The sequence below is a fragment of the Musca autumnalis genome, unplaced genomic scaffold (genome assembly GCF_047663935.1).
Source record: "Musca autumnalis isolate F117 unplaced genomic scaffold, ASM4766393v1 scaffold_4, whole genome shotgun sequence".
NCBI lineage: Eukaryota > Metazoa > Arthropoda > Insecta > Diptera > Muscidae > Musca > Musca autumnalis.
The window spans coordinates 15,647,052-15,791,230 of NW_027411977.1; the positions used below are offsets into that span (position 1 = coordinate 15,647,052).

At 37.8% G+C, this 144,179-nt stretch overlaps 1 protein-coding gene across 19 annotated transcripts; it reads right to left on the minus strand.

Annotated features, from left to right (window-relative positions):
• Window positions 1–6,433: 6,433 nt before the first annotated feature.
• Window positions 6,434–68,572, minus strand: tow (target of wingless repressor). Of its 19 annotated transcripts, none has more exons than XM_073980973.1 (6): window positions 68,487–68,572; window positions 44,281–44,591; window positions 10,412–10,586; window positions 10,280–10,337; window positions 9,139–10,188; window positions 6,434–6,713 (listed from the first exon to the last, which is right to left on the minus strand). In XM_073980973.1, the coding sequence occupies exons 2-6, from the start codon at window positions 44,357–44,359 to the stop codon at window positions 6,471–6,473; spliced, it is 1,605 nt and encodes a 534-aa protein (XP_073837074.1). In that variant the 5' UTR covers window positions 44,360–44,591; window positions 68,487–68,572; the 3' UTR covers window positions 6,434–6,470. The 19 variants fall into 19 exon arrangements, with proteins under 19 accessions (XP_073837074.1, XP_073837066.1, XP_073837069.1 ...); XM_073980965.1 differs by having other exon boundaries at window positions 44,281–45,295; window positions 68,367–68,557; XM_073980968.1 differs by having other exon boundaries at window positions 44,281–44,711; window positions 68,367–68,553.
• Between the last annotated feature and the right edge of the window lie 75,607 nt (window positions 68,573–144,179).

Sequence of the window (144,179 nt, forward strand, 5' to 3'; positions counted from 1 at the left end):
TACAACTTTTACGACTTTTACCACTTTATAAAGTACGGGAACAGGCCAGTACATAATATTTCGGTGAAATTTGTCACAAGTTGTAGCTTGACAGTTGTTCACTAGTGAACTGAATGTCTTGATGAGGGGTCTCTGGTGTAGGGGAGAGATATTTGAGTTAAACACCCATCTACTTGTAATAGTGGAGTTTCTTTACTTACCTGAGGTTACCATTTTTAACCTGTGAAGCGTCATGAATCCCAAAAAGTGGTAAACAGCATTGGTGTCCAAAATAAATGAGAGAGAATTGATGGGAGAGTAATGTCCCTTTGTTAAACAACGGCTGACATAGCTCTCATTTGAATTCTATTGTTTCGACAACGTGCCTGCGTTGAAATAATGTATAACAGGAAGCAATTTTTAAGAGAGAGATAGAGAGAACAAAAATGGCGTTCTCTTCTACCACAGGCTACCAGACAAATTTCTTTTGGTAAAATATGGTAGAACCAAGGCACATAGAGAAGGTTGCCGATTCGGCGAATTGTTATAACAAAGCAAATTTTGCCGTAACATAATTGCTCTGTTCCAGAACTTGCAAGAAGCTACTATTTTTTTTACTACGATAACAGTTTTTCCTTTATGTTATTGGAAAAAATAGTAAAATGTCAACATATGTAAAGAAAATCAATTCGCCTTGGCTCTTAAATTTGCAGCGAATTGGCTTCGACCAATCAGAACAAGATGTTTGTTAACATTTCAAAATTACAACAATTTGTTTTGACATTTCATGTTCAATCAGCTGGCGTCAGTTGGCTACCTTATTCAATGTGCCTTGTGTAGAACTGATTTTTCGACAATTGTTTGACGATTATTTGGCAATGAACAAAAACAAAAGAAAAAGCGAACGTCGACAAAACAAAATTAAGAACAGTGAAATAAAAGAAGAAAATTGAATTTTTATGTTTCTTTTTAAAATTGTTACCAGCTCTACCATTTTTCCGTTCCTTTACTTTTTCTGGTAAAAATGGTCATGAGAGAGGAATTTTGACAGTTTTCTCTTTTACCATTAAAAAAAATATAGGAACAAAGCTAATATGAATTGTTATTACTATTAATCATTGTACATGGTGTATTTGTACCATGCTATTAATAAAACAGAACATAAGGGCCTGGGCAAGGTATATTTATTCAGGGGTGCCAACTTGGTGGTTTTCCCGCTGTGGCTGTAGCGATTTTTACCTCGGGACAGTAGACATCCCTGTATTTATTATAAGGTACATTCATGAATAACAACAACTACCTTATATGAATATGCCTTGGGCCTGGGTACATAAGCCGTCTTGCCTGATTGCCTTGCTTTCCTGCTTCATTTCTGACATAACAAATATAAAAGAATAAAGAAAGAAAAGAAGGCCGAGCAAATTTCGAACTGGGTTGCCCTTATCTTTGTTATTATTTTATCAGAAGCAAGCAAGGCAAGTAGGCGAGACAAATTGGCCCGGCCTTCTTTAGTCCATATTTACATTAGGCAATTTTCCTTGTGGCAATTGTCAGTTTGTCGGTGAGAGAGGGTGTTGAGAGGCAAAGGGTTACCATATGCCTCACCTCTATCTCCATCAAACTGACAATTGACGCAAGGAAAATTGCCTAATATAAATATGGACATATTCTCTTATTTTATTTTATGTCAGAAATGAAGCAGAAAAGCAAGGCAAGCAGGCGAGGCAGCTTATGTACCCAGGCCTTAACGAACACTCATTGAAGAATGCGTTTCGTCTTCGTCGAAAATATAGATCCCAGTTTACATTGTTCCTTCCAGCCGAGCAGCAAAAAATAAAATGTTATACAAAAATTGCTCCGATTGTTTAATAAGTCCCGGTCCACACTAAAGCGATTTCCATGAAATAATTTCATGAAATTAGGCGTTCTTATAGCACATTTAGACTATGCTGGATTTAGCAAATCCAGTGGATTTAAGTTGTCATTTGGTGTGTTCGTTTACTCAAAATTTGTACAAATTGTTACTGGATGTTGTTCGTTTACTCTACAGTACAATGCAAAAGACCTTAAGGCCTACGTACATTAGCTGCTTCGCCTGGTTGTCTTGCTTGCTTCTGATAAAAGAACAAAAAAGAAAAGGGCAACCCAGTTCGAAATTTGCTCGGCCTCCTTTATTCTTTTATTTTTATTATGTCAAAAATGAAGTAGGAAAGCAAGGCAACCAGGCAAAGCAGCTTATGTACGCAGGCCTTTAGTCGATTACAAGAAGTTACTGGACTTGTACAAATTGTTGAGTAAACGAACACACCTATTTTCATACAATATATATGTAGCTTTGTTCCCGTACTTTTTAATAGTAAAACTCGTAAAAGAGAGAAAGGAAGAAAAATTGTTGTCACACAAAAGTTTTTTCAAACAGTTCGGGAACGCAAAAATGAAAAAAACGTCAAAAAGCTGGAACAAATGTCAAAGTCGGCGCATCAGCCAATCAGACGCCGGCATCCATGTTACTATTTTTTACACGTTCAAATTTGTCGAGTAAAAAGTTTTTAAGGAGAGCGTCATTCAGCGCCATTTTTGTTTAAAGAAAAGTGAACATTTTACAACTTTTTTGTGTACGGGAACGGCTTTCGGGTAAAATGTGTAAAAGTCGTAAAAATTGTAAAAACTTTTTAGTTAAGGAACAAAGCTTATGTCAAATAAAACCAGATAATTGCTAAATCCAGCATAGTCTAAATCAGGCATTAGATCGAGTTCCATACTAAGGGCGAGACCTATAGCTCTGCGTGTTGCGTGTGCGTTCAAAAATACAAATACATGTATTTGTTGTTGTTTTCAATTTGAAATACATGTATTTTGTTTTTGTATTTTTGAACGCACACGCAGAGCTATAGGTTTCGCCCTAAAGTAATTTTATGAAATTGCTGTAGTGGAGAACTCGATCTATGCACGCCTAATTTCATGATACTTTCATTGAAATTGCTCTAGTGTGGACCGGGACTAAGAAGATAGAGATGTGGGCACCAGTAATAAAAAAAATCCTGATGTGGCCATGTCCTTCAAAGAACAAGAACGCGAGCCAAAGAGAAACACGCAGAAGGGTTTGGAAAAATCTTAGGAATATTATTGAAACTTGGAGTAACGCAATATAAAACCTGAATTTATGGTGTACACTCAATTCGAGATGCTATAAAATTGTAGAGGACAAAAATGAAGTCAGTGGCCTGAAGAAACTAGTGGATGAGCTCGCATCAACGAGCCGATGGGAATTTAAGCCGAGGTAGTTGCTATGCAGAAAATGTAAGATCAAGGCCATGGAAGTCGCAACGTTTTATACAAAAATGAAAAAGAAGATTTTTTAAAGTTTGTTATGAAATTAAACGAACAAATCATGAATGATCTGCGTTTGACTGAGGAAACCTGGGAAGAATTATTAGGGGCTAACAAAAAGGTAAAACACGAGATCAAGACTATGAAGTCAGAAATAATGTAATCGCTCTCAGCGAGGGAACGTCATTGAGCTGAAGCAGAAAGTTATGAATTATCTGCAAAGATAGTGTTTAATAAGGATGAAGTACTAAAGTTGAAGACCTCCGAGGCTGATCAACGTTACCTGATGTCGCGCCTAAGCGTGAACGTTTAGTCGAAAACGACACACTGGTGAAGTGTGAAAATTGCCCCTTGCATGGAAGCATTCAAGTTTGACCAATACGAATATGGACTACTACTGCTGGTCGAATAGTAGTGATTAATAAGGTGTCCGACGCAAAGAAACACTACCCGATTGCAATGAAAATTCCAATTGTCGCAATTTAATTAATTCAGAACTAGCTCTAATCGGTACTAGTACAAAATTGAGCTCCAAGTAATGCGAAGGGAACCAATTGAAACCTTTTTATCCCCGAGTAAGTGAGAAGACGTCAGTCGCAAATATTGAATCTCAAATAAAAACCACCACTTGTGTAAACAACAGAACAGGGGAACGCTGGATCTGGGAAAAGTACTATAAAGGACGATTGACAACGAGTAACAATAAAAATATAAATATATGTGACTGTACTCCAATGCAGCACACAAACAACATCAGAGGAGATATTAATGTTTTAAATATCAGAATCAGTCCAGCAACTTAAAAGTGGCAAAGCGGCAGGGTCAGACGGCATACCTCCTGAAATCTTTAAAATTGATATTCAGCTAATGACAAGATTAATATATCCAATTATTAATCACTTTTGGACAAACGAGCACCTGCCGAAACAACTAAAAGTGGGATTAGTCATAAAGTTACCCAAAAAAGGCGATCTTCAAAACGTTAGCAACTGGAGAGGAATAACATCAATAATTATTGAACCCCAACTAAGACGAGAGCAAGCAGGTTTCAGACCAAACAAGTCATGTGTAGACCACATTAACAGCATCCGAGTGGTCGTGGTCTGTTGAATGGCGTCCTATACTGTATATAATATTTGTGGACTTTAAACGAGCGTTCGACACAATACACCACAACGCTATTTGGAATGTAAAGGTGTACTCTGTAAAATAATTAACCTGATCAAAGAGCTATATAAAGATGCACATTGCCGTATATCTCACGTTAGTGAAGAAATAAACGTTAATGTCGGAGTAAGACAAGGTTGCGTCCTATCGCAGCTTCTATTTAACATTGTTTTGTTATTATGAGAAGAGCTATGGCAGAACAATGTGGAGGAACAATAGGCCTACATGGAAATTAAAATGACCTTGACTACGCAGATGACATTTGCCTGTCTGTCGCACCGTTTCTCCGACATGTCTTTAAAACTTAAAAATCTTATGGGCAAAGCTGTTAGAGGTGGACTTCACATCAATATAGCAAAATCCAAAACAATGAGAATACATAGCGGAAACACCAACCACTTCCATGTAATGAATCAGCCAATAGAAGATGTATTCTCATTCAATTATCTTGGCAGTATTATAACTACAAATGGCGGTAGGGACAAACACATACAATGTAGACTCAACAAAGCTAAAATTGCATTTGGAATGCTTAATAAACTATGGAGAGATATGACTATATCCTCGGGAACCAAACTAAAAGTATTTTACAGGAATGTAAAATCTGTTATGCTATATGACTGTGAAACCTGGATGATTCCAAAGAAACTAATGCGCTCCATGCAAGCATTTACGAATAGGTGCCTGCGTCGCTTATATGATATTTACTGGCCCAACACCATAACCAACAATGCTCTGTGGAATATGTCGAATCAACAACCACTTGAAGCAGAAATTAAGCGAAAGAAATACATATGGCTTGGTCATACCATGAGAAAAGCTTCAACTGACGTAACCAAACAACTTATCGAGTACAATCCTTAAGGTTCGAGACGTATTGGTCGACCGAAATGCACCTGGAGGCTCCAAATAGAATTCTAATTAAAACAGAGCCGAATAACATGGAGTGAAATGAAAAATCTTGCCATGGATAGAGGTAGATGGAAAACATTTGTGACGGCCCTATGTTCCAGGCGGAATTAAAATGACTATGTACATACTGTGAGGATCTAGTTACTGTAACCCTGAGAATCGACGAGTTTCCGATACCAAAAATTCTGAATTGAATCTAATACTGATCTAGGCAATATTTTAGCGATGTAAAGTACATTTTTTCTGTTTGAAGATATTGCAGTAGATTTCAGTTTTGATGAACGGATTTAAAAAATTATCAGTTCTAGACTTGTTTTGATAATGGCAACTGTTCATGACAATATTTTTTATATTTTTTACAATGGGGTCGCGTAACATTATAACATTGATTTTGCTTATTTCATTTGAAGCTGACATAATACCCCTCTCATTAGGAGCAAGCCGACACCCATAAACGGGTTGTAAACGAATGACTGTCACGCGATTGACCGCCTTGTATGCTGTCTCTCTATGCGGTAAATGCTAAAATGAATTTGTTATATGAACCTGTCTTTTAATCATCATCCTATTTTGTTTTATGTCTTTTTTATAACAGATTTTATAACTATTTTGGCTTTATTTGTAGTTGTGTTTTGTATGTGTGTGTGTAGATGTGTGAAAGAGAGTTTTTGTTTCTTAATTTTATGAATCAGTAACGTGACTTTTGTAAGAATGTTAAAGTACAGTTTTTCTTTATATGTAATGCATGTATGTATGTAGTTTTGCTTTGTTCCGACACCGAACCCCGGTGTCATAGGATCACAAATCTTAATAAACCACACAAATGGCAGATTAACAATTGTCCACAGGAATTTGTTTCCTCTCTTTTTTTTATAACTCTCGTTTTATACATTATACCTACATAGGTTCCTAATTTGTTGTTATACATATTATTATGTTTCTTAAAGTTTTCCATTAGTTATTTTCTCTCTTTTTTCTATAATTTATCGAATGTTTCACTTTTTAGTTTGGCTTATTTGTTGTTGTTTTCTTCTTTAAATATAACTTTGTTGTTTTTGTTGTGACTGTTAATCATTTATATATCACGAGAGCTCCTGTGAGAATTGTGTCTCCAGGTTGGGTCTTCGGTTGTTGGGATGATTTCGTGCATTAACGGCTGTCTGATTGCGCAAAGGTGGTGGTCCTGGACTACCATAACCCGCCGTATACAGTTGTGGACAAGAGTCTTTAATGAGTTCCTGTGTCTCTCGTATTTGCCTTTGGACCTGAGGTGCTAAACGTTGCACACTAATGGCAGGTGGGAACCTATATTCAGTGTTTGATGTCTGTAAAAAGAACAAATAAGGGAAATGTTATTAAGGCAAAAATGAAGTGAAACAAACATTAATTTAATCTTATAATATTTTAGTCATAATGTCATTCTTGGTTCTTATGTTCCTTCGGGATCATATGCCGGGCAACAATACAAGACAACCAATTGTTATAGGGACAAATAGAGTTTGAATTGGAGTAATTTTAAATGGTGTGGAAAAAAAGAAGCTTTTTGGCAGGATACGATGCAATCTCTTATGAGATGATCAAAACTTTCCCTGGACGAGACAACCTGATCAGGTATAGCTGGAGGGCGATAAAAATTGTGCCGATTCCTACCTAAATAAATAACTGGAGTTTATTTCACCCGTTAAAGGTAGGGAGCTAACATGTGCCGCGCGTTCACCCATAAGAACGTTAAAACCTTGGGTTTGGGCGCCGGGTTAGTAACCCTCGTCTAAAAAAAGCAGCCTATTATGAAAAAACGAAAGAAAAGAAAAACAAATCCCTCTAAAGTTTACGAACCCCGCAAACGCTTTAAGAACCATGATCTGCGAATCTGCACCTGGAATGTTCGCACTCTTTATAGAGAAGATGCAGTTTACGCATTGGAAGATGTACTTGAAAAGTACAAGGCCGACATTACCGCCATACAGGAAATACGATGGATTGGGAAAGGCGTCACAACAACACCTAAAGGTGTCACACTGTATTATAGCTACCATGACACAAAGCATGAGTTTGGTTGCGGATTTGTAGTTGGTCGGAGGTTAAAACATCTGGTCTCCAACTTCACCCAACATCAGCTTTATTTGCGCTCATGATCCCACTGAAGATAAGGACGAACAGACCAAAGATATATTCTACGAGCGCCAAGAAGATACATACTTATAACCGTTGCCCTGTCCATGACATTAAGTGAAAGGAGAATATCTTTGGCCCAACAGTCGGGAAATTCAGTCTCCACAGTGAAACATCTGACAATGGTATGAGGCTGACAGACTTTGCAGCTGCAAAGATCAAAAAAGATCTCCAGATCAAAGAACTTTTCAGCAGGAAAGAGAGAGAGAGATGGAAAAGCGGGAGTGTGAACAAATCGAGAATGAAGTTCGAAAATTCTACCAAAGAGTGAAACATCAAACTGATGATTTTGGCACTGGGACATCCTCCTGTAGAGACCAGAATGGTAATTTGGTAACTGATACAGATAGTGTGCTAAGGATATGGAAAGAGCATTTTTCCAAACTGTTGGTATTCAATATTAGCGAAGTCGACGAAGATACCACAGATCCAATCCTAGAAGATGGTATTGAATGTACACCACCCGGCCAAGATGAGGTAAAGATAGCAATAAACCGGCTGAAGAATAATAAGGCAGCAGGAGCTGGCCTACCAGCCGAGCTGTTTAAAACCAGAGTCGACACGCTGATAAGGTGTATGAACGCGTACCCGACGATATTAACATGAGCATCCTGTGTCCCGTCCTTAAGAAAGGAGATAAGACTTTATGCTCCAAATATAGGGACATAAGTCTTCTCCCTATCGCCTACAAGATAGTGTCAGGGATATTGTGCGAATGACTAAAGCCCATGGTCAACGAAATAATTGGACCTGGCAAGTCCACCATTGGCCAGATATTTACCCTGCGGCAAATCCTGGAGAAGACCCAAGAGATGCAGATCGACACCTACCACCTGTCTGTCGATTATAAAGCAGCCTTCGACAGCCCGTTACGTTCAAAGGTATTCCAAGCCATGTCTGAATTAGGTATCCTCGCAAAGCTCATTCGGTTTTTTAAAATGACTCTAACTGACACAAGATCTTCGGTTAAAATAGGAAAGAACCACTCCGAAGAGTTTTGTACCAAAAGAGGTTTCAGGCAAGGAGACAGCCTTTCGTGTGATCTTTTCAACATCCTGCTAGAAAAGGTTATACGAGGGCAAACGTCAAAAGAAGTAGCATAATCTACACCAATAGCCTAACATGTGGCTATTGGTGTAGATTATGCTACTTCTTTTGACGTTTGCCCTCGTATAACCTTTTCTAGCAGGATGTTGATGATATAGATATCATGGGACGATCAGTAAAAGAAGTAATGAAAGTCGAAGGAGAATCTGCTAAAGTGGGTCTGGCGGTAAACGGCGAGAAGACCAAGCTGATGGTGTCGACGCGAAATGAGTCCATTGAGCTCGGACCAGCTGTTGAAGTTGGTTCCTATAATTTTGAGGTAGTAAAAGACTTCGTATACCTCGGCACCGCCGTAAACACAACAAACGACATCAGTTGTGAAATAAAAAGAAGAATTATTTTGGCCAACAGATGCTACTTTGGCTTAAGTAAGCACTTCAAAAACAAAGCCACAACTCCTCAAAATGTATATACCCTCGTTAGCTCAAAAGCTAAGGGTATAAAAATTACCAAAAAAGAATAAATTTGTACCTGAACATTATGTTGCTGTTGTTGTTGAACTACTACATCACCATAGTATGATGATGCGGAAGATGTTGATGATGACAATGATGATGACGTTTGTGTTTGGCCATGTGGAGTTTGTTGTTGCTGTTGTTCATATTGTTGTTGTTGTTGCTGCTGCTGTTGAGTTATGACATCTCCATATTGTTGCTGCAATGCCTGCTGTTGTGGTGTGGGCGGCATTGTCATCGCCTGGCCGTAATAGGCCAATTGCATGTTTACAGCCGATTGGGGCGCCGCTCGTCCTCCATTGACGTAATTGAGTGGTGTTGTTGTTGCTGTTTGTAAATTTGGCGGGGTAGCGGTCATAAACTGCTGGTGTATGGGATTGGTCGGCGGGGGTTGTTGCATTTGTTGTTGCTGCTGCTGTTGTTGTTGTTGTTGTGTTAACGGACTAGAATTAATCAACAAACGACCATCGGCCAAACGCTTGGGGCTAACCTGACCAGTTTTTCCCAAGAGAGGCGACGATCCAGCCGCTATTGCCAACATATACTGTTGCGGTGTCGTTTGTGCATTGGGAGGTGGTTGTGTTGTTTGCTGCATAATTGCCAGGGCATTGGACGTATTCACATTGACATTGGCCATATTCATAGACGCTGTACTATCCACGACAGCGGCGGCACTTATGCTCATTGGTATTTGGGGCATCACCGATATCTGGTGCAGCATGCCCGAATTCATTTGAGGAATGGTTATTTGCTTACTAGGCGTAAGTTTGAGTGTACCTGCACCCGCTACCAGTTGACTGCTAGTCGCTGGTACACCAGGATGAGGTAGAAACTCTGAGTTAAGAACTTGTGGTGGTATAGCCGTCGTCGTTAGCAAGGCTCGTGGCGTCGCCTGTACCAATTGTTTGGCCGGTGTCTGGCGTACTGGTGTTGTTTGTAGTGAGCGACTAGCTGAGGAACACATGGAAGCTGTCAGGCTGGCCGATTCCCAATGCTGGACCAAGGCATTAAGACGAGCTTCCTCAAGGGCTATTTCGGTTTCACTATTTGAATCATAGTCGGGTCCCTGAGGCGTGAAGAGAAAAACAGAACAAAACAAGATACAAGAAGAAGATATGTTAGGCTAGTATTGTAAGGGATGTTTTTGTCTTAGTTACCTCTTCAATTTTTTTATCCAGCATACGGAAAAAGTTCTGTTGACTGCTGGAAATCTCCCTGAAATGGGAAATTTACAATTAAAAAATGTGGCACTCTCTAAAAACAACAAATTTATTTTATGGGAAACTCACTGGCTCTGCAACAGTGACAGGTTTCTCGCTCGCAGTAGTGATACTGAAACTTCTTCATCCGTTTCACCGGATTCTTTATTGCTATTCTCTTCAGAGTCTTCATTTCGATCGCGTTCACGATTGTCAGCATCTTCGATATGCCCTTCCTCTTCATCTGTTTCGGCTTCTGAATCTCCTAAAAATGAGAGAACATATCGAAAAATTAATAATTAGACAAGTGTTAAAATGATCATATTTATTGATATTTTTGCTCCCTCAAACATTCAGTAAAAACTTCCTGCGATGGTACAAGTGGAAATGCCATGCATTTCGCACTTGGGAACCCTAAGGTACTCGCATCAAAAGACCACCAAAACCACGTGAAAATGAACCACTCAAAACTAGACCAGCGCTAGTCTTTGAAGTTATTAATCCTTCAAATTGCCTAAGAATGAGATTATAAGTAATCAACTCACGGTGTCTTCTTCATACAGCCTATTGGTCGATATCAGTGGGACTTCGAACACATATTCAAGATATTCCTCAGACGGAGGAATCTCTCGAAAAATTATTTTGTAATTTTGCTAATGTGTCCGCGGGGGAATTATCAATTGTACATCACGTTGGAATTATGAAATATTCTTTGATTCAGACATGGTCGGATCAGCTATAGCAAACATTTTGTATAAGAAATCATGTGACAAGTTGGAAAAAAAGTTATAGGCTAATTTGCTTACCGTCACCCCTGTGAAATTATTTGAATGATGTTTTGTACCCTTGCCTTTGGGCTAATAAGGCACAGGTATTCGTTTGCTGTTCTTCATTGAAAGCCTGGTAAAAATAACCTATGTTTAGGCAGCAGAAAGCTAAACTCCGTTACTGTTGGTGACCCACCTCCACAGATTTCTCAAAGCTGAATATATAACTAATTTGGATTGGAAAGATACCTATTGGCAGATTCATTTGGACCAGAAGTTTCGGAAAAACGACATGTACCGTTCCTCTCATTCTTCTGGTCATATTGGAATCTATCGAAAGACTTCTCGAGGTTCTTTGACGAATTGCCAAAAAGATTCGTGCATCTTGTTTCGTAGTAAACGTCGAAATGAGTCACTTCTGTCTTCTGGAAGTGTGGTAATTAGGATATGTCGTTGGAAACGGAGTAATCCGTACAGACCCCGAACAAATATCCACCATAACCGAATTTCCTCCAACTCAATCCATGACAAAATTCAACAAATTCTAGGAAATGACCAGATAGTACAGAAACTTTATTGGGGATTATGTTGTAATAACCTCACCTATAAGGCAAGGAAAAAGTTAGGTATCGAAGAAGCCCAAAAGGCTTTCGACGTTTTAAAACTTTTTCTGGTTTGGTCCGTGTTCTGCACAGTTCTAACTTTTCATAGCCGTTTTACATATACTGTGACGCTAGCAGAATAGGTGTAAAAGACGTATTGGAGGTAAAACGATTTCTATCGGCTTTATGTCGAGAAAACTCAATAAACGAATGTTTATCAGCTAAGTGTTAACAAGTTCAGACCCTACCATGAAGGATATGAGTTCACGATAATAACTGACCATGCGGCATTATAATGCTTCGATGGGCTCAAAAATTGCATGGATTCAAATCTAACATTTAACATGGGCTAGTCCCTCATACTCTTTCTTTGTCCAATACAGAGGATATATCTTCTATTTGTGGTATTTCTGAGATGGATATGGATTGTGGTTTATTGTTGATATTAACATTGTTTATTTAAATCTTGATAAACTGAATTTCATAACATTCTGCGAAACTCGCACATAACAAGATTTCATGTGGTTTGGAAACCAGGACACGGAAGTATCTCCTTTAATGAAGAAATGGATTATTGCTGACTCCAAAGGAAGCGCCGATAAGGGTATGAATACATACAATTACGGAAAGTTGGAATGAAGTGTTCAAAGCATTATTAATATCCAAAGGCAAACATTTCTATAGGTTACGGATAATGAAATTGAAAGCTACTGGGTTTTACGGACGAGTCTACAGATTGTATACGCTCTCTTGGAATTCAAAGTTAGAATGAGAAGTCGATAACTTTTATGGAGAATTGAACTGAGGGCTTGGTGTCCGTCGGGATAGCAGAGAAATCATAGGCCTAGGAAAGATGGAATAAAGAGTTCAAAGAATTATCACCGCGTGAACATTTCTTTGGGTTACGGATAATGTGTTTGAAAGCCACCGGTTTTACGGACAAATTTACCCCCAACATATACGAAGCTTTTTAAACAGGTTCTATATGATTTCTTGGGCTACACAGGGAGAATGAAAAGGCGAAAATTTCGACGGTAAACTCAAATAAGAGAAATCGCACCAAGGTAGGACTTCAGTCTGTGTAGCAGAGAAAACCGATACTCTTTGCATTCATAATCTGCTAATAATAATGTCAGATCTGCGGATTTTGGATGGTGTCCTACACGCTACAGGTGAACAAAATCACGAAGATCTCGAGTGAAAGTTTTGTATAAATGGTGAGTTGGAGGCGGATATTTTAAATATATGTTTTTGGGGTACCTTCCTCACAAAAGTTCAAATTTTCGCTTAAGTGCTGGTTAAAGGTTACGATGTTAATGATTACGATATAATTTGTATTCGTGTCAAGTCTATGCTTTTTGACATAATGACCCAAAAGCTGTAAAAATCCCACGGTGAACAAATAAAATTACTGGTTGGTACTAATTTTGGAATCACATCCAAAATAAGATCGAGTTCGAAGGTGGACTATTTCGATACATTCCTTGAGGTGCCTTCTCCGAAAAGTTTAACATAATTCCTGACTATCAACTGCGATGAAAATGGGACGTTGAGAAGGAACGGACAAGAAGAGGATGAATTGCCCTCTATTCGACTAGATTGGAAAAAAACTGGGGACTGAACCGTCTACTATAAACTAGGTGTTAACACTGTGGTAAGCCCATGCTATCCTAGTGATGTCTTATCTGTTGACACTCATTATGTTATAAATAGATTTCCATCAAACTGGACAAGGTGTTAAGAGCAGACTCGGCTTTAATAACCGGAACTGTTAGAAGTACTCCACAAGCAGATCGAAATGCAATGCTTAACTTCCGACCTATGGATCTCAGAACTAAATGTCAGGCAGCGTGTAGTGTTCTAAGGCTGCATTAATCTTTGTTGCGATAGCTCCTATGGTCATGGATGTATCCCAAGGAAGTAGGGAGCAAACTGTAAAATGCATTCGAAATATACCAATAATGAGATTTGAACACGATGAGGTCGAAGTAATCCTCCTCTGAACACTCTGGCCATCAAGATGGAAGAAGGTATCGGTGCTGGCGATGAGGTCGAAGTAATCCTCCTGTGGACAGTCTGGCCATCAATACGGACTGCTCTAAGATGGAACAAGGTATTGGTGCCGGTGCTGCTACTGTGAAAGGCTAGGTCTTGAACTCTCATACATGTTGGACAGCGACTGTAGTGTATTTCTAGCTGTGATCTTCGCGATCAGTAAGGCAGTGGAATTGATAAAAAGTCAGAATACAGAGATATTGGAGGAATCAAGAAGGCAGATGAACTTGCTGAGGTCAGATGAACTGAGCGGTCTGGCCATCTATAGAGACGGATCCAAAATGGAAGAATGTGCTGGCGTCTGTAGTGTATTCAACGCTCCGATCTAGAAGGCAGCAGAATTGATAAAGAAAATCTGGATGCAGACAGCTTTGAGCAGGCGAATATCTTTGTAGATAGTCAAGTCGATGCTTTTTTGAACAATTGAAACGTTTTTTGATGAAACAGCCAAAGAATTATGGCGCAATGAATCAAGTTGCACCGTGTCAGGACCTGTTCGACCAAACTTATCACTCAGCAGAACAAATTCACTTATAAATTTGATCGAAGCAGGAATTAGTGTAATAATATGAGTCATTATTGGACATGCGATGACGATGTTAAATACTGCAAGTTTCTGCGAAGATGATGAAGAGACTGAGATGATATAACACCTCTTATGGAGTTGTCCAAGGCTAGCTCGCGAACGCCATGGTATCCTAGGTGTTCACTTTCCTCCATGTCTACCCTTTTTATTCAAGCATGGAACCCCATAACACCAATAAAATCATCAAAATCTTGAAGTGGCTGGGACGACGCAACCTGAAACCGTAAACTGCTACTCCGACGGATTCCTAACCATCGCCATATAAAATCTATATGTATATAAATATATTATAGCGGCCCATAAAACGACAAATTTGTTTTTTTTGACAAATGTGTTTTTTTGTAACGCCTACCCTTTGGCCTCCATACAAAGTACTATGGAAAAAAGGATCGGTAGGGGGGAACAGCTTATCGTAAACCGATAATCATAAATTTTTGTAGAAATCATTTTTTAGTCACAACAATGAACTGGTAAAGTTTGTTTCATCGACTGGACCATAAATACGGGCTTTAGAGAAATTTCCCATACAAATTAATATGGAAACAATGATCGCTCGGGAGGCACGGGTCAACGTTAACCGATCACAATAAAATTTCATATATAAAGTTTTTAGATCAAATGGAAAAAAATTAGGTGGTAGGCGTCTCAAAAAAAAAAAAAAATTGTAGTTTTTTAATCCGCCTTAATATATATAAAACCAGTAAGGATCAAAGTCGGGCGGGGCCGACTATATGATACCCTACATCACTGTGAATATGTAAAATATAAATCGGAGCTATATCCAGATCTTAACCGATTTTGATATAATTTGGCACATTTATTTCCAGACCGAATTCAGTCACACATCCCAAATATCATTGAAATCGGACTTATATAGCATGTTTGGAGCAGCAAATACGCGAAATCGGCCGTAAATATATATGGGTGCTATATCCAAATCTAAACCGATTTCGATATAATTTGTCCCATTTATTTCTAGAACGAATTGCGTCACGCTTTCTAAATTTCAGTGAAATTGGACATATGTAGTGTGTCCAAATCTGAACCGGCCTCGATATAATTTGGCACGTCTATTTCCAGACCAAGTTTCGTCATACATTCCAAATTTCATCGAAATTGGACACAAATAGCATGTTTGGTACATAAAATAAGGAAATCGGCCGAAAATATATGTATGTGGGAGCTATATCCAAATCTGAACCGATTTGAATATAATTTGGTAAATTTATTTCTACATCAAATTCCGTCACACATACGAAATTTGGAGATTGTATCTGTAATAGTTCTAAAGATATTTGCATACAAAATCTAAATTTTTTGGAGGTACTTCCGGTTTTGATGCTATATCTCCAGATCAACGCGAAATTTCAAAAAATGATATAGCCTATTTTCATTCCAGGCCATGTAGCAATGTACCCTAAAATTTTCAGTAACATCTGTTCAGCGGTTTTCGAGTCTATAAGGCACAAACACCAACAAACGTACAAACAAATTTCAATTTTATATATGTAGATAAAAAATGTGTGTATGTTCGTTTGAGCCTTAATAACTCAAATACCCGTTGATTTTTCAGAGTATATTGCAGCATCGCCTGAAAGTTACGTAGGCTATAAAGATTTTTGAAATTCTGCGGTGATGCGGAGATTAGCACCATCAATTGAAGTACCTCTTAAAAAAATTCTCTTTTCTAATGTGAGTACATTTAGAATTGTAACACATACAGCCACCAAATGTTGTCAAAATAAGTGCGAAGTTAGTACACGTCATCTCTTACAAAACAAACGATGTGGGGTCAGGAGGAGCAGTTTTCCCTTTCATATGATAATATAGAATATTGTCTATTTCAATCAATATTGGCTTAAGGACATTTAAAATTGTTAAAAGTTTTGCTGAAAATAATCAATGGGAAGGGAGGAAAGGAGAAGTTACCCCATTTTGGATCCAACAATAACATTTAATATTTTTGATTTATTATCCGATTGAAAATCTTCACGCTAGGCCAAAGTGATAATCATACAATAGCCTATAAAGTCGCTACGGATCAGAGTAAGCGGGTAGTCATATGGAGAAGGTCCCCGAATAGATGCAAATACTAAATATGATTCTATTTCTGACTCAATATAAGTCTTATATCAGGGCAGGTTCAGAGGAAGCAATTACCATCATAGGACCCACATATCAAATTTAGTATTTTTGACTCAAAACTGCATTAAGTTTTTTTCCACTTCTTAGAATTCATCATCATTGTAATACAATAAGGAAGCGGAAGAACAGGGTACCGCGAGGGAACACAAATACCTAATATCATGCTTGTTAATCACTAATTCCGGGAATTATTCAAAGTCGGAATAGGTTGTCCTTTAAGCAGTTACAAATGGATCTGCCGATTCGGTCCAAAATGTGGCCTTCCTAATATTTTGTGCAAACTTAGTTTAAGTTCGAAGATAAGCCATATCTGTCCACTCCTCCAGGTGCCTCCCCCACAAATGTTCAAAAATGTTCGGAAAAATTGTGCACACGATAACTCTTGGTGGTAGTGACCGATTTGGTCCATACCTTACACATCCTAATATATCTACCAGATATAAAACAGGTTCGAATATGGACTACATTTGTTCACTCCTTCGAGTATCTCCCACACAAAATTTTGGATAAATTCACTTTAAGACCTGCTCTCGAATTACTTTGATTTTTGTTGAAGCAAATTGCATTCGCTGCCTCAATTACGGCAGTAAAAGTTTTTTCAGGGGCAAGTCCATACTTCTTGAGCCCGAAAGTTGTAAAAAAACCCCTATGGCAGCATATGTAGTGGCTGGAGAGCTCGAACCGAATACTGCGTTCGTCCACACTTTGGATATTGTAATATCTCTTCGAATATTATATGAAATTCGAAGGTGGTGCTTATATGTCCACTCCTTCCCCCCCTCACAAAAGTTCATCATAGATGTAGCAACCGATTTGGTCTAAAATTTTGGATCTCTAAATATTGTCGAAACTTAGTTTATGTTCAAATTTGGGCCCTATCTGCCAATTTTTGTCGTACCACCCACACAAATGTTCAACATGTTTGTGTGGTTGAGGGTCTGTTCGAGGGTCCTTTGGATTTTTAACGAAGGTTTTCCTAGTGGCCCTGTTTACGGCGATATTATGTTTTTCGTTGGCTAGTGTGATAAAAAGCTCTATCTATCGATATCCCCGCATATTTTTGAGCTTTTAATCCTATCCATACATTTGTCGGTTCATACGCCCAATATTTTGAAAACCCCCTAACTACATACGTTTTTTTGGAAAAAAGTATTTCAATCCACACAGGCTGAGGGTATATCTCTGTCGGCAAACCCGACTGACACTTTTTTACTTGTTAATACATTTTTTTCCAAAACTACTGAACCTAATTTCATGCAATTTTCAGAAAATTTTCAGGAATGTCCCGTGGTCAAAAATTCTTTATATTTGTAGTCGAATTTTGGGGGCCTATGGTTTTATAATCGTTATATATTTACAAATTTCCTTAAATGGTGAGGTTTAACCATGCCATCCATCCATCCATCAGCCATGAAAAATTAAAACATATAAGTATCAATAAGCGGGAGAACTCGACTTAACCATTTTTTACTTCTATAATTAGATTGCTTTAGGATAAAAGCAGGGCACATGGACAATAGTAAATCCTAAACAGTATCAATGGGCGAAAAAAAATCCGACAGTCCGTAAGAGAAAAGAAAGGTTACATACAAAATCTATTGGTAAATTTAAAATCCTCCTCGGTTTGACAATGGATTGTCAAGCATAAAGTCCATAAAAAGTTGTCATTAAAACGCATTACGACGGGTCAGCAACGCGGACCGGGGTCTGATAGTAATTTATAATTATCCTAAAAGTTAAATTGTTTTCTACTTATAGGGCAAAGTAGGCTCAATCTTATTTTCCAGAGGAAGCAAACAATTCCTGAATTATGGACGCCAACATATCTTAATATTAGGTGTCACACTTCTTATACACCTTTCGCACTAATGTTTTTAGTAGTCTGTTTTGTAACGCTATGATTTTATTCTCCATATTTTCTCTATAATAATCCGAATGTTCCAAAATCCCGCCCAATTCTATGGAATCTATAACTTACAATGTCGGCCTTTTAATATCAACATTGGCTGAAAAACAGACAAATTTTGAACACATACTATGTTCTGTTAATAACAACACCAAAAAAGTATATCGTTGGAAAAATAACAACAAATATCACTAAAATATCTAGGACAACAAGAATCATAAAATTGTGTGTGTGTATCTATAAATTCCCAGAAAAACATGACATTTCAAATACTATTTCAGTATTATTTTGGGGTTAACTTAAGTAGATGCACTTATGGCCTCTTTTTGCTTCATTGACAATTTCATTTTAGATTCCCCTAAAGAATTTCCATTTCCCCCCACGAAAAACGCAACACAGATACTCAAGCAATACAATTCTAAAAAACAAAAACAATATATATTCAGTTGATGTCTTTTACTCTGAGACAATTCCCACTTTGCACCCATAGCTGAGCTGAGTGCATTAAAAACGGATTGAATGAGGAATCAAAAAGTAGAAGAAGAAGAGCACACTTTCACAATAGGTGATTGATTTTTACTAATTTGTTACTTGATTGAATGTACATATGCACACATACATACATACACATGTATGTGATGTCTTTCACTAACATCACTGCGTATTTGTATGAAAATGTGTACTCCATTTGGTCCTGTTAAACAGCAAGCAATTGAAACGATGAATAAAAACAACAACAACAGCCATCAATGAAAACAGGACACACATGATTTGTCATCGAGTGCTAACGATGAGATGTGCAAACAAAAGATTCGGGTCATGCAAATCGAATGTTTTCATTCCATATAGACAAATGCCTGACAGACAAAGTATCTCCATCGGTGCCTCTTTCTCCCATTTACATTATCCTTGCTTACCCCTTGATTTTACCTTTGCTGAAGATACCTGCACAAATATTGTTTTATTGTTTTTAATATCACATTAAGAATAATGTCACATGTATGTATGTGTATAGGAAAGTACGAGTATGTATGAATGTATGCATGAAAGAGTATTTGAGAATTATTGTGAATAGGTGCATATATGTGGGACAGAATAAGAACCTGTGCTGCATCTGAATGATAATAGTTTTTAATTAAAACACAGTTATGCATTGTTTGTTTTAAAAACTTGTTTGCTTATCTACTTTTGTCGACCATTTAAAGTACCAAATTTGTGGTCTTCCAGGACTTTTCTTAAAGCACTTGAATTTTCTGGTTAAGGTTTGTAGGTGGAAAATGTTGAAGGACGTTTTGGAGAAAGTTTAGGAATGCACAAATTTAATTATCTTGCAGAGCTTCAGGGATACATTGGTCTACACTCTAACCACTTGGGGTAATAATTCTGCAGAAACTCGACTCGTCATAAAAATACATGACCATTTGATGTCACTGTGTGCGGAGAGGTTTTAGTGAGAATCAAAATGTTCAAATTCGGATAAGAATCTGCCCGTATTGTTTACTACCAGGCTACTATAGCTATAGGAAGATCGGTGGAACAGGAAAGACGTCAGAACAGCACCTAAAGGTTATAGCTGCCATGACTGGACGCTGAAACATCTCATCCGCAGATTTGCCCCGGTGGATAAAGATAAGGGCGAGCAAATCAAAGATGATTTTTTGATTTAGTTGTTGTTGTTGTTTAGTGTTTCTTATTGTGACGAACACGACACCCGCCGATCTCTAGGTGGAAGGCACCCATCGAGTGTGTTGGACGTACGATCGATTCTGCGGATCGTAATAAAGTACGATCTGACACAACATGAAAGTTGGACATTGGACTTTCGAGCCCTGGGTATAAGGGCTGGCGATGTTGCGCGGACTGATCCAAAGTGGGCAAATTATTTTAATATAAATTTTTCCGATTACCGCGGGAGTGTTGGGGCGAAGATAAAAACAATACGTTGCATTAGATCTCTTCCTATCGAGAAGGAACCACCACAATTAACAATGGATGATTTTACAATTGTAATTACGAACGCTAAATCTTCTAAAGCGTTAGACCGTGACGGTATCTCCATGCTAATGTTTAAACAGCTGAATGAGCCGGAAGTTGAGTACTACACCAAAGTTCTCAAACGGTTGCTAGCCACCCAAGTATGGACAAGTAAAAAAGTGTTAAGTTCGGCAGGACCGAACTTTTTATTCCCTCCATAAGCTATTCTGAACTAAAATGGAATAATTAGTTAGGTGGAGATATTTTATGACCACCTCAAATGCGTAAATTAGGTCAGAAAATTTACCTCATTTCTTTAAGCGGGCGGCACAAAGTGTTGCCGCGTGGACAAAAATAAAAAAATTAATGTTAACGTTTACATATGTTTATGTTTTTTTCTTACAGTAAACACATCCGATACAACGAATCTGAAAGAATTTTGTCGATATGTGTATCCATAATGAAGTTATAGGTCTTTAAATATGAAAAATATTTCCCATGTAATCTAAAGCGATAATCATATGAAAATTAGACGACATTTAAAATAACATTTTCTGAAAAGTTTGTTGATAATATTAAAAGTTTCGGATGGGAATTTGATGGGTGGGCTATAAATATAAAATTTTAGTACAAAAAGTTGACATCAACTGCACATGGGCAAAGTACCGTTATCAAGAATTAAAAATTTAAATTTGATAAAAACAAGTAAGAAAAGCGTTAAGTTCGGTCGGGCCGAACTTTTTATACCCTCCACCACAAATTTCAGCCATTTCGGTGGATTAATGTGGCCACAACCTTCAAAATACCGAAATTCGGAAGATACCGTTCTATGGGGGCTATATGATGGCGAGGACCTATACCTACAAATTTCTGGGGGAAAGTTTTATACGCCAAAAGAAGACTAAATACCAAATTTCAGCCATCTCGGTGTGAAAATGAGGCTAAAACGTTCAAAATATCGAAAATCGGGAGATATTGTATTATATATTTTTGGTCGAAATGTTTCTTAGCCTCTGGAAACACAAAATACAAAGTTACAACCGATTCTTTGGTCAAATGGGTCTAATACATTCAAAATATATTAAAATGACGCGTACTTTATAAGGGGCCTTATGTGGGGGCTATACCAAAACGTGGACCTATATAACCCAACTTTGGTAGGAATGTTTTCTGGCCTCTGAAGACACAAAATATCAAATTACAACCAATTCTGTGGTCAAGTGGGTCTAATACATTCAAAATATATTAAAATGACGCGTACTTTATATGGGGCCTTATATGGGGGCTATACCAAAACGTGGACCTATATAACTCAACTTTGGTAGGAATATTTTTTGGCCGCTGGAGACACAAAGTACCAAATTACAACCAATTCGGCGGTAAAATGGGCCAAATATCTTAAAAATTCCTTAAAACGACGACGCGTCACGCGTCATTTTGTATGGGGGCTATACGAAAGCGTGGACCTACATAGCCCGCTTTCAATACCAAAAGTCCTACGTAAATATAACATATTTTCACAAAATTTCATCAACCTACGTCAATCCGTTCGGACGCTAGAGTGATTTCCACAGACGGACGGACATGGCTATATCGATGTAGAATTGCACGCTGATCAAGAATATATATAGTGGGGTCTACAATGATTATTTCGAGTAGTTACAAACGTAGTGACAAACTTAATATACCCCCATCCTATGGTGGAGGGTATAAAAATATAAATTCTTAATATTTGGTTCTTTGATTGATTTGGCTCTTGATTTCCGTTAATTGGACATCTCTTCCGAAGCAAAATGTGTAAAAACATTTCGCCCGATGTCACTCAATTATGGATAATTACGTCATATTTTCCTAATTTAATCAATATCTCATATACATTGCCTGTTTAGTGCATCGACTACATAAAATCGGGCGAAAATGTATATGAGAGCTATATCCAAATCTAAACCGATTTTTGTGAGCTACTCTGGGGCCTATGAAAATATCACATATTAAATTTGAAGGCTATTTTCCAAAAAATGGCCGATTAATAGCAAAATCGGTGAAAGATATATGGAGGCTATATCCAAATTTGTACCGGTTTTTGCGAAATCAAATCAAAATCGGTAAAACTGAACAGTGGCCTGAGGAAACATCCCATGTTAAATTTGAAGGCTATTCAACAAAAATTGAGCGATTTGTAGCAAAATCGGGTAAAGATGTATATGGGAGCTATATCCAAAACTGATTTTTATGAAAATCTGTGAAACTACTCAGGGGCCTAAGAAAATATCACATATAAAATATGAAGGCTATTCGATTAAAACTGACCGAGTTATAGCAAAATCGGGGAAAGATATATATGGGGGCTATATCCAAATCTGAACCGATTTTTTGAACTACAGAGGGGCCTAAGAAAATATCACATATTAAATTTGAAGGCTATTCGATCGAAATTGACCGAGTTATAGCAAAATCGGGGAAAGATATACATATATGGGGGCTATATCCCAATTTGAACCGATATGGACCAAAATTGAAATTATGTATATTATATGTAAGTACTTGTGCCGAAATTCATCAACCTGGGTCAACTCTTTCTATTTTTGTCCACTTTTATATGGAAGCGGCAACACTGTGCGGCACCTTTATATGGTGTATCAAAGTGGGATCTATGTTGACAATTTTTGGTGGATAAGTTTTGTGACCAATGGGAACGTCAAATGTCAAATAACATATAGTTTGGTCAAGAAGTGTAGCTAAACTCCTCAAAACACCTAAAATCGGAAGGTACCATTATATGGGGGATATACCCAAATATGGACCTATGTCAACAGTTTTTGGTGGAGAAGTTTTGTGACCACTGGAAACCTCAAATGTCGGTGAACAAATGTAGCTAAACTCCTCAAAACACCTAAAATATGGAGGTACCCTTATATGGGGGCAATAGTAAACTTCAAATTTCAAATTACAGCTAGTTCGTTTAAAAATTGTAATTAAAATTCTGAAAATACCGGATACCGAGGTACCATTATATGGGGGTTATGCCAAAATATGGATTTATGTCGACAATTTTTAGTGGATAATTTTTGTGACCACCGGGAATCCCAAATGCCAAATTACAGGTAGTTCCGTCAAAAAATATAGCTAAAAACCTCAAACTACCGAAAATCAGGAGGTGCCGTTATGTGGGGGCTTGAACCAGCTTATGGAAAATACAGTCGAACTTCTCTATAAAGAACTTCCCTGTAATGAATACTTCTCTATAACGAAGTTGGTTTTTAGGCACAACTTTGCTACAGGTGACAAAAGTGATATCCCCCACTTTTGTCACCTGTAGCAAAGTCTTTTGAGGCTTTATTCCTTCTCAGCATCAGAAATAGTTAGCCAGTTTTTGATCATCAACCTGGGCTTTATAAGCAGCACAGCACTACAACAGCGCTGCACTCCATCTCCGCACATATTAGTGGAAGACTCACTTGACTTATCAAAAGCCTTTGATACTCTCAATTACTTCACGATTTTTGAGAACATTGAGCAGACTACCCACCGGTCAAGTTTGAAACTTTGGATAATACATTATACATATATTTGGACATCAGTCGTATGTAGATTTCAGCGACAATAAGTGGAAGCTCCTTAGATAGAGATTGTTTAACCTCCACCTTTCCAACCCCTCCATATGACATTGAGATACGAGGGCAGTTCGGAAACTTCTTAGCCTAGCACAGAAAGCGCGGTATAAACAGAAAAAAGTTAAGTGAAACTTCCATCTCTGTTATGAACACATGTTAAATTTTGTTTCGATCCGGCAACTCCTTCACATAGAAACAGGTGTTCAAAAAAGACGCATCCGCAATTTTTTTACAATGGAAAAATTAGAAATGCGTGCTGTCATTAAATATTAACATAAAATAGGTTTATCGGGACAAGAAATTCATAATGATATGGTGAATGTGTTAGGTGAAAGTGCTCCTTCATATGCAACAGTAAAAAATTGGGTTGCTGAATTTAAACGTGGTGGTACAAGCATTGAAGATGAACCACGTAATGGACGTCCAAAAACAGCAACAACAACAGAAATTGTAGCCAAAGTGCATGATATGGTATTAAATGATCGACGAATAAAAGTGCGGGAAATTGCTAATATCATGGGCATCTCAAATGATCGAGTCCATTTAATTTTGCATGAAGAACTACAGGTGAAAAAGCTTTCTGCAAAGAAGGCAAAAACAATACAATCGGCTGGCTATCTGCAAAAGGGTAAAATACTAAATTCAGAGTACTATTGCAACCTTTTGGATCAATTAAATGTACAAATTCGAACAATATAAAAAATAATTTTTCATCAAGACAACGCAGCAGCGCACAAGAGTGTTTTAACAATGGCTAAAATCAACGAATTAAAGTACGAGTTGCTTGACCACCCACCTTATTCTCCTGATTTAGCTCCCAGTGACTTTTACTTGTTCCCAAATCTAAAAAAATTCCTTGCTGGCAAGCGTACCTCAAATAAAGATGCAATTACAGTTGTAAACCACTATTTTGAAGACCTTGAGGAAAACTGAAGTTTCAGGAGATTATATTGAAAAATAAAAATATTTTTGAAAAACTAACTAACTAAGAAGTTTCCGAACCGCCCTCGTAGTTACAATCTTGATGTCGGGTGCCTTTCCTAATGCCATTTGTGAATGGCTAAACCTTTATTTAACCGATCTTTCGACCTTTTTCTGCGCGAGGAATATGCAAATAGAAAAATAAGGTCACTGAACGAGAAGACGAATATTTTTCCAGTACGGTAACACAATGGCAATTACTGTACTTTAGTAATGAGTGCTCATTACACTCCGCATTATCAGGCAGTACATATATAATGGCTTACACATAACTAATTACTTCCCTACTTACTTACTAAGTAATGAGTACGGTGGCACAGAGCTACTGTGCCCGACTACAACTCCTAGGATTGTGTGTTCAAAGCTCATAGTCGGCAAGGGAGTTTTTTGTTCACAAAATTACGACGAAATGTCATTACCAAGTAATTACTTTATTCAGTAAATTTTGGCAATAGTAACTACTTACAAATTGACTGTAAAAGTCATTATTTTTACATGGGGATGTCATAGGAAGGAAGAACTTCCTTAATATGTTTTTTAAGTACATATTTAACCACATACTGGTAGTCGAAAAAAAAAACTAACAAGAGAATTTGATCTATTTTAAGAACAATTGAGGTGAAATTATATTAAAAATTCACCACTCCACATTTTTTGTTTCTGCTTTTCTTTTTTTTCTTTCGCCCTCTCCTGGTTTTGAACACACGAACTTCTGATTTGTAGCCAAACACACTACACTCTACGTCAACATTTTTTTCGTAATTTTGTGAACAAAAAATACCCATGTCGACGGTGAGCTTTGAATACACACCCTAGGATTTGTAGTCGGACACACTAGCTTTGTGCCACCGTACTCATTACTTATTAAGTAAGTAGTAAGTAAGGAAGTAATTAGTTATGTGTAAACCATGATATATGTACTGCCTGATAATGTGGAGTGTAATGAGCACTCATTACTCGCTAATGCATGAAGTAATGACATGTGCTTACCATATTTTTCCTGGGTATAAAGAAGAACTTTGTGAATGCGGTCCTTCGAGTACATGGTCCATTTATCGCGGCAGAAGAACGTCAGCTGCCACGCCACACAAAAGTTGTTTTGGCTCACCTCTGTCATTGCCGGTCCCACGCCCGGATGAGAAAGGAGGAGGGTTGACGGGTAGGGTTGGTAAACCTTCCTTGTAAATAGCCTTACTTAGCTGGCTTTTTACAGAAAATTTGTTCCATATGCCGAAGTAAGAAAAAGTCTTCTATCATCTCTGTTTGCTGCTGTATTTTCCTAATCTGGGACATGTCGCTTTCTGATGTCTGGTTTTACTTGTTCGCTCTAACAAAGCTTTGGCCTTCTAACGAAGCTTTTGGTCTTTATACGCCTTTTAGCGGGTTTATCATCACTCATTCTTATGCTATGGCCTAGTCATCGCAATCATTGTATCTCGATTCGTTCAAATATATAGATGTCGTTGTATAGTTGATACAGCTCGTTGTTCATACGACGTCGATATTCGCCGTCAACGCAGATTGGCTCTCGAAATAGCCTACTACCATGAACAAACAAAGGAGAAGATAAACAAATCTCCCAAAGGTTTTAAGGACCACGAAAACAAAAAACTGACTACAGGGATGTTCCCCTAAAACAGAAAGCAAATATGGAAGAAGGTAAAAATAATGAAAAAGTTACGGTGCAGAGCCTAATAAACCCAGTGCCGGCGGGAACCAGTGGTCTGTCTACGAGTCACCCCCCATCGATATCATGCGATCGTGAGCAAAAATCTCCCATAGATGTGGGTGCCTTGGCGTCTGTGGTCGAAGGTAATGCTATAAGCACACAACCTAGTGTTACAACGAAGGAGGATAAAGGGCAGCACAGGGGGAGATTTAACATAACCCAACTATCTGAGGATGGAAGCAACCCTGAATACGAATCCGATAGCTGCGGCAAAACTAACATCATCGTTGTGGAAAACCCTATAAAATAGGAAGTCGACAAGATGGTGGAGGAAGTGAGTGAGAGCATCGCAAAGCTCACAACGAAAAGAGTGCAGTGGTCCGGGGCTCAAAGAAAGAAATATAAGAGGAACCTGGCTAGACTAAAAAAAGGAACAACAGCTGTCTGCTTCAAAGGTTACCACAGTTATTCCCTCCACTTCTTCGGAACCGGCGAAGAGGATAAGATCTCCTGAGGAGCCGAAGGCAGCCAAACCCAGTAAGAAGAAAATGGGTTTCCCACCTTCAAATGCCCAGGACAAACCTCGTCAGAATAAAAGTAAAGGAGACCAACAAAAGGATCCTTCAATTGAGACTGAAGAGGCGAGTTCTGATATAAAGAGGATGAGCGCGACGCCGGAATCTTCTGAAATGACCAAGGACTCAGAAAGGAAGCCTAATGCCATCCAGAAGAGGAAGATGGACGCCATCGACTTACGCCAAGGTAGCCAAGAGGTACTACAAGGACGAGCTGTACTATGCTGTAATCGACACTAGCACAGGATCTGGAAGGCTACAAAAGACCATTTATCGGAAATCGAGAAATCGATCAACAACAAAATATTGGAACAATCCTGTAAGTTTCAATAAAAATCAACTACTGTGAACCAAGGGGGGACCTCCTAGTGCACCACTTAGACTCACATACAACCTCTGCAGATTTCGGGGAGGTAGTCAACACTGTTGACTCAACAGCTTAACAACTCCATGGAAAGTTGGCAGACTAACTCCATGGAAAGTTGGCAGACTAAAGCTGGTGAGGAAAGACGAAATTCCTCATGGGGATCGACGATCTCTCACTAGCCGGGCTCGCCAATATTAAGGGCAAAGCATTCTTCGTCTCGAACTCGGCCTTTTTCAAGATTGGAAAGGCAAGAGTTGGTGAGGAGGAGTTTGCCAAACTTAACAACCAGGAGATCAACCTACTAAAAGACATAAAGAAGCCAACCTGCTGGAGGACCCATGGTTGAGGTCATTCAGATCAACCTCCATCGCAGCGAAATGGCAACATTAGCCCTGATGGATAGAACAACTAAAGATAATATACATATTGGTTTAGTCCAAGAACATTGGACCTTAAATACCAAGGTTTCTGGACTTAACCATATAAATTATCAACTTTTTTAAGCAAATATGCCACAAATATGAGCGTATAAAAAGTAGGTCCCATATCAGATAATATGAATTGGGGTGCACTCATTGATGTAAGAGAAGTCTTCCTTGTTCCTTCGGGGATGTTGTGGGAACATACATATATGTGTGTATGTAAGGACGACCTACTGCAGAAAAATTCAAAACAACCTGAGATGTATTCTTCAGCTGCACTTTTGAGAAATTTTTTTATGTCTGTTAGAAATATTACCATTTGCAAAGTATGGACCAAATCGGATGCACCAAGGTAATCAGTAAGAATGTATGTTAGTCTTCTAATCTCGATGTTACTGAATAACTGTATGTTGCTACTTGCATATCTCTTGGGGTATGCCCAAAGTATTTTACTGTTTTCGCCTACCAAAGAGAGAAACGAGCGCTTTTCGCCCACTCTCCAAGTTTTATATGCTTTTCTTTGCGGATCCTTAGTTTTTTTATAAGCTTTTCTATGTGGATCCTTAGCTTTTTGCCAACCTAGGCCCTATTCCACGAAACAACTTATCAACTTTTCATTTTGCACTTAGCAATATTTTTGACAATTCGCAAATTTTTGCGTTCCACAGAACCCTTATTTTTTACAAGTGATAAGTTGCTAATAATAAATTGAGTTTGCTAAGTTTTCAAAAAAATGTTGCTCTCCTTTTGATTTCTGTTTCACAAACGTCCTCTTCTGCTAAGTGAAAAGAAGTAATTGCAAAGAGTATTTTGCTAAGAATGTGAAAAAAAACGTGTGCTCTTTCGTTCCACAGAAAACTTTGCATTTCATTTTTGCAAACAAAATTTTGATAAGTTTTCCTAAAATCTGCGGGGTAAACGTCCTCTTTGCCAGTGAACATTCTTAAAAAAGTAAAATTTTTAAAACGTTACGACGGGAGATTTTTTTCGGAATAACTGAAAACACGGTAATGAAAAGAAATTATAAGGATCGAATTAATTTTTCCGAACTTCCACCCTCCGAACCACCCCCTCTCCGAACTTCCAACCTAAAAACCATAGCCCTCAGAACTTCCACCTGCGAACCACACCTTTCTGAACTTCCAGACTCCCTCCTCATTCCGAACTTCCAGCCACCGAACAACACCCTCCGAACTTCCAACTATCGAATCACCCCACAAATCGATGTTTCTCCGTTTTACACTTAGACTAAACTATCTTTCAGAGTTTTATTTTTATTTTATTTTTATTTTAATTCGTTTTATTATAGTTTATTTTATTTCGTTTTATTTTATTTTATTTTGTTTTATTTTATTTTATTTTATTTCGTTTCATTTTATTTTTTCATTTTGTTCTCCCGTCCCATTTTTACGTGTCTTTTTACCATTGGCAAGTAGAAAATAATGCAAAGACGATCAAATGTTCTGTGGATAGCACAAATAGCATACACACTTTGCAAGAGTATGGAGAGACTTATCAACAGGGGTGAGCACGCCTGTGTGCTAGCACACAAGCAAATTGTGAAAACGTACTCTTTACTCGAAGAGTAGAATCTATTATAATCGAGTAGAAAAAAATATTTATTTTTTGATCGTTTGGTGTGTGTGTGGTAGAAGGTGAAAAGGGCGAGTTGTTCCGAGGAGTGTGGTCGGAAGTTCGGAGGAGGGTGGCCGGAGGTTCTCGCCCTTTCCACCTTCAGTCCACAGCAACATTAAAACCTGTTCGCTACCACACACACACGAATACACAAACGGTCAAGCAATAAATACATTTTTTATACTCGATTATACTCTTCGAGTAAACTCGTACTCTATTTCGAGTATTTTCACTCCCACTCTTATTGTTAAATCTCGAGCACTTGCGAGTGCTCCAAAATAAAACAAAAGAGTCGAGAGTACACTTCTTTTAAAACTCGTATTCTTCGAGTACTCCCACTCGCATGTAATTTTCACTCACGAGTAAAAACGAGCAAATCAGATTTTTTGCTCGCTCTCTTCGCTGGTACTTTTCACTCGCGAGTAAAAACGAGCAAATCGGACTATTTGCTCGCACTCTTCGAGTACTTCCACTCGCGAGCATTTTTCACTCGCGAATAAAAACGAGCAAATCGGAGCTCTGCTTTTCAAAATAATTACTTTTTGATAAGTGTAAAGTGAAAAGCGATAAGTTGCTTCGTGGAATATGGCCCGTGTTTTCTTTCTCGATACTTGTAATCCCTTCATGGTTAGGTACCCCTATGTAAAATGCGTACAATGGATTGCTGAGAACAATTGTTTTTCGTTTGTATAGATTCAAAAAAGTTCTTGATTTAGATGTTAGTGAATCGATTGCAACGTTTAGGCCTCTGCACAATGGTTCCGTTGAGTGCCATATTGCATGTAAGTGATGCTAAGTTTTCGTGTGGTTGCTCTTTTAATGCGTAACGCGACTCACAACGTACCGATTGTATTTGGCCCTTACCGATGTTAAGAACATCAGTTTAGGCACTATATAGTTGCTCAGATGTCCATATTAGAAGACTTGTTCTATAGGGGCACAGAGAATTTGGATTTCTTTAATGGAAATATGTAATCGCACATGCCTAACAACAGTTTTAAGGATAGACAAACCATGGTTACCTGGAACTTAAAAGATGTAAATTCAAGCGAATTTTAATAAACAGAGGTGCTTTGTTACATTGTTACAATGTAATAAAAACATAATGACGCTTACACAGACAAAAATCGTACACACATACATGTGCGGGTATTATAATTTTGCATTTATGCACATACATACATATATTTAATTCGACATGGTAACCACGCGAAAAAAACAATGGTAACATGTTGATATTAGTTATCTAATATCATCATCCTGGTGATGGTGTTGACTGCCACAGCTTCTTAACACAGCCATTAGCGAGCAAAGCCGTTTACTAAACTGTGTTTTTGTTTGCGTTGTTGCTGTTGTTATTTTGTTTTAACGCATTTAACGTTGTAATTGTAAGGTGTAATAAGTACCTGTTTGTTAGTTCTCTTTTGTGTTCCCTCTCTTTTTGTTCGTTTTTTTTATTGCTCAACATTCTACATACATAGATATCTCCTCACTATATTTGTGCCGTTCATTACGGCTTCCTTTGTATATAGGGAAAGAAAAACCCTAAAAACAATGAACGAACGCTGCTGCATACGACGACGAATCCGTCCTTCAAAACATACTTTCCGACTTAAATAAGCATGTGAATGTGCAAAACAACGAACGCTGCGATGGATGGAAAAGGAGAATGAAAATCTAAATCTAAATAAAAGGAACAGGTGGCTGGCTGGCGCGGGATTGAGGGTGGTGGTGGTGGTGGTGCGTTTGTTATAAATTCCAAATCCTTGTGGAACAAATGTACTACTTATTTATGTTGTATTTATGTCTAAATGTATTGCACAAAACCGAGCCCACACACAGCAAGCAGTGCGCCACAAACATTTGTGTCCTGTTCTGTGCGTTCAACAGCAGGAGAGACGAGAACATATGCTGCCTGTGCTGGAGGGGAGTAAAGTGGTATACGCCACAATCCACACAATAAGGAGTGGGTGAGAAGGACTATATGAGAGAGAGTGCGTGTGTGTGTCTGAATCTAATTCAGTTCAAATAATGTATCATCATTTACACGATTTACAACGATGATGATACAGAGAGTTGTCAACACTGAAGTTTGACAAAAATCACCAAAACTCAAGGGCTGTAACTTTTACAATACTTAGAATCGAGAACTCTGAACAGTATTGTATATTAGATAAATGTAGTATCCAGAAGCTCTTTATTCAATGTTTGTTTACCAGAATATAAAATAAACGAAACAAGTAAGAAAGTGTCAGTGAGCTGTGCCGACAGAGATATACCCTCAGCCTCGAGTCTAAAGAAATGAAACAAACACAATACTTCTGAGGCCTAAAGGGGTTTTTTGGGTTTTTTTTTGCCAATTTCTCCCGAAGTACGGATTATGTACTTGAAAAGTACAAAGCCGACATTACTGCCATACAGGAAATACGATAGAACGGGAAAGGCGTCACAAAAACACCTAAAGGTGACGCACTGTATTATACCTGCCATGACACAAAGCATGAGTTTGGTTGCGGATCTGTAGTTGGTCGGAGGTTAAAACATCTGGTCTCCAGCTTCACCCCAGTGAATGAAACACTCGCTGCAATTCGATTAAAAACAAAATTCTTCAACATCAGCTTTATTTGCGCTCATGCTCCCACTGAAGACGAACAGACCAAAGATATATTTTACGAGCGTTAGAAAAAACTTAAGACCGTTGCCCTGCCCAAGACATTAAACTTATTCTAGGCGATTTTAATGCCAAAATTGGAAAGGAGAACATCTTTGGCCCAACAGTCGGGGAATTCAGTCTCCACAGTGAAACATCTGACAATTGTATGAGGCTGATAGACTTTGCAGCTGCAAAAAACATGGTAGTTAGCAGTACCAGATTTAAGCATCTCGATATTCATAAGGGCACCTGGCTGTCTCCAGATCAAAGAACAAGTAATCAAATTGATCATGTTGTAATAGATGGAAGACATTCATCCAGCGTGTTAGATGTACGATCGTTCCGAGGCGCAAACATTGATTCGGACCACTACCTTGTTGCAGCAAAGGTACGTACCCGTCTAAACGTTGCAAATAAAGCACGAACAGACACAACGCGAAAGTTGGACATCGATAGGCTGCAAACACAACATATAGCCACAGCATATTCCACTCAACTAGCCCAATTGCTTAACGCGAGCACTCCTTGTCCCGATAACATAACAACACAATGGCAACATATTGCCCACTCCATGCAAACAGCCGCAAAATCCATACTTGGATTCCAGAGACCTCCACAAAGGAATTCATGGTATGACCAGGAGTGTCGTGCTGCTACTGAAGAGAAAAATGCGGCATATAGGCTACTTTACAATCAGTAGCAACGCGTAGCGCACGAGAGAGATATCGGGAGAAAAGGAGAGAAGAGAAACGTCTTTTCCGCAAGAAAATGAGAGAAATGGAAAAGCGGGAGTGTGAAAAAATCGAGATGTACAGGAGCCAGAATGAAGTCCGAAAATTCTACCAAAGAGTGAAACATCAAACAGATGGCTTTGGTACAAGCACATCCTCCTGTAGAGACCAGCAAGGTAATCTGGTAACAGATACAGATAGCGTGCTCAGGATATGGAAGGAACATTTCTCCAATCTGCTGGTATCCAATAGTAGCGAAGACGATGATACCACAGATCCAATCCCAGAAGATGGTATAGAATGTATACCGCCCGGCCAAGATGAGGTAAAAACAGTAATCAACCGGCTGAAGAATAATAAAGCAGCAGGAGCCGATGGCTTACCAGCCGAGCTGTTTAAAATCGGAGGCGCGCTGATAAGGGGTATGCATCAGCTAGTTAGCACCATCTGGCAGGAAGAACGCGTACCCGACGATTGGAACCTGAGCATCCTATGTCCCGTCCACAAGCAAGGAGATAAGACTGTATGCTCCAACTATAGGGGCATAAGTCTTCTCCCTATTGCCTATAAGATAGTGTCAGGGATATTTTTCGAACGACTAAAGCCAATGGTCAACGAAATAATTGGACCCTACCAATGTGGCTTTAGACCTGGCAAGTCCACCATTGACCAGATATTTACCCTGCGGCAAATCCTAGAGAAGACCCAAGAGATGCAGATCGACACATTTCACCTTTTTGTCGATTATAAAGCAGCATTCGACAGTCCCCTCCGATCAAAGGTATCCCCGCAAAGCTCATCCGGCTTTGTAAGATGACTTTAACTGATACTAGGTCCTCAGTTAAAATTGGAAAGAACCTCTCCGAAGAATTTTTTACCAAAAGAGGTTTCAGACAAGGAGACAGCCTTTCGTGTGACCTATTCAACATTTTGCTGGAAAAGGTAATACGAGATGCAAATGTCAAAAGAAATGGCACAATTTACACCAATAGCCACATGTTACTTGCCTATGCTGATGACATAGACATCATGGGACGATCAGTAAAGGAAGTAACTGATACCTTTAGGAAGGTCGAAGCAGAATCTACGAAAGTGGGTCTGGCGATAAACGGCGAAAAGACCAAATTGATGGTGTCGACGCGCAAAGCGTCCATAGAGCTCGGACCAACTGTGGAAGTTGGTACCTACAATTTTGAAGTAGTTAAAGACTTCGTCGACCTCGGCACTGCCATAAACACAACAAACAACATCAGTTGTGAAATAAGAAGAAGAATTGTGGTCTATGTAAGCAATTTAAAAACAAAGCCACATCTCGTCAAACAAAAATAACACTATACAAAACGCTGATACTACCCGTGCTAATGTATGGCTCCGAAGCATGGGTACTTGCGCAAGCAGATAAGGCAGTGCTTGGTGTGTTTGAGAGGAAAATTCTTCGAAAGATCTACGGGCCGATTTGCATTGACGGTGAATATCGACGTCGTATGAACCACGAGCTATATAAGCTATACAAAGACATGCATATAGTAAAACGTATCGAGATGCAACGATTGCATTGGCTAGGCCATATCATGAGAATGAGCGATGATGAACCCGCTAAAAAGGCGTATGAATACATGCCACATGGCGGTACACGCAGAATCGGCAGGCCTAAGCTTCGATGGAGCATACAAGTGGATGAAGAAATGAAAAGGCGCGGTATTCCAAAAAGTCAAGCAAAAAACAGAGAGGAATGGAGATCTTTTCTTAGTTCGGTCTATGGAACAAATGTTCTGTAATGGGCCAACTAAGTAAGTAAGTATCTGAAGAAGTATGGACTTGTTCCCGAAAAAATTGTGCCATCGTAAAGGGGAAAATATGCTGAAAACGATCCGGGAGGAGATCTAAAACTTCACTTTTTCCGAATTTTGTGTGGGAAGTACCCGAAGGAGAGGACCGGTATAGCTCATATTCGATCCCGATATATGTCTGAAAATAATTTTACCATATGCAAAGTTATGACCGATTCGGTTACTTCCTTCGAGAGTTATCGTGCGCACCATTTTAGTGAATATTTACTAACCTATGCCATGAGGCAAACTTAAATTTTTACGTATATTAAATAGTACAGCCTACATGAAGTCCATACCATACAAGTAAAAAAGTATCAGTGGGCTTTGCCGACAGAGATATACCCTCAGCCTGTGTGAATTGAAACACTTTTTTATGTAACATAACATTGGTCCACAACATCCCATACGGGACAAGGGAGACTTCTCTCATATCAATGAGTGCACCCCGATTCATATTTTAGCTCAATGATATGGGACCTACTGTTTATCGCCGAGTCCGAACGGCGTGTCTTAAGACACCACTTTTGGAGAAGTTTTTCAAGGCTGAAATACTCAGGAAATGTCGCCAACATTACTGAGGGGTATTTTGCCACCGTTGAAAAATGTTTGATGTTGCTTGGACAGGGAATCGAACCCCCGACCTTCTGCGTGCAAGGCGGGCGTGCATACCATTGCACCACGGTGGCACCCACTTTTTTATGTACTTTTCAGAATTTTTGGCATATAAACTTGTCGAGAAAAAAATTTGGATTAAAGCTCCAAAGTTTAAAGCGGGAGGTACCTAAAGGAACGGACCTACATACTCAATTTTGGAAGTGGGCCTTGTATTGGGAGTCATTCCACTCGATAGATAACGCGCCCACCAGTCACTTGAGTTGGTTACCATATAATTTAGAGCTCTTAGACCATTGCATTAGGAAACATGGACTTAACCGTCGGTAAGAATTTCCAAAGTACCCCCGAATAGACCATCAACCGCACTTTAACAAAAATGTCGAACATTTGTTTGGCTGGTAACCCAAGGAGTGAACCGATAGGGCCCACTTTTGGACATAATCTAAATTTGGAAAAAACATTTCGAAATCCGAAGTTTGGTCCAAATCGGTTGCTCTGTTTTTCAGATATCGGGCGTAGTGGACCTATAAGCACCACCTTCGAACTTCATCTAATATTCAAAGAAATATTACTATAAGCAACGCAATATTCGGTTCGAGAGTTCTCGTGCGCACGAGCCACTACACATGCTCGACTTATGGATTTTGTTAGAGCGTTCAGGTATTTTTCTCAAGAAACTTGTATCATCATAATAGGGGCCTTGAACGCAACATGTTGTAAGAAAAAACAAAGCGATGCGAGAGGGGGTCCTAAACTCCACTTTTCCGAAATTTTGTGGGACCCAAGGAAGTTGACATGTATAGTCTATATTTGAACTTGAAGTAGAAATATTACGAGGTGCAAAGTATGGACTAAATCGGTTAGTCCCTTTGACAGTTATCGTCCGCATAATAATATATCTTTGAACTTAAACGAAGTTGGGACAAAATATTACAAAAGCCAAATTTTGGACCCAATCGATTGATCTGTTCGAGAGTTATCGTGCGCTCCATTAGCCAGACAGACTGACGGACATGGCTAAATCGACTCCAAATTGTCTGAAACGGATTCCATCCAAACATAATTGGGGTCTAAAACCATTATTTCGGTGAACCATTATTTTCGTTAGCATAAATGCTGTTAGGAATGAATAAGACTGAGAAGCACAGCTCAAATGTGAATAACATCTGCTTTTAACAGTAAGCTAACAATTCGGTGGTCAAATGCGACAAATACCTTCAAAATTTCTTAAAATGACGGGGCGTCGCGTCATATATTATGTATAGTGTGTATGTATATGTGGCTATCCCAAAACGAGGACAAAAATGTTTGGTAGAAATGTTTTCTAACCTTTGGGAACACAAAATACCAAATTACAACGCATCACTTTGTATGGGGGTTATACCATCGATTAGTTGTCAAAGAGAACCGTACCTAAAATCTACTGAGCAACACTTTTGTAGAATATTTGGATGCTGAAAAATCTCATCTTGTGGTACTTTCACTACGGTTCAAGAAATAAAGGACGAAAAGGACATGAAAGGCATTGAGCTAGAATAATGAAATGTTCTACAAAAAGATTCGCCAATCGATTTGGCAGGAGACATGTCACCTCAAACTGAAGCTACAACAACGAAAAACAGAGATATGGAGCTATTTTCCCAAGTATTATAGGGAAAAAATCAAAAACTTCATTGCGCGATATCTCAGAAACTTGACCTAAGGCGAAAGTTTCCTTTTGGGCTCTTAGTATACCCATCAAGGGCTGTTATCGATAGAACCCATATCTAGGGAAGCATTGGCTTTCCCTGTCAAACAAAATTTTTAATGCTGTAGTCATGATCACGACGACTAAATAAAATTTTCAAAATAATCCGCGAAGTAAACCTTCACAAAACAAAAGAAAAAAAATTGCTAATGGAATGGGTCTACACAGTCCATAATGGAACTGGATCTCGAATGTTATCGTACCAAACAGCCGTTTTAGTTTGCATGGATTTGCCCACGAAAAAATATATCGTTGTAATCAGAATCACATGGACTATAATTGATGAATCTTTCAAAATTATCCTCGAACTGACATTAAAAACTTAACTGTCCTTAAACACTTGCACTTAAGCAAAATTTTGAACGTTTGTGAGGAGGGTACCCTATAGTGTTTTCTGATATAGAACTTCTTGGAACTTGATGTAGGTCTGAGAGAAGTATTGAGATGTGCAACGGTTGGACGAATGTCAGTCACCCCTTTCGATTATTGTTACCACCAGACATTTATATTGGTCACCACAGAAATTTTTAAAGCTTTGGACCACTACGTCTGGAAGCATGGACTTGCCCACGAAACACATAATATCGCTGTAAACAGCATCACAAGGAGTAACTTTTCGTAAAAAGTTGGAAAACAACCATTCTCGAACAGCCATTAAACTGCACTTAAGTAACAATTTTGAACATTTGTTAGGCAGGTACCCGATATCGACATTCTTAGAACTTAATGTACGTTTGGAAGACATTTTACGATGTGCAAAGTTCCGGCCAAATCATATACTCAAATCGTAAGTAATGGTGATCAGCCATTGTAGGTCGAGACAAATTTTCCAAATTTTCCGCAAAAGTGCAATTTAAGGACATGCCTAGGATCGGTTTGAATTTGTTTGCAGTAGGTTGTAATCGTAGGTTGTATCAGTATATTTATTACATGTTTGTAAATGCGTTTTCTGTTTAAACTGGGTCCATCTTCTATTCTAGAAATGTGGCTGCTTCGAAAGGCTGTAACCACAAAGCTATTGGAGTCAGAAGAGTATGTTTGGCAGGGCAGTTAACACTTCATGTTGATGGTCAACTAAATACATAAGGAGGCACCCTGTTGCAGTTCTGTAACTCAACTGCTGCCGGGTAGGGACTTGAGGACCTTGGTCCTACATATCAACATGTCGCAAATAGCTTTGGCATGCGCGGTCAACGTGAACATGCTGTCGAATGTGACCCCGAGAATCTTGCAGTAGTTGGTGGTTGGAATTTTTCTGCCATCGACCACCACATTCAACTTAGTACTCACCTCTACCGTCCATATGATGGACAGAGTGGTCGTGGATTTAGTGTCAGATATTTGCATATTCCTCAAGTGGAAAAAGGTGGTCAAAGGTAAGTCAAATAGGCTTTCACAATTAACATCAGGGAAGGTAGTTCACACAAAGATCACACAATCATTTGCATACTTTACGATATCAATGCCGTCTGGAGAGGGTGGAATACAGGAGAAGTAGAGGTTAAACAGTTCCGGATATACCACCCCATCTTGGAGAACTCCCTGTTTTACTCTAAGGGGTTGGACTTCTTTATATCTCGTACATGAATATGGGCTCTCTTTTACAGCATTGCCATACTGAAATACCTAAATTCAGTTTGATTTTGTGTATATGCCAGATTTGACGATGTATCGTCATTTTGACGATTTTTTGTCCAAAAATTGATAAATGACGATTTTTACCCAAAACAAGTAAAAAAGTATCAGTTGGCTTTGCAGACAGAGATATACCCTCAGCCTATGTGAATTGGAACTTTCATCTACGGACAGATCGAATGTATTTAGGGTCTTTTCAGCATTTTGTGGGACTTTTTGGACATTTGAACTTGCCGACAAAAATGTGGATTAGGATTAAAGTTCAAAAGTTTTGCGGAGGAGGGAATGGACCGACATAGTGCATTACGGAAGTGGATATTATTTTGAGAGTCATATCTTTTCGATAGATATCGCGCCCACTAGTCATTTCAGTGGGTTATCGTACACCTGTTGGACCAGTATGCCAGGAAGCATGGACTTGTCCACGGAAAACATACATGGCTGTAAATAGGACACAAAAAACATCATCGGTATAAATTTGCAAAGGATCTCCGAACAGACCCTAAACTGCACTTGGACACAAATGTTGAACTTTTGTGGGGGAGGTATCCTAAGGAGAGGGCCGATATGGGCCATTTTAGAAGTTAAACTAAGTTTGGACAATATATGACGAAGGCAAAATTTTGGACCAAATCGGTTTATCAGTTCGAGAGTTATTGTGCTTTCCAGCTACTACACATGGTGCCATAGGGTTTTTTTACAACTTTCGAGCTACTTTGGACCAAATAGGTCCACACAATTTTTCCGAAGATATTTTAACTTTGTGGGGGAGGTACCAGAAGGAGTGAACGGATATGGCTTATCTAGCGCTCCAACCACAACACACGGTGTCATAGGGGTTTTTTTGTAACTTTCAGGCTATTTTCTCAGGAAGTATGGACTTGCGCCTGATGAAACTTGTACCGTCGTATGGGGGGGCAGTGAATAAAAATCAAAGCGATTCGAGACCTGGTCCTAAACTGAACTTTTCCGAAATTTTTTGTGGGAGGTACCCGATGGAGTTGACCGATTTAGTCCATATGGAAACCTCATCATGAGGCACATTTTGCCCGTATGAAAATGTATATCAGGAAAAATGTCTAAAATTGTCTTTTCCATTTCAAAAAAATCAAAAAAAAAATTTGATACTACATCAATGATTTTTGGTACATAGATTAAGAAAAAAATCTGCATTCCAAATCTGTTTTCGTTACTAACATTGATCGTTGCGCGCAAAAGATAGGACCGTTTTAATTATGATAATTAGAAAAAATTCTAAAATAATCGCAAGGTCTCAATGGATTCGCGAAAAATCAAATTTGTTAAATAATTTCACGTATTTACAAACATATTTTTGAAACATACTTACGAAAAATATATACAAAAATTATAACAGCATCCAGACATTTTGAGGAATAAAATGAAACCTAAGTTGTGAAGGATGGAGCTATAGTATTCATGTTATTTGCAAAAATAAGAAGAAAATATTAGGAAAAAATTAAAATCATATTATTCTAATTTTATTTTTTATGGTTTTATAGGAAAAGTTGGAGAATAAATGTTTGAGTTCTTCGGCATTTTCGTGAAAATTTCACGCAATAATGATGATATTCCGTTGTAACAAATTTTTCGCTTATACTTTTCCTATTGGATAATATTATTAGAACCTTATATTAAATCACAAGGAATTCCAATGGTGGCATAACGTTAAAATAATGTTATATTGAATATTATAACATTTGAGAAGCATATAAACCGCGTAATTATGAAAATGACATGATGCGCATCCGATTTTCCAACACAGCGAATCAATCCCTCTTATTTGATGTACAGTTTGTCAAATTCTATTTGGCGGCCACGATGTAGCATCTGCTGCATATTAGGGTGCAAAATACTGTAAAATGGTCATAATTTCCGCGAAGTTCATTTACATTTTATGCGCATCCGATTTCAATAATCACCATTAAAAAATACATCATTCTATGCCGTTTCAATGCGATCCATCAAGAACCGTGGATGTAGCATCGCACTCAATTTTTAGAAAAAATCTATTATATCTCTGGATTTACGAGAGTTTTTAAATATCTGTTTTCGCACAGTTAAAACACGCGTATCGATCTATTTATTTAAGTAGAACTGACACATCCAAAACGCGTTTTAAAATGTGATATTTTCAAAATTATTTTTTGCAAATTTTCGAAATTTGAGGGGTATCATATCCGCCGATCTAGTGGGTGGATTTTTGCGCGTTTTGGCTTGTTAGATTCAGAACGTAAAAAAACTAAATCTACGCGGGTTTCCACGGAAATCGAATGACGTTTGTAAATTTTAAACCAAAAAAATAGGTTTTTGAGAAAAATTTACGCACAAAAATTTCGTGTTTGGGCGCAGACTACTGTGATCCTGTGAGGACTACACCCCCATGTTATACATTAAGAAATGCGAAATCGCGAGTACTACAATCAAATAATAAGCTTTTAGGGAAATCCAGCTGCGCGTCCCAATTAGAGCAAAAATTCAAAAAACCCCATTTTTCATGTTTCAAAATGTCAGCATCCGTTTGAGGTAGATACAGTGGATATATTAAAAAATCATACATGAGAAACTTCAACTCTGAAGTGTTCTCTTTAACTTCTCCTTTGAGCATTAAGCTCTACATTGTGCTGTAAAACCACTAATTGAAAATAACATAATGAAACTCGTTTAATTCAACGATTTTTTCCGATTTTTTTACATTAGTACGACCACAGCTTCCGCTCAAATTATTATTTTAAGAAACCCCTTGGTGAATCGGGCTAAAACAGTTTTTTTTTCCGAAATGCTGTTAAAAGTTATGGTATAGTAAAACTGATCGCGAGTTACAATACCCCATACCTCAGTTTCAACATAAGTTAATTTTCTACAAAAAGCTTGATATATCAGGAATATTGTCAATTATTTCATATTCCATTTCAGAAAAAAAGGACAATTTTTTTTTTCGCGCTACATCAACGATTTTTGATATGTAGGTTAAGAAAAAAATTGCCAGTACGAATCTGGTCGCGAGCCAATTTTTGGTTGTTGCGGACAAAAGTTATGGCGCTTTTATTTCGCTTATTAAGAAAGAAAATATTATAAAAACGCTAATTATTTTAATTAGCACCATTGTTACAAAAAAGTTCTCTCGAAGTGACTTCAGTGAGTAGATTGCATAATACCTGCAAAATGTTACACAGAACTCGCGGAATGTACATAAAATTGATAAATTATTGAATATAAGTCAACTTTTTTCAAAATTAAGGGCAATTTAGTGGTCAAATAATTACATAAAAAATTGTTGTGGACCCAAACTTCACGGCGTATCAAATGAGACTACAATCGTACAGATTGGTGTTATAGTTTTGATGTTACAGCCAAAATAAGAACATATTTTGGTCAAAAAAGATTTTTTTATTTGACAAAATATTTTTTCACATGCATTATGTAGTAGAAAATATTGGAAAAATCTATAGGAATATTTCCTTCGTTTTGCATAAATCTCCCAATAAAATAGACGGATTTAGTAGATCGATTTTCACGGGGAATGATTTATTGGATCAGGAACGTAAAAAACTAAAATGTGCAATCACGTACGAAGAAATCGAATAACAATTGTTAAAATTAGGCCCGAAAAATATGATTTTTAGAAAAATGCTTGCACAAAATTTTCGCATTTGGATGCAGATTTCTATGAAGCTGTGCAGACTACATTCACAATATTCTTATCAAATAACTCAGAATCGCAAGTACTACAATCCTATATATGGTTTTTATAAAAACCTGTTTGCGGAATGAAATTAGAAAAAAAATTTCTAAAAACACTGGGCTTCAACCCATTTTCACCAATTTTTTAACATAAATATAGCCACAGCTTCCTCGCAAATTATCTTTTAAGGCCAATATTTTTTGCCACGCCCAAAAACATTTCTTTTTATCCAAAAGTATTTAATTTGTATAATATACAATCACGAGTCGCGTGTTCTAAAAGGGTAAACCTTGGCTTCAGCTATGTTAAATTTTCAAAAATATTGGTGATATACCCTCGTTAGCATAAATGCTGAGGGTATAAAAAAAGAAACGACGGAGCCCTTTTTAAATAAATCGCGATTCAAGTTGACATTTTTAGGGGTTTTTAAGGTTTTCACAATTTTGCTTGGAAACCATCATGATAATTATGTAGGTTTTACCATTATTGAGATATAGAAGTTCATATTGACAATGCATTGACTGTATCGCTACCTTATTTAACAATGTCATACATGGTGCGCCTTAACTAACATTAAGTGAAAACCGCTTTACAATTTTTAGCTTTTTTGTTAGGTAAATCTTATCGAAATGGGAATAAGAAGAATCTTTTAGCTGTGAAAATTCTCCAAAAATTGGCGTAATTTTTTACTAGGCTGTACCATTTTTGAGATATATAAGTTAAATTTGGGAAATTGCAGTCATGACATTGTTTTATAAGATGCCAATACAGTCAATGCAATTTTAACTTCTATATCTTAATAACGATAAAACCTACGAAATTATCATTAAGGCCAATCATGTAGCGAATTGTCATAGCTACAACATTCTCTTTAGCCTCATTTCGATAGGACTTGCGGCTTCCAAGCAAAATCGTGAAAACCCAAAAAATAAAACCTCTAAAAATGTCAACTTGAATTTAAAAAGCGCTCCGGCGATTTTTTTTTTGTTTTCTGATTTTTCTCATCTATAAACATTGTAGTTTCAGAATTCACAAAAACTTCCCAGGTGTAAACACCTTCCATGTAAAGTTGCTTTAAGAGCCACGTGTAAAACGAACGGAAGAAGTGGACCCATATATCACTCCGTCTGTTACATTCTCCAGAAAAATTCAAAAGTTATAGCTTAAGTGCAGGACACGCTTTTAGCCGAACTATCTGTAAATTGGCGGTTGACCTCCGCAAGTAAGTATTTTTTGGGCAAAAGAAATTTCTGTTGTGTGAATCCCTAGAATCCCAAACACTTATTTAGATAAATTTCTTCACATAATGTAAAAAATCATCATAAAAAACCGCCAAATTAGCATCCCTGGATATTTACTGTATTGTAAAATGCAATCAAAGGCAGAGTAAGCAGAGGAGTGTCCAAACAGTGAGGGGAGGGTATAGTGATAATGTCCAATTGTTTTACATTGCATTTTACATTGAGTGTTAAATGTTTAATGGTTTTGTGTTTTTCATTTAGTCTCTCTGTTTCCTTAATTTTCTCTGTTATTGTTGTTAGTGGCAAACTATTTGTGGTTTTCTAATACAACAATAAACTATTGTTGTTGTTGTTGCTGTTGTTATTGTAACAAATGTTATTTGTTATGCTAGACTGTTGCGAACATTACATTGCGTATACGTTCATGGTACAGAATATGTTGAACTGTTAACTTGCTTGAGAGAGAGTGGTGGGAGGGTATGGAAGAATTGCTACTCTACTTACCATGTCCTCCTTTCTTGCCATTCGCTTTACTTTTCGATTTACGAGGATAAAGATGAATTTTACTTTGTCCACAGCCCATAATTTGTTAAAATTGTATGTGTGTGTGTAATATTGTTTGTTTGTTTTTAATTCCTTTGCTTAAAATCCACGGTAATATTGAAGCTGGAATTGGTGGTGTTGCTGCTGCTTCAGCTGTGCCTGCTCCTCGTCGTCGTCGTCGTTGTGGCCGTTGCCGTTTTTGTCTCCTGTGATGGCGTTTACAACGACATTGTTGCCACCAGAGTCACGATCTACTAAACTGCCTGGCCGAACTAAAAATTCAAAAGAAATTTTCGCTTTGTACTTCACAACGAATACAACAACAACGACTTTTCTTGCTAAGGCCATTGATTTTCATACAAAACGAAGAGTACAACAATCTTCGGTGACTACTATAAAGTTGTAAAATAGGAAACGTTTGCATTTGGAGGAATATACAGATAAAGATGATGATAATAATAATGATGATTTATTTTTAAGTTGAATATATATTTTAATTTGTATCTTCTTTCAGTGTGTGTACATATATATATTTTATTTGTAGTTATATATTTAGGAGGAAAGACAAGACGGTACGGTTATGGAACGGATTTCTTTTTATGGAAATTTTGTATTTAGATTTAGATTTGGGTTTTTGGTTTTAATTTAACACTGGTGATATGCACCGTTTTATTGTAATTTTGCTTGTTTTAATTTCACTACTTATTTTTCTAGCACATTTTTTTTTTCTTTTTGGATATTCGGGAGACGTGTGTAACCAGTTGTGGCAAATGGCCTCGAGGGCATTTACATTCTGGGTTCACTAATTTTTTTCTTCTTTCGATTCTTCTTCTTTTGTATCCCTTTTTTGGGGTTTAGCTTGGAATTATTTTGTGGTTTTTTTGTTTGAACTTTTTATTGCATTTTCTTTAAACTTTTTTTCACAGTCTTTTTGTCACTTTTTTGTTGTTGAGAATTTTGCAATTTTTTGGTTTTTCTTTAGCAAACATTTTGTAATTTTTATTTGAATTAAAAAATTCCTTTTTTCAGTCGTTTTTGTCGTTTGGTTTGGTCTATGAAAGTGAAGTTATGCTTTGGTGGTATATGATGATGATTATGATTAAGGAATCTCTGGATGAATAAAAAAAGAGGAATGAAAAAATAGCAATAGATAGAAGAAGCATTTGTGTAGCTGCGCATAACCATTCAGGACACACAGCACACACACACACCGTGTATGATATGGTGGAACAAACAAGCGAGCGAACGAGCTAATGGAGGAACGAACGAGCTCACAGTTCCTTGGCGTAGTAGAAAAGTAGTAGCAAATGAAAATTACACCACCTTCTTCACCACAATCAAACAACAACCTTCGGCAAGGGGGAGAATACCACAGACATTGGCGAAGTGTTGCCACTATGGAAAGCTTATTGTTTTGGTGGGAAAAAATATGGAAAGGTATTTGAGAAGTGAAATGAAAAAAATAAGGTGATAAAAGTACATACTAAAATACCATTTTTAATGGATTTTGGGGTTTTATAAGAAAAATAATGCTTCAGTTCGCAATATGCCTAAGACTGTAAAAGACATCAAGTCGTGCGGTAATGTTAGTGGAAGGCTGCAGCAAAACACACACTTTAGGACACACACTTGGTCCCTCCTCATCTCAAGTGGACACTGACCTCCCCTTGGTATCACCTAGGGAGCTGCCTTTAACACCCTTTAAAGGTAGCGATCTAACATGTGTCGCGCGTTCACCCATAAGAACGTTAAAAACTTAGGTTCGGGCGTCGGGTTAGTAACTCTCCCCTAGAAAAAGCAGCAGCTACTATGGAAAAACGAAAGAAAAGAAAAACAAACCCCTCTAAATTTGACGAACCCCGCAAACGTTTTAAGGACAATGACCTGCGAATATGCACCTGGAATGTTCGCACACTTTATAGAGAAGGTGCAGCATACGCATTGGCAGATGTACTTGAAGAGTACAAGGACGACATTATTGCCATACAGGAAATACCATGGATTGGGAAAGGCGTCACAACAGCATCTAACGGTGTATTATAGCTGCTGACATAAAGCATGAGTTTGGTTGCGGATTTGTAGTTGGTCGAAGGTTCAAACATCTGGTCTCCAGCTTCACCCCAGTGAATGAAAGACTCGCTGCAATTCGATTGAAAGCAAAATTCTTCAACATCAGCTTTATTTGCGCACATGCTCCCACTGAAGACAAGGAGGAACAGACAAAGATATATTTTACGAGCGCTTAGAAGAAACTTATGACCGTTGTCCTACCCATGACATTAAAATTATACTAGGCGATTTTAATGCCAAAATTGGAAAGGACAATATCTTTGGCCCCACAGTCGGGAAATTGACAATATCATCAGGCTGATAGACTTTGCAGTTGCAAAAAACATTCATAAGGGCACCTGGCTGTCTCCAGATCAAAGAACAAGTAATACAATTGATCATGATGCGTTAGATGGAAGATATTCATCGAGCGTGTTGTATGTACGATCGTTCCGAGGAGCAAACATAGATTCGCACCACTACCTTGTTGCATCGAAAGTACGTACGTAACGTTGCAAATAAAGCACGAACAGCTACAACGCGGAAGTTGGACATCGGTAGGCTGCAAACACAACAGATAACTACAGCATATTCCGCTCAACTGGCCCAATTGCTTAATGAAAGCACTCTTCGTCCCTATAACATATCAGTACAATGTCAACATGTTGCCCATTCCATGCAAACAGCCGCAAAATCCATACTTAGATACCAGAGACATCCACCAAGGAATCCATGGTATGACCAGGAGTGTCGTGCTGCTACCGGAGAGAAAAATGCGGTATATAGGGCTACTCTACAATCAATAGTAAAGCGTAGCGTACGAGAGAGGTATCGGGAGAAAAGGAGAGAAGAGAAACGTCTTTTCCACGGGAAAAAGAGAGAGATGGAAAAGCGGGAGTGTGAACAAATCGAGATGTACAGGAACCAGAATGAAGTCCGAAAATTCTACCAAAGAGTGAAACATCAAACTGTTGGCTTTGGCACTGGCACATCCTCCTGTAGAGACCAGCAACGTAATCTGGTAACTGATACATATAGTGTGCTAAGGATATGGAACGAGCATTTTTCCAAACTGTTAGTATCCAATAGTAGCAAAGTCGACGAAGATACCACAGATCCAATCCCAGAAGATGGTATTGAATATACACCACCCGGCCAAGATGAGGTGAAGACAGCAATAAACCGGCTGAAGAATAATAAGCCTGCAGGAGGCGATGGTCTACCAGTCGAGCTGTTCAAAATCGGTGGCGACACGCTGATAAGGTGTATTCATCAGCTAGTTAGCATCATCTGGCAGGAAGAATGCGTAACCGACGATTGGAACCTGAGCATCTTGTGCCATGTCCACAAGATAGGATATAAGACCGTATGCTCTAAGTATATACTAAGTATATATACTTATATATGTGCATAAGTCTTCTCCCTATTGCCTACAAGATATTGTCAGGGATATTATGCGAACGACTAAAGCCTATGATCAATGAAATAATTGGACCATACCAATGCGGATTTAGACCTGGCAAATCCACCATTGACCAGATATTTACCCTGCGGCAAATCCTGGAGAAGACCCAAGAGATGCAGATTGACACCTACTATCTTTTTGTCGATTACAAATCAGCCTTCGACAGTCCCCTGCGTTCAAAGGTATTGCAAGCCATGTCTGAATTTGGTATCCCTGCAAAGCTCATCCGTCTTTGTGGAATGACATTAACTGATACTCGGTCCTCAGTTAAAATAGGAAAGAACCTCTCGGAAGAGTTTAGTACCAAAAGAGGTTTCAGGCAAGGAGACGGCCTCTCGTATGACATATTCAACATTCTGCTAGAAAAGGTTATACGAGAGGCAAACATCAAAAGAAGTGGCACAATCTACACCAATAGCCACATGTTACTTGCTCATGCTGATGATATAGACATCATGGGACGATCAGTAAAAGAAGTAACCGATACCTTTATGAAGGTCGAAGGAGAATCTGCTAAAGTGTGTCTGGCGGTAAAGGGCGACCAAATTGGTGTATAAATACGGGCTTCGATGGAGCAAACAAGTGGAAGACGAGATGAAAAGACGCGGTATTCCAAAAAGCGAAGCAACAAACAAATGGAGATCTTTTCTTAGTTCGGCTTATGGAACAAGTGTTCTGTAATGGGTAAGCTAAGTAAGTAGGTACCCCAGGCATGTTTGGACGGAATTTAAGCAATGTCCTTCCATCCGTCCGTCTGTCTGGCTGGATGTCGAGCACGATGACTCTCGAACGAAGTAGTCGATCGGGTCCAAAATTTGGTATTCATAATATTTGGTCTAAACTTAGCTTAAGTTCGAAGATCACGCCTTCCGGTACCTCTCCCACAAAAGTTCGTTAAAGTGGTGCACACGACATCTCTTGAAAAGATTAACCGAATGAGTCATAACTTTGCAAAGGTGATGTTACTTCCAGGCATAGATCGGGTTCGAATATGGACTATATCGATGCACTCCTTCGGGTACATCCCACATAAATTTCGGAATAAGTTAAATTTAAGTGCTCATCTCAGATAGTTTTGAATTTCCTTCAGCAGGTTGTCCTTGCGTGTCTCTTTACGACTGTACAATTTTTTTCCATATTTCGTGAAATAATGGCCTCAAAATCTCCAAGAAACCTTAACGGCACCAGCTTAAATGGCAAATCCACAAGATAACTCTCGCAGAAAGTTTCTGATTGGACCAAAGTTTGAACATCTTATTGTTTCATCTAGTCTCGTATCAGGTTGGAATATAGTTCATATTCGATCCCATAATTCGGATACCTCCCACACAAAATTTGGGAAAGGTGCACTTTAACCAGAGCTCTGAATACTCACTGGAATTCTACTCTCTAGGGAAAGTCTTTCCGAGTTGGAGCAAATTGAGGGGGGCAACTTTAGTCCTCCCCCTAAAAGAAAAACTTGCCATCAACAAAACTTGCCCCACCAAAAAACCTACCCCCTCCCCCACTTTCACTCGCGAGTAAATCGTAGCTTCGATATTAACAGCCCATCTCGTATAGTTTTATTTAAAATAAAAAGCTCAGACTTCCTGAGATAATTGCTCAATTGCTCCAAAGAAGATGGCGGCGCCGACTAAACAGGGTAGTTCGTAAGATAACTCTCGAAGGGAAAAACCGATTTGATCGAAACGTTGTGCATAGTATTATTTCTTACAGTCTCGACTGGCTTTAATGACCCGTATATGTAATTTATGCGGGTAGCAGTTAGGTGTGGAACTGTCTAGGTAGAGTTGCGTGTACATCTCAGCGAAAAATATCGGTCGTTGAGTAGGACTACCATTATAATGCAGTAGTCCACTATTGGAGGGTCATATTCGACTGGTCTTAGGGGACTTTAATGCTCGTCATGAGTGCTAGGTAATGACCAGAGGGGTACTGAGCACTGAGGACGAGTCTACCAGAATTCGCCTGATATAACCATTGTGATACCTGGTCTGACAAATTACGTCACCTGGTAACCAATCGTTTCACTTGAGTCCAACCATCGCCCTATAATTGTTTCCATCAGCAGATCGCTTTACTTCGTCACAACTAAACGCCGTATTTTCATCAACTACGGGGAAGCTAATTGGCCTAGTTTTGGAGAGTTACGCTTCAGAGAATTTTCCAGCAAACGTGGCGGGAGTAGCAATATGTGGAATAAGTGGCCAGATTATTTGAAAAGTTGCAACATCGAAGCCGGAATAAGCCGGAAGCCGGAATATAAATCAGTCACTTTTGGCGACGTTACGCTTACTGATCCGAAGATAGGGTGAAGAGAAAAGTACTACGTCGGATTAGATATCTTCCTGTAAAGGATATGTATTCAATGGATGATGTTGCAAATGTCATTAGGAACTTTGAATCATCCAAAGCGTTGGCTCAATGAAGATTCCATGATAATGCTGAAATAGCTGGGTAAGCCGGGAGTTGCGTGTCTTAATAAAGTAATCAAACTGTCGCTAGGTAACTACATCGAGCCAGAAATCTCGAAAATGGGTAGGATGGTCCAGCTACTAAAACCAGCCAAGGATACCAGCAAAGGTAAATCGTACCAAACGATTTCGCTTTATTACAGCGTCAGTTGCCCTTCGACAGCACGATATGCTGCACGCCATCTCCACACATTCGACTCAAGCAGAAGAAGTGCGAAGTGCAATAGAACAGTGTTGCGATATGACAGGTGGTGCTCAACTTATCAGTCAGTACGTGGAATTTACGAACAAGGAATCGAAGCACTGTAGAGTGAAACAGGGAGTTCCTCAAGGTGTGGAGCTGTTTATCTTTTACCTTTGCTGTATTTAACCTTCTCCAGACGGCATTAAGATCGCTACGTGTGCCGATAATACTACATGGACTGCTGATATGAGCATACAATTAAATGTCTTGCTCGATGGTAACCGGATTTCGACCCCTGACTACTTTTAGATTCTAGGGGTAACATTCGAAAGTATATTATTCTCCGCGCGCCACAAGCTGGGATGGAGCAACAAAATCCTTAAGCCCAATATCTATGCTGGGCCAGTAAGATCCGCTAAGTTAAGTGCAACGCGATGAAATAATATTAAAATCTGCCAAAATACCGCCCTGAGAACTGCAACAGGTTGCCTCGTCATGTAGTGGACCATCTACATGAGGATACGAAGATTCTTCCAATATGGAAACATAATGACATGCTCTCGATGTAGTACTTGTGCGGACGTTCCCATGAGTGTCATCCTATTAACCAGATGGTGGATAGGATTCGCCACCCAGGCATGCCAGGAGGTATCGTCATGAAGACCTTGCTACGAGTACGCCCAAGGTAATCAATCTCTCTCCTTTAAAAGGGAGAAAACTAATCTTTTATTTCGTAAGGTTTGGTGGAGACCCAGGACGCAACTGGACTTATCCCATTCGACAAGGAAATCCATGTTACAAGATGCAGAAGCAGATACAATAAACTTCTATCGTGTAAATGCGGTATTTCGGGTATATTCCCGAATCATTGCAGCTGTCACGACAAACCAGAGAATTTTCGGCTCAATCATGTTCGGGGTGATTCAGAAGCTTCAAGTGAAGACATTTAACAAGTCGATGCCCTCTGAAATCGGCTTCATTATTTCAAAACATCCTATGATTTGGTATACCCTCCACCATAATATGGAGGGTATAATTAAATTTATCATTCCGTTTGTAACACATCGAAATATTCATCGGAGACCCTATTTTTTTAAGATTCAGCTTTGTAATTAGGTATAGAAGTTTATATTACTCCTAGGATGTTTGGTATTGCAAATAGGCTATATCGGTCCACGTTTTGATATAGCGCCCATAGAACAGTACCACCCGATTTTCGGTATTTTGAATGTTTTAGCTTCATTATCACACCGAAATGCCTTAAACTTGGTACTTAGTCTTTGTTGGGGGGGCAAAACTGTTCACCTTAATTTTGCCGGTATACATATGTCCACATCTTCATATAGCTCCCACAGAACGGTACCCCCCAATTTGCGATATTTTGAAGGTTGTGGCCTCAATATTCCACCGAAAGCGCTGAAATTTGGTATTTTGTCTTCGTTGGGGGTGAAAAATTTTCCAGCTGAAATTTAAATGTATAGGTCCACAGCTTCATATTGCCCCCATAAAAATGTCCCTCTCGGTTTTCGGTATTTTGAAGGTTGTGGCTTCAATATTCCACCGAAATGAATGTAATTTGGCATTTAGTCTTCATTTTTTCACCTCTAAATTTGTCTTTATATCCCACGCCTTGAAATAGCCCCCATAGAACTGTACCTCTCGATTTTTTGAAGGTTGAAGGTTGCGTCCTCAATATTCCAACAAAATGGCCGGGCCGAACTTAACGCCCTTCTAACTTCTTTTATTTTTTCTAAATCGAGTATTCGATTTTCTCGAGACCCAAAAGTCGACATCGATTTTTTTAAGTTCAATATCGACTCACAGATTATCAGAATTTATGTTTATCGCGCAACGGGGTGTCATAGGTTTTCTCTTTGCTACAATCTGTACAATGTTTTACGTTAAATCTGTGGATCCCATCAAAAAGTAATTCTGTAGAGATATACATTTACCTTGCCCATATCCCCAAGTCCCATAAACTACGCATAAAAACACATTGGCAACTCTTTGAATACAGGATAATCAACAACGGTTTTGCTCCCAAGTAGACAAATTTAAAATCTCTATTGCATTGCAAAGAATAACGAATACCGTTCTCTGGCTCTCTCACTCTTTATCGAACTACTTAAGTAGGCAAACACAACAACGAGTAACGAGTATTTATTTTATGTTACGATTTTAACAGAGACACATTTTAATGAGGCAACAGAGCGAACCCCTCTCTGTGTGTATTCAATGAAAATCGCATTTTGTAATCCGCACAAATAAATCCATCAGGTGGAGGATGAGGAGGTAAGGTAAGGTAAGGCATGGCTGGCTGGCTGGCCGACTGGCTGAGAGCTTTGCTTGGTTGGATTGCTGATGAAGTGTTTGTTACGTTGCCATACCTGTGTGGGGCCATACTGCTGTTAGTAGGCCAAGCCAAACCACCGAGGGGCACTTAACCGACTTCGTCTGAAAGGGTAGAGGCAGATAACAAGAAAGATCTTTTCCCCAGATTTGTGGTTTCTTGGTGAGTGTGTGTGTGTATTTTTTACTCGTTTTAGAAATTCTTTTGGTGTCAACATAAAACATTCTTTCGTTTTTCGTACTCTCTTTACTCGCATGTATGTATGTTTGTACATACTTACACACATACATATGTACACATGATTGAATGAAATGTCCATGAGGTCACAGGTCACAGCCTGACAACCTCTACTTTGCCATTTTCATTGGCATACGAATCTTTTGTGTAGATGGCACCACTGCCTTTATGTCGATGGCACAACAACAACAACAATAACAACCAACTACTAAATAATAAATCAAAAAAAATGAGAAAAAGTGGAAGCACCACACATCGAGCAAGTGGCAGAAGAAGATGAAGAAGAAGAGGAAAAAAAGCACGACGACCACTATGTTCATTTTCATGTGCAAATAAGTATGTCTGAGTTATGCTTTGTTTGTACTTTCTTTTTTATTTTCTTTTTTGCTTTCTAGGGTTAACGCCTCGTTGGGTATCCTCCCTTTACTGCTTCTTTGCTTTTTTTTGCTATCTTCTTCTTCTTCTACTTTCAATTTGGGTTGTTTGACGCGGTGGCGGTGTCGTTTCGTATCATTCATACGACACAGCAGACGGTCAGACGGCGTATAATAAACAAAAACACAATGCTCTACTTTGTTACTTTAGTTAAGTGTGTCTCTTGACGTGTGTATGTATGCTGATGTATGATGTACGTATGTCTGTCTGTCTATCAGTGTTGGTTAATTTGAAATTTCATTTCTAAATTTCTTCCACCACACACTTTATGCTAAAAAAAAACTAATCATGTTTAACAATTTACTTGAACTCATCAGCGACGTGTGCTTATTATATTCATGTTTGCTTCTTTGTGTGTATGTATGTGTGTTTGTTTATATGTATGTTTTATTATTTAATTGTTGTTACACATTTATATTCACTTATTAGGATTTTTCTAGTGTTGTTACTTGGTTAGTTAGCCCGTTCGTCCACCGATTGACGCAGTAACAACGGCTCTATCTTCGGTAACTTTTTTCCCTTCGCTAGACAACAAATTTGATGATAATGACACAACACGCAACACACCGCCGCTCAACACGATTTATTCATTTTTATTTTTTGGGATAAACATTTTCGAGACAACGACGACCACTTTTACATTTTCCGCATCCACATCTGAGGGAAAACTGAAACGAAATTTCCAAAAAAGAGGCCAAAGAGCTCCCTTAGTTTGTTGTGTGGGGCCAGCCAGCCAGCCAAACAGCACAGCACAAAAGCGTTCGTTGTTGATGATGAAAGTCTCAATTGAAATGTTTTACTTATTTTTCTCTTTTTTATGAGTGACTGAATCTCTTATCTCTTTCTTGTTGCTCTTCACAAGAGGAAGAAATTTAGTGTGGCTAATTGGACGTTTTCACACCAATGCTATCAAAACGAGACATGAGCTAGATTATACACGGTACACCCGAACCAACTTTAAATGAAAGGTGCTTACACCTGGGAAAATTTTGCGGATTCTGAAACTACCATGTTCATAGATGAGAATCATCAAAAAACAGAAAAAAATCGCCGGACGGCTTTTAAAATAAATCTTGACTATGAATGATTTCCACTACTGAAATTCTATATCACAAAAATGGTAAATCATAAGAACAAATCATAAAGGTCAATCCTCTAGAGAATATTCACAGCTACAACATTTTGTTTAACCCCATTCCGATAGGACTTGCGGTTTCCAAGCAAAATCACGAAAACTTAAAATAAACCTAAAAATGTGAACATGACCGTCCGATTTTTTTTTTTTTTTTGATTTTTCTCTTCTATGAACATTGCTGTTTTAGAATCCACAAAAACTTCCCAGGTGTAAGCGGTTTTCATTTAAAGTTAGTTAAGGCGCACCTAAAATGAAATTGTATTATTCCAATATGGATTGTATCGATCCACTACTTTGGGTACTTCCCACACAAAATTTTACTTACTTACTTAGCTGGGCCATTACAGAACATTTGTTCCATAGACCGAACTAAGAACAGATCTCCAATTCTCTATATTTGTTGCTTCGCACTCTGGAATACCGCGCCTTTTCATCTCATCATCCACTTGTTTGCGCCATCTATTCCTTGGCCTGCCAATTCTGCGTGCACTGCCAAGCGATCCGTGTTTATACGCCTTTTTAGCGGGTTCATCATCGCTCATTCTTTTGATATGGCCTAGCCAACGCAATCGCTGCATCTCGATACGTTTAACAATATTGATGCCGTTGTATAGCAAATACAGCTCGTGGTTCATGCGACGTCGATATTCACCGTTAACGCAGATTGGTCCTCAGATCTTTCGAAGAATTTTTCTCTCAAACGCACCAAGCACTGCCATGTCTGCTTGCGCAAATACCCAGGCTTCGGAGCCATACATCAGCACGGGTAGTATCAGTGTTTTGTGGAGCGTTATTTTTGTTTGACGAGATGTAGCTTTGTTTTTAAACTGCTTACTTAAACCAAAATAGCATCTGTTGTCCAATACAATTCTTCTCTTTATTTCACAACTGATGTCGTTTGTTGTGTTTACGGAGGTGCCGAGGTAGACGAAGTGTTTTACTACCTCAATATTATAAGAACCAACTTCCACAGTCGGTCCGAGCTCAATGGACGCATTGCGAGTCGACACCATCAACTTGGTCTTCTCACCGTTTACCGCCAGACCCACTTTAGCAGATTCTCCTTCGACCTTCATAAAGGTATCAGTTACTTCTTTTACTGATCGGCCCATGATGTCTATATCATCACTTCTTTTGACGTTTGCCTCTCGTATAACCTTTTCCAGCAGGATGTTGAAGAGATCACACGAAAGGCTGTCTCCTTCTCTGAAACCTCTTTTGGTACCAAACTCTTCGAAGAGGTTCTTTCCTATTTTAACTGAGGACCTCGTGTCAGTTAAAGTCATTTTACAAAGCCGGATGAGCTTTGCGGGGATACCAAATTCAGACATGGCTTGGAATACCTATGAACGCAGCGGGCTGTCGATGGCTGCTTTATAATCGACAAAAAGGTGGTAGGTGTCGATCTGCATCTCTTGGGTCTTCTCCAGGATTTGCCGCAGGGTAAATATCTGGTCAATGGTGGACTTTCCAGGTATAAAGCCGCATTGGTATGGTCCAATTATCTCGTTGACCATAGGCTTTAGTCGTTCGCACAATATCCCTGACACGATCTTGTAGGCAATAGGGAGTAGACGTATGCCCCTGTAGTTAGAGCATACAGTCTTATCTCCCTTCTTGTGGACGGGGCACAGGAACTCAGGTTCCAATCGTCGGGTAGTCGTTCTTCCTGCCAGATGGTGCTAACTAGCTGATGAATACACCTTATCAGCGTGTCGCCTCCGGTTTTGAACAACTCGGCTGGTAAGCCATCGGCTCCTGCTGCCTTATTATTCTTCAGACGATTTATTGCTGTCTTTACCTCATCTTGGCTGGGCGGTATACATTCAATACCACCTTCAGGGATTGGGACTGTGGTATCTTCGCCGTCTTCGCTACTATCGGATACCAACAGTTTTGAAAAATGTTCTTTCCATATCCTGAGCACACTATCTGTATCAGTTACCAAATTACCTTGCTGGTCTCTACAGGAGGATGTGCCTGTACCAAAGCCATCAGTTTGATGCTTGACTCTTTGGTAGAATTTTCGGACTTCATTCTGGCTCCTGTACTTCTCGATTTTTTCACACTCCCGCTTTTCCATCTCTCTCTTTTTCCTGCGGAAAAGACGTCTCTCCTCTCCCCTTTTCTCCCTGTATCTCTCTCGTGCGCTACGCGTTGCTACGGATTGTAAAGTAACTCTATATGCCGCATTTTTCTCTTCGGTGGCAGCACGACACTCTTGATCATACCATGGATTCCTTGGTGGAGGTCTCTGGTATCCAAGTATGGATTTTGCGGCTGTTTGCATGGAGTGGGCAATGCTTTGCCATTGCGCTGAAATGTTATCGGGATGAGTGGAATATGCTGTGGCTATCTGTTGTGATTGCAGCTTACCAATGTCTAACTTTCGTGTTGTGTCTGTTCGTTTGTTTTTTTTGTTTGCTACGTTTAAGCGGGTGCGTACCTTTGCTGCAACAAGGTAGTGGTCCGAATCAATGTTTGCGCCTCGGAACGATCGTACATCTAACACGCTCGATAAATGTCTTCCATCTATCACAACATGATCAATTTGATTTCTTGTTTTCTGATCTGGAGACAGCCAGGTGCTCTTATGAATATCGAGATGATTAAATCTGGTACTGCTAACTACCATGTTTTTTGCAGCTGCAAAGTCTATCAGCCTCATACCATTGTCAGATGTTTCACTGTGGAGACTGAATTTCCCGACTGTTGGGCCAAAGATATTCTCATTTCCAATTTTGGCATTAAAATCGCCTAGAATAATTTTAATGTCATGGGCAGGGCAACGGTCAAATGTTTCTTCTAAGCGCTCGTAAAATATATCTTTGGTCTGTTCGACTTTTTCTACAGTGGGAGCATGAGCGCAAATAAAGCTGATGTTTTTAACGTTCTTATGGGGAACGCGCTGCACATGTTAGCTCACTACCTTTAACCGGTGTTGAAGGCAGTTCCCCAGGTGACATCACGGGGGGGTCAGTGTCCACTTGAGATGAAAGATGGACCAAGATAAATCCTGGGCTTTGCCATGTTAAAACCGGTCAGGACCGTTCCTTGGTATCATCCATCCCCTACGTCACCCTATAAAAATGTGGAACGCTTCACGGATTTGCGTGTCATCTTTGCGCAGGAAATGTTAATTTAAAGACCTGCCCTCGTATACCTTTGATTTTGGTTGCAGCCACTTGTATTCGCTGCCCCCTTGCGACGATACAAGAATTTTCAGGGGCAAGTCCGCACTTCCTGAGAAAATTGCCCGAAAGGTATTAAAAACGTCTATAGCACCATGTGTAGTGGCTGGACCGCACGATAACTATAAGCCGATTCGGTCCAAAATTTGCCCATCGTAATATTTTACCAAAGTTAGTATAAGTTCGAAGATTAACCATATCGGTCCATTCTATCGGGTACCTCTGGCACAAAATTGGTACGCGCTATATCTGTTGAAAGGAGCAAACTTTGAATCTCCTAATATTGTGTCCAAATGTAGTTTAACTACGAACATTTATGTTTAAGTGCAGTTTACGTTCTGTTCGAGAATTCTTTGGCAATTGATTCCGATGCTACTCCTTATTATGTTTTTCATGGACAAGTCCATGCTTTCTGACGTAGTGGTCCAAAACCTCTAAGATATGACTGGACTATCTATCGAAAAGAAATGACTTCCAAAATTATACCCACTTTGAAAATGGACCATGCTGTTGCATTCCTTCCATCGCTTAATCCAAATATATACTTTTGTCGGCAAGTTCACACGTCCAATACGGGCCACAAAATCAGAAAACCTCCTAAATACATAATTATGGGGCAAAATGATGATGATTGTGTATCAGGTAGTTGATCTGCCCATAGATGTATGTATGTTTCAATTCACACAGGCATTTTTACTTGTTTGTTTTTTTATCTCCTCAGCCTTTAGGCTAGAGAGGGTATATACACTTTGAAATGTGCCCGGTTTAAGACCCCACGACGAAATACGTTTCAAACAATTTGGAGTCGATTTAGCCATGTCCGTTCGGCCGTCCGTCCGTCTGTCTGGTTGGCAGGTGCGCACAATAACTCTCGAACGGATGGAACCAAATCGAACCAAATTTTGGGTATCTGAATATTTTATCCAAACTTAGTTTATGTTCGAAAATGGGCCATATCGGTCCTTCGGGTACCTCCCCCACAAAAGTTCAAACATTTTCTGTAAAATGGTGCGAACGATAACTCTCGAAGGAAGCAATCGGTTTGGTCCAAACTTTGCACATCGTATTATTCCTGATATAGATCGGGTTCGAATATGGACTATATAGGTCCACTCCTTCGGGAACCTCCCACACAAAATTCGAATAAAGTGAAGTTTAAGAGCTCTTCTCAGATTGTTTTGAAATTTGTTTCAGTAGGTTGCCGTTGCAAGTCCACACTTCCTGAGATATTGGACTAAAAGCTCCAAGAAAACCTAAAGGCACCAACCTAGTTGGCAAATCCGCAAGATAATTCTCGCAGGAAGTTTCTGATTGGTGCAGATTTTGCACTTCGTATTATTTCATCCAGTCATGTATCAGGTTGGAATATGGACTATATCGGTCCACTCCTTCAGGTACCTTCCACACAAAATTCGGAAAAGTGAAGTTTAAAAGCTCCTCTCGCATCGTATTGATTCCTTTTTCAGTAGCTTGTTCTAGCGGGCTCATTAACAACGGTACAATTTTTTTCTGGAGTAAGTCAATACTTCCTTATATAATGGCCCAAAAGCTCCAATATCATGCCGGTACATACTATAATGACTATAGTGCAAAATAACTCTAAATCTTTTTCAAAAAGTTATTTTAAACTTAGTTTTAATTTTAATATTTCGAGTGCTTTATGGTTACTTTATGGTTACTGTTTGGTATATGTCAATGATTTGGTATAGCCCCAACTTACGGAACCTGCATATTATAAAGCAAACTCGTGATACAAAATCAATATATTTTTTTTATTTTTTATAAGGCAAAATTATTAAGTTTGTTTCGGTTCGGTTCGTTTTTTTTTTGTTTGGCTGAGTGTATAACTCCATCAGCACAGCTAATTGTTGATACTTTTTTATTCGTTTTTTTTTTGGGTTAATGATCGATCGATTATTCTCATGGCCTGGCTTATCCCACGCATTCGTTGTAACTCGATACCGTTTTGCCAGCTCGTAGTTCATACGACTAGAGACGGTCGCGTACCTAAAAAAATAGTCACGGTCATGCACGAAATCGTACCAAAAATTTACAAAAAAGCAAGGTCAGGCACGACATGCTGAAACACGGCGTTTTTAGAGAAGTCACGAGAACGCACTATCACTAACAGATTGGTCAGTAGATCTTTAGAAGGATTTTTCTCTCAAACACACTAAATACAGCCTTATCAGCTAGTGCAAGAACCCACGCTCGGGACAATAAATTAGCAAGGGTAGTATCAGTGTGCTTAATTTGTCCAAAGTAGCAGCTGTTGGCAAGTACTCGTATTATTCTTCTTATATCACACCTGATGAAATTTGGCGGTTCAAAATGATGGGTACCACAGTTGGTCTAAGTTCTGTGGGCGCATTGTGCCTCAATTCTTGGTCTTATAACCATCCGCTTTAGCAGATTCTTCTTCGACTTCTTTAAATCAGTTACTTCCTTCACTGATCGACATGTTATGTCAATGTCGTGGGCATAAGCAAGTAACATGTGGTTTCTTCCAGCAGGCTGTTGAAAATATCACACGAAAAGCTTTCTCCTTGTTTGATATCTCACTTGGCTTTAAACTGTTCGAACAGAGGTTTTCCCATTGTAACTGATCTTACAAAGACGAATGAGCTTTGCGGGAATACCAGGATTGAACATGGCTTCGAATACCTTGAAATTGGATCTGTGGTACTTTCGTCCTTTCCTCTGGTACTGGATATCAACAGTTTGGGAAAATGCTCCCTCCATATCCTGGGCATCCTATTTTTAGCTGTTTCTGAATGTAGTGTAATCCTATATGTCGCATTCATTGTGGAGACTAAATGTTTCGACTATTGGTACTCCTTTCCAATTTAAGCATTAAAATCGCCTAGAATAATTTTTATGGCCAGGACGTGGACAGGACACCGTGATATTATTTCTAACTATATCTTTGGTGTCTTATAGTCTTCAGTAGGGGGGAATGGGCGCCAAAGAAAAAATTAGATTTTATCGGAATTGTAACAAGTCTTTCACCCACTGAGAGAAAACTGGAGACCAGACGTGTTAGCCTCCGACAAATTACAAATTCGTAACCAAACTTAAAGCACGCGGAGTTTGGTTACGAATTTGTAATTTGTCGGAGGCTAAAACGTCTGGTCTCCAGTTTCCTCTCAGTGGGTGAAAGACTTGTTACAATTCCGATAAAATCTAAATTTTTCTTTGGCGCCCATTCCCCCCTACTGGCAGTCGTATTTCCTATATGACACTAATATCGACCTTCTATATGAAAAGTTCGAACATTCGCAGATTTTCAAAAGTTTCTTTTTTCATAGGGGTGGATCACTATTGCAGCCATAGATAGGTTGTGTAGCCCGGATTCACTCGATAGTTGCTTATGAAATCTGCCACTGCATCTGTGTGAATGCTATTCAAACCTGCTTTCTTAGCTTACTGATTTAGGGGTTCTCTCTTGAAGATCCCTGCTGACATGCCGCGGTTGGTGAGTCCTATCCGGTGAATAGGATGTCTCTCTTGCTCTGTTCTTAGAGCGGTGCTGCAACAGGTTTGAATATGATTCCATCGCATTGCATTTATGTGCGCGGACCTTACCACAGAGCGACCTATCGCGTTGTATGTCCTCATCAAGGTTTCTTTGTCTTTACCCCAACTTCTACCAGCTAGGTATGTTTATACATCTCAGTTTGTCAAAAATAGCCGTGGCATGCGCTGACAACGTAAACATATTTTCGAATGTTAGCCCGAGGTTATTTAGTGTTCGGTTGGTTACCATCGGCCATTACATGCGACTCTGTGTTTATCCCCGCATGGAACAAGGCGGTAAGATTCATTCAAGGGGTTTTTAACCTCACCCAACGCAAATGTCGTACAATTACCCACATACCTAGATACCTCAATGCCGTCTATAGGGGGTAATACACAGTCCCGGAGTTATTAACCTACCTTGGGGGACACCTTATTTCAATCCACGGAGCTTCAAATTCTTGTTTCTGAATTCCACGTTCGACTGGCGTCCACACTTTACTTGGCTTCGACTTCTATCTATATCCTACGTTTCAAACTTGGCCGGAGGGTAGTCTGCTCGATGTCCAGAAATAGCCAGGATTGCTCGACAGTATTAAACGCTTTTGATAAGTCGAGCGCCTCCAACAGTGTTCTATCGCACGGCTTGTTCTGGTTGTGTCCTCGACTAATATGTGTGGTGATGGCGTGCTGCGCTGTTCTGCTGTGCTGTTTATGGAACCCATGCTGATGATCGACAACTGGATAGCTATTTCTGATGCTAGGAAAGAGCCTCAAAAGTCTCTGCTACGGGTGAAAAAGCGAAATAGGTTTGTACGAACAAACATCCCTATTCAAATTAGCTCAATGATATGGGACCTACTGTTTATCGCCGAGTCCCAACGGCGTGTCTTAAGACACCACTTTGTAGAGAAGTTTTAAATGGCTGATATACTCAGGAAATGTGGTCAATTTTACTGAGGGGTATTTTGCCACCGTTAAAAATGTTGATGTTGACTGGCCGGGGAATCGAACCCACGACCTTCAGCGTGCAAGGCGGGTGTGCATACCATTACACCACGGTGGCATCCTCGCCTGGCATTACCTTACCCATTTTACAGAGAATGTGGGTGACTAGCAACATATTGAGAACTTTTGTGAAACACTTAACCCCCGGGTTCATCCAGCATTACCATTACCGTCAGTCTCAAACACTTTAGAAGATTTTGCGTTCCTAATGACATTTGCAACATCATTCATTGCAAGTTGTGTTACTTTCTCCTCGGCTAGAAGATATCTAATGTGACATAGTACTCTTCTCTTCGCACTGCCACTCCAAGGATATCCAACAAATTTTCAATTAAAATAACTTGCGTAACTCTTCGGATCAGTTACGTCGTTAAAAGAGTCTGAGATCCTATATACCTTCTTGTCAGGGTTCGAGAGTGGGTAAGTCACTCAATCCACATATTTCGGATCCAATGTAGCTACTCTTTATATGATATAGGCACTTGTTGCGGTGGTACTCACCGACCATCATATTATCATCCATTGTTAGCTCCATAACTCTGATGTCACCGGGATTGGCTCGACGAAACTTACATACTTACTTAGCTGGCCCATTACAGAACATTTGTTTCATAAGCCGAACTAAGAAAAGATCTCCAACTCTCTCTGTTTAGTGCTTCGATTTCGCTGTATTCCACGCCATGTATTCTCTTCATCCACTGGTTTGCGCAATCTAATCTTTGGCCTGCCAATTCGTGCACCACAATGCGGCCCGAATTTATACGCCTTTTTAGCGGCTTCATCATCGCTCATTCTTATGATATGGCCTTGTCAAAGCAATTGTTGCATCTCGATACGTTTATCTATACTGATGTCGATGTATAGCAGATAAAGCTGGTGGTTTATACCAGGGTTTCGGAGTCGAGATATTTTTGGCTCGACTCCGACTCCAGACGAGTTTTTTTCACGACTCCGGCTCTGACTCCGACTCCGGGTCGACTCCGAAAGTGAATTACTATACCACTAAAAATGAATAAAATGTGCCCAAAATTTTAACTTTTTCCTATAATTTGGCCTATATAGGCTAATGTGTTAGTTATTTCCTTTCTTTGGAAAAGCCGAAAAGTGAGTGTGATTCTCATTCATATGGGAATACTAGACACTTAAAGAGTTCGGTTTTTCGCTAAAAAAAGGCATCATTTCAAAAACTGAGAAGCCAATTGATAATTCCCTTCGCCGGGATGAAATCATGATATTGGTAGCGATCAGTAAAATTTTGCAACACTGTCAGTTCGTTTTGAAAAACATTACTCTCTGTAATAGAGGGTAATAAATGAAGTTGAGCCAATGGGGGAATACTCCACTCAAACAATCGAAAATATTTTCCTTACATATTCATTAGAAGCATTCGTTCGAATACATTCGAATATATCAATATTGTTTCTGCCGAATTTTACATGGAAAATTAGCAAAGATAGAAAGTTTTTTCGGTTTTCCTTTTTTTGCACGAGTATATTCTGGACGGAATTCTTCCGCGTGAAAAAATCTTTAAGCTTTCAAAATATGTGAAATGAAGGAGTAATACAAATCATAAGGACTACATGCTATAAAAATTATAAGCAATTCATGACCAAGTTTCAAACTGGATGTAAGCCAGTTTGTAAAGGTCCAATCTTAATTCGATTGTGATAGGAACATGTAAAGGATCAATTGGATCAACAAAATAGGGATGAATAGACTACACTTCAGAGGATAGTAAGTGTCCTGTGAATTGTCCTTTAATTTAGTATAATATACCGTTTGCATATATGTTTTCTTATACCTTTCTTTTAAAATAAATAATGATTTAAAAAATGTTCTTGTTCCAAATTTAATGTTATATTTCTATAACGCGGAAAAATTTTGCCCGGAGTCGGAGTCGAGTTATTTTTTCCGACTCAGACTCCAGCAAAATTGCTCGACTCCGACTTGTAGACTCCGACTCCGAAACCCTGGTTTATACAACGTTGATATTCACCGTCAACGCAGATTGGTCCATCGATCTTTCGAAGAATTTTTCTCTCAAACACACCAAGCACTGCCTTGTCTGCTTGCGCAAGTACCCAGGCTTCTGAACCATACGGGTAGAATCAGTGTTTTGTAAAGCGTTGTTTTTGTTTGACGATATGTGGCTTTATTCCTAAACTGCTTACTCAGCCCGTAGCGGCATCTGTTGGCCAACACTATTCTTCTTCGAATTCCACCACTGATATTGTAGGTTGTGTTTACGGCGGTGCCGAGGTGGACAAAGTCCCTTACTACCTCAAAATTATAGGAACAAAAGTCAAAAGTTGGCCCGATCTCAATGGTCGCATTGCGCGACGACACCATTAACTTTGTCTTCTCGCCGTTTACCGCCAGACCCACTTTTTCAAAGGTATCAGTTACTTCCTTTACCGCTCGACCTATTTGTCAATGTCATAGGCCTAAGCAAGTAACATATGGCTGTTTGCATATATTGTACCACTTCTTTTCACCTTCGCATCTCGTATAACCTTTTCCAGCAGAATGTTGAAAAGATCACACGAGAGGCCATCACCTTGTCTGAAACCCCTTTGGTACAAAACTCTTCGGGGATGCTCTTTCCTATTTTAACTGACGATCGAGTATCAGTTAATGTCATTCTGCAAAGCCGGATGAGCTTTGCGGGGATACCAAATTCAGACATGGCTTGGAATACCTTTGAACGTAGGGGGCTGTTGAAGGCTGCTTTGTAATCAAGAAAAAGGTGGTAAGTGTCGATCTGCATCTCATTGGTCTTCTCCAGGATTTGGCGCAGGGTAAATATCTGGTGGACTTGCTAGGTCTAAAGCCGCATTGGTATGGTCCAATTATTTCGTTGACCATGGGCTTTAGTCTTTCGCACAATATCCCTGACACTATCTTGTAGGCATAGAGAGAAGACTTATGCCCCTATAGTTAGAGCATACAGTCTTATCTCCTTTCTTGTGGATGGGTACAGGATACTCAGGTTTCAATCGTCGGGTACTCGTTCTTCCTGCCAGATGGTGCTAACTAGCTGATGAATACACCTTATCAGCGTGTCGCCTCCGGTTTTGAACAGCTCGGCTGGTAAGTCATTGGCTCCTGCTGCCTTATTATTCTTCAGCCGTTTTTTGCTGTCTTTACCTCATCTTGGCTGGGCGGTATACATTCAATATCATCTTCTGGGATTGGATCTGTGGTATCTTCGCCGTTTTCGCCACTATCGGATACCAACAGTTTGGAGAAATGTTATTTCCATATCCTGAGCACACTATCTGTATCAGTTACCAAATTACCTTGCTGGTCTCTACAGGAGGATGTGCCTGTACCAAAGCCATCCGTTTGATGTTTCACTCTTTGGGATGCTTAAATCTGGTACTGCTAACTACCATGTTTTTTGCAGCTGCAGAGTCTATCAGCCTCATGCCATTGTCAGATGTTTCACTGTGGAGACTTAATTTCACAACTGTTGGGCCAAAGATATTCTCCTTTCCAATGTTGGCATTAAAATCGCCTAGAATAATTCTAATGTCATAGGCAGGGCAACGGTCATAAGTTTCTTCTAAGCGCTCGTAAAATATATCTTTGGTCTGTTCGGCTTTTTCTATAGTGGGAGGATGAGCGCAAATAAAGCTTATGTTGAAGAATTTAGCTTTTATTCGAATTGCAGTGAGTCTTTCATTCACTGGGGTGAAGCTGGAGACCAGATGTTTTAACCTCCAACCAACTACAAATCTATAATACAGGGCGTCACCTTTAGGTGTTGTTGTGACGCCTTTCCCAATCCATCGTATTTCCTGTATGGCAGTAATGTCGGTCTTGTACTTTTCAATTACATCTGCCAATGCGTAAACTGCACCTTCTCTATAAAGAGTGCGAACATTCCAGGTGCATATTCGCAGATCATGGTCCTTAAAACCTTTGCGGGGTTCGTCAACTTTAGAGGGGTTTGTTTTTCTTTTCTTTCGTTTTTTTATAGTAGGCTACTAACCCGACGCCCAAACCCAAGTTTTTAACGTTCTTATGGGTGACGAAGCTCATCACGCTTATTTCCTAGTCCCGCCGCCTCTGAATGGAAATTTGGTCAAACTTCGACCAGCAGGTGTATAGCTAGACGATGCAGCTTTGATGATCCTAGAGCCTATCTTCTGCTATCAGAAGGGTTGGGCAGTTCTCTGACGCGTTGATTGGCGAACTCTCTGAAACTGGACCAATTAGCTTTCCCCTGATTGATGAAAGTGCCGTGGCCAAGTGACGTTATTTGTCAGACCAGGTGACACATGACGTTCTCATTAATCGTCCAAAACGAAGAGCTATTAATCTGCTCAGCCAGTGCTGTACCCCTTTGGTCCATACCTAGGATCGAATGTCACAACTCATGATGAGCATTAGACCAGTCGATCATAACCTTCCAAAACACTAGTTTGAATGTGTTGTGTGCGGATTTAACAAAACGAGCAAATCTAAATTGGTTCTTCCATCCGAAGCAGTCATTCCGGGATATGGTGAAGGTTCCCGAAGGAGCTAGATGGACTCCAAATTGTCTGGAGCATATTTGGCGGAACAGTGAATAATCGTTTTGATGGTTTTAACACAGACTCGGAACTGATTTAAAAATACCAAATAACATGAGTTTTGAGATAAAAGTACGAATAATACAGATCTATTCAGGTAAATTTCAACAACAAAAAACTCTCGTGCTGTCTTTATAAGCATGGGAGCTTGCGAAAGGCGATAATGCTCCTCTAGCTAAAATCTGAAAGACGTTGGCGGTTCATGCAAAAGGGGAAGTCAAAAGAGTCAAAAAGACCGAAGACCATGGAACCGTGCGGGCTTTGTGATTAAAGCAGTTAATGCTTAATAACCCAGCGAAAATACTCAATACAAACCCCCCTAACAACCCATTACTTCAACAAGAGCATGTCGCTCGAAATAAGTAGTTATTTTTGGCCACATGTGACTACTTATTTAAGTGGCCAAAAATAACTAATAGTTTCTGCTCGGCATGTCCTTGTTAAAAATGTGTTAGTAGGGCTTCTCCTGGGATTGTACGCCAACATTATGGATGCTTTTTGTAGACACTTTGGTTAGCAACACTTAAGTAAGTGACTGCTATTTCCCGAGAGACTCTTATTGCCATTACTTTGAGTACTCCACTTGTGGCAACATAAAAATGAGAAAAATTCCACTCTGGTTCTCTCTTTTTGTCCTCTTATGTTAAATTTTATACATGAATGTTATTATTGTTGTTGTTGCTATTGTTGATGACACTGACAAGCTACTGCTGCTGGTTGTTCCTTCTTATTCTTCTTGTTCAATCGCATCATCATGGAATTGATTTTTCTATTTTTATAAAATTTATTTTGGATTTTGTTGTATTTAAAAAATTTATGTTTTTGTAACACATTCATTGAGAGATGACGATGATGATGATGGTGGTGTAGCCGAGGCGCAGTTGTTTCGAAAATTCGATGTTGCTGTTGTTGTTTTATTTTATGAATTAGTGGGAAAATTATTGTTGGATAGTCAGTAGGTGGGTGGGTGGATGAGTGGTGGTGGTTTGTTTGGCTAAGGTAAAATAGACACAACTCAAGTGGGCTTGTGGAGAGAGGAGGAGGCAAGACTTGAAGACGTGTAGCAAAACGACACACATGTGAAATGATGTTGACCCGATAAGTAAGTAATGCCCGTTTTTATCTATCGGAAATATACACTAAATTAATGATAAAAAATTAACAACGAAGAAAAGAGAGGCTGCCTGCCGGTGGGGTGTCAGCGTCAGCGAGTGGTGTTTGTTTTGAAGAGGTAGGATGTTGTTGATTATTTTTTTATTGGAAATGGTGGTGTTTCGGTTGTCGATTGTCGTCAATGATTATCACCCTCACTGCCTCATTATGATATCGATGAGTGGCGGTGGCGGCTAATGGCGTGGTTTTCATTGTCGATTTTTTATTAGGTTTTCATATAATTGTGGTTGTTGTTATTGTTATTATTGTTTACTTATTTGTTTTTCCACTGAATTGCATTGCCGCATTTTCTTTTTTTCACTTTAATAAATATTGATGACATTTTGATATTGAATTTTCATTGTTTTTTTATTGTTGATGTTTGTGAACTCACTCTTTGTTGAGTTATTTTCCCCGGTGGTTTATTTTCCTAGTTTCGTTTTTTGCGTTTTTTTCTTGTTGTCTGATTTTCTTTTTACTATTGTATTTGTTCGTTGATAAGTTCTGTCAATTTGTTGTGACGTAAAATTTGACAGTCAAATTCATTATGTTACATGAAAATATGTGTCACAGTTTAAAACTGATGTATAAAGAATGATATATTTAATGTTAAAACCACATATTAAGCATATATTTTTATAATGAAAGGGCGTAATAAACATTTAATGGATATTTTTGCATTGGCCTCTTTCCACGATATGTGATATGATAATGTGACAACACATATGTAAAAAACATACCGTATTAAGATGCCATAAGTATGTCAGTTAGTGCCAAAGATATAAAAAATAAAGCTGAAGCAACTCAATTGACAAAATCGTTCAACAGCTGTAGTTAATCTTTGTTGCTATAATAATTTTTTAAGCAATTTTAACCGCTAAGGCAACAGGGCACTGTTATATAAAAGAGTCGTGTTAAAATATAACAAGTAAGAACGGCCGCTGTATAAAACGTTGACATTAATCGAGAAATTTATGGAGGAAAGATTTATACACCTAACTAAAAGACAAAATACCATATTTTAGCCGTTTCAGTGGGATATTGAGGGCACAACCTTCAAAGTTCCGAAAAATCGGAAGGTATGCTTCTATGGGGGCTATATGAAAACGTGGATCTATACCGACAAATTTCAGATGGAAAGTTTTATACCATCAACGATTACCAAATATTAAATTTTAGTAATTTCAGGGGATGGAAGATACCAAGGAACGGTCCTGACCGGTTTTAATATGGCAATTCCCAGGATTTATCTAGGTCCCTCTTTCATCTTAAGTGGACACTGATCTCCCCGTGGTGTCACCTGGGGAACTGCCTTTAACACCAGTTAAAGGTAGTGAGCTAACATGTGCCGCGCGTTCACCCATAAGAACATTAAAAACTTGGGTTTGGGCGTCGGGTTAGTAACCCTCCCCTAGAAAACAGAGAACAGCCTGCTATGAAAAAACGAAAGAAAAGAAAAACAAATCCTCTTAAGTTGACGAACCCCGCAAACGTTTTAAGGATCATGATCTGCGAATCTGCACCTGGAATGTTCGCACACTTTATAGAGAAGGTGCAGTCTTCGCATTGGCAGACTTACTTGAAAAGTACAAGGCCAATATTACTGCCATACAGGAAATACATACGACGGATTGGGAAAGGTGTCACAACAACACCTAAAGGTGACGCACTGTATTATAGTTGCCATGACACAGAGCATGAGTTTGGTTGCGGATTTGTAGTTAGTCGGGGACTAAAACATCTGGTATCCAGCTTCACCCCAGTGAATGAAAGACTTGCTGCAATTCGAATAAAAGCTAAATTCTTCAACATCAACTTTATTTGCCCTCATGCTCCCACTGAAGACAAGGACGAACAGACCAAAGATATATTTTACGAGCGCTTAGAAGAAACATGGTAGTTAGCAGTACCAGATTTAATCATCTCGATATTCATAAGGGCACCTGGCTGTCTCCAGATCAAAGAACAAGTAATCAAATTGATCATGGTGTGATAGATGGAAGACATTCATCGAGCGCAAACATTGATTCGGACCACTACCTTGTGAACAGACACAACGCGGAAGTTGGACATCGGTAGGCTGCAAACACAACAGATAGCCACAGCATATTCCTCTCAACTAGCCCAATTGCTTAATGAGAGCACTGCTTGTCCCGATAACATAACAACACAATGGCAAAATATTGCCCACTCCATGCAAACAGCCGCAAAATCCATACTTGTATACCAGAGACCTCCACAAAGGAATTCATGGTATGACCAGGAGTGTCGTGCTGCTACCGAGTAGAAAAATGCGGCATATAGAGCTACTTTACAATCAGTAGCAACGCGTAGCGCACGAGAGAGATATTGGGAGAAAAAGAGAGAATGGAAAAGCGGGAGTGTGAAAAAATCGAGATGTACAGGAGCGAGAATGAAGTCCGAAAATGCTACCAAAGAGTGAAACATCAAACAGATGGCTTTGGTACAGGCACTTCCTCCTGTAGAGACCAGCAAGGTAATCTGGTGACAGATACAGATAGCGTGCTCAGGGTATGGAAGGAACATTTCTCGAATCTGCTGGTATCCAATAGTAGCGACGACGATGACACCACAGATTCAATCCCAGAAGATGGTATTGAATGTATACCACCCGGCCAAGATGAGGTAAAAACAGCAATCAACCGGCTGAAGAATAATAAAGCAGCAGGAGCCTTTTTGTCGATTATAAAGCAGTATTCGACAGTCCCCTCCGATCAAAGGTATTCCATGCAATGTCTGAATTTGTTATCCCCGCAAAGCTCATCTGGCTTTGTAAGAGGACTTTAACTGATACTAGATCCTCAGTTAAAATTGGAAAGAACCTCTCCGAACAGATATAGACCATATTTCCACCTAATACATTACTGGATAAATTAATACGATGTGCAAAGGTTGGGCCAATCAGAAACTCCCTGCGAGAATTATCTTGCGAATTTGCCATTTTAGTTGTTGCCGTCAGGGTTTCTTGGAGGAATTTGTCCATTATTTCAGGAAGTATAGACTTGCCATTGAAAAAAGGTACCGTCGTAAAGAGATCCGCAGGGACAAGACTAAGTACCAAAAAAAAAAAATCCAAAATCGGGAAGTATCGTTCTATGTTCTATATAGCCCATTTTCCAACCTGATACATGACTGGATAACATCAGAAATTCTCAATCAAAAATTCCCTGCGCGGCATTTTAGTTGCTTGGAGCACTTAGGCCATTATCTCAGGAAGTATATACTTGCACGCAAAAATATTGTACCATCGTAAAGAGAGTCGCTAGTACAACCTTCTGAAAAAAAATTCAAAATAATCCGAGAGGAGCTCTTAAACTTCACTGTTTTACGAATTTTGTGTGGGAAATACCAGAGGAGTGGACGGAATAATACGATGTGCAAAGTTTGTCCAAATCGATTGCTCCCCTCGAGAGTTATCGTTCATACCATATTATAGAAACAATTTGGACTTTTCTGTGGGAGGTTCCCGAAGAAGTGAACCGATATGGCTCATCTACAAACTTAAACTATGTTTGGACAAAATATTACGAAGTGCAAAATTTGGTTCCAATCGGTTGATCGTGCACATCAGCCAGACAGTCGGACATGGCACAATCGACTGCGAATTGTCTGATACGAATTTTGTCCAAACATACTTGTGGTCTAAAACCATTATTTCGTTGAGGCACATTTTTGGTCGTATAAAAGGGTATATACCCTCTTTAGCCAAAAGGCTAAGGGTATAAAGCCCGTGCAAACCTATTCAAAACCCATGCGGAGGAGACTGTCTAAAGAACAATTTGACAGAGAGCGAAAGGTGAGTTCGGACATGAGGAGGATGTTCGCGACCGCATAATCTTCTGGAACGACCGGGACTCAGAAAATAAGCCAAGGACCTTTCAGAAGAGGAAGATGGCCTCCGAGACCGGGACGGAGCCGCCATGTACTTATGCCAAGTAGGCCGGAAAGAACTACAGGGGCGAACAGTGCTATGCGGTGATTGACACCGCCGGAGGATCCGGCAGACTACCCAAAGAATATCAAGAGGCAAGCGAAGGAATGCTCTTCTACTGGTCAGCGAAAAAAACATTGGAACACATACTAAGAGTGAACCAATAAAAACAGACAGCAGTGAGCTAAAGGGGAACCTCCTATTGTGCCACTTGGGTCCACTTGCGAGACCGGCCGATCTCGGAGAGGTATTTAGCAGTTTATGTACCCTTAAGAAGGCGGCAACTTGAAGCTGGTGAGAAATGATGTAATACCTCACCTGACCAGAGCAACGAATTCTACAAAAAAATGCGAACATCGGATAGGATTTTGATATAGCTCCGATAGGCCGATTTTAGTTATTCTGTATATCGAAATCTGTTCTGAATTTCTATTTTTTTTTTGCAGGATTCGTTTTTTAGCCACAGCAATGAAATGATAAAACATTTTCTTCGATTGGACCATGCATGTGGATTTTATGGGATTTTCGTGAAATTAAGGAAACAAAGATCCCTCTTGTGGCACAGGTTAACGTTAACCGTTCGCCATAAAATGTCACATATAATATTTTTGGATCAAATGGAAAGCATTTAAAGCGAATGCGTTTCAGAAAAGACTTTGTCGTTTTTTGGGCCACCCTAATAAACATATGTACATATTGGTTTTATCCAGGAACCTTAGACCTAAAGGACAAGGTCTCTGGACTGCACCATATAAGTTATCAACTTTTTTAGTGGTAATTCGAGAATTTCATTTGTAATTCCAAACATGTCAATTGTAATTCGAATTGTTCTATTAATAATTCGAATTATTCAGCTTGAAACTCGAATTGTTGTATTTGTAATTCGAATTATTTCATCCCAGTTGTTCGGGTAACTAGGGAATAACTAGCAATTTTGCTGGCTACTGGTAAACACCCCTAGTTACCACCCAATCTACTCGCAATGTTATAGACTGGTGAATTTAACATGGGGATGTCATAGGAAGGGGTCTATTGTCCCCTCACTGCATTACCAGTAACCACCCAATTCGATAGTCATGTGAAAGGCAATTGCCCCCTCACTGCATTACCAGTAACCAGTCAAATCGATAGTCTTGAGAAACCCAATTGTCCCTTCACTGCATTACCAGTAACCAGTCAATTCGGTAGTCAGAAATGATAGGCACAAATACTAGTAACTTGAAGTCAGATATTTTATTACATGGAGTGCAAATATTTTACAAAGGACGATATAATCTTGTATACATATAGATCTGGATCCTTGATACTGGAACTAGTGTATGACTACTTGATACAGCGACTTATGTTTATTTGGTCCTCGGAATGTTTTTCTCGTGGGTCCTTCAGATCATTCAAAAATTCCTGGAATAAAATGTATAGAAATTTAATTAAATGGCGCGATAATAAATTATGTCAAGATATGTGTCAATACTTACCACATATATTATAAATATTCTTCCTTAATTATTCATCCTATCTATGTTTAGCTCATAAAACGTTATTTTTTGTATCTTCAACTTTTTCACAACAAGGGAATCAATAAGTTTTTTTTTTAATTATGAATAAACAAAATGACAGAATATTTTTTCTATTTTGTTTAAGAAAGAAATAATGTTGAAAAGAGATTACAAGAGAGAAACATTGTCGATTACACTATCCATCGGTAGTCTATAAAATAGTCAATATATTACACGCCGCATTACCTGTAACTAGTGAATTGACATGATAGGCAGGGAAGCCCATTTCTAATGACAAAAGCAGTCTATAGGCTATTTTGTGTGCCATTTTTGGGTGTAAAGTAACTAGGATCAATTAGTAACTAGTTACATGCCTATGTCAAAGTAGGCAATTGCTATTTATTGAACAACTGGGATGTGTAATTCAAATTATTTTATTTTTAATTCGAATTATTCCATTTGTAATACGAATTTGAATTTGTAACTTGAATTTAAATTGTTTTATTTGTAATTCGAAACATTTCATTTGTAATTCGAAATCTAAATATACATAAATCCAATGCAACCAACATTTTTTTGTTTCGAATTTCAAATGGAATAATTAAAATAACAAATGGAATAGTAACAAGGCATATTCATATAAGGTAGATGCATGAATTACAACAACTAAGTCCATATTTACATTCGGCAATTTTCCTTGCGGCAATTGTCAGTTTGTTGGAGAGAGGGGTGAGGCACATGGTAACCCTTCGCCTCTCAACACCTTCTCTCACCGACAAACTGACAATTGCCGCAAGGAAAATTGCCGAATGTAAATATGGACTAACATTGTTGTTATTGAAAATTAAATGTCAAAGAAAATATTGAATAATAGGGTTGTTCCAAACATTTTCTCAGGAAAAACATAAGCTTCGTTCCCGTACTTTTTAATAGTAAAACTCGTAAAAGAGAGAACTGTAAAAAAATTTTTTTCACAAAAAAGTTTTTTGAGATGGTTCGGGAACGGGGAAATGGAAAATACGTCAAAAAACTGGAACAAATGGCAAAGTCGGCGTATCACCCAATCAAACGCCGGCAACCATGTTACTATTTTTTACACGCTCAAATTTGTCGAGTAAAAAGTTTTTAAAGAGAGTGCCATTCAGCACCATTTTTGTTTAAAGAGAGGTGAACATTTTACAACTTTTTTGTGTACGGGAACGGTTTTTCGGGTAAAATGTGTAAAAGTCGTAAAAATTGTAAAACGTTTTTAGTTCTGGAACAAAGCTATAAATACATTTTGAAAATCCTCTAATATAGAACAAATTTGACAGCTATACCTAATTTAAGTCGTGACGTACAAAAAATATTCACCTACCTACCACAACAACGGTCTCTTAGCGTCCGTATTACCCAAATACGTTGAATCCGAAATCCCATTTCAAACACAAAATCCGCTACCAGAACTTATTTAATTGTTTTCATTCGTAAAATAAATAATTTTCCCTTGCAATGAATTGTATTTCATGCTTTGTTGGGCTTTTGTTTTCAAAATACAAAACACACACATACATACATACAATAACATATCTTACGCTCTGTCAAAGTTGAAAATGTTCAACTTACAAAAAGTATACGCTCGACGTATTTCGGTAGTTCTCATAAGACTTCATGTGTTCTACTTTTTTCACCACACACGCCCTGGGAATACGGTCGTATTAAGTCCCAATTTACATTGGGCGAGTTTACTTGCGGCAATTCTAATTTTGTAGGAGAGAGAAGTGAGGCATATGGTAACCCTTTGCCTCTCAGCACTCTCTCTCACCCACAAACTGACAATTGCCGCAAGTAAACTCGCCTAATGTAAATTGGGACTTAGGCATAGCAGTGAATCATAATCATGGCACAATTAACCAGGTAGTGGCATTGTAAAATTTTGAATATATTATGTCAAAACTTTCTTTATGTTGTTGGGGAAATTACAACAAAAATAATTTTTTTTATAAAGGGATTTGACTTTTCATATTGGATCAGCTGGTGGTTCTGCCATGATCATAATGTAAATATAAAGCATTCAGAACTGTAGTAGGTAATTTTTATTACTCGTTTGGGATGAAAAGAAGTATTTTATGGTAGCAAATTTCGAAGTTTCAAATTTCATGAGTAGATCCCATTACATTTTGAAAACTAAATTTACAAAAAAAAGTAAAAATACATTTGATTGTCACTTCTACCTTCTATAAATGTGCCTTGAATAGTACGAAATGGAATAATTCGAATTACAAATATAATAATTCGAAATACAAATAAAATATTTCGAATTACAAATGGAATAATTCTCGAATAATAATTGAATTGTTTCGAATTACAAATTGAATAATCAAATTACAATTGGAATATTTCCATAAATAGTCTATTAAGGACCTTAACCTATGAGGGATTTGAACCAGTCTGCTAAGCAGACGACGTTAGATCACTTCTATGGGAAAAGCTTCTCTGTTTTGTAGGAGGGCCGAAACGACTCTTAAAAAAATGTTTAATGCAAATTTTGATGAGTGAATTATTTAGTCCCGTTCTAATATTTAAAATAGTATCCCAGTGGGAAATTGGAATGCATTACTTTGTAATTGAGAAAAGAATGCAAATGACCAAAAAATTGCACATTGCCAACTGCATTCCCAAATCTCATGGTAATGGAATCAGTACACAGACAATTCGTAGATTACACATTAATTTCTTCTGGACTCAAGAAAAGAATGCATTATTTTCCTAGGACATGCTCCGTATTAACAACACTCCTTCGGGTACCTCCCACACAACATTTCGGAGAAGTTCCGTTTAAAACCTGCTCTCGAATCGCTTTGATTTTTGTTATAACAACTTGTATTCACAGTCCCCTATACGACGGTAGAAGTTTCATCAGGGGCAAGTCCATACTTCCTGAGAAAATAGCCTGAAAGTTGCAAAAAAAAACCCTACGACACCCTGTGTAGTGGTTGGAGTGCAAAAGAACACTCGAACGGATCTGCCGATTCGGTCCAAAATTTGACCTTCGTAATATTTTGTCCAAACTTAGTTTAAGTTCGAAGATAAGACATATCGGTCCTCTCCTTAGGGTACCTCCCACACAAAAGTTCAACGTTTATGTCTAAGTATAGTTTAGGGTCTGTTCGAAGATCCTATGGAGAAGTCCATGCTTTCTGGCATATACGAAAGTTATACGACCCACTAAAAGGTATGACTCTCAAAACAAGATCCACTTCCATAATAGACTTTGTTGGTCCATTCCTTTAAGTACCTCCTCCGAAACACTTTTGAACTTAAATCCTAGTTCAAATTTGTGGACCACAAAATTCTGAAAAGATCATAAATGCTTTCGATCTGTCCGTAGAAGAAAGTTTCAATTTGCACAGGCTAACCCTACTTTTTATTTGTTTTGTTATAAACTCAAACTAGCATTAAAATTTTGACGATCGGACAATTATTGCGACCTATAGAGCAGCTACCAAATCAGGTAAAAGATTGTTTTTGGCCCACTTCACTGCCTTAATATTTTACGATCATCACCAATAACTAATGATATCTTTTCCGGTTTGAACACGACCCCCATACACAATTCCGTGATGACTGGTACATAATTTCGGCCTTGGGTTTGATTAAATTGTTAATGGACGTATCGAATATGGAATAGCTATGTATATCGCTTTATCTCGTCGTGATACGACGAATATTTTATGATATTACATGCCTATTGGGCAAAATAAACTTATATTATCCCTTACTCATTGTGGTATAGGGTAAAATATTCGATTTTATAAAATTTTAATTGAGAGATAAAGTCGAAAGGTCCAAAGATATTCAATTTTCTCCTAAAAGCGATGGAACTTGATCAGTCAAATTGCAGACATTGAAGCAGAATAACTAAGAGATACTTCGGAATGTTTCTTAAGATTCCGTTGAAACAAAAATGGCTCTGTTCCAGAACCTGCAAGAAGCTACCATTTTTTACTACGATAAAAATTGTCCTTTATGTTATCGAAAAAAATACTAAATTCTTGCAGTACTGGAACAGACGAATTATTATAAACTTCGGTGGTAGGTTTTAAGCGATGGTCACAAAGTAAAAAAAATATTTAAGTATCATGAAAAATATATTTCAAAGACTAATATTTGATATTTTATAAAATATTTTTTTTTCAAAATTATTAGCATGAAAACGGCCCAACATGGAATTGGCCGACCATCGGCCCAAATTAATATTTTTTTTTCGGCCCAAATTTGGTCCGAAATGCCCAAAACGGCAACACTGGCTCTAACCCTTAACTTGGGAATATACTGATCATAAATTATATGCTCTGTTCCAGAACCTGCAAGAAGCTACTAATTTTTACTATTTTTTCCGATAACATAAAGGAAAAACTGTTATCGTAGTAAAAAATGGCAGCTTCTTGCAGGTTCTGGAACAGAGCAATAGATTATATAAATTTTTGTGGGTATTCTTCTTTGAAAGAAATTCTTTTCAAATCAGTTTGATTTGTAGAGATACGACAATAACTCGTGGAGTTATAGCTTTTAACAAATGATTGTCCAAATTTTGGAAAAAGTTTGCTAATTTTCACAACTATATGCGTTTTTCATTGACAATGACATAATATATATGTCGTACGTATACAAAGGAAAGCTAATTGCTCTGTTCCAGAACCTGCAAGAAGCTACTATTTTTTACTACGATAACATTTTTTCCTTTATGTTATCGGGAAAAATAGTAAAAATTAGTAGATTCTTGCAGTACTGGAACAGTCCAAATGTCTCGATGGAACGAACATTAAAGTGAAGAAGGACAAAGATATTATCCTTTAAATCATTATAACCAATGAAATATCCAACAACTTGTTTGTAAAGAGAAGCTGCTTAATGGTTCTGTTCCCTTTTTCATAATTACTTAGAAAAGTTATCCGCACATTTGTATATATTTTAACTATTGCTCTGTTCCAGAACCTGCAAGAAGCTACTAATTTTTACTACGATAACATTTTTTTCTTTATGTTACACTGTGCAACAAAATTCAATTTTTTTTTCAAAATGATGGGAAAAATCGAGTAGATTATGAAAGTAGAGCTAAAAATATGAGACACGTGTATCGGCGTTTTTAAAGTTTACGTCGGAAAGTAACCAAAATAGGCGGGGCAAGTTCCGCCCATTTTTAATTTTTTCGAAATATTCGAGTTAAGATATCTTTGAATCCTTGCATTTTAGGTATATAGTGTCTTTGGCAACTTTACAGAGCAATATGTGGGCAATATTTTTGTTAAAAATTTTAACCCTCATGCGGTTCATCAAAGGGATCTTTTTTGTCCCTTTTTCAAAAATCTTTCAAAAACTCCTTAAAAATGTGATTGTATCAAATCCAAATATTCTACAAAATTGTTCGCCATAAAATTTTACTATAGGTCTCAGAATACACCAAATCTGTAACTCTTGTCTAATCGCCAAGAATCTCTAAAAATGAAAAACACGTTTTAGGGTTAAAGTCGGACTTCATCTGAGTTTATTCAAAATTGTCCCACAAAACATAATTTTAGAGAGATGATGTCAGAGACAAAAATATTCTTCGTCAAATTTCATTATGGGTCACCAAAGAAATGAAATGTCTATTTACATTTTATAGCATGAAAATATCAGTATCAATTTTGCTGAAAAAACATGAAAATATTTCCCAATTTTATTGATGAAAAATTTTTCCTTCTTTTTTCGCGTTGGTACATGGAAGTAATATGAAACTTGGTTATAGGTGAAAAGTGTCAAAGGATGAAAAATTCTACACAAAATTTCACTATGAGTTTCAAAATAAACTATATATCTATGTATACTATTTCCTTAAAGATTTAGATTACAAATTTATATATATATTAGGATGAAATTATATGTTTTAATTTTGGACTGTTAATTTTACATAATTCCATACTGGATCAAAATCTAGCAAAATACTTTACTTTTTGGGAGTATTGTTAAAGAAAGAAATGTTCCAAATGAAATTTCATTATGAGTCTCTGAATAAAAGAAATCTGTAACCATAACATATAACATTCTTAGCAGCACTTGTTTTTGATATATAGGTTTTGGGGCCATATTTTCCAATTTTCATACAGATTGTCGTTGTGATTGAAAATTATAAATATCTTATTGATGGTTTGTCGTTATAAATTCATACAGAAGATATTGTGCGTTGAATTTAAACAGCTTTAAAAACATTTGTGGTGAATATACATATATTTGAAAAATATAAAAAACCCAGATCGGACCTTCTAAAATTGCGTATTTTTAATACTTTCAACTTAAATTCCTTAGTTAGGATAAGCTATTGGTTACTTATATTGCATGCGAAAATACATTAGAGGTCTACGGCTATGGTCCAGTGAAAATATAGGTGTCATATGGGCTCTCACATGCACAATTTGGTGTGGTCCAAAAAACTACAATGATGGAACTAACTCCTACTTTGGTGGTATTTACGGAATAAACCTTAGAAATTTACATAAATGACTATATCGTAACAGGGTTCGTTATGGTCATTCATGATACAAATGCTAGTGTTAATTCCGTAAATGCCACCAAAGTAGGAGTTAGTCCCATCATTGTAGTTTTTTGGACCACACCAAATTGTGCATGTGAGAGCCCATATGACACCTATATTTTCACTGGACCATAGCCGTAGACCTCTAATGTATTTTCGCATGCAATATAAGTAACCAATAGCTTATCCTAACTAAGGAATTTAAGTTGAAAGTATTGAAAATACGCAATTTTAGAAGGTCCGATCTGGGTTTTTTATATTTTTCAAATATATATTCACCACAAATGTTTTTAAAGCTGTTTAAATTGAACGCACAATATCTTCTGTATGAATTTATAACGACAAACCATCAATAAGATATTTATAATTTTCAATCACAACGACAATCTGTATGAAAATTGGAAAATATGGCCCCAAAACCTATATATCAAAAACAAGTGCTGCTAAGAATGTTATATGTTATGGTTACAGATTTCTTTTATTCAGAGACTCATAATGAAATTTCATTTGGAACATTTCTTTCTTTAACAATACTCCCAAAAAGTAAAGTATTTTGCTAGATTTTGATCCAGTATGGAATTATGTAAAATTAACAGTCCAAAATTAAAACATATAATTTCATCCTAATATATATATATAAATTTGTAATCTAAATCTTTAAGGAAATAGTATACATAGATATATAGTTTATTTTGAAACTCATAGTGAAATTTTGTGTAGAATTTTTCATCCTTTGACACTTTTCACCTATAACCAAGTTTCATATTACTTCCATGTACCAACGCGAAAAAAGAAGGAAAAATTTTTCATCAATAAAATTGGGAAATATTTTCATGTTTTTTCAGCAAAATTGATACTGATATTTTCATGCTATAAAATGTAAATAGACATTTCATTTCTTTGGTGACCCATAATGAAATTTGACGAAGAATATTTTTGTCTCTGACATCATCTCTCTAAAATTATGTTTTGTGGGACAATTTTGAATAAACTCAGATGAAGTCCGACTTTAACCCTAAAACGTGTTTTTCATTTTTAGAGATTCTTGGCGATTAGACAAGAGTTACAGATTTGGTGTATTCTACACGTGTCTCATATTTTTAGCTCTACTTTCATAATCTACTCGATTTTCCCCGTCATTTTTTTGTTGTCGCACAGTGTTATCGGAAAAAATAGTAAAAATTAGTAGATTCTTGCAGTTCTGGAACAGACGAAATATTTTACTGATGTTCTTCCATTAACATTCTGTTCATTGTCAACAAATCCCATTTTGGTTCTTATTATTGTCCACATTATTCGTGTATGTAGACCAGTGTAAAATTAAATGTCACAAGCTACGTTCTACATTGTTCAAAGCAAACGGTTTGTGTACATGCTACTGAAAAATAACTCTACAAGAAAGTGGTGCCTATCTTTCATTGAGAACAGTTGTAGCCTCCTCTGGGTGTAGTTAGGTTTCTAACCAAAAATAGTACTACTTCGCATCGCCAGATGTCGCAATAGTGGAAATATTTCACTTATAGCAATTTCATTCTCTACATAAATAATACCAGTGTCTACCAGATGGCAGGATGGTAATTTGGAGACATAATTTAATGGAACACGGATGTTGAAGGTGGAGAGAATAATGTAAATTTGTTTGGAAAAAAGGTGTTACAATTTTTAAGCGGCTTGTTTTTATTGATTATCGTGCTGTTGGTATTGAAAGTATGGAATGAATGTTACAAGACCGAAGCTAAACGGCAGACAGTACACAGTGGTGGCACTTACAAGGGAAGGTGGGACAAAAATACTTCTGGATAATATATTGAACTGCATTTTTTATTAATGGGTCCTAGTGATCTATAAACACTCTATCAAAAATATTGCAGTCCTAGGTCCACGTTTTCGCGTGGTTCCCATGCAACGAATAATCCTGAATTGATGTATTTTACTGTTATCTGCACATTGTTCAACCGAATTTGCTGTAATCTGATGCCAGGAGTTCTTATTGCATAGTAACCACCCCGCAAAAAAATGTGAGTATTGGTCCATATGATTTGCTAATAGAGTGGGGCGATTTGAGCACCATCACGGGCGCCTGGAGTTTCTGATTCTTGGGATTGTACTGAGCAAAAAAGTCGAGCCCCCGAATTTTGACTTGAAGTTTTTTTTCAAGGATTTTTGGATATTTTGGCATATAACAACCAAACCACTGAGATTTTCGATCCAACACAAAGACAACAATTGTAGCCAACACAATAATAAAGAACTCTCTAGTACATCGCAAAAGCATTGGAACGCTCCTTCAGGTAGTTATGGCCTCGAGAAGGTGCACATTTTTCGGAAAATATCAATAAACGACACTGTGCTACAAAATGGAACTCAAAGTCAGTGGGTGGAAAATTTTTTTGGGAGATGAAAGCCCTTGGTGAGTGTACTGAGAACCCAAAAGGAAATTTTCACCATTGGTCAAGTTTCCGAGATATTGCGCGATTAATGGTTTAATTTTGGCCCCTTAATTTGTGCTCAAATAGCTTTATATCTCTCTAAAGCGTTATTGTAGCTTCATTTTGACATTACATGTCTTCAGTCAAATCGAATGGTGAATCATTTTGTAGAATATTTCATCCCTCTAACTCAATTCCTTTCATGTCCTTTTCGTCCTTTATTTTTTGAACCGTAGTAAAAGTACCACAAGGCGAGATTTTACAGCATCCAAATATTCTCAGTGGTTTGGTTGTTATATGCCAAAATATCCAAAAATCCTTGAAAAAAAAACTTCAAGTCAAAATCCGGGGGCTCGATTTTCACCGTAGACATATGGTCTACTTGACTTTTTTGCTCAGTACAATCCCAAAAATCAGAATCTCCAGGCGCCCGATAACACTTTTTTTCCTTCCATACAAATCGCCCCGGCCTGTTTGCTATACTCCCCGTATGAATTATATCTGCATTTATTTCGGAAGATGTTAATGAAATATTCAAACCGAATATGAATAATGAAATCAGCTTTCTGCGCACCACCTCATAGATAAATGTAATGTCGGTCCACTTCTGACCATAGCCTCAATACAGCGTTACCATATATTTTTCGGTACTTAATATGATATAAGCACATTTTGTAATATGTAGTTTTGGTTCTCAGTGCGGGGAAAATCTTCAAGTTTTGGCGGGCACCAACATTAGGGTGTTCCAAAAAAGAAAAATTATTTATTAAAGTGAACGCCACCATATTTTTCTTTTTTTCACGAATATTCAGTGAAGCTCCTAGTCACCATGATAATAAATGTCCCAAATAGCACAAAACAATTATTTGAACATACATATAAGAAAGGATAAGAAAATTACTTAAAAATATTTCAAAAATATATTTTGAGCACCTTAAGACGGATTTGAATTTTTGGTCATAACTGCCCAGCCGGCAAATGTCCGCAAAAAGTCTAAACAGTTTTGAAATCTACAGACCTTTGGCTACAATTTGGTACTAGTGGCGATTTTTGCACATGCTTGGAAAGTAACTAAAACTTTAAGGAAATCCATACATCTATATTTAATATTTTAATTTTGCGCAATATTATAAGCAAAATGTTTGCAATTTAGGGGAATTTGTATAAGAAGGAAAACAAAGCTTAGGAAATTTACTAAATCATACAACATAAGTTGACGCGTGAGTAATAGTTCTTTGTTTAGAAATTCGCTTCTTTAAATTTTTGACATTATTATTGACTGACCGACTGGCTGGCTAATGCACACAATAGTTCTCAAACGGATCAACTCCACAGATCAAGTCCACTCCTTTCGGAGTCCAATCCCACGGCAGCGGGTTCTTTCGTACCGGATTGACCCGAAACCACACAACATCAACGTTCCGGCCAGCGGCTGGCACCTCAGTGTACATATGTTTATATTTGTTTCGTTTTTCCGTGTTGGGAGCAGCATATCCCGGAATGCCTGCTCCGAATTCTTTTGGTCCGTGTCGGGACGGAGGAAAACATAGGACCAATATATTTGTGCTCGGTTTGCCACATCCGCATCTTCACCCACATCCAACCTTCGGTGAGATTCAATAGATGTCAGGAATGGGAGCATCTAAGGGGTTGCTCTGGACTTGTCCACGTGAGGGACTACGACAGGGGCTATCAGGCATGTCACAGATTCCGATCGGAATGATTTCAATTCCGCAATTTAATTTCGATCGTTTTTGTTTTAGCTTCTCCAAATTCCGATCGATTTGGTGAATTTCGGAATTACCATTATTTAGCATAAATATGGCAACATTAGACAAAAAATAATCAAAACAAAAATCATATGATTAGAAAACACTGTAGAAGCGGGCATTGTGAAAAATATTTTGTTTAAAGAAAGTTTTGTTTTTGAGTGAAAAAAAAGTTAATTTTTACAAAATGCTGGTGTTTCTATATTTTCTGTAATTGAGGCGCAAACTAATCAACATAACAGTGAAAAAATACGCCGGAGAAGTTTGAAAGATGCTACTGACCCGTTGTCCTATCCCAATGCATAAAATTTATAAAGATTTTTCTTGTGCCGAAATTCTGTGTTTGGCTCTAAAATATTAAACATTAATTAATACATCAAAATTACATTATTTGAAACTCCTTGTTTGAGTTATTTTTTGTTTTTTTCTTGTATCATCGCTTTATGTTGTCATTCGTAATGCCAGATTGTGTAGTTTTTGCAAACGAATAATCTTTGTTCGAAGAAAAAAATCGATTTTCACGAAAAAATTATGTGGCAACACTTTGTTAACAAGTGGTTTCGTTGATTGAGAAATTATGAAAATTTGCTAAATTTTTAATTAAAATGATAAAAAAAATGAAAATAAATATGATTTTGTTAATAAAACAATATTTTTATTATTTTTAAGTGTTTTTGGAGTGGTATAAAGTGACATGTTTCCAAAAAAATACAATTCCACTTGAGAAACCAAAAGTGGTTTCATTCCGAAGAAATTTTTCGTTTTTCGTTTTCTGAAGAAGCTAAATTCGGAATCAATTCCACTTTCGATCGGAATTGGTTTCTGTGACTGCCTGTATGTTGCTGCATGCTGCGTGAATACAGTCCCCAGTGAGTCGTTATCGGATTACGAAACTCCCTCGTCATCTGATTATGAGACTCCCCCGCAGTCCCTCGACAACAACAGCACATGCAGCCTTTAACACCGACCGTTGTTGTCCCAATCCCGGAAAATGCATACTTTTTTGGAATTTAATTGCAATGGACTCCAAGGTAAGAAACCAAGCTCAACAGCAACTGTAGTTTACAACGTTGTAATGGTTACAACGTGCTAAGGAAGGATCGCACCAGAAGTGGAGGTGGGGGATTAGCTTTCCTATTGCACCAGTCTGTCCAATACAGACCTGTCTCGCTTGAGCCTGTCTCTAATGACCCGTACATGGAATGTATGGGGTTAGCAGTCAGGTGTGGAACTGACGAGATAGAGTTGCTGAACGTATACATCCCGCTTTTGGAAGGCCATAATCGTCTGGTCCTGGGGGACTTTAATGCGCATCATGAGATGTGGCATTCGGCCCTCGGAAACGACCAGAGAGTTACAGCGCTGGCTGAGCAGATATACAGCTCTACGTTTTGCACGGTCAATGAGGACGCACCTACCAGAATTAGAGGAGAATGTCACAGTTCGCCAGACATAAACATCGTACCACCTGGTCTGACAAATGGCATTACCTGACAACCCGTCATTTCCCTTGGATCAGACCATCTCCCCATAATTTCCTCCATTAGCAGACCACACGATTTCATCACCTCTGAACGCCGCACATTCGCCAATCATAAGAAAGCTGATTGGCCGAGTTTCAGAGAGTTCACCAATCACCGCTTCAGAGAACTGCCCAATCCTTCTGATGTTCGGGTAGTGTAAAGGACGTTCCGAGACGAATATTCGAAGTAAGACCAAACTTCCCAACAGAGGCGACGAGATTAGCAAATGAGCGTGATGAGCTTCGTCGAGCCAACTCCAGTGACCCCAGAGTCTAGGAACTGACACTGGGGGTTAACAGGCTGGTCGGCGAGCATAAGCGGAACAAGTGGTTAAATCATCTGAAGAGTTGCAACATTGGAGCCGGTATGGGTGAATTGTGGGCAACGGTTAAGTCACTCTCGAACCCTGGAAGAAGGGGGGACATCAGTCACGTTTGGCGACGTTACGTTGACTGACCCGAAGAGGTGCGCAAGTTATTTTAACCGACAATTTGTCGAGAGTGACCTGCCGACGATGAACCACCACAGTTTACAATGGATAATGTTGCCAATGCCATCAGGAACGCTAAATCATCCAAAGCGTTGGGCCCTGATGGAATCTTCATGGTAATGCTGAAGCAGGGAGAGTGAGCAGGGAGTGGAGTATCTCACTAAAGTTCTCAACTTGTCGCTAGCCACCCTCATTGTTCCCAAAGTCTGGAAAATGGGCAGGGTGGTCCCACTACGGAAGTCCGGCAAAGGTGCCAGCAAAAGTGAATCGTACAGGCCGATTTCGCTTTTGTCGCCGGTAGCAAAGACCCTGGAGGCCTTAGTCCTCCCTAGTATCAGAGATAGCTATCAAGTTGCCGATCATCAGCATGGATTCCGTAAGCAGCACAGAACAACAACAGCGCTGCACGTCATTACCACATATATTTGTCATGGACTCAACCAGAGACCGCCGTGTGATAGAACAGTGATGGTGGCGCTTGACTTATCAAAAGCTTTTGATACAGTCAGGCACTCCACGCTGTTTGAGGACATTGAGCAGACAACCCTCCGGCCAAGCTTGAAACGTTGGATAGTCAATTATATGTGTGGACGCCAGTCTTACGTGGAATTCAGGAACAAGACGTCCAAACCCCGTAGAGTGAAACAAAGTAGGGTGATATCTCCGGAACTGTTTAACCTCTACCTCTCCTGTAATCCGCCCCCTCCAGACGACATCGAGATCGTAACATATGCGGATGATTGCACGATCCTGGCGCCAGGTACCTTGCCTGATGACATCTGCAAGAGACCGATCTTACCACCTTTTTTCCACTCGAGGAATATGCAGATTTCCGCCACAAAATCTACAGCCACTCTGTTCACCACATGTACAGCGCAGTTTGGACGAGAGTTGAATGTCATGGTCGACGGTAGCAGAATTCCGACCACAAACTGCCCCAAAATTTTAGGGGTCACATTCGACACTACATTCAAGTCATGCGCACACGCCACAGCTATCTGCGACAGTCCCTAGCCGGCAGCATTTGGGGTGCAGATAAAGAAACCTTGCTGACCACATATAACGCGATAGGTCGGTCTGTGGTAAGATATGCGGCTTCAGTTTGGTTTGCGGTTATGGAAAAAGATTAAAACCTGTCAGAATGCCGCCCTGAGAACAGCAGCAGAGTGCCTCCTCAAGTCTTCAGTGGACCATATACATGAGGAGGCAAAGATTCTTCCAGTAAAGCATCATAATGAGATGCTTTCGTTGCAGTACTTGCCACAAAAGTTAACATTTTCCCCTATAATTGTGCCCACGATGGATCAACCACTTTGGTCCATATTTTGTACCTAGTAATATTTTTTAGATCATGTATGAATATGGACCATATCGCCCAACTCCTCCGCGTATGTCCCACACAAAATTTCACAAATTTAGCACTGATGTCTGGCTAGCTATTTGCAAAATATGACCCAAGTACTTATTTTACCCCCTTCATTTCAATTAGCCAAATTAAGAGTTCGAAATTAATGCCATAACCATCTCATCAAATTCATATCGAAAACAATTCCCCAAATATCAATTTCATTATAAAGTCATCAAAATTGACAGGTCAACGTCAATTAATGACGTTAACAAGGTTTCATTTCCTTCTTTGAAGATACAAACAAAAGAATGGTTCTTTAGAAGGCTATAAAAGTCCTTTAAAGTCAAATTTGTGTATTTGTTATGCTGGCACTTATTACCCGCGTGCTTTATAAGTGGGCGTGTTATATAAACGTTCCTTTTATTTGGTGTTCCAAATATTTTGCTTACACCATAGCATCGCTTGAAACCAATTCTATTCTTCTACCTATTCCTCGTCTGTAATGTTAGCACCCGTCAACGCCACGTGACCCGAGCACCCTGTGCGTTAGTTTTGACGCGCGCACTTGTGTTTTGTTTATTGAATCAAAACAAACACGCGCTACTCCGCACCCCCTCCTCCTTTTTCCATACATCGAATGATGGAAATCTGTGTTTGGAACAATCTCTTGTAATGATGTATTATTTTTTTGGTGGTGGTGTTATTGTTGTTCTTATTCTTGATGGTTGTTGTTGTTATTAGGGATTTGGGTCATAATGCCGAGTCGGCCTGCTTAGCCGCGAAAAGAAAAAGAAGGCTAACTGGCTAGAAAACAAAATGTAGACGCGTGTTGTCAATAAGTCCTCAATCACTTCCTTTGTATATTTAGAGGAGAGCAGTAACCGTGATATGACACAAATGAGGATTTTGATTGCTTTTTCATAGTTTGGTTGTCTCTCTGTGACATGTAATTATGGGATTTAATGTAAATATTGAAGGTGTGTTGTTACTAGAGATATAACATAAAAATGCGTTTGGCGCGGGAATCTTTTTTTTTTACAAAAATGAAAAGTAACGTCACATTCCTTAATGATTTTGCAAAAAGGTTATAACTCTATATCCTTCCTTTGAAGCTATTTTGAAACTTGAACTTGAATTTAGAAGGTCTTCTATCTAAACCAAGTTAGAATGGCGTTAAGTTCAACCGGACCGAACTTTTTATACCCTCCAATGAAAAATTTACAATTAGTGTCCTTTCGTTTATGAAAGTATGTGTCAAAGTATATTCCTTGCAGGAACAGAATATCTTAACTAATAATACTCCCTTTAAAGAGCTCTTATGTGGTTCTTTCCAAGAGATGGTCTTCTCCAGGATTTGCCGCAGGGTAAATATCTGGTCAAAGTGCTCTTTCCATATCTTTGGTACACTTTCTGTATCAATTACCAAATTGCCTTGCTGGTCTCTACAGTAGGATGTGCCTGTACCAAATCCATCAGTTTGATATTTCACTCTTTGCTAGAATTTTCGGTCTTTATTTTGGCTCCTGTACATCTCGTTTTTTCGTTCTCCCGCTTTTTCATTTCTCTTATGGGTGAACGTGCGGCACGTGTTACATATAGCGGATGTTAAAGGCAGCTCCCCGGGTGACACCACGGATAGGTCAGTGTCCACTTGAGATGAAAGAGGAACCAAAATACATCCTGGGCTTCGCCAAGTTAATGTTGGTCAGGACAGTTCCTTGGTATCTTTCATCCCCTAGGTCATGGGGATGAATAATGGAGCCAAACCCCTCAAAATACCGAAAATCGAGAGGTACCGTTCTATGAAGACTTATAGCGACAAATTGCAGGTGAAATGTTTTATACTTCCAACGAAGACAATATACAAATATTTCAGCCATTTTGGTGGGTAACTGAGGCCACAAACTTCAAAATACCGAAAATCGATAGGAACCGTTCTATGGAGGCTATATGAAGATGTGAACCTATGCCGAGAAATTTCAGGTGGAAAGTTGTGTACCCCTACGAACATTATATAGAATATTTCAGTCTTTTCGGTGGAATATTGTGGCCTCAATACTTAAAAATACTGAAAATCGGGAGGTACCGTTCTATGGGGGCTATATCAAAACGTAGACCGATATAACCCATTTTCAATACCAAACATCCTAGGAGTGTTATAAACTGGACATGGTTATATCGACTTAGAATTTTTTGCTGATCTGAGTGAAATCGGACACTTTTTCAAAATAAGGTTTTTGATTTTCTTTAGTTGTTGCTGTGGTGTTGATGGGGGTCCCGGAGGGGAAGAAGCCTATTGATTTTGGTGATGGTCGGATAATATTTAGGGGTCGAAATGGGCAAAAAACTTATGTGGGTAAAAAGACAATGCTTTTTCCAAAGCGAATATCTCAGCTTCTGTATGGGGTATACCTGACAATGAAAGTAGAAAGTATCACCTTTCTAACAACGAAGATATCGCAATAGTCGCAAAGAGCGAAGAAGCCTACTGAGCTTGGCGATGGTCAGATATTATTTAGGGGTCGTAATGGGCAAAACACTTAGGTGGGTAAAAAGACAATGCTTTTTCCAAAGCGAATATCTCAGCTTCTGTATGGGGTATACCAAAAGCAAAACCTGACAGTGAAAGTAAAAAGTATCACCTTTCTAATGATGTAAAGTAGGTTCTCGTAGGTGATCAAACAACGAAGATATGACAATAGTCGCAAATAAAACCCAAATTTTCATTTTTGCGATTTTAATTATAATGACGAATATCATAGGTTTGGTTGTGGACTTTCCAAAAGCAAAGTCTGACAATGAAAGTAAACAATCCCATCATTACAAATGTATGATGTAAAGCAAGTTGGCGTAGGTATCCAAATAACGGAGATATCGCAATAGTCGGTAATACATCACATTTTTCCACTTTTTTGGAAATCACGCTAAAGGTCGCAATTTTAATTGGATCGTCACGAAATTTTGGGTGTTTTTGGGGGTCCCACAGAGGAAAACCCTTTTGATTTTTGATAATGGTAGGACATTATTCAGGGGTCGGAATGTGAAAAAAAGTATTTGGAAAAAAGCCCAACGTTTTATTTCAAAGTTAATATCTCCCTTCTGTAGGAGATATATCGAAAGCAAAACCAGGCAAGGAAAGTAGAAAATATCACCTTTACAACGATGTGAAGTAGGTTGTCATAGGTGGTCAAACAACAGAGATATCGCAATAGTCGGTAATGCATCCCTTTTTCCATTTTTGTGCAATCACACTACGAAATTTGGATCGGATCCTCACGAAATTTTGGGGGTTGATGGGGGTCTAACAGAGAAAGAAGCCTACTGATGGATGGCATATATTTTGAATATTTGAATTTTATTAGTCAAAAGCTTATGAACAGGGGTAGTGGTGTAGGGTATCACATAGTCGGCCCCGACCCGATTATAGCCTTGGCTCACTTGTTTTATTTTATTTTATTTTATTTTATTTTATTTTATTTTATTTTATTTTATTTTATTTTATTTTATTTTATTTTATTTTATTTTATTTTATTTTATTTTATTTTATTTTATTTTATTTTATTTTATTTTATTTTATTTTATTTTATTTTATTTTATTTTATTTTATTTTATTTTATTTTATTTTATTTTATTTTATTTTATTTTATTTTATTTTATTTTATTTTATTTTATTTTATTTTATTTTATTTTATTTTATTTTATTTTATTTTATTTTATTTTATTTTATTTTATTTTATTTTATTTTATTTTATTTTATTTTATTTTATTTTATTTTATTTTATTTTATTTTATTTTATTTTATTTTATTTTATTTTATTTTATTTTATTTTATTTTATTTTATTTTATTTTATTTTATTTTATTTTATTTTATTTTATTTTATTTTATCTTCTTTGAGTTATTAGTTTGGCTTGAGGTCATCGGAAAATAAAAAAGCAAGTTTTATTTTTGATTTTTTATTTTATAACTTTATTTTTCCAATATTTCGGCCATCGTCGATGGTCATCATCAGGGTTGTAGCTTTAAACAGAAAAACAATAACACTTAGTTACATAAAAATTATTTAACAAAAATATAAGATTTTTGTAATAATTACATTTGTTCTTTTGTTTTAAAGAACTTGGTAAGACATTAACTTCCACTCACGCGCAAAGGTATTTTCTTACTAAAGCTTTTTATGTTTTTCTATAGTGTTTCTATAGATTTGAGCGCAATTTTCAGTATCGGTTTTGTAGTTAATACGATATTTTGTTGGTACATTTATAATGTGGAACATTTCCAACATATATCGTCGTCTGTAGTTGTTTTCTTGTGCTAGTATTTGCACATCTTTTAAGTCAGGTGTATGCCCTGTTACTGCACAGTGGGCTGCTAGTGCAGTTTTTTGTTCAATGGGTTTGTTTTTTACCCTTTGGTCAGATTTATGACCACTGAGCCTTGTTTTTAATTTAGTTTTGGTGGTCCCGACATAAACCTTTTCACATGTACTGGTGGCATCGCCGTTACATTTTATCTTGTAAACCACGTTTGATTTTTCTTCATTGGGAATTTTTGCCTTTGTGCGGCTGAAAAAGTTGTTGTTTGTATTGTTAAAATTGCGCTCAAATCTATAGAAACACTATAGAAAAACATAAAAAGCTTTAGTAAGAAAATACCTTTGCGCGTGAGTGGAAGTTAATGTCTTACCAAGTTCTTTAAAACAAAAGAACAAATGTAATTATTACAAAAATCTTATATTTTTGTTAAATAATTTTTATGTAACTAAGTGTTATTGTTTTTCTGTTTAAAGCTACAACCCTGATGATGACCATCGACGATGGCCGAAATATTGGAAAAATAAAGTTATAAAATAAAAAATCAAAAATAAAACTTGCTTTTTTATTTTCCGATGACCTCAAGCCAAACTAATAACTCAAAGAAGATAAATTCCAAAGGTCAACTATAATATCAAAATAAATTTTATTTTATTTTATTTTATTTTATTTTATTTTATTTTATTTTATTTTATTTTATTTTATTTTATTTTATTTTATTTTATTTTATTTTATTTTATTTTATTTTATTTTATTTTATTTTATTTTATTTTATTTTATTTTATTTTATTTTATTTTATTTTATTTTATTTTATTTTATTTTATTTTATTTTATTTTATTTAGGAATTAATCTAAACATCTTAAAAACTGCGTCAATTTCCGATTTTGAAAATGGACTAGCAATAACTGTACCAGCCCGACAATAAGCTAAATAAGTTGATAACGAAATAACCACGGTTTGGGAATTATATGAATGGGCATCTGAGCCAAATAATCTTCCAATTATTAAAGTGAGATTTTCTCAAGAAGATTATTATTTAAATATGAAAGAGGAGTTGAATTTGAGATATGAAGTGGACAAAAAAAAAAAAAAAAAAACGCCGTTCAGTAATATGTACTAATTAATGTTGGCACAATAATTGCTAAACCATTTTCAAAATCGAAAAATGACACAGTTTTTAAGATTTTTATGATAAATTCCTTAATAAAACCAGAAAACAAATGTTAAAAAATGTTTTTTTGGAAAGTAACAAATATTTCACACTGGTTCAAGGAAAAATTGCATTATTTAAAAAAAAATTAAATAGCTATTATTCGAATCTCACTACCAATAGGACTTGTCATTTATCACAGTTTAATCCAAAAAAAGATTCAAGAAAATATAAGAGTACAATCATTGATAAAAATTTATTTTAAATATTAAATCCCGAAAAATGCATCCAAGCCCACTGTGCAACATTTTGTTCTATTTTTTGTTAAATAGCTGATAAAAAAAAATACAAAAGGATTTTTTTCTAGTTGGACCAATATTAAAGAAGTTATAAGTATTTCTTTGCATAGAGTTTTTATAGAATTTGACTTTTTCAAGGAGCGATATCTCAGCAACTTTTAGTCAAAAATAAAATAAATTGAAAATATACTAAAGGAAATCAAAAATCTCTTTTTCAAAAAGTATTCGATTTCATTCAGAAATTCCCATATATACTTTTAAGGATCTCGGACGAATATTTCGATGTGATACAAATGGAATGACAATTTTAATTATACCCTATATAGTATAGTGGAAGGTATAAAAAGGTGTTTGGAAATCTTTTATTCATGGTAAATCGTTTGAAACTTTTCTATGTATAGAATTTCGATTACCATCCTAAAATTGAATTTTTCGCCATTAGTCGGTAGTACTTTTTTCCTTAAAAATGTCAGACAAATTAATTCGATCTGGTTACCAAAAAGTTTGTAACAATTTGAAATTTGTTTTGCAGAAAGTTGTCTGTTAACGAACTTTGTTTACAGTTCTTCGCTGAGAACTTGCAAGTTTTTGCTGGAGAATTTTTTTCTAGCAATAACTTGTAAGCAATCCGAGACACATATTTTTCACATTGCCTAACACCCCAAATAAGTTCGATATTTGCTGCTTCTCTAATTTTCTGATCTCGCTGCTCAGAGTTCATATGCTTCTTCACATGATATAAATCTCTTTATACAGTTTTCAAGTAATATTCGCACACCAAAAATGCCAGAAAGACAACAAATCATAAAATTTTGCCCCCTAAAAAATGAATATTTCTGCAAATGAACTGACCTTTGACCCAATTGTCTGGCGTTCCAATTCAAAGAAAACAGTCAGTTACGCAATGGGCTGGCACACGTTCGAAGTAATAAAGTAACAGAAGCAGGACAATACAATTGTTCTGCAAAAAAGGCAATTCCGTTTCGGATGACAAAAACACATCAAAACGAGTATAAACAATAACGCTTTTCTTTACGCTAAGAAGCTGCCAGAAAATATATCCATAATTCCAAATTTTCATAATAAAAAAGAAGAGCAGTCTCCCTCCCCCTGAGACCATAATTTTCTCTCCCATAGCATTTTTGCATTGCTGTCATACCGTGACTTTTGTTTTTGTTGCTTGTTTTGGGCTGTCATCATTATTTATGAAATACGATGAGAACGAACGTCGTTCAAGTTGTTGGTCTTGTTGCTTCTGGAGATGATACAGTCACTTACTCGGACGGGCACACTCACCAATAGAAAACAGCTCAATGACAATAACACCCAGTCATAGTGGATGTCGTCGAGTGTTTTGATTTGTAACGTTTGTCACTTTATTATTTGGCGATATATTATTACATAATGAACAGACACACTAAGGCTGCTAACTAAATGGACAAGCCATAGATAACTGGCCATCAAGCTTGGAAGTGTAACACCCTTAAGTATTTGAATAGTGGTGACTTTTAGTGGGGGTACCACTACATGACAATAACTTTTGGGTGATATATTACTGTTGAGCATCATTTGATTTCATCATTTCCGGTCAAGTTTGGAGATGGTTAGCTACATCTGTGGGAAGAATAGTCATGTCAATAAGTTTGACAATATAATATAGGGATAAACTTTTGGATTTGGGAATACGTTCAATTCATTTGGTATCATTTCCTTTTATGAGAATTTATTAAAGAAGAAACCAAAAATAAAAAATTCATCAATAAATATCTCCTTTATGTTTCATCTTTCCCTGACAGAAAATATAATATTGAATCAATCCTTTCACTGGATCTAATTTTGGGTATCATTCCATTCGTTAGTTATGGTGCCAAGTGGGACATAAGGTATGAAAGATACCAAGGAACGAAAGATACCATGACCGGCTTTAACATGGCAAAGCTCAGGTTTTATCTTGGTCCTTGCCCATGACATTAAAATTATTATAGGTGATTTTAATACCAAAATTGGAACCAACAATCCGAAAATTCAGTCTCCACAGTGAAAGTCCATATTTACATTAGGCAATTTTCCTTGCGGCAATTGTCAGTTTGTCGGTCAGAGAGGGTGTTGAGAGGCAAAGGGTTACCATATGCCTCACCCTTCTCTCCCTCAAACTGACAATTGCCGCTAGGAAAATTGCCTAATATAAACATGGACATACATCTGACAACGGTATGATATTGATAGTCTTTGCAGCGGCAAAAAAATGGTAGTTAGCAGCACCAGATTTAAACATCTCGACATTCATAAGGACACCTGACTGTCTACGGATCAGAAAACAAGAAATCAGGTTGATCAGGTTGTGACAGAAGGGAGACATTCATCGAACGCGTTGGATGTACGTTCGTTTCGAGGAGCAAACATAGACTCGGACCAACACCTCGTTGCAGCAAAGGTACGTACCCGGTTAATCGTAGCATATAAAGTACGAAGGAAGACACAATACGAAAGTTAGACATCGGTAAGCTACAATCACAACAGACAGCCACAGCATATTCCACTCAACTGGCCCAATTGCTTAATCAAAGCACTCATCGTCTCGATAACATATCAGCACAATGGCAAAATATTGCCCACTCCATGCAAACAGCCGCAAAATCCTTTGATACCAGAGACTTTTATCAAGGAAAGAGAGGTATCGGGAGGAAAGGAGAGAAGAGAAACGTCTTTTCCGCAGGAAAAAGAGAGAAATGGAAAAGTCGGAGTCTGAAAAAATCGAGATGTTCAGGAGCCAGAATGAAGTCCGAACGTTCTACCAAAGAGTGAAACCTCAAACTGATGGCTTTGGTACAGGTACATCCTCCTGTAGAGACCAGCAAGGTAATTTGGCAACATATATAGTGTGTTCAGGATATGGAAAGAACATTTTTCCAAATTGCTGGTATTCAATAGTAGAGAAGATGATATTGAATGTATACCGCCCAGCCAAGATGAGGTAAAGGCAGCAATAAACCGGCTGAAGAACAATAAGGCATCGGGAGCCGATGGCCTACCAGCCGATCTGTTCAAAACCGGAGGCGACACGCTGATATGGTGTATAGTTAGCATCATCTGCTAGCAAGACTGCGTAACCAACGATTGGAACCTGAGCATCCTGTTCCATGTCCACGAGAAAGGAGATAAGACTGTATGCTCTAACTATAGGGACATAAGTCTTCTCCATATTGCATACAAAATAGTGCCAGGGATATTGTGAGAACGACTAAAGCATATGGCCAACGAAGTTATTGAGCCATACCAGACCTGGCAAATACACGATTGACTAGATATTTATCCTGCGGCAAATTCTGGAGAAGACTCAAGAGATGCATATCGACACCTACCACATTTTTGTCGATTCGGACCCAATACGAATTGAGGCGGCTGCATCTTCTGAATCTTAATTGAGCCAAAATTACTCGTGTTTGCTTTGGAAGCTGGCGCTCTTCTGCAGCGATGTATGAGAGTGGTCTCCGTATCGTCATCAATTATATCATGAAGATCTCTTCCGAAGTATCAGGTTAGGGAAAGTCTCAACACTACATTGTTGCAGGGATGCTCACGGCGATAACATGCAACCAGGCTCTTGATCGACAACATCTTGTTATGCTGATGCACCAGTAAAATTGTCGTCCCCCCATGAAGGTGATCCACGTGTGTCATGAAGAGAACCCTGTTGCAGTCCTAAGAGTTATAGTGTTGTGCCGCTAAAATAGCTGATGCTGATTATCGACAACTGAATAGCGGGTGACAAAAGCAAAATCGGTCTGTACGATTCACCTTTACTGCCATTCTTGTCTGGCTGTGGTGGCTAGCGACAGGTTGAGAACTTTTGTGAGATAGTCAACTACTGGGTCTGACGGTTTCGACGATTTAGCGTTCCTACGGCATTTCCAATCAGCCATTGTAAATTATAGTGGTTCCTCTCTTCTCTTCGCCCTGTCACTCTCGGCTCGACAAAATGTCGATTAAAATAACGTGCGCACCTCCTCGGATCAATCAGCGAAACGTCGACAACTGTGATTGACGTCCTATATTTCTTCTTTCTAGGGTTCCATATGGACTTACCCATTGCGTACAATTCACTTATTCTGACCCTAATGAAACAACTCTTCAGATGATATAGCTACTTGTTTCGCTTGCGCTCACCGACCAAACTATTAACTTCAAGTGTCAGCTCCCTAACTCTGGGATCACTAGGGTTGCTTCAAAGAAGATCATTTGCTAGTTCCGCCGGAAATTCTTTGTTTCTCACTTCGGGTATTCGACCAGCAGGTGTAGAGCGGGCGACTGCATCCTCTGCTACCTGTACACAAGAAGGAGTTGCAGTTCTCTGAAGCGGTGATTGTTCCTTTCTCTGAAAATGGGTCAAATAGCTTTTTCATGATTGATAAAAGAGCGACGTTCAGAGGTGATAAAGGTGGGCGGTCCACTGATGTAGACAATTATAGGGAGATGGTCTGACCCAAAAGAAACGACGGTTTGCCAGGAGATGTCATTTGTTAAACCAGGCGACCCGATGGATGTTTGCTGAACAATGACACTCTCATCTAATTCTTGCAGAGGGATCCCTAGGTCATTAACTAGGACCAAATGCCACAATTCATGATGATCATTAAAGTCCCCTAAGAGCAGTCGGTTATGACTTTTCAAAAACGTGTAGTACGGCTATTAATCGGCGGGATGTATATGTAAAAAATCTCTACCGAGGTAGTTCCGCTCGACTGCTACACCCCCATATATGAGTATTTTATGTACGGGTCATGGGTGACGTAGGGGATGGAAGATACCAAGGAACGGTCCTGACCGGTTTTAACATGGCAAAGCCCAGGATTTATCTTGGTCCCTCTTTCATCTCAAGTGGACACTGACCTTCCCGTGGTGTCACCTGGGGAACTGCCTTTAACACCCGTTAAAGGTAGTGAGCTAACATGTGCCGCGCGTTCACCCATAAGAACGTTAAAAACTTGGGTTTGGGCGTCGGGTTAGTAACCCTCCCCTAGAAAAAAACAGCCTACTATGAAAAAACGAAAGAAAAGAAAAACAAACCCCTCTAAAGTTGACGAACCCCGCAAACGTTTTAAGGACCATGATCTGCGAATCTGCACCTGGAATGTTCGCACTCTTTATAGAGAAGGTGCAGTCTTCGCATTGGCAGACGTACTTGGAAAGTACAAAGCCGATATTACTGCCATACAGGAAATACGATGGACTGGGAAAGATGTCACAACAACACCTAAAGGTGACGCACTGTATTATAGCTGCCATGACACAAAGCATGAGTTTGGTTGCGGTTTTGTAGTTGGTCGGAGGTTAAAACATCTGGTCTCCAGCTTCACCCCAGTGAATGAAAGACTTGCTACAATTCGATTTAAAGCAAAATTCTTCAACATCAGCTTTATCTGCGCTCATGCCCCAACCGAAGACAAGGACGAACAGACCAAAGATATATTCTACGAGAGCTTAGAAGAAACATATGACCGTTGTCCTGCCCATGACATTAAAATTGTTCTAGGCGATTTTAATGCCAAAATTGGAAAGGAGAATATCTTTGGACAAACAGTTGGGAAATTCAGTCTACATAGTGAAACATCAGACAATGGAATGAGGCTGATAGACTTCGCAGCGGCAAAAAACATGGTAGTTAGCAGTACCAGATTTAAGCATCTCGATATTCATAAGGGCACTTGGCTGTCTCCAGACCAAAGAACAATAAATCAAATTGATCACGTTGTGATAGATGGAAGACATTCATCGAGCGTGTTGGATGTACGATCGTTCCGAGGAGCAAACATAGATTCGGACCATTACCTCGTTGCAGCAAAGGTACGTACCCGTCTAAACGTTGCAAATAAAGCACGGACAGACACAACACGAAAGTTGGACATCGCCAAGCTGCAAACACAACAGATAGCCACAGCATATTCCACTCAACTGACCCAATTGCTTAATGATAGCGCTTCTCGTCCCGATAACATATCAGCACAATGGCAAAATATTGCCCACTCCATGCAAACAGCCGCAAAATCAGTACTTGGATACCAGAGACCTCCACCAAAGAATCCGTGGTATGACCAGGAGTGCCGTGCTGCTACCGAAGAAAAAAATGCGGCATATAGGGCTACTTTACAATCAGTAGCAACGCGTAGCGCACGAGAGAGATATCGGCAGGAAAGGAGAGAAGAGAAACGTATTTTCCGCAGGAAAAATAGAGAAATGGAAAGACGGGAGTGTGAAAAAAATCGAGATGTTCAGGAGTCAGAATGAAGTCCGAACGTTCTACCAAAGAGTGAAACTTCAAACAGATGGCTTTAGTACAGGTACATCCTCCTGTAGAGACCAGCAAGGTAATATGGTAACTGATACATATAGTGTGCTCAGGATATGGGAAGAGAATTTTTGCAAACTGTTGGTATCCAGTAGTAGCGAAGACGACGAAGAATCCACATATCAAATCCCGGAAGATGATATTGAATGTATACCGCCCAGCCAAGATGAGGTAAAGACAGCAATAAACCGGCTAAAGAACAATAAGGCAGCGGGAGCCGATGGCCTACCAGCCGAGCTGTTCAAAACCGGAGGCAATACGCTGATATGGTGTATTCATCAGTTAGTTAGATCATCTGGCAGGAAGAATGCCTAACCGACGATTGGAACCTGAGCATCCTGTGCCCTGTCCACATGAAAGGAGATAAGACTGTATGCTCTAACTATAGGGGCATAAGTCTTTTATTGCCTACAAGATAGTGTCAGGGATATTGTGCGAACGACTAAAGCATATGATCAACAAAATTATTGAGCCATACCAATGTGGCTTTAGGCCTGGCAAGTCCAGCATTGACCAGATATTTACCCTCCCGCAAATCCTGGAGAAAACTCAAGAGATGCATATCGACACCTAGCACCTTTCTGTCAGATATGAATGTTCTTCCACTGCGTGGAACCCAATGTCTTGGAATAGTTAGTGGTATTTTCAGGGGGAGCCTTATTTAAGCCGTCCAGTTGGTGAACAGTGTGACAATGGATTTAGAGGCAGATTTTTTTCATATTCCTCAAATGGAAGATCTGCATTAAGTCATGTCATCGATGATAGGACCCGAAGCCAAAATCGCGCAGTTAACCACATGCATTATGAGCTCTATGCCGTCTGGAAAGTTTGGAATTTCAGAGAGGTAGAAGTTAAAATGTTCAGAAGATTTCAACCCCTTGGCAAACTCCTTGTTTCACTCTAAAGAGGCTTCGACTTCTTGTTCCAGAATTCTTCGTACGACTTGATTATCCATCATTTCGAACTTAACCGGAGGGTAGTCTGCTTGATGTCCTTAAAAAAACTTAGAGTGTTTGACGGTGTCAAAACCGTTTGAAAGATCGAGCGCCAGCAGTACTGCCCTATCGCATGGCTTGTAGTGGTTGATTCCACGACTAATATATGTGGAGATGCCGTGAGGGCCTGTTATAGTGTTGTGCCGCTAAAATAGCTAATGGTGATTATCGGCAACAGTATACCTTTTTTTCAAAGCTGGGGAGAAGTAAAGCCTCAAGAGTCCTTGCTGCGGCAGACAAAAGCGAAATAGGTATGTACGATTCACCTTTACAGGCATTCTTGCTTAGCTTAAGTAACGGGACGACCCCTGCCCATTTTCCAGACATCGGACACGATGTGGTGGCTAGCGACAGGTTGAGAACTTTTGTGAGATAGTCAACTACTGGTTTCAGCATTGCCATGAAGATACACCCAGGGTCTGACGGTTTGGATGATTTAGCGTTCCTACGGCACTTGCAATCAGTCATTGTAAATTATGGTGGTTCCTCTTGGCCGGTAAGCGACGTAGTACTCTTCTCTTCGCCCTGTCACTATCGTCTCGACAAATTTTCGATTAAAATAACTTGCACACCTCCTCGGATCAATCAGCGAAACGTGATTGAGGTCCTACATTCCTTCTTTCTAGGGTTTGAGATGGATTTACCCATTGCGCATAATTCACTTATTCTGACTCAAATGATACAACTCTTCAGATGATCTAGCTACTTGTTTCGCTTGGGCTCACCGACCAAACTATTAACTTCAAGTGTCAGCTCCCTAACTCTGGGATCACTAGGGTTGCTTCAAAGAAGCTAATCCTGCTCATTTGCCAGTTCCGCCGCTTCTGCTGGGAAATTCATTCGGTCTCACTTCTGGTATTCGACCAGCAGGTCGGACGACTGCATCCTCTGCTACCTGAACACAATAAGGGGTTCCAGTTCCTTGGAGCGGTGATTGTTCATTCCTCTGAAAATGGGTCAAATAGCTTTTTCATGATTGATAAAAGAGCGACGTTCAGAGGTGATAAAGGTGGGCGGTCCACTGATGTAGACGATTATATGGAGATGGTCTGACCCAAAAGAAACGACGGTTTGCCAGAAGATCCCATTTGTTAAACCAGGCGACCCGATGGATATTTGCTGAACAATGACACTCTCCTCTAATTCTTGTAGGGGTGTCCCTAGGTCTTTAACTAGGACCAAATGCCACAATTCATGATGATCATTAAAGTCCCCTAAGAACAATCGGATATGACCTTTCAAAAGCTGTTTGGACGAAATGTGTTTCAGACAATTTGGAGTCGATCTAGCCATGTCCGTCTGTCTGTCTGTCCTGCTGGCTGGAGCGCATGATAACTTTCGAACGGATGAACCGATTTGGTTCAAATTTTGGCTTTCGTAATATTTTGCCCAAACTTAGTTTAAGTTCGAAGATGAGCTATATCGGTCCACTCTTTCCGGTACTTCCCCACAAAAGGTCGAAAATGTTCGGAAAATTTGTGCGCACGATAACTATTGAAGGGAGTAACCAATTTGGCCCATACTTTGTACATCGTGAAATTTCTACCAGACTTAGATGAGGTTCCAATATGGACATAACCGGTCCACTTTTTTGGATACCTCCACACAAAATTTCGGAAAAGTTCAGTTTAGGACCTGCTCTCGAATCGTTTTGATTTTTGTTGTAACAACTTGTATTCACTGTCCGACATACGACGGTACAAGTTTCATCAGGGGCAAGTCCATACTTCCTGAGCAAATAGCCTGAAAGGTGCAAAAAACCCCTATGACACCGTGTGTAGTGGTTGGAGCGCAAGATAAATCTCGAACGGATCTGCCAATTCGGTCCAAAATTTGGCCTTCGTAATATTTTGTCCAAACATTGTTTATGTTCGAAGATAAGCCATATCGGTCCACACCTTCAGTTACCTCCCCCAAAAAAGTTCAAAACTGTTCGGATAAATTGTGCGAACGATAACTCTGGATGGGAGTGAGCGATTTGGTTAATACTTTACATATCCTAATATATTTGTTTTGTTCAGTCTTTCGGGTACCTGCCACTCAAAATTTTGGATAAATTCACTTTAAGACCTGTTCTCGAATCACTTTGATGTTTGTTGACGCATCTTGCATTCTCTGTCTCAATTACGACAGTAAACGTTTTTTCAGGGGCAAGTCCATACTTCTTGAGAAAACAGCCCGAAAGTTGTAAAAAAACCCTATGGCACCATATGTAGTGGCTGTAGAGCTCGAACCGAATACTGCGTTCGTCCACACTTTGGATATCGTAACAATTATTCGAATATAAGATGAAATTCGATGGTAGTGCTTATAGGTCCACTGCTTCCGGTACCTCTCCCACAAATGTTTGAAAATATGTGCTAAAATGATAAGCGCAATATCTCACAAACGTAGCAACCGATTTGGTCCAATTTTTCGATCTCGAAATTTTTTGTCCAAGCTTAGTTTATGTTCAAATTTGGGACCTATCGGTCCAATACTTGGGGTACCACTCATACAAATGTTCAACACATTTTTGTAGTTGAGGGTCTGTTCGAGGATCCTTTGGACATTATTACTGAAGGTTTCCCTAGTGGCCCGATATTACGCTTTTCGTAGGCTAGTATGGTACAAAAGCCCTGTCTATCGATATCCCCCGCAAATGTTTTAGCTTTAATCCAATCCATATTTCTGTCGGTTCATACGCCCATGCATTTCTTTTTTTTTTTGGAAAAAATAGTATTTCAATCCACACAGGCTGAGGGTATATCTCTGTCGGCAAAGCCGACCGATATTTTTTACTTGTTTAGTATGCTGTAAGCTGATATACATACTTCGGTATCATAAGTTCCACAATTTACTTGATATTGCAATTAAATTGCAAAAATGATGCATTTCCAGGTATTGGAACAGTAACGACCGGTGTTAAAAGCTGTGCGTATGGTTGTTGTTGGGGGCCTGCGGGGGATTGTCCAACATCTATTGCATCTCAGCGAAGTTTGATTGTGGTGGATACGGATATGACAAACCGATCACATGCAAATTGGTCCCGGGTTTTCTTCCGTCCCGACACGTACTTAAGCTTGGGAAAAATATTACGAAGAACAAATCCGTTGATCCGTTTGATAGTGTCCAACATTCACACGGAAAGGTAATTCGTTTACAGCGATATTATGTTTTTCGCGAGTAAGTTCATGCTTCCCGACGTTGTGGTCCAAAAGCTCTAAGTCACCGTATAGACCAAATGAAATTACGGTTGTGCGCCATATTTATCGAAAAGTAATGGCTTCCAGAATAAGATCCAATTCCCGATCCATTCCTTTAGGTACCTCATCCGCTTTTGAGCTTTTATCCTTCCAAAAAGGGCCAAAGACCCTCTAACGCATAATTATTGGGGAAAAGGATTTTGGATGCGTAGCCGCATTTGATTCGATATTGTGTGGGTATATCTCTGTCGGCTAAAGGCTGAAGGTAAAATGAGGTAATTGACCTTTCATATTTTACTTTTAAATTTGAAAATTAAATAAATCCCAAGTAAATATAAAGACAACTTTAAAATTTTTGACTGATTTCCTATATTCCATTCGAACTTTAAAGTTGCCTTTAAACATTTTAGTCACTGTAGCAAATAACAGAGATGAGAAACAACTTTTCTATGAATATAATTATGTAAAATTAAAAAAAGAAAACTTACAAAAAAAAAAAAATAATTTTTCCATTCACAACATCCCTCCGTCCATCCTTGTGCTAAACAGGACCACTACGTCACATGATTATGATGTAAAAAGATTTCTTCCTCTTTCCTTTCAAACTGACCAAAAATAATAACAGCAAACGAAAGAGCAAAAGAAAATGAAAATTTCTATTTATTTTACGTTTTAATTTTTATGAGATTTTAAACAGCCCTCCCTCATGCCGAACGCCACTCTTCACACCCTCTTAATAAATATTTGATACTTCTTTCAGACTTTTCATTTTTCTAATAATATTTTCCCAGAGATTTTTTTCATTTATTTTAATAATTTGGCTGGCGACAATTGTTGTCGTAATTTAAAGAAAAAAGAACACATTTTCAGTAGCAAACCATGACTGGCGAACGACAATTTTATATTGTCTTTAATAAAACAGTTTGAAACATATTTTTTAATACTATTTTTGAGGAAACTTTTTTTCACGCTGTTGAAAGGATTTTTTCGCACAGCCTTTAATTTGCATAATTTTCTGTGGCATCCTTTTAATGATTTCAATATTTTGTTGTTTTTGTCCTTCTCTCAGCAAAAGAAGTCGCAGTTACACAGCAGAAGTGCTGCCACTGCTGCTGGCTATTGCAGCTCATTGTCCTGATTTTAAAGGTTGTAGAGTAAAAATCCTTGATTGTTTGACAGTCCAGCCTTTTTGTGTTTAAAAAACAGTGTCAAAAGTTTTTAATTAATATTGTATAGCGAAATAATTTTTACTATTAATTCTAGACCGAGAGAATGTGGCGAACAGAGTTAATAGGAAAAATAAAAATATGATTTTCTTGTTGAAATTTTTAGTTGCACGAGGTTTTAAATATTAATTTCGCCCACAATTTCCTTCAATTGAAAAAATATTTCCTTAAAATCAAAAATAATAATTTCATTCCAGAATTGCCCTTATGTAAATCTGAATAATGGCTCCCTGAGCTCTGTGTTAATTTGCTTAAACGTTTTGTAATCAACTCCACATGTCGATGACAGTTGTAACTCACACAACGATTTGATAACTTCATCTTTATCCAGGGACACACATGTGTGTTTGGTGTCGGTTATAATCACTTCCGCATTTGGCCATGTAGCCTCTTTGTAACACACGGTAGGTAGTGTGTGACAACATCAACCCTTCTCCTTGTTCGTATTTCCTTTTAGATGCAAATGAGTGCAGGATAGAAAGTAATTGTATGGTGGGTGAGTGGATAACCGAATTGATGTATCGTCAGAAGGGTAAACAGTTTGCCAAATTGTGATTTCTCATGTTTTGCGTTTTGTATTGACATCGTCGACAGACATAACAACTGAAGCGAACCATACCAAATAACACACAAATTTGAATATTATTTTTTTGGTAGAAAAAAGCAACACAAAACACCCCCAAACTCGATGACAACATGTTCGACACAATAAAATCTCTCAAGTGAAAAATTGTTTTACTTGTTTGAATGTGAATCCTTTTTTTCTGCGATTGTTATTGTCGTCCTATTTTTTTGAAAGATTTTCTCTTGTTCCTTTTTGTAATTGGTGTAAAGTTTGGAGGGTGGGGGTGATGATAGCAAATGAGAGATGTTTTTTTTCAGATGACTTAAGCGAGTAAAATATAATGTTGAAAATCCAAAAGGATATGGATTAATTTCATGTTAAACACAGGTCGTAGAATGTTTTGTTCCCAAGTTTGGCATTACAAGCGACAGAGGTAAAACCTATAGCAAACAATAGGTTTATTAACTTTGGCGGGGTTTTTGGAATTTTTAGACTATTAGACATTAAAATTATAGACTTTTAATGAAGACAACAAAGATTTAATGACAATTTTTATTGAGTATAATTCAAAAATATGTATTTTCGACCTCATTTCTTCGGGTCCATTGTCAAACCGAGTTATTCTTTGAGGATTCTAAAATTATCAACAGATTTTGTCTGTAACCATTCTTTTCTTTCCGGACTTTGTCGGTTTTCTTCGCCCAGTGATGCTGTTTAGGATTTATTATCGTCCTAAAGCGATCTGATAATAAAAGTTAAAAAAATGGGCAAGTCAAATTCTCCCGCTTATTGAGACGTATGTATATGTTTTTATTTTTTCATGGCTGTTGGACCGATGAACATTACCATTTAAGGAAATTTGTAATAAGTAAAAAAGTATAACCCCCAGTTTATGTATTTCGAAACGAAAATGTGTGCGCATGAAACACACCCAAACTTTAGTTTTTGAAATATTATTGCCTTTGCTTTTACTTCAAAACAAAAAACAAATTTGAAAAACACACTCAAATTTGGTAGTCTTTCTTGCGCATTCATTTTCTTATCGACATACATGAACAGGCTGTTAGTCAAGCCGACTTACAGCCTGTTCATGTATGTCGATAAGAAAATGAATGCGCAAGAAAAACTACCAAATTTGAGTGTGTTTTTCAAATTTGTTTTTTGTTTTGAAGTAAAAGCAAAGGCAATAATATTTCAAAAACTAAAGTTTGGGTGTGTTTCATGCGCACACATTTTCGTTTCGAAATACATAAACTGGGGGTTATACTTTTTTACTTATTACAAATTTCCGACAGAGATATACCCTCAGCCAATGTGAATTGAAACTTCCATTTTTGGCAGATCGAATGTACTTAGAGTCTTTTCAGAATTTTGTGGCCCTTTTTGGACATTTGAACTTGCCGACAAAAATGTGGGTTAGGATTAAAATTCAAAAGTGTTGCGGAGGAGGTACTTAAAGGAATGGACCGACATAGTCCATTAAAAAAGTTGATCTTATTTTTGATAGATATCGCGCCCACTAGTCATTTCAGTGGGTCATCGCATAAATTTCGGACCAGAAAATCGATATCGGTCATTCTGGAAGTTAAATTAAATTCGGACAACATATTAGGAGATCCAAAGTTTTGGAAGTTTTGGATGGATTTGGATGTTCAAGAGACATCGTCCATTCCATTTTGCATTTTTAGTGAAATTTTTTAAATATTGAGGGGGAAGTACCATACGTTGTTGCCCATCTTCGAACTGAGACTAAATTAGTGCTCTCCAGCGACTACATACTACTTTTGTGGGGGAGGTACCTTAAAGAGTGTACCGATATGGGTTATCTTCGAACTTAAGCTAAGTTTGGACAAAATATGACGAAGGTAAAATTTTGGACCAAATCGGCAGATCCGTTCGAGAGTTATGTTGCGTTCCAACCACTACACACGGTGTTATAGGTTTTTTTATACTGTTCTGGCTTTTTCTGGCTGGCTCAGGAAGTATGCACTTGCCCCAGATAAAACTTGTACCGTCGCATGGGGGCGGTCCAAAACAGAGCTTTTCCAAAATTATGTGTGGGAGGTACCTGAAGGAGTGGACCGATTGAGTTCATATTGGAACCTGATCTAAGTCTGGTATGGACTAAATCGAATACTCACTTCAATAAATGATCCGAACATGTTCGAACTTTTGTGGGGGAGGTATCGGAAGGAGTGGACCGATATAAGCCATCTTCGAACTTACAGCCTGTTCATGTATGTCGACCGAAAGGTTTCTTGCGCTTCGGAAGTCGAAAAAAATAATTTTCTGTTCATGTAAACACCTTCGAAATGAAAATCGATGCGACCGACAAGCCATACGAAATAACACGTAAACGTACACTTTTCCTGTAAATTTGGGTTTATGTATTTCGAAAGGACTGTCTCTTGTAGAAAAAGAATGTCAAAATCACTCACTTGCTTTGTAGCTGCCGAGTAGAACGTAAACTCGCGAATAACACCGAAAATCTTGAAACAAATTTATGCAACACATTCTTGAAACAAAACAAAAATTTTGTAGACACGTTTTAAAGGCTGTTTCATTCATTCTTTTGAAGAAATCAATCAAATAAAATAATTCAAAATACCGACACATTTTATTTTTCAAACAAAACAAATCACACATATTCCAATGCTTGTATGTATATGTGGATTTTGTTTTCATTTCTCATTTGGCTCTCATTTATGGAACGTAGTTGTACAAATGTACATTTAAATTAGTAGTATTTCGCATAGGATACGTAACGGCAGTCGCACGATAGTTTGCGAAATACATGAACGCATTTTTAGACGGAAGTGAGTGCCTGCTTTCCTTTCGTACAGGTTTCCGTGCGACATACATGAACAGGCGGTTAAACTAAGTTTGAACAACATATTACGAAAGCCAAATTTTGGACCCAATCGGCTCATCCGTTCGAGAGTTATCGTGCGCACCAGGCAGACAGACAGACGGACGGACATTGCTAAATCGACTCCAAATTGTCTGAAACAACTTTCATAAAAACATACTTGGGGTCTAAAACCATTATTTCGATGAGGCACATTTTACCCGTATGAAAGTGTATATACACTCTTTAGCATAAATGCTGAGGGTATAATTATGTCGTTTTTCTTAATAGGGGAGATACCGTGACACCTTCGAAATTTGTGCCAACATGTACCACGGCACATTCCACAAAATTTCGTGAAAATCGGTTCTTTAGTTTTCGAGATGTAACATATTTGTCCCTTTGGTCGGGCCTTCGCGCACCAATAAAGAACTTTTGATCGAGGAAGCAACCACCGTTGTCTCGAAAATTAATTTGCAAGCCGATGCATTCATAAGTTTAGCGAATATAGCAATTATAAAACAACAGGCCCCCGAAATTCAAATATATAGCATTTTGTACCACGGGTCATTCCTGAAGATTTTCTGAAAATTTCATCAAATTACGTTCAATAGTTTTGAAAAAAAAATGTATTGAAAAGAGTGGGCGTGGTCATCAATTTTCAACACATAACATATTTAAAAAAGTGAGGTCTGGTATTTTGGCAACATATATGTATGTACCTAAGGTCGGAGACACAGCCCCTTGTCTCCACAAAATTAATGCTGAAACCGATATAATCATAAGTTTGGCATATACATATAGCGTTTGAAAGAAATGCGTGGGAAGGTACCCCACCTCCTCTGAAATTCATAAAGTACACATTGCCACGCCAGTATTTTGGATATATGAGGCGCTCAGCGCCAAAACGGCCTAACCCACATTTTCAAAAAAATCAAACTGACTATGCTGGACGAACCGGAACCTTTTGTAATACATACTAAAAAATCCCCAATTGCATAGATTAACCCTATGTTATTCTACATGCCGAAAACCGTTTTTCCTTTACTGAAAGTTTGAAAAAATGTGGACGCCAAAATGGCCTAAGCCACATAGACAAAATCGAATACTGAAAAAAATACGTGTGGGTTAGGCATGTTACGTTTTAGTCAGGAGTATATTTGAAAAATAATATAAAAATAAATTTTCGAGAAGATTTTGTAAGTAAAAACCAAAGGTTATGTAATAAAGTTGACTTACTTACCTGGCGTCAATGTACAATGTAAGAAGTTAATAATGTATCGCGATCAATGTGGTGGCCAAAACCGTAACATAAGAATGAACAATATTTGCACATTCATAGTCAATAATTCGACCTTCTCAGTGGAACGGATAGACCACAAATTTTTAGTGTTTGGCCATTCATGCCTACCATGCGATCAAGATTTTGGTCTCATTGAAAAGGAAAAAATATTATAAGGGCATTTTTACGCCTTATGATTGGGATCGTGTAATCCTTACGGCAAAAAGGGAACCATGTCACTTGGTAAAGATGACGACAAATGAAATAAAAAGCATATCCTCAATTGAGAAACTAGTATCAAACAGAAAAATCGGTTCCAAAATGCGCAGCCATTTATAATTCAATACAAAGATTCAAATAACATAAATGTTTTATTTCAAGAAGTTAATATTTCAAAAAGGAACTCCAGCAAGTACGTAAATTTTGAATTGGAACCGCTTTATCCGGGAGGAAGATTCATTAAAGTTGCAATGTTTAAGGATTTACAGAAACTCAAAGGGTAAATCATGCATTTTATAATAATTTAAAAACAAATTCGAGAGCCGAAGATGAAGATATCCAGGAAGAAGACCAATAGTTTTTATTAATATATGTCAATTAAAATGCTCACAGTTATTTTTATTATTCATCTGCATAACTTTTGTTTTAAAAAATGGAGACAAAATGGCCTAACCCTCAGTTCCTATCAATATATTTTTTTAAATGGATGCCAAAACGGCCTAAGCCACTTTAATTTTTTTATTAACTGATTAAAACAGTTTTTATCTATGTAAACTAATACCTAATGATTAACCTAAAACAAATATTACAACTAATATGTATTTATGATTAATAAAAAAATTATAAAAATATTTTAAAAACTTGTTTTCTTTGAACTTCGTTTTTCTCGAAACCATCTCTATTTGGGTTAGGCCGTTTTGGCGCTGAGCGCCTCATATAACATATTTAAACAAGTAGAAGTGGTCGGGTATTTAGGCCCAAACCTTCTCAATTGATGTCATTACCAACGAACGACATTTGATTTTTATTTATATAGATATAGCATTTTAAACAATTTGTAGCCCATTTTAACCGGGGCCATCCTTGTACAATTTCAGAAAAATCGGTTCAGTAGTTTTTCTAAAAAAGATAAAAATTTAAAATTGCTTTTCGTGCTTTGTAGATGTTAACCAACGTAGCAAGTGAAGAGGAAAAGAAAGCAATGGTATTAATTATGTTGTTCTTTTTTCTTTAGTTTTCTAAATACAATCGTTGAGTAAAGACGGAAAAGTGAGTGAATAAATTGGTGTTTTGTCTTTTCTTTAGTTTTCTAAATACAATCGTTGAGTAAAGACGGAAAAGTGAGTGAATAAATTGTTGTTTTGTCTTTTCTTAAATAAATGGTGCTTTTTAGTAAATTAAATGCCCAATACGTTTTATAATTGAATCAAAAAAGGTGAATGTAAATATTTTATTGGAAAAGGAAGAAATCGCATTTAATATTGGTAATTACATCAATACATTTTTCATATACATACAAACATATGTATATTTGAAATATGGATGTACCTATTTATACCTATTTATTCCAGATGCCGATTTCACAACTAAGGAGAAGCGTTGAAAGATGTTTCTATATAATTTTTTCTTTTGAAAAGTGCGATTTGCATTCAGTTTTTATTTTATTAAAGTCTTTTATGTATTTCTTTGGATTTTTTATGTACCTATGTGTCTGTTGTTGCTTTTGCTTTTTTCTATGCCTTTCAATAAACCACCATTTATAAATGTGTATACAGTGAGTGTCAAAAATATTCGGTTTTTAATTTCACCAATAATAACACCTCAGTATTTTAGAAGCCCATGTCCAATATCCAAAAAACCAAATACATACTTAAAAATATATTGGTCCTGGGGCAATTAAAACGTGTATGTAACATGGATCCATGGCAACCCTATAAGCGAGAATAACAAAGAAAACGTTGTTAACCCTGTTTTCTATTCGTCAAAAATATTCGGTTTTTGTAACTTTTGTTAAATATTTTGCCAAAAAAACAGGTCATTATCGAACATTTTCTGCAATATTAGTATACATTTTAATAATTTCGAACAGAATCTTTGTTCCTGTGTTCAAAAATATTATATTTTATAGCAAATTATTAAAATTTAGCGCTAAGGGAAAAACGCTATCTCAGAAAAGAGAAAACTGGTCGTATTTCATTATAAAAACACCAGAAATAAAAGGTAATGTTGCTAATTTTTGAATATTTAGTCGAATATAGTTGAAACAATGTGCAATAGTCACGAAAATATAGGAATAATAGATTTCGTGAAACACATAAGCCAAAGAGTTTCTAGGAGGCATGTATTTACCGCCAATGATTTATGATGTGTTACAAGGCTATGAGAAGCTTTAACCTTAAGATTTTTTTTGGAATGTAAGTGCATATTTTCTATCTTCTGAGAGTCATTTAGGAATCGGTGACCAATTTCAAGAAAATTAAGGGCGATTTAGCAGTAATTTTTCAGAAGATTCCTCTATTTTCCCTCCTAGTCCTTGGTTTTGGCTGGCTTATGCGTTTCACGAAATCTATTATTCCTATATTTTCGTGACTTTTGCACCTGATTTCAACAATATTCGACTAAATATTTAAAAATAAGCAAAATTTCCTTTTATTTTTACCGTTTTTATAATGAAATATAACCAGTTTTCTCTTTTCTAGGATAGCTTTTTTCTTTAGCGCTAAATTTTAATAATTTGCTATAAAATATAATATTTTTACACACAGGACAAAGATTCTGTTCGCAATTAAAATATTTAACAAAGTTTAAAACAACCGAGAATTTTTGATGCATAGAAAACAGGGTTAACAAACTTTTCGTTGTTATTCTCGCTTATAGGGTTGCCGTGGATCCGTGTTATATACATTTTTTAATAGCCACAGGACCAACATTTTGTTAAGTATGTATTTGGTTTTTTGTTTATTGGGTATGTATGGGCTTCTAAAATACTGAGGTGTTATTATTGGTAAAAGAAAAAATCGAATATTTTTGACACTCACTGTAGGTGTCTGTTGTTGCTTTTGCTTTTTTCTATGCCTTTCAATAAACCACCACCATTTATAAATGTGTGTATATGTTTGAGATAACCAGTGAGGGCTTACTAAGAGCAAGTGAGCATACATTTCAAGGTGTTTCACATTGACATTTACGCTTCCTCGCTCTCAGAAAGCGCCCACTTGTGCATGTGTTTGTTTTTTTTTGTGGCTTTTGGGTTTGTATTTGTTTGCACCCAAACATATAATTTGTTTGCACCCAAACATATAATTTGTTTGCATCCAAACATATATTTGATTGGAGGACACAAACATATGTTACGTTTGGGACTGATTGCAAACAAATGCATATATGTTTGCTGCAAAATATGTTTGGGACATGTGTTAGAGAGGCTTTTTTTCCTCCGTGGACGATAACTCTTGAACGGATCAGCCGATTCGGTCCAAAATTTGACTTTCGTAATATTTTGTTCAAACTTAGTTTAAGTTCGAAGATGGCTTATATCGGTCCACTCCTACCGGTACCTCCGCCACAAAAGTTCGAAAATGTTCGGAACATTTGTGCGCAAGATAACTCTTGAAGGGAGTAATCGATTTAGTCCATACCAGACTTAGATCAGGTTCCAATATGAACTCAATCGGTCCACTCCTTCGGGTACCTCCTGCTCTCGAATCGCTTTGATTTTTGTTGTAACCACTTGTATTCACCGTCCCACATACGACGATACAAGCTTCATCAGGAGCAAGTCCATACTTCCTGAGAATATACCAAAAAAAAACCCAATCGGTCCACTCCTTCGGGTACCTCCCACACAAAATGTTGGAAAAGTTCAGTTTAGGTCCCGCTCTCGAATCGCTTTGATTTTTGTTGTAACAACTTATATTCACCGCCCCACATACGACGGTACAAGCTTCATCAGGGACAAGCCCATACTTCCTGAGAAAATAGCAAAAAGCCCCATGACACCGGGTGTAGTGGTTGGATCGCAAGATAACTCACGAACGGATCTGCCGAGTCGGTCCAAAATTTGGCCTTTGTAGTATGTTGTCCAAACTTAGTTTAAGTTTGAAGATAAGCTATATCGGTCCACTCCTTCATGAGTTCAAAAATGTTCGGAAAAATTGTGGGCATGATAACTCTTGAAGGGAGGGGCCGGTTTTGTCCATACTTTACACATCCTAATATATCTACCAGATATAGATCAGCTTCGAATATGGACTATATTTGTCCGCTCCCTAGGGTACCTCCACAAAAAATTTCGGATAAGTTAACTTTAAGACCTGCTCTCGAATCACTTCGATTTTTGTTGAAGCAAATTGCATTCGTTGTCTCTATTACGACGGTAAAAGGTTTTTCGGGGCCAAGTCCATACTTCTTAAGAAAACAGCCTGAAATGTGTTAAAAAAAACCCCTATGGAACCATGTGTAGTGGCTGGAGAACTGATCAACCGATTTAGTCCACAATTTGGATTTCGTGATTTTTGTTCAAACTTAGTTTCAGTTCAAAGATGAGCAATACCGGTCCACAACTTCCGGTAGTTCACCCCAATATTTAAAAAAAAGTCCCTAAAAAGTTATGCGCGATATCTCTTGAACGGGGCAACCAATTTGGTTCAAACTTTGGATCTCCTAAGATTTTGTCTAAAGTTAGTTTAACTTTTAAAATGACCCATATCGGTCCTTTACTGAGTGTATCTCCCCCACAAAAGTTCAACATTAGCGTCTAAGTGCAGTTTAGGGTCTGCTCGAAGATTCTTTGGAAATGTATACCGATTTTGTTCGTTGTGGTCCTGTTTACATGCTTCCTGGTATACTAGTCCCAAAGTAACTCCTCCACAGCACTTTTGAACTTTAATCCTAATCCACATTTTTGTCGGCAAGTTCAAATGTCCAAAAAGTGCCACAAAATTCTGAAAAGACCATAAATACAAGCGATCTATCCGTAGATGAAAATTTCAATTCACATAGGCTGAGGGTATATCACGGTCGGTTAATCAGAGTTATGAACGTGTTTGTCGCCAAAGTACATCCTCCCCAAGAAATATTTCTGCACTGCTGTCGGATGAGTCCGTGCTACTTTCGGGCTTTCAGCTTTAAATAGAATCTGTAAAAATAATCGATTTCAGTAATACAGAGCATCTGTAAGATATTGTTTCTTCTCAAATATATTACACATCATCCAAAATCATTATCAAACAATTTGCCTGTCAGACAATAACAAGTGTCCTTTTAGGTTAAGTAAATATTTTAAAAATTAAAAAAAAAACTCCACGCGCCCAAAGATTTAAGGCTATAGAACTTCCCAATACCTGCATTGCAGCGAACAAAAAATGGAACATCAACAACAAAAATAAACAAATGTCAAACAGCCGTTGTTTTACCCACGGCCACGAGTTGGAAACTTCTTCATTTGCATGCACAGAGCCTTGTGAAGCTTAAAAGCCGACCTAACAACGAGAAGAAGAAGGTAAGGAAAAAAGTCAATTATCTTCAAATATTTATAGAAATCCGAATAAAATAGTAAAGCTGTAGCCCACTTAAGGCTCTGGCACTCACTCCCTCTTAAGTTTAAGTATATTTTACAAGGATAAAGATGGTCTTAGTCGCAATACGAGGTAGAATGAGAAGGAGGAATGGAAGAGGAAGAAGAAAAATAAATTAAATGATTGATTTCTTGCAAGGAAAATTGGAAAATCATTACAACGAAGGAGATAACATCCTAAAGGTGAGGCGAGTATAGTACAAGTGAAAAAAAAAACAGATACGAAAATGTAAATTTCGATTAGACTCTTCACTGGATATTTAAAACGAATTTAAAGAAAACATGTGTACGTCTATTCTTGTTCTTATTGGGCTTTATCAATATCTAGACACACACTTGAAACACCGTTTGCCAGCAAAATAAAATAGAACATATTTACATAAAATGTTCTAGCAGGATGATGGAGGTTTGCAATAACTTCACATACCACAAAAATTGAGAGACCTCATACCATATTTTATAATATCAATTAATTTATATTTATATGTATATTTATATGCTCAATCCTTGTATAGAAATTGCATTGCGTAAATTTGTTGGCGGTTGTGGTGTAGGTACATATCATAAATCCTACTAATTATTCCACTTACAGATCTAGACTTACTTACTGAGGTGGTCTTACTTACTTAGGTGGTCCTCTACAGAACATTTGTCATATAAGCAGAACTTGTCTTCTGTTGGGCGCCAATAATGCTGATGTTTCAAAATTAACCTTTCATCAGAATTGTAGACTTTTATCCACCGGTGGTAAAAAAGTATCAGTCGGCTTTGCCGACAGAGGTACATATACTCTCAGACTATGTGAATTGAAACATTTATCTACGGACAGATCTAATACCGGCTACACAACCAAAATTCGTTTCCCCAAAAGTTATGTAATTAAAGGATTTTCAGAACTTTGTGGCCCTTATTCGACATTTGAAGTTATCGACAAAAGTGTGAATTGGGATTAAAGCTCAAAAGTGTTGCGGAGGAGATACTTGAAGGAATGGATTGACATAGTCCATTTAGGTAGTGGATCATATTTTGTGAGTCACTTTTCGATATATGGTAATATTCAAAAAAGTTTTACAATCGTTGAAGTTGAGGTTTACCATTTAATAAATCACGAACTGTAAATATATTTTATACAATATGAATACATATCTGTTGATTGAAGTGTTTTAGCTACGATCTCATAATATGGACCATAAAAATAATTTACGTGGAAGCTGTGTTGGTGGTAATACAAAGAAATGGGTAAAAATGTGTTGAAGTAAACAAGTTTTTTTTGTGTTCCTACTTGATTTCTGGCCAAACCACGCAACATTCAGACCTGCGCTCAAAGAATCAATTAAAGAATACCCTTTGGGCAACATAGTTCTAATGTATAAGTTTCGATATAAACACAATATCCCACAAAAATCGATGCTGACATTTTGAAGTTTTGATTTCGGCGTTTTTATACCCTCCACCATAGGATGGGGGTATATTAAGTTTGTCACTACGTTTGTAACTACTCGAAATAATCATTGTAGACCCCACAAAGTATATATATTCTTGATCAGCGTGCAATTCTACATCGATATAGCCATGTCCGTCCGTCTGTCCGTCTGTCTGTCTGTCCGTCTGTCCGTCTGTGGAAATCACTCTAGCGTCCGAACGGATTGACGTAGGTTGATGAAATTTTGGGAAAATATGTTATATTTACGTAGGACTTTTGGTATTGAAAGCGGGCTATGTAGGTCCACGCTTTCGTATAGCCCCCATACAAAATGACGCGTGACGCGTCGTCGTTTTAAGGAATTTTTAAGATATTTGGCCCATTTTACCACCGAATTGGTTGTAATTTGGTACTTTGTGTCTCCAGAGGCCAAAAAATATTCCTACCAAAGTTGGGTTATATAGGTCCACGTTTTGGTATAGCCCCCATATAGGGCCCCATATAAAGTACGCGTCATTTTAATATATTTTGAATGTATTAGACCCATTTGACCACAGTATTGGTTGTAATTTGGTATTTTGTGTCTTCAGAGGCCAGAAAATATTCCTACCAAAGTTGGGTTATATAGGTCCACGTTTTGATATAGTCCCCACATAAGACCCCTTATAAAGTACGCGTCATTTTAATATATTTTGAATGTATTAGACCCATTTGACCAAAGAATCGGTTGTAACATTGTATTTTGTGTTTCCAGAGGCTAAGAAATATTTCTACCATAAAATGTTTATATAGGTCCACGTGTTGATATAGCCCCCATAATACAATATCTCCCGATTTTCCATATTTTGAACGTTTTAGCCTCATTATCACACCGATATGGCTGAAATTCATTATTTAGTCTTCTTTAGGCGTATACAACTTTCCCCCAGAAATTTGTAGGTATAGGTCCACGCCATCATATAGCCCCCATAGAACGGTACCTTCCGAATTTCGGTACTTTGAAGGTTGTGGCCACATTAATCCACCGAAATGGCTGAAATTTGTGGTGGAGGGTATAAAAAGTTCGGCCCGACCGAACTTAACGCTTTTCTTACTTGTTTGAATATCTCTTATAATTAGAGGGCGAAACCAGATAATGACATAAACAATTCACACGATTGTAGAACTCCTGATTCCACGTCGTTTAATGTATATCTCATGAGTGTGATCTGCACAGCTTCCAAGTAATAGGAGTCCAAAGTGGAAAATTTAGTGCGTAAATTTTCTTAAAAAAAACTATTGTTTATACCCTCAACCTTTAGGCTAGAAAGAGTATATGAGGAAAAGTCAGAAATTTTTTAATATTCCATTTGAAAAAGATTTAAAATTTTAGTTGACGCGACATGAACGATTTTTGGTACATGGATTGAGAAAAAAATTCCCATTCTCAAATCTGTTCGAGATACTAATTTTGGATATTGCGCGCAAAAGTTATGGCGGTTTCAATTCTGATTATTAGAAAAAATCTTATAAAAGCGCTATTCATTATATCGAGAAACATTGTTAATTTATGGCTTCCTACATACTATATGTTTACTGAGGTCCCATAACTTTAGTGAAAAAGTTGCACATTTTCGCGGAAATTAGGAAAGAATTCCAAACAATTGGTAGTTTGCAACTTGTTTTAATAAAATTCAACATGTTTATGCATCTGAAAAATATATAAAAATTATGTACGAAATCTAAACATCGCGAAGATTCAAAAGAAACCAAAACTATACATATCCGTTTAGTGGTTTGCATATTATAGCAAAACCAAAATAATATATTGAGGAAATTTATAAAATTTTTGTAAGAGAAAATAAATATTAAAATTTATTTTGTGAGTTATTTGAAGAAAATGTAAGAAACATAGGTAGGAGTTATTCTTCTATTTTAGTTAAATTTCACACAAAAAATCACATTTTTTATTCTAAACACTTCTCGAATACACGCTAACATCTAGCGGAAGATATGGGTATCGTTCAAATAAATGTTGGTTTCCTTTAAATGGGTTATAAACTTGAAATAAAACTGTATCGGTTACTGTTCATTTTGAAATGCGTCTAAATCTCGAAATCCTCAAAATCACTTGATGCGCATGCGGTTTACTAACACAGCGAATTCTTCTCTTTTAATTGGTACACATTTGCCAGGATTTACTTTGGCCGCTAAGATGTAGCATCGTCTGCAGTTTAGTGCGCAACAAAGTGTATAACGCTTATAATTTGCACAAAGTGCATACACTTTTTATGCGCATCCGATTTCACTATCATCCATGAAAAAATACATCGATCTAAACCCATTTCGATAAAATCCATCAAGAACCGTGGATGTAGCATCACACACTATTTTTGGGATAAATCGGATACAGTTCCCATGCCACTAAATTTTTTATACCGTTGTTTTCGCAAAAACGCGAGTGATGTGTCAGTTTCTTCATTGAAAAGGAAACGATCCACAGAAAACGTGATTTAGTCCGCGATATTTTCAAAAACATTTTACGCACATTTTTCGGTTTTTGCAGTTGCTGTTTTCACCGTTCTAGTGGATTGATTTTCACGATCTATGATTTATATGATCCGGACCGTCAAAAAACTAAAATATCTTGGGGTACCAACACAATCAAAGGGATATTGTAAATAATGTACCCAAAAAATAGGGTTTTTCGAAAAAATATCGCACTAAATTTTGGCCTATACATATCAAATTATGCGTAATCGCTAGTACTTTAATACTAAAATATGTTTTCTGAAATACCCGAATGCGCGTTGCAGTTAGATCAAAAATACAAAAAAACACCTAAAATCTGGCTTAAAAATGTCAGCATCCATAAAAGGTGGGTGCAGTGGAAATTTTGAAAAGTGATACATTAGAAGTGTAATCTTCATTTTGTATTCTTCTTCTTTTACTTTGGACAGATATCCATAATTTAAACGGTTTAACCGCCAATAGAATAACAACGTAAAAAAACTCGTTTGCTTCAACGTGTTTTTACCTATTTTTATTCATTTACGCGGTCATAACTTCCGCGCATTAACTTTTTTAGCCACATTTTTGAGCTTTGATTAAAAACACTTCGTTTGATCCAACTATGGTCATATTTCGTGGTACACTGCAGTATTTCGCGAATTATAACTTTGCAAACCTTGTCTTCATCAATGTTAAATTTTTTTGACTTTTCGTCATACACATTTTCATACGGGCAAAATGTGCCTCCAAGTATGTTTGGACGAAATGTGTTTCAGACAATTTGGAGTTGATTTAGCAATGTCCGCCCGTCTGTCTGTCTGGCTGGTGCGCATGATAACTCTCTAACGGTTGAACCGATTCGGTTCAAATTTGGGCTTTCGTAATATTTTGTCCAAACTTAGTTTAAGTTCTAAGATGAGCTATATCGGTCCACTCCTTCCGGTACCTCCCCTACAAAAGTTCCAAAATGTTCGGAAAATTTGTGGGCATGATAACTCTTGAAGCGAGGAACCGATTTGGTCCATACTTTGCACATCGTGAAATTTCTACCAGACTTAGTTGAGGTTCTAATATGGACTCAATCGGCCCACTCCTTCGGGTACCTCCCACACAAAATTTCTGATAAGTTCATTTTAGGATCTGCTCTCGAATCGCTTTGATTTTTGTTGCAACAACTTGTATTCAGTGTCCCCCATACGACGGTACAACTTTCATCAGGGGCAAGTCCATACTTTCTGAGAAAATGGCCGGAAAGGTGCAAAAAGCCGCTATGACACCTTGTGTAGTGGTTGGAGCGCAAGATAACTCTCGAACGGATCTGTCGATTCTGTCCAAAATTTGTCCTTCGTAGTATTTTATCTAAACATAGTTTAAATTCGAAGATGGGCTATATCGGTCCACTCCTTCAGGTACCTCCCCCACAAAACTTCAAAAATGTTCGGAAAAATTTTGTTCACGATAACTTTTGAAGGGAGTGGCCGATGTAATCTATACTTTGCACATCCTAATATACAGGTACCTCTCACACAAAATTTCGGATAAGTTCACTTTAAGGCTTGCCCTCGAATCACTTTGATTTTTGTTGAAGCGATTTGCATTCGCTACCTCAATTACGACGGTAAAAGTTTTTTAAGGGGCAAGTCCATATTTCTTGGGAAAGGTGAAAAAACACCTATGTCACCATATGTGGTGGTCGCAGAGCCCGGTCCAACATTTGGCCTTCGTCATATTATATCCAAGCTTAGTTTCATGGGCAATACCGGTCCACAACTTTCAGTATCTCTCCCCAGTATTTAAAAAATGTCACTAAAATGCTAGGACGATATCACTTGAATGGGGCAACCAATTTGATCCAAACTTTGGATCTCCTAATATTTGATCAACATTTAGTTCAACCTCTAAAATGGCCGATATCGGTCCTCCCTAAGGGTACCTGCCCTACAAAAGTTCAACATTTGTGGTTCACATTTTTGTCGGCAATTTCAAATGTCCAAAAAGGGCCACAAAATTCTGAAGAAACCTTAAATACATTCGATCTGTCCGGAGGTGAAAGTTTCGCTTCACATTGGCGAAGGGTATACCTCTGTCGGCAAAGCCGACTGACACTTTTTTACTTGTTGGCTTTAAAATTTACAACTATCATACAATTAGCATTGAACCCCGCGTGATTTTAGTTTTTTTTACGCGCCGGATCTAATGAGTGCTTCCGCGTTCGAATTCATCTACTAGAACGGCGGCTATAGATACCTTGAATATAGGAAAATCTGTAAAAATATATTTTGACAATTCCGCGCATTAAACCGCGATTTTCTTAGAAAATGTATAGATAAATCGAATCCTTTATACGCGATTATAATATTTGCATATTATACAATTATATAAGTTACAGATATTTGGGAGTAATATTCGTATTTAACCCAAAATAGAATGTGGAGACACATCGCGGTTCTTGACGAATCTGTTTAAAATTTGTTATATTGACGTATTTTTATCAGACGATCACTGAAATCGGATGCGCGAACTATTTTTCTTGTAGAAGTTTAAGCAAAATACTTCAGGATTTGTATGGAAATTTAGCGAAATAGTAGAATTTTTCGTATTCAACCAAAAAATATATTTTTGAAATATTTTCCAACAATAAGTTTTCGTCCTTTGTGGTTGCTGTAATATCGACACCTCCAAATAATAGTATGCTAAGTCTAAAAAGTGAGTTTTGCAGGAGAAGCTCTCAAAGTTTGGAAATTTTTTTGAACTTCAGTACTATGCTAAGTCAATATTTGTTTATAACTTCTGTTCGGATTGACCGATCATTACCGAAATTAGACAGAATTTAAGTTAAAGGACGTTCGACACCTCCAAATAATAGTTTGCTAATTCTGAAAAGCGAGTTTTGCAGGACAAGCTCTTAAAGTTTGGAAATTTCTTTGACCTTAAGTACTATGCTAAGGAAATATTTGTTTATAATTTCTGTTCGGATTGTCCGATCATTACCAAAATTTGACAGAATTTAAGTAAAAGGACCTTAAATATGAAAATGTAAAGAACTTGAAAACGTGCTAAGTCGACTTAGCATACTATTGTTTGGAGGCGTCGATATGCAAGTTATAAACCCAATCTTTATAATTTCTTGATTTTCCGCGAAAATAAAAATAAATTTAGCAACTATTTTAGCATCTACAGATAGATATCAAATGCTGTTAGCGATTTATATATACATTTTCTTATTACAACACAAAATGAATTTTTAAATATTTTTTCTTTATAAGAGAATAAAACCCCCCATAACTTTTGAGCGCAGCATCCAATTTTGTGAACGCTCACAGATCTGAAACTACGATTTTTGATGCTACGTCAATAATTTTTGGTACAAAGGTTAAGAAAAAAAGTCGTCATTCCAAATCTGGTTTTGTAACTAACCTTGATCGTTGCGCGCAAAAGATACATATGATAGTTTTAATTTGGATGTTTAGAAAAAATTAAAAAAAAATATAATAAGCTGTTATATTTTGCTTTTCAAAATAGTCAGGCTTAATCCATAGTTAATGTTTTAATATTTTATTAAAACAACTTTAATTTAGTAGTGGGAAAATTTGGCGATGTTTACCAAGGGGTAAGGCAGGGAGGACTTTAGTTTCGGATCTCGCCACAGATCCTCATCAGTTCCCCTAAATAAACAAGTAAAACAGTATCAGTCGACTTTACCGACAGAGATAAACCCTCAGCCTATGTGAATTAAAACTTTCAGCTACGACAGATCGACACAATTGTTGGACTTTTGGGGGGGGGGGGGGAGGTAAAATAAAGAGAAGATCGATATAGGCCATTTTAGAAGTTAAACTAAATTCGGACAAAATATTAGAAGATCCAACGTTTGGATAAATTTGGTTGCCCCGCTCAAGGGATATTGTGCATACTATTTCAGTGATTTCTTTTTTAAATGTTGCAGGGAATTACAGGAAGTTGTTGCCAATCTTCGAACTAAAACTAACCTTTTGGGCTGTTTTCTCAAGAAGTATGGACTTGTCCCTGAAAAAGCATTTACCGTCGTAATTGATGCAACGAATGCAAGTTGCTCAACAGAAATCAAAGTGATTCGAGAGCAGGTCTTAAATTGAATTTATCCAAAATTTTGTGTGGGAGGTACCCGAATGAGTGGACAAATATATTCCATATTCAAACCTGATATACATATGATAGGTGTATTAGGATGTGTAAAGTATGGACCAAATCGGTCACTCCCTTCCAGAGTTATCGTGCGCACAATTTTTCCGAAAATTTTTGAACTTTTGTGGGGGAGGTTCCTGAAGGTGTGGACCGATATGGTTTATCTTCGAACTTATACTAAGTTTGGACAAAATATTACGAAGGCCAAATTTTGAACCGAGTCTGCAGATCCGTTCATGAGTTACCTTGCACTCCAACCACTAAACACGGTGTCATAGGGGGTTTTTTTTGCACTTTTCAGGCTATTTGCTCTGGAAGTATGGACTTGCCCAAGATGAAACTTGTACCGTCGTATGGGGGCAAGTGAATACAAGTTGTTACAACAAAAAACAAAGCGCTTCGAGAGCAGGTCCTAAACTGAACTTTTCCGAACTTTTGTGTGGGAGGTACCCGAAGGAGTGGACCGATTGAGTCCATATTTAATCTTCTTCTAAGTCTGGTAGAACTTTCACGATGTACAAAGTGTGGGCGAAATCGGTTTCTCCCTTCAAGAGTTATCGTGCGCACAAATTTCCGAACATTTTCGAACTTTTGTGGGGGAGGTACCGGAAGGAGTGGACCGATATAACTCATCCACTTAAACTATGTTTGGGCAAAATATTACGAAAGCCAAATTTTGGACCGAATCCGTTCTAGAGTTATCGTGCGCTCCAGCCATATAAACAGACAGACGGACGGACATGGCTAAATCAACTCCAAATCCTCTGAAAAGAATTTCGTCCAAACATACTTTAACACATTTTGCCTGTATGGAAGTGTATATACCCACGTTAGCATAAATGCCGAGGGTATAAAAAGTGAAATTCTTTTAAAGTCAACATTTTAAAACGTTGAAACCCTATTAGAATCACTTAATTATGGAATATTTTCGCCGAATAGACAATAATATTCGTTTTTAGCACATAAATATGGAATTGAAATATTGTGAAATTGGGGAAAGGGAAAAATTTCACACGGAATTGTTATTCATCGTTGCCCTGATGGAGTTTTATTGGCGGATAGGGTCGCAAATGATTATTTCAATGCGATACAAACGAAAAAAAAGAAATCAAACTTAATATATCCTCCATACTATGGTGTAAGATATAATAACACTATGCAACACTGAAAATGCAACCAACTTCTAGTATGCATTTTTGAAAGTACATATTTAGACTACAAAAACCCTAGTAGGGTTTTGTCCTGTCAGATCCAGTTCGGATTTTATGGCCTCATCTAAACCGGGCTAAATCTACACTTTTTTGCATTCATCAGGCCTTTATTTCAGAAACGAATAGGAATTTGGCCTTGCTGTTTTTAGCAATATTGTAGCCCTAAACTAGTAGAACTTATCTTTTGAAAAAAAAACACATAAAACACATAACTCTATCTAGGCCATCAAAATCTGTAAAATATAGAAAATTTTACATAATTACTGAAATTCTGGTCAGTATCGGCTAAACTATTGGGAGTTGAACCAAGTAACATTTTGCAAAAAAACTTCCGAATAAAGTTCTCAACAATTCTTTAGAACATTCTGAAACTCAAAAATGCTTACTTCATGTTGTTTCAGCGGTATTTTGCATCATATCTTTTACAACACGTATTTCAAACGCAGTTCACATTATTGACATTTTTATTAAACCGTCGTTGAAAAATGTACTGAAAACAACGGCATAGAGGCATTTTACAACAATGGCATGTTCTGAGGAGTTGTGTATTACATTCCAGTAAATATTTTTCCAAAAGAAAATGTTCAGAAAAAAATTAACGGTTTTGGAGATACGGTGCGAAATGTATAAAAATTGTGGAGTTTTTGCATATATTTTGAAATTTCAGGCAATAAATGTAGTTTTTCGAGTTCATTATTTCTCCAAATATTTAATTATTGTCCTTATCTACAAATTTGCTTCAGAGGTCAGAAGAAGATTCGCATTGGTTTCGGAGATATAGGTCCGAATTTCTTTAAAAACTCAATATTTAACCATGTTTAGATGGGGCCATAAAATCAGAGCTAGATCTGACACAACAAAACCCAACTAGTGTTCCTTGTCGTTTGGGTCTGTACTTTCAAAAAATCATCAGTTCGAATTGTTTGCACAAGATTACATTATGTTGCACAGTGTAATAGCATCGTTTTATCTGTTGATTAGTTTTACAGAAAACTTTATTTTGGTCGTTCTTGATTCAAAAAAATTAAAATGAGTCTTCAGAGATAGGTTAAGAATCCCCTGGTACCCACGCCTGACGAATATAATTTTCAACTATAATATTTAATTTCGTGTACCAGCAAAGGCTGGGCTAACCCTTAGACCTAACAATTGCATAATACATTTAAAATCCCTCAATTTTTATTGTAATTATGTATTTTAAACACGATCCTTAATTCCCATTCATAGTTGACAACATCAGAATTCATTGATGAGTTCACTTTGATCCGGATTCCATTTAAAATGTCCAATTCATTCTTGATGCATTTTTAGCATTTGATATTTGCTTTCATTAAGCAAAAATGGTAGCATGGCAAGATCTCCTAGGGTGGGAAAGTTCTATTTTCTGTTTTTTTTCCTTGCACTTCGTCAGATCATTGATTGAAATTCACAGGATTGTCTCAATAAATAAATGATAGATAAAAAAGCTCAAATAAAAATTGAATGAGACTGGGAGAGAATGTATCAATGAAAATAGTTCTGGATGGATGGATGGCTAGCTGTTTGCTCATTATAACAACAAAATGCGCTAAGTATGTGATCTGAGTGTCTGTCTGTCCGTCTGTCCAAAACATCCGAAGCAGCCAGTTGGTATTACCTTATTAGTGCCAGACAATGTGGAGCTACAAAAAATTGTAAGATACCAACAATGAACCAATGAACAACGAACCAACACCCTGATACCAAAAATAGTTGCATTCAAAAAACAGGCTTTGTGTGGACCTTTACATCAACTCATGCATGAACAGAATATGTATGTCTGTGTGCCCCAACAGGACGTCACAGGAAGTTTACCACATACCAGAAATACAAAATACATAAATTACACGAGGCGTAGTTGAGATAGAATGCCACATCAATGGGCAAACAAGGGGAAAGGGAGAGCGAGGGTAGAACGCGAAATTTATCAACACAAATAAACATGGGTAGGCAGACGATCCGACGAGAAGAAAATAAAAATACAAACAAAACAAAATGCAAACTTATGACTAAGTTATGAGAAGGATGAAAGAAAAAAGTTCTTTCGAGAGAAAAAAATAAATAAATAAAACTATAGGAAAGAAAATAAGTATATAACGTGAAGGTAGATTGAAGCCGACATTGTGACACCCTAAACTTTGGAGAAAGGCTTTGTGTTTAATTGTTTAGGTACAGTCGAGTCTCTCTATAGCGATGCTGTTTCAAGGCACAAGTGGAAAGTTCTCACACAAAATTATCTCTCTATAACGAATTTTATGTATAACATACATAGTTATTCGTCGGTCTCCCAGTGCTACGTACTTAACTTCGAAATGAGTGCTCTCTTCCAAAATATCACAATGATTGAGCAGGACTTACCTCCTCCATGGGAGTATGTGTCTGTTGCATCAGATCTGGAAACACATGAGATTGATCAACATTATTTAGTTGGAGGAAGTTAGACATTCTGACAGGGTTAGACAGTCTGACAGGAGAGATGTGTAAAATCATCTGGAAGGCCATTCCGCATTAAATAGAGGTTTGGTTGTCTAAATGTGTTCGTATGGGTGTTTCCCGCAAGAGCGGAAATCTGCAAAATCATTGTCCCGATGATAACGATTTGATCGCGTTACTGATACTGGAGAGGATAATGTTGCATTGACTTCAGGAGAGGTTGACTGGATCAGAATCAGAATGACAGTTTGGTTTTAAACCAGGGCGTAGTATATAGAGACTACATATTGATACGTCTTGGACATATTCGTAGATTTTAAGGGAGCTTTTGACTACCTGTCTTGGTCAAAAGTGGTTGCTCGTGTACACAAAGTAGCTCTATTGGTGCACACAATAGAGTATACATTGATGTGGCCCCGGGCTGTTCGCAGGTGTCCATTTTCTGTCAATTTAATGGAATTTAATGATAGATCCACTTCTGCAACAACTTAGTTCACTTTGCAAGGCCTTTGTTTCGGCAGATGATTTGGTAATTCTAGTGGAGGCTCAATCTTTTTCTGAGATGGAACAGTTGGTCTCCAGAAGAGTAGCAATTGTAGGCACTGGCGGTACCAAGGTCGGTGTCTATGTTGATAGCAAAGAGAACGTAACAATGTTACTCAAGGTTAAATTGTACGGTAATCGTCTAAGTGTTGTCTTTGATTGTCGAGGTCTTTTTTATAAGACAGAAATTAAGTATTTAGAGATCACATCGGATCGGCTCAAGGAGAAAATGTGCCGTGTCGTTAGTCCTGTTCGACCTATTTTACGTTCTGATTGGGATCTAAGTGGACTTGCGTTGCGGGTGGTATATGGTGGTCTGCTTTTTGCAACATACGATCATGTCAGCGGATCGCATAATATCTACTGAGGCTATATCAGGTCATCTTGCCCTGAAAGTGATACGTGCAAACGCGTCATTTTTAGCCAAGGTAGGTTTACCTATAGTTCCCACTGATTGAGAGTAGAGGGTGTTGTTGTTGTTGTTGCGGTAACAGTATATAATGTGATTGTATGTTTGTTTATTGCTTGATGATATGGCTCTACTCTTGGTCTGGGAATGTGGCGATGCCGACCGTAGTTGAGCCAAAACTGTTCTGGTTTTTCGTGGCAAATTACGCTTCTCCGCTGCGATAGATGGGGGATGACCGTATTCACACGATAGTTGACTATGACATCTGCGACTGCATCTCTGTTAATGCTATTAAAACTTGCTTGATAGGCGTGCTGATCTAGAGTTTCTCTCTTATATTGTTGTGCCTTCCTCTCAAGATCTTGAAGATCTCTCCTGGTTGCAATGACTCTCACGGTAGCACCCGAGTAAGTACAGCATGTCATTGTATTGTTGTACTGGAAGGATCTTTTGTTCGTCATGCAGATGGTCAACTGATGACATGAGGAGGCATACTGTTGGAGTTCTCCAGGTCGGTGTTATGACAGGTTTAAATATTATTTCATCTCTTTGCACTTGGGTTCGCCGACCACATGTGGTGTGGCCACACTGGTGCCGTATAGCTTACCACAAGCCGACCTAAATGCTGCCTGCTAAGGACTTGAGGATCTTGTTCCCATAACTCAGCTAGTCGCAGGTATATGTGCCTTGTGTAGACGACAGCATGTCGATTCCATAGGATCATGGGGTAGTTATTGGTCGGATTTCTGCTACCATTGACCATTCAACTCTGTGCTCATCTCTGCAGTCTATGTGGTAAACAGAGTGCATTTAGTGGCATATTCTTCATGCGGCAAAATTGGTGCGATTGAGCGATTTCAGCCTTTCACAAATGACATCAGGGAAGGTATCCGAAGTCAAGCTCTTACAATCAGCCACAAACGTTTCGATCTCAATGCCGGCTGGAGTATATGGAAAGGTTGAGGTTAAACTGTTCCGGTGATATCACCTCATCATGGGGAACTCCCTGTTTCACTCCACGGGGCTTTAACTTCTTTTCCTTCTTCCTTCTTTTTCCTGTATGACTGGTGTCCGGAGGGTGGTTTGGTCGATGTCCTCACACAACGTGGAGTGCTTTACAGTATTAAAGGATTCTCATAAGTTGAGTTCCTATCGCACAGCTTGTTCTGGTTGAGTCCTCGGCAAATATGTGTGGAGATGGCGTGTTGCGCTGTTGTAGTGCTTTGCTCCTTACGGAACTCATACTGATGATCGACAACTGGATAGCCATCTCTGATATTGGTCTTTGCTACGGGCAACAAATGCGAAATCGAAATCGGTCGTACGATTCACCTTAGCTGCCATCTTTGTCTTGCCTTAGTAACGGGACTACCTTGCCTATTTTCCAGTCTTCGGGCACGATAATGGTGGCTAGTGACAGGTTAACAACTTCCTGTTAATTCAGCTGTTTCAGCATTTCCTCGGAGATACCGTCATGGCCTAATACATTGGAAGATTTAGCGTTCCGGATGCCATCATCCCTGGTAAATTGTGGTGGTTCCTCCACGGCAGGAAGACACAGTACTATTCTCCTTGCCCTGCCACTCACGGGGTGTTCGTCAAATTGTCGATTAATATAACTTGCACACCTCTTGCGAGCAGCATAACGTCTCAGAATGAGGCCCCATCTACATTCTTTCGCGGTTTCGAGATTGACTTAATCGTTGCCCACAATTCGCTGATTCCGGCTCCAATATTTAACTGTTCAGATGATCTAATTACTTATTTCGGTTCAGCTCATCGACCAATCTGTTAACTTTCAGAATCAGTTCCCTAACTCTGGAGTCACTAGGCTTGGCTCGACAAATCTCATCACGCTCATTTGCTAGGTCAGTTGTCTCTGCTGGAAAATTTGGTGTAACATCGAGTATTCGACCGAGAGGTATATAGCAAGAGGCTCCAGCTGCGAATATGTCACAGAAAATAAATTCAGCTACCCGAACATCAATCAGAAGGGTTCGGTAGTTTTCTGTACCGGTGGTTGGTGACCTTGCCGAAACTAGCTCAATAAGCTTTCTCATGTTTGCTGAATTTTCGGCGTTCAAAGGTGAATAAGGGTGTGGAGAGTTTGGCTGCCTTGGATCACAAGGTCCTGTTGCGCAACCTCGTAATCTTTATGTGGAACGAGTGCACGAATGGGCGCGTAACATTCAGGTTTATCGCGAAGGTTACTTTTGCTTGGAGTTCTGTTGACTGGGTATGAGTCTCGCATGGTCTTCCTTTTGGACACTTCAGCGAGCAGCCATTATCCATTATGCCATCACAGATATTTTAGATCTTGCTGGAACACTTTCAAAATTAATCGATTGCCTTTTACCAGCTTTAGAGTGAAAAAGGTGAATGGGCCTCGCAGTGAGTAAGCTTCGTCCATATAAACGTGGTGATTAGACTAATATGTCAATGTAACACTTGTGTTACGCTCTTCCCATTCTCTGATCTCACTTTAAGTGTTGTATAGGAAAGCACTAGGCAGTAGTTCCGGTTACGAGACTTTATGGTACCACGGGTGCCATAATCCCCTATATCTGTTGATCTGACCTTTCTATGCAGTGACGACACCTATTGGTTGGCCCCAAATTGGGGTTAGAGCTTCGGCCCGGTGCGGAGTTGCATTTTTAACCGGGTGCTATGACGCATATTTAAGGTAGTCCTAAACCCCCTTACAAGAGTTAAGTGAAGGCCATAATTATGGGTCTTCGAATTGGTACCTGGGAGCCATGGTTGAGCAGTTGTAAGCACGTCCGTCTTCCACTCAGAAAGTCAGCGGTTCTTAACGCTCAGCGGACATAAGGCGATAAAAAGTAGGTTACATATCATCGAACCAATATGCGTCGGAGTGCATTCGTTTACATGAGAGAAGTCTCCCTTGTTACTTCGGGGATGTGGTGGGAATGGACTCGGAGGCTCTGTGGAGATCTAATCTGGGCAATTGCACAACACCCCGTGCAATAATTGACTATGGTCGGAACTGTCAAGGAGAGAAATTTGTAAAACACCTCGAAATTACATCCCTAATGACAAATTCAACATATTTTCCATGCTCTGTAAGGATATCTAAATAAAACTTAAGGTTTTTTGAGGTAATGCAAGGCGACCAAACCCATGCCATAAAAAGAAAAGATTTCAACTTGAAATAAAATAACAAAAAAGTATGAAGAACGCACTGGAGAAGAAAAAAAACAACAACTACAGACCCAGACACAAGATGAAAGCAGTCAAGAAGCCCCAACAAGAGGTGCAGCAGTGCGACAACAATAACAGCAATACAATCTTCGGTGACAGGGACAATAACAACAATCAGCAAAATCTATCCATCCAAGCATCATTCAGCGGAGCAGAAGCTTTAGCAGCATCACAAGCAAGCCAGCCAGCCAACCAACCAACCAGCCAGCGAGAAGAAGACGACAATGAAGAACAAGAAGAATAAATGTAACATGATTTAATGACATGAATTATGTATGAGTTTCGTTGTCAATCAAAAACCACGTCAAACGTTTTGATGGCGTTGTCAACGCTACCAAGAACAGCGACGAATAGCGTTGGCAGCCACATGGAGACAACTGGAGGAGCCTCAACCAAACAGTACAGCTGAAGTTCTCGACAAAAAAACAACAAAACTTTGATAACAGAAAATCTTTATGAAAAAGTTTAGTTGTAGAATCCAACTCAAGAAAAAAAAAACAACAATAAAAAATTTAATCTCTTGTTTGCGTGTGTGTATGTTCGCCTTGAAGGAAACCCCCAAACATTGAGACAAACGGTTTTTAAAATGAAAATCTTTATCTTTGCCAAATGGTTGCCAGTAATTGTGAATTCTTCCAATGAATTCTCCAGCAATTAGCCTCAACATATTCTCTGCTTTCCAATTTTCTTTCATATATGTAAGTATGTATGTACTTGTATGCCCAATGCCTGTTTGCATTTTTCGCTTCCATGGCACTTTTTTCTGTGGACATTTGTTTTCCTTGGATTCCTCATTTGCTAATTTATATGTCGAATGGATCATTTTCCAAGCGCCATTTGACCATTTTTGGTCTTTGCTGGGATTTGTTTGTCTCCCATACTCATTGTGGTTTCTTGGCCATGCAGAAAGTTAACCTGTCTGCCCCAACCATCCAAGCAAACAGCTGATGATTCTGCCAATCCAAATCGTTCGATCAATTGATATTTAGTATGTGTGTCCGATTGTGGCTACGACGGCGACGACGACACAAGTGGCCAACATGGCTGATAATGTTGGCCACTTGTTAACACCAAATTAACGTGAATGCTGTTGAATTAATTTTTCCTTACAATCTTCTGGCCTCTATCTCCCCTTTAGTTGTTTTTGTTGCTGTTAAGATTTCTTCTGCATAGCGCCTTGTATGAGGAGATTCCTTAACTACTTTTCTGCATTCAAACATGTCAAACGTGAAGCTTCACAACAACAAAAAGCGAATAGACAAACAAGTCAATGTTTTTTGCTAAGTCCCCATTGCCTGACAACTGTCCCATCTAAGCATTCATCGATCCATCATGTCAGCCAATTGATCATGAAAACTTCAATGTCTCATTGATAAATCTTTCAAAGTTGAATGTGGCGTTTTTGTTTGACAGAGAGGGTTAGAGAGGAAAGAGGGGGGCAAATAAACAGCTGCATATTTGTTTGAAGGTTCAGGGTAGGTTTTTGTTTTTTTACTGCCATCTTTAGTTTTCATTTATTCATTCATTCTTTAAGGTGTTTCTGAATAGTTTAAGGTGGTTCTGGGAAACATTTTTAAGGGGCTATTAGAACGTTTGGTTGAAATTTCTGTCGTACAATCCCACAGTTGTGCGACGAATGCCCAAAGGTTCGTCTATATGAAGCATAGTCCAGCCTGGTGGATACCATAGGTACCGGAAGTTTGCATTTTGCTTTGACGGAGGAAAAACAAGAGGATATATTTTATGTTCGCCCAGTGCTGTGATGTCCTTACCACTGCAGGAAAAAGAGAGAAATAGAAAAAAGGGAGTCGGATCAAATAAATAAATAAACTCAAACAAAAATTAAAACTAATGGTTCCGGTCACCAGCTGGGATTGAGGCTTGGCAAAAGAATACTTCGATGGAGATAAGCGGTGGAACCACGAGGACTCGCAATGTCGATGACTAGGGATCAAATACGATTCGTAGATCTATTGTTTTGTTTGGATGTGGGCGATTTGCAAATGATCGGGGACTCATGAGTGTTGTTCGGGCCTGTAGATGATAGAGAACTTAATGATCGAATATAGGCGGGTTTGTATATGCTCGGGAACTAGCAAAAATATTCTTTAAAAATCCAGGTTTGTTGGTCTGAGGGTCGTTGAAAAAATATTCTTTAAAAATCCACGATTGTTGGTCTAAGCGTCGTTGAAAAAATATTCTTTAAAAATACACGTCTGTTGGCCTAAGGGTCGTTGAAAAAATATTCTTTAAAAATCCACGTTTGTTGGCCTAAGGGTCGTTGAAAAAATATTCTTTAAAAATCCTCGTTTGTTGGCCTAAGGGTCGTTGAAAAAATATTCTTTAAAAATCCACGTTTGTTGGCCTAAGGGTCGTTGAAAAAATATTCTTTAAAAATCCACGTTTGTTGGTCTAAGGGTCGTTGAAAAAATATCCTTTAAAAATGCACGTTTGTTGGTCTAAGGGTCGTTGAAAAAATATCCTTTAAAAAACCACGTTTGTAGGTCTAAGGGTCGTTGAAAAAATATTCTTTAAAAATCCAGGTTTGTTGGTCTAAGGGTCTTTGAAAAAATATTCTTTAAAAATCCACGTTTGTTGGTCTAAGGGTCGTTGAAAAAATATTCTTTAAAAATCCACGTTTGTTGGCCTAAGGGTCGTTGAAAAAATATTCTTTAAAAATCCACGTTTGTTGGCCTAAGGGTCGTTGAAAAAATATTCTTTAAAAATCCACGTTTGTTGGCCTAAGGGTCGTTGAAAAAATATTCTTTAAAAATCCACGTTTGTTGGCCTAAGGGTCGTTGAAAAAATATTCTTTAAAAATCCACGTTTGTTGGCCTAAGGGTCGTTGAAAAAATATTCTTTAAAAATCCACGTTTGTTGGCCTAAGGGTCGTTGAAAAAATATTCTTTAAAAATCCACGTTTGTTGGCCTAAGGGTCGTTGAAAAAATATTCTTTAAAAATCCACGCTTGTTGGTCCAAGGGTCGTTGAAAAAATATTCTTTAAAAATCCACGCTTGATGGTCCAAGGGTCGTTGAAAAAATATTCTTTAAAAATCCACGCTTGTTGGTCCAATGGTCGTTGAAAAAATATTCTTTAAAAATCCACGCTTGTTGGTCCAATGGTCGTTGAAAAAATATTCTTTAAAAATCCACGCTTGTTGGTCCAAGGGTCGTTGAAAAAATATTCTTTAAAAATCCACGTTTGTTGGTCTAAGGGTCGTTGAAAAAATATTCTTTAAAAATCCACGTTTGTTGGTCTAAGGGCCGTTGAAAAATATTCTTTAAAAATCCACGTTTGTTATTCTAAGGGTCTTTGAAAAAATATTCTTTAAAAATCCACGTTTTTTTGGTCCAAGGGTCGTTGAAAAAATATTCTTTAAAAATCCACGTTTGTTGGTCTAAGGGTCTTTGAAAAAATATTCTTTAAAAATCCACGTTTGTTGGTCTAAGGGTCGTTGAAAAAATATTCTTTAAAAATCCACGTTTGTTGGTCTAAGGGTCGTTGAAAAAATATTCTTTAAAAATCCACGTTTTTTTGGTCCAAGGGTCGTTGAAAAATATTCTTTAAAAATCCACGTTTTTTTGGTCCAAGGGTCGTTGAAAAATATTCTTTAAAAATCCACGTTTGTTGGTCTAAGGGTCGTTGAAAAAATATCCTTTAAAAATCCCCGTTTGTTGATCTAAGGGTCGTTGAAAAAAATATTCTTTAAAAATCCACGTTTGTTGGTCTAAGGGTCGTTGAAAAAATATTCTTTAAAAATCCACGTTTGTTGGTCCAAGTGTCGTTGAAAAAATATTCTTTAAAAATCCACGTTTATTGGTCTAAGGGTCGTTGAAAAAATATTCTTTAAAAATTCATGCTTGTTGGTCCAAGGGTCGTTGAAAAAATATTCTTTAAAAATCCACGCTTGTTGGTCCAAGGGTCGTTGAAAAAATATTGTTTAAAAATCCACGTCTGTTGGTCTAAGGGTCGTTGAAAAAATATTCTTTAAAAATCCACGTTTGTTGGTCTAAAGGTGGTTGGAAAAATATTCTTTAAAAATCCACGTTTGTTGGTCTAAGGGTCGTTGAAAAATATTCTTTAAAAATCCACGTTTGTTGGTCTAAGGGTCGTTGAAAAATATTCTTTAAAAATCCACGTTTGTTGGTCTAAGGGTCGTTGAAAAAATATTCTTTAAAAATCCACGTTTGTTGGTCTAAGGGTCGTTGAAAAAATATTCTTTAAAAATTCATGCTTGTTGGTCCAAGGGTCGTTGAAAAAATATTCTTTAAAAATCCACGCTTGTTGGTCCAAGGGTCGTTGAAAAAATATTGTTTAAAAATCCACGTCTGTTGGTCTAAACGTGGTTGGAAAAATATTGTTTAAAAATCCACGTGTGTTGGTCTAAACGTGGTTGGAAAAATATTCTTTAAAAATCCACGTTTGTTGGTCTAAGGGTGGTTGAAAAAATATTCTTTAAAAATCCACGTTTGTTGGTCTAAGGATCGTAAAAAACTATTCTTTAAAAATCCACGTTTGTTGGTCTAAGGGTCGTTGAAAAAATATTCTTTAAAAATCCACGTTTGTTGGTCTAAGGGTCGTTGAAAAAATATTCTTTAAAAATCCACGTTTGTTGGTCTAAGGGTCGTTGAAAAAATATTCTTTAAAAATCCACGTTTGTTGGTCTAAGGGTCGTTGAAAAAATATTCTTTAAAAATCCACGTTTGTTGGTCTGAGGGTCGTTGAAAAAATATTCTTTAAAAATCCACGTTTGTTGGTCCAAGTGTCTTTGAAAAAATATTCTTTAAAAATAAACGTTTGTTGGTCTAAGGGTCGTTGAAAAAATATTCTTTAAAAATCCACGTTTGTTGGTCCAAGTGTCTTTGAAAAAATATTCTTTAAAAATAAACGTTTGTTGGTCTAAGGGTCGTTGAAAAAATATTCTTTAAAAATCCACGTTTGTTGGTCCAAGGGTCGTTGAAAAATATTCTTTAAAAATCCACGCTTGTTGGTCCAAGGGTCGTTGAAAAATATTCTTTAAAAATCCACGCTTGTTGGTCCAAGGGTCGTTGAAAAATATTCTTTAAAAATCCACGCTTGTTGGTCCAAGGGTCGTTGAAAAAATATTCTTTAAAAATCCACGTTTGTTGGTCTAAGGGTCGTTGAAAAAATATTCTTTAAAAATCCACGTTTGTTGGTCCAAGTGTCTTTGAAAAAATATTCTTTAAAAATAAACGTTTGTTGGTCTAAGGGTCGTTGAAAAAATATTCTTTAAAAATCCACGTTTGTTGGTCTAAGGGTCGTTGAAAAAATATTCTTTAAAAATCCACGTTTGTTGGTCCAAGTGTCTTTGAAAAAATATTCTTTAAAAATAAACGTTTGTTGGTCTAAGGGTCGTTGAAAAAATATTCTTTAAAAATCCACGTTTGTTGGTCTAAGGGTCGTTGAAAAAATATTCTTTAAAAATCCACGTTTGTTGGTCTAAGGGTCGTTGAAAAAATATTCTTTAAAAATCCACGTTTGTTGGTCCAAGTGTCTTTGAAAAAATATTCTTTAAAAATAAACGTTTGTTGGTCTAAGGGTCGTTGAAAAAATATTCTTTAAAAATCCACGTTTGTTGGTCTAAGGGTCGTTGAAAAAATATTCTTTAAAAATCCACGTTTGTTGGTCCAAGTGTCTTTGAAAAAATATTCTTTAAAAATAAACGTTTGTTGGTCTAAGGGTCGTTGAAAAAATATTCTTGAAAAATCCACGTTTGTTGGTCCAAGTGTCGTTGAAAAATATTCTTTAAAAATAAACGTTTGCTGGTCTAAGGGTCGTTGAAAAATATTCTTTAAAAATAAACGTTTGCTGGTCTAAGGGTCGTTGAAAAATATTCTTTAAAAATCCACGCTTGTTGGTCCAAGGGTCGTTGAAAAAATATTCTTTAAAAATAAACGTTTGCTGGTCTAAGGGTCGTTGAAAAATATTCTTTAAAAATCCACGCTTGTTGGTCCAAGGGTCGTTGAAAAAATATTCTTTAAAAATCCACGCTTGTTGGTCCAAGGGTCGTTGAAAAATATTCTTTAAAAATCCACGCTTGTTGGTCCAAGGGTCGTTGAAAAATATTCTTTAAAAATCCACGCTTGTTGGTCCAAGGGTCGTTGAAAAATATTCTTTAAAAATCCACGCTTGTTGGTCCAAGGGTCGTTGAAAAATATTCTTTAAAAATCCACGCTTGTTGGTCCAAGGGTCGTTGAAAAATATTCTTTAAAAATCCACGCTTGTTGGTCCAAGGGTCGTTGAAAAATATTCTTTAAAAATCCACGCTTGTTGGTCCAAGGGTCGTTGAAAAATATTCTTTAAAAATCCACGCTTGTTGGTCCAAGGGTCGTTGAAAAATATTCTTTAAAAATCCACGCTTGTTGGTCCAAGGGTCGTTGAAAAATATTCTTTAAAAATCCACGCTTGTTGGTCCAAGGGTCGTTGAAAAAATATTCTTTAAAAATCCACGTTTGTTGGTCTAAGGGTCGTTGAAAAAATATTCTTTAAAAATCCACGTTTGTTGGTCCAAGTGTCTTTGAAAAAATATTCTTTAAAAATAAACGTTTGTTGGTCTAAGGGTCGTTGAAAAAATATTCTTTAAAAATCCACGTTTGTTGGTCTAAGGGTCGTTGAAAAAATATTCTTTAAAAATCCACGTTTGTTGGTCCAAGTGTCTTTGAAAAAATATTCTTTAAAAATAAACGTTTGTTGGTCTAAGGGTCGTTGAAAAAATATTCTTTAAAAATCCACGTTTGTTGGTCTAAGGGTCGTTGAAAAAATATTCTTTAAAAATCCACGTTTGTTGGTCTAAGGGTCGTTGAAAAAATATTCTTTAAAAATCCACGTTTGTTGGTCCAAGTGTCTTTGAAAAAATATTCTTTAAAAATAAACGTTTGTTGGTCTAAGGGTCGTTGAAAAAATATTCTTTAAAAATCCACGTTTGTTGGTCTAAGGGTCGTTGAAAAAATATTCTTTAAAAATCCACGTTTGTTGGTCCAAGTGTCTTTGAAAAAATATTCTTTAAAAATAAACGTTTGTTGGTCTAAGGGTCGTTGAAAAAATATTCTTGAAAAATCCACGTTTGTTGGTCCAAGTGTCGTTGAAAAATATTCTTTAAAAATAAACGTTTGCTGGTCTAAGGGTCGTTGAAAAATATTCTTTAAAAATAAACGTTTGCTGGTCTAAGGGTCGTTGAAAAATATTCTTTAAAAATCCACGCTTGTTGGTCCAAGGGTCGTTGAAAAAATATTCTTTAAAAATAAACGTTTGCTGGTCTAAGGGTCGTTGAAAAATATTCTTTAAAAATCCACGCTTGTTGGTCCAAGGGTCGTTGAAAAAATATTCTTTAAAAATCCACGCTTGTTGGTCCAAGGGTCGTTGAAAAATATTCTTTAAAAATCCACGCTTGTTGGTCCAAGGGTCGTTGAAAAATATTCTTTAAAAATCCACGCTTGTTGGTCCAAGGGTCGTTGAAAAATATTCTTTAAAAATCCACGCTTGTTGGTCCAAGGGTCGTTGAAAAATATTCTTTAAAAATCCACGCTTGTTGGTCCAAGGGTCGTTGAAAAATATTCTTTAAAAATCCACGCTTGTTGGTCCAAGGGTCGTTGAAAAATATTCTTTAAAAATCCACGCTTGTTGGTCCAAGGGTCGTTGAAAAATATTCTTTAAAAATCCACGCTTGTTGGTCCAAGGGTCGTTGAAAAATATTCTTTAAAAATCCACGCTTGTTGGTCCAAGGGTCGTTGAAAAATATTCTTTAAAAATCCACGCTTGTTGGTCCAAGGGTCGTTGAAAAATATTCTTTAAAAATCCACGCTTGTTGGTCCAAGGGTCGTTGAAAAATATTCTTTAAAAATCCACGCTTGTTGGTCCAAGGGTCGTTGAAAAATATTCTTTAAAAATCCACGCTTGTTGGTCCAAGGGTCGTTGAAAAATATTCTTTAAAAATCCACGCTTGTTGGTCCAAGGGTCGTTGAAAAATATTCTTTAAAAATCCACGCTTGTTGGTCCAAGGGTCGTTGAAAAATATTCTTTAAAAATCCACGCTTGTTGGTCCAAGGGTCGTTGAAAAATATTCTTTAAAAATCCACGCTTGTTGGTCCAAGGGTCGTTGAAAAATATTCTTTAAAAATCCACGCTTGTTGGTCCAAGGGTCGTTGAAAAATATTCTTTAAAAATCCACGCTTGTTGGTCCAAGGGTCGTTGAAAAATATTCTTTAAAAATCCACGCTTGTTGGTCCAAGGGTCGTTGAAAAATATTCTTTAAAAATCCACGCTTGTTGGTCCAAGGGTCGTTGAAAAATATTCTTTAAAAATCCACGCTTGTTGGTCCAAGGGTCGTTGAAAAATATTCTTTAAAAATCCACGCTTGTTGGTCCAAGGGTCGTTGAAAAATATTCTTTAAAAATCCACGCTTGTTGGTCCAAGGGTCGTTGAAAAATATTCTTTAAAAATCCACGCTTGTTGGTCCAAGGGTCGTTGAAAAATATTCTTTAAAAATCCACGCTTGTTGGTCCAAGGGTCGTTGAAAAATATTCTTTAAAAATCCACGCTTGTTGGTCCAAGGGTCGTTGAAAAATATTCTTTAAAAATCCACGCTTGTTGGTCCAAGGGTCGTTGAAAAATATTCTTTAAAAATCCACGCTTGTTGGTCCAAGGGTCGTTGAAAAATATTCTTTAAAAATCCACGCTTGTTGGTCCAAGGGTCGTTGAAAAATATTCTTTAAAAATCCACGCTTGTTGGTCCAAGGGTCGTTGAAAAATATTCTTTAAAAATCCACGCTTGTTGGTCCAAGGGTCGTTGAAAAATATTCTTTAAAAATCCACGCTTGTTGGTCCAAGGGTCGTTGAAAAATATTCTTTAAAAATCCACGCTTGTTGGTCCAAGGGTCGTTGAAAAATATTCTTTAAAAATCCACGCTTGTTGGTCCAAGGGTCGTTGAAAAATATTCTTTAAAAATCCACGCTTGTTGGTCCAAGGGTCGTTGAAAAATATTCTTTAAAAATCCACGCTTGTTGGTCCAAGGGTCGTTGAAAAATATTCTTTAAAAATCCACGCTTGTTGGTCCAAGGGTCGTTGAAAAATATTCTTTAAAAATCCACGCTTGTTGGTCCAAGGGTCGTTGAAAAATATTCTTTAAAAATCCACGCTTGTTGGTCCAAGGGTCGTTGAAAAATATTCTTTAAAAATCCACGCTTGTTGGTCCAAGGGTCGTTGAAAAATATTCTTTAAAAATCCACGCTTGTTGGTCCAAGGGTCGTTGAAAAATATTCTTTAAAAATCCACGCTTGTTGGTCCAAGGGTCGTTGAAAAATATTCTTTAAAAATCCACGCTTGTTGGTCCAAGGGTCGTTGAAAAATATTCTTTAAAAATCCACGCTTGTTGGTCCAAGGGTCGTTGAAAAATATTCTTTAAAAATCCACGCTTGTTGGTCCAAGGGTCGTTGAAAAATATTCTTTAAAAATCCACGCTTGTTGGTCCAAGGGTCGTTGAAAAATATTCTTTAAAAATCCACGCTTGTTGGTCCAAGGGTCGTTGAAAAATATTCTTTAAAAATCCACGCTTGTTGGTCCAAGGGTCGTTGAAAAATATTCTTTAAAAATCCACGCTTGTTGGTCCAAGGGTCGTTGAAAAATATTCTTTAAAAATCCACGCTTGTTGGTCCAAGGGTCGTTGAAAAATATTCTTTAAAAATCCACGCTTGTTGGTCCAAGGGTCGTTGAAAAATATTCTTTAAAAATCCACGCTTGTTGGTCCAAGGGTCGTTGAAAAATATTCTTTAAAAATCCACGCTTGTTGGTCCAAGGGTCGTTGAAAAATATTCTTTAAAAATCCACGCTTGTTGGTCCAAGGGTCGTTGAAAAATATTCTTTAAAAATCCACGCTTGTTGGTCCAAGGGTCGTTGAAAAATATTCTTTAAAAATCCACGCTTGTTGGTCCAAGGGTCGTTGAAAAATATTCTTTAAAAATCCACGCTTGTTGGTCCAAGGGTCGTTGAAAAATATTCTTTAAAAATCCACGCTTGTTGGTCCAAGGGTCGTTGAAAAATATTCTTTAAAAATCCACGCTTGTTGGTCCAAGGGTCGTTGAAAAATATTCTTTAAAAATCCACGCTTGTTGGTCCAAGGGTCGTTGAAAAATATTCTTTAAAAATCCACGCTTGTTGGTCCAAGGGTCGTTGAAAAATATTCTTTAAAAATCCACGCTTGTTGGTCCAAGGGTCGTTGAAAAATATTCTTTAAAAATCCACGCTTGTTGGTCCAAGGGTCGTTGAAAAATATTCTTTAAAAATCCACGCTTGTTGGTCCAAGGGTCGTTGAAAAATATTCTTTAAAAATCCACGCTTGTTGGTCCAAGGGTCGTTGAAAAATATTCTTTAAAAATCCACGCTTGTTGGTCCAAGGGTCGTTGAAAAATATTCTTTAAAAATCCACGCTTGTTGGTCCAAGGGTCGTTGAAAAATATTCTTTAAAAATCCACGCTTGTTGGTCCAAGGGTCGTTGAAAAATATTCTTTAAAAATCCACGCTTGTTGGTCCAAGGGTCGTTGAAAAATATTCTTTAAAAATCCACGCTTGTTGGTCCAAGGGTCGTTGAAAAATATTCTTTAAAAATCCACGCTTGTTGGTCCAAGGGTCGTTGAAAAATATTCTTTAAAAATCCACGCTTGTTGGTCCAAGGGTCGTTGAAAAATATTCTTTAAAAATCCACGCTTGTTGGTCCAAGGGTCGTTGAAAAATATTCTTTAAAAATCCACGCTTGTTGGTCCAAGGGTCGTTGAAAAATATTCTTTAAAAATCCACGCTTGTTGGTCCAAGGGTCGTTGAAAAATATTCTTTAAAAATCCACGCTTGTTGGTCCAAGGGTCGTTGAAAAATATTCTTTAAAAATCCACGCTTGTTGGTCCAAGGGTCGTTGAAAAATATTCTTTAAAAATCCACGCTTGTTGGTCCAAGGGTCGTTGAAAAATATTCTTTAAAAATCCACGCTTGTTGGTCCAAGGGTCGTTGAAAAATATTCTTTAAAAATCCACGCTTGTTGGTCCAAGGGTCGTTGAAAAATATTCTTTAAAAATCCACGCTTGTTGGTCCAAGGGTCGTTGAAAAATATTCTTTAAAAATCCACGCTTGTTGGTCCAAGGGTCGTTGAAAAATATTCTTTAAAAATCCACGCTTGTTGGTCCAAGGGTCGTTGAAAAATATTCTTTAAAAATCCACGCTTGTTGGTCCAAGGGTCGTTGAAAAATATTCTTTAAAAATCCACGCTTGTTGGTCCAAGGGTCGTTGAAAAATATTCTTTAAAAATCCACGCTTGTTGGTCCAAGGGTCGTTGAAAAATATTCTTTAAAAATCCACGCTTGTTGGTCCAAGGGTCGTTGAAAAATATTCTTTAAAAATCCACGCTTGTTGGTCCAAGGGTCGTTGAAAAATATTCTTTAAAAATCCACGCTTGTTGGTCCAAGGGTCGTTGAAAAATATTCTTTAAAAATCCACGCTTGTTGGTCCAAGGGTCGTTGAAAAATATTCTTTAAAAATCCACGCTTGTTGGTCCAAGGGTCGTTGAAAAATATTCTTTAAAAATCCACGCTTGTTGGTCCAAGGGTCGTTGAAAAATATTCTTTAAAAATCCACGCTTGTTGGTCCAAGGGTCGTTGAAAAATATTCTTTAAAAATCCACGCTTGTTGGTCCAAGGGTCGTTGAAAAATATTCTTTAAAAATCCACGCTTGTTGGTCCAAGGGTCGTTGAAAAATATTCTTTAAAAATCCACGCTTGTTGGTCCAAGGGTCGTTGAAAAATATTCTTTAAAAATCCACGCTTGTTGGTCCAAGGGTCGTTGAAAAATATTCTTTAAAAATCCACGCTTGTTGGTCCAAGGGTCGTTGAAAAATATTCTTTAAAAATCCACGCTTGTTGGTCCAAGGGTCGTTGAAAAATATTCTTTAAAAATCCACGCTTGTTGGTCCAAGGGTCGTTGAAAAATATTCTTTAAAAATCCACGCTTGTTGGTCCAAGGGTCGTTGAAAAATATTCTTTAAAAATCCACGCTTGTTGGTCCAAGGGTCGTTGAAAAATATTCTTTAAAAATCCACGCTTGTTGGTCCAAGGGTCGTTGAAAAATATTCTTTAAAAATCCACGCTTGTTGGTCCAAGGGTCGTTGAAAAATATTCTTTAAAAATCCACGCTTGTTGGTCCAAGGGTCGTTGAAAAATATTCTTTAAAAATCCACGCTTGTTGGTCCAAGGGTCGTTGAAAAATATTCTTTAAAAATCCACGCTTGTTGGTCCAAGGGTCGTTGAAAAATATTCTTTAAAAATCCACGCTTGTTGGTCCAAGGGTCGTTGAAAAATATTCTTTAAAAATCCACGCTTGTTGGTCCAAGGGTCGTTGAAAAATATTCTTTAAAAATCCACGCTTGTTGGTCCAAGGGTCGTTGAAAAATATTCTTTAAAAATCCACGCTTGTTGGTCCAAGGGTCGTTGAAAAATATTCTTTAAAAATCCACGCTTGTTGGTCCAAGGGTCGTTGAAAAATATTCTTTAAAAATCCACGCTTGTTGGTCCAAGGGTCGTTGAAAAATATTCTTTAAAAATCCACGCTTGTTGGTCCAAGGGTCGTTGAAAAATATTCTTTAAAAATCCACGCTTGTTGGTCCAAGGGTCGTTGAAAAATATTCTTTAAAAATCCACGCTTGTTGGTCCAAGGGTCGTTGAAAAATATTCTTTAAAAATCCACGCTTGTTGGTCCAAGGGTCGTTGAAAAATATTCTTTAAAAATCCACGCTTGTTGGTCCAAGGGTCGTTGAAAAATATTCTTTAAA

Bases quoted from the DNA above. Each gene is read 5' to 3' on its own strand.
- tow (XM_073980973.1), bottom strand. From the start codon at position 44,359: ATGGGCTGTGGACAAAGTAAAATTCATCTTTATCCTCGTAAATCGAAA. The intron at 10,587-44,280 runs GTAAGTAGAGTA...TCTCATTTTTAG, and splicing joins TGGCAAGAAAGGAGGACATG to GAGATTCAGAAGCCGAAACA. The intron at 6,714-9,138 runs GTACAAATTTAT...TTCTTTTTACAG, and splicing joins AACAGCAACATAATGTTCAG to ACATCAAACACTGAATATAG.